The sequence below is a fragment of the Dermacentor silvarum genome, chromosome 7 (assembly GCF_013339745.2).
Source record: "Dermacentor silvarum isolate Dsil-2018 chromosome 7, BIME_Dsil_1.4, whole genome shotgun sequence".
Taxonomy (NCBI): Eukaryota; Metazoa; Arthropoda; class Arachnida; order Ixodida; family Ixodidae; genus Dermacentor; species Dermacentor silvarum.
In genome coordinates, this window is record NC_051160.1 from 36,971,632 (window position 1) to 37,115,810 (window position 144,179).

Genomic DNA, 144,179 nt, shown 5'->3' on the forward strand with positions numbered 1-144,179 from the left:
ACATAGCGCACCTCACAATAGTCATTGTCATAGTTTTATCCCAAGTACCTGTTTTACGCATCTATACAGCGACCAGTTTTAGGCCCCTATACAGCCGTGATACATCTACTCAGCGCTCATCACCCATCGATCACTCTTTACCATCTCTTGGCGCTCTTTGGCCATACTTGGCCCTTGCGCCAGTAAACACTATACATCATCATCATCATCAAATTATGGCTTAAAGAAATTTGCGACCTAGGATTATAATTCATGTTTACACGAAATGTCAAATTTGCAGTAGCTAAGTTGCGGCTCCTTTATTTTGCAAGCAATTATGTAGTTGAAGTCGAACTTTACTCGAAAGGACGATAGCTTGCAAATAACTATAGCGTTTTATTTCTCCGTACAAAGCAAAATTATCCATGAACATAGGATAACAAGCGTTTAAAATTTCTGCAATGACATTTTACATTCTGTTGATGTACTTGCTTTGGCATTATCTCCACTTTGGATATCGTTCTTTCGGAAATGTTTATATAGAATGGCTTCATTGGAGCTCAATAACATTTCAAAGCAAATCGTTATTAATTAGTTCTCGTAGAGGAAGTCGGTAAGGGATATGCTTGTGTGCGTTCATCGATACATCTGTGTCCCTGTGAGTGTAAGGAATGTGTGAAATCAATTGACAGAATTCTCTCCGTGCTTCATCGCCGATCTTACTTTCTGTATGCTCTTACTGTCTCCTAAATATAATTACATATATTTACACAAAATTGCACTGTATTCAATGCGCATACCAAATCCCGACTACTATCTATAGCCTTGTAGAGCAGTGGAAATTATGTACCTCTGAGTAATCCGGAAATTCAGCGTTCTCTTTCACTTTTGGCCAGTGAGCCCTGCTCAGTGAACCTGAATTTCCATAAGCACTAGTTATTTCTTTTGAGGAAACGCTTCAGACTGTAATGCTTTTTTTTTGGTAATGGTGCTTTAGGATGTCTCGGCCGCACTTTATAAAATATAGTGTACCAAGTAATACACATGACCATATCCTAATTCCCCATATTCTAACTACGATAATGCACGTTTTACATGAGAACAATTGCCATATGATAGTGACAAATTTACACGGGTTACACAGACTTCTCCATCAGTCCAAGTTCAGCATTTTGCCAGATAAACCGTTACTTTCAAAATTCCACGATTGCCTAAAACGAATACAACGTACGACTCAGCATGAATTTAACAATAACTATACGGAGTTTATGTGTATTTTGTTTCAATTAACACAGTGCCTACATCCGCCAGTTTGCCGCATGTCTGTCTGTCCGTCTGCCCACTTCTAACCTCTTTCACACCAGCTTGGAAGACTGTATTTGTGCCACTGGGCATGTGGCGCCCTGCAATGAACTTTTTTGTCGCCATCTTAGATGGCTGGTTATGTTCTACTTGGTATGTTTCGCAGTTCAATTACAAAGAAAAAACTTTAATCTTACTGCGGCTCTGCGCGGAAAGGAATCGGGGTCATACCTGTTAGGCAACGATGTCTGAATAAATATTCTCATGCGCACGACGACAGACTTCGCGGTGGCGTTGCTAGATGGCACCACGTGTCACAGAGAAGCGCGAGAGAGAAGCACGGTTTCACTCACACCGTATACATAGCATGATTTTGCTGTTGTACTACTTACTGTATGTCACTAGACTGTTTCAATGCTATTAGCATTAACGTCTAAATTCATCGCGAGTTTGGTTCTCCTTGAAATATTCACTTCTGCAAAGCAAGGAACGAAAGCGCTTTGTTAAACTGCTTTCAAATTCCAGCCAACGACAACGCTAAAGAAAGCATGTAACCTATATATTTATATGTAGTGTTGCCACACAATTCGTAATTTTTAACCTCTTTTACACTGCTAGCAACATGGTTTGTAAATTATTCCATATTTCTTCTCGTGCTTATGAGCGGATAGATGCGTTTATTTTGAGAAACGGACAGGACATATTAATTGGAGGAGCTTGCACGTGCATCATTGCATGCAGAGCAAGAGCGTTTACGGTGCAGTAGAGAAAGGCTGCCGTAAAATAAAGCTACAAAACCCACTAATTTGCTAAATTATACCGGCGATGTACAGCAGAACATAAACAGACGTCGACAAAAAGCGGTGTGATTATGGCTGACAAAACGAATATCTTAACAAGGACCCGCAAGGAATGTACGCGCGTGGTGAACCTGTGCCACCGGAAATGTGTGAATGGAAATTCACCTGATTTGCAGAGCTATTATAAATACCTAAAACAGACTGATCGCCTAACGCAACATTTAAATAAAGCGATCAGCGAATATACTAGCAGTAAATGTCGGCATTGCGGACCAGTAATATAACTCAGAGCATGCGGAATTCTTGAGGACTTGGTCAACAATGTTTACATTGACATATATCTCTTTCCATATTACATATGTTGCCTTTGTAGAGGGGCAAAGGAGGAGTTCAATGCTTGCATATGGCTTCGCAGCGCTTTATTGTAACAAAAGTGCTGTAGCTGGATGCGTTTATTCATAAGCACTAAGTGTTCTGATAGTACACAGATGGCAATATTGGTGACCTTGTGGATTAGCTGTGCCTCCAATTAAACCAGAATTACGCAACCTACCATGACGTTTTCCATAAGGGGATGGCATGTATATACAAGCCAGAAGATGGCACGCCCTCTTATGAATCGTTCATGTCCATGTTTTCACTCTAATCCAGCCAGCTGTCTATTTAAAAGTGCCTGAATTTATCTACTGCAAAAGTTGATAACTTCCTCCCCATACTGACTCAGAGGGCGGATATCTTCAGCTTTCGTAGACAACGCTCACGTAAAGTTTCGGAGCGTTGGTGGGGGGGGGGGGGGGGGAGGGGGTTAACCACGAGTTAATTCAGCGAGCGAATGCCCTACCATCTTATGCAGCGAGCAAATGTCTAATCATAGCATACAGAAGAGTTAGGTTTCCAGTGTAACTTTGACCAATAACTCCAACAAGCTGTTCGAAAGAGTTCCTTATTCTGGTCTTCTTGGCGGGTGTTTTTTCATCTCTTTCATCTTCTCGTGGATCAAGCGGCAGGCCTCTTCTGCATGAATAACTAAATAAAAGAAAAAAAAAGAACTGAGTTGAAGCTTTGAAGCAAATCTTTAAAACGAAACTTGAAACTTTGTACTGTCAAAGCACAACAATATTGCAACACGCAATTATGCATTTAGCACCGTTCTGTTGCAGAGTATAATGAACTTGTAAACTTATACGTATAATTACTTTGTATCAATAGTGCAAATATGAGTATATATATTTATATATTTAATATAGTATGATATAATATAGCTAGCGCAAGAAAGGGGTAATTGGAGATCGCAGGGCGAGGCCTTCGTCCTGCAGAGGAAAAAGATATAACGATGATGATGATGATGATGATGATGATGATGTAGTTATGACATGTTTAGGCTGCGCATTTTATTTTCGCAATTGCTACCTGCTCACTCTTGTAGAAAAGGTTAAAGAGGACGAAGCTGTTCCTTCTTCGAAGAGGAAATGCTACTATATAAATGGGGTAACAGTGGCGGATTGAAGGATTGTGTTATGCATTTCATAAGAAACACTGGTGCTAACCTAACTAATGTGCTATGTGAAGAACATTTATTGGTGTAAAAAGAAAGAAATCATCACTATTATCATCATAAATATAATGAGCCTATGTCTATGTCAGCTGCATAACAAGGGCCATTGGAACGAAGAACAAGGAACATCGGCCAACGAAGGCCAATGGAACTTTTTTGTTCTATTGCTCTTTGCGCGGTCCTTAATTTCTTCTCTAGATTCTTTGTTAGCATCCAAGTTTCTGTTCCATATGTTAGCACCGGTAGAGTGTAATGATTGAAAACTTTCCTGTTCAAGAACAGTAGTTTGCTCCCTGTCGTGGTTTGGTAATGCCGGCCTCATGTACTCCCATGCATTTTTATTCTTCTGTGCGTTTTCTTCTCATGGTCAGGCTACCCTGTGAGTAATCGACATATATCAATGTACACCTGCACAAACTCTAGACGCTGACTGGCGATAAATAGTTCTTCTTTACATGCCAGAATTTTGAACACATTTACCGATTTATTCTGTGTATTATTACTCAACCCTACCCAATTCACATTTATTGCTATCTAAAAAGAAAATAAATATACATGAGCCGAAGGGTATTTATAGCTGCTTTCGGTAGCGCGACCACACAACAACAAAGGAGCAGTGACCTGGCCTAAAAACTGTCATCACGATCATCATCAGCCTATTTTTATGTCCACTGCAAGACGAAGGCCTCTCCCAGCGATCTGCCATTGTTCTTTCTTGCCGTAGTTGGCTCCAACTCGCGCCTATAAATTTTCTAATTTCATCACCCCACCTAAATTTCTCCTGTCCTCGACTGCGCTTCCCTTCTCTTGGTACCCATTCTATAAATCTACTACTCCACCGGTTACTTGCCCTACAAATTAGACGGACTGCCCCGCTCTTTTTTTTTCTCTGAATGCCATCTACAATAAAAGCTATTCCTGTTTCTTCTCTGATCCACACGGATCTCTTCTTGTCTCTTAACGTCACGCCAAACATTTTTCATTCCATTGCTCACTGCGCAGTCCTTGAGTTTTCGAGCATCCTTGTTAACCTCCAAGTTTCTGGCCTATTTGTTAGCACCGGTAGAATGCAATGAGTGTACTTTAGAACGACAGTGGTTGCAGCCATGATTGGGCAATACCTGCCGTGTGCACTCCAACCCTGTTTTATATTTCCGCAAATTTCTTTCTCGGGAACACGGTCTCTTGTTACTAATTTACTAAGATGAGCGTACTCCAGCACCGACTCTAGGGGCTGACTGGCGATAAGGTTTTATTGTTCGCTTGCCAGGCTAGTGAACATTACCTTTGTCTGCTACATTACATCCTGTTAATCTTGAGACCTACTCGTACACTTTCTTGGCTAGGATCCGCAATTATTTGTTACAATTCATCCCTTGTGTTGCTTAACCGGACAATGCCATCTGGGAACCGATTATTGTTTTGATGTTCACCGTTTACCCTCACTCCTAAGCCTGCCCTGTCTAATTGCTCGAATACTTCATCTAAACATGCAGTGAATATCATTGGAGAGATATTGCCTTCTTGCCTGACCCTTTCCTTGATAGGCAATTCTCTACTATTTTTGTTGACAACCTGTGGAATGTTTATATACATTTCTCAAGATTTTCACCTCTGCCTCCTGTACTCCTATATTAGGCATTTCCTCCATGACTGCTGGTATATATACTGAATCAAATACCTTTACATACCCTATAAAAGCCATTAAACGCCATTTTTTTATTTCTCGAACAAATATTTCTGCAATCACAAAATAGATTTATGTATAGATTAACTTTGGTTATTAATGTACTTTTTCAATGTAATATTTTGGTATGTTATATACCAGTTTCTCCTGTTGGTTTGGTTAATTATGTATTTCTCTGCTAATTTCATAATTTGCATCCAATATTCATGTACAGAGGGTCCCAGTATGGTCTTGCGACCTTGGGACCCTCTTCTACATATCCTTATTGTTGTAATCCTACTTTGAAAAAAAATGTTTGATTGATTGAATGATTGATTGCTTGTACTTTGCAATGATCGTATTAGGCTTAATAGAATATACGGCACAGCATGTTCTTCCGTTCCTGCTTCGTACGCCCGCTTTTATAGCGTTATTGCCACAGCGGCAACCATAAGAACGTGATACTACCAGTCTATGAAGCGCTGCGGTCACGCGTAATTGAAGGAGTGCTTCGTCGTTTTCCCCCAGTCCTTTACCTTGATCTGTTGATGGCGTAATCAAGAATGTACGACCAGTTAGCTGTTCATAGAAAGAATGAGCATCATAGAAGTGCTTCATTCTCATGTTAAAGGTAAGAAATGTTCGCAAAGGTTACAGAAGCCACATGGGTGATATTGCTTCGTGGGAGCAAAGCGAATTGGTAGAATTTGTGCTGCAGCTTAACCCTTTAAGTGGTAGTTCAACAATATTGTTGACCTAACAAAAGCATCCGCAAAAATTAGACAATTCCAAATATTAGTCTGTGCCTTTGAATTGACCTTTATTTATGCACCTGCTCAACAGTGGTATTCGCTAAAATGTCGAGCGTGAGCGGCAGCAGATGTATTGGCCACAAAACCTGAAGGCTTCGTCGTTAACTTCTTAGCGCTCGTGGGAATCATATTCTCGCCAATGCTATTTTTTTCGTTTTTTAAGCAAGCTCTTATGTCTTAACTCCATAAAAGGTACATCTCAAGAACACACACTGACCTTGCCAAAGCAAGTGCCAGAGCTAGGTTTTGAACGATACATTCACCTTTCGCCACCTGGTCAACAATAATTTTGACCTACGATATCTCGCTTAGTTCTTAGAGAAACTGTTTAAGGACACAGGGTAGGGCAAACTTTAAAAAATTAATTTTTGGTTTTTTTACTTTTTTGGAATGCGCAGGCCTTCCTGAACAATATCTAGTTCCCCACATGTCTTTCCGCGTTTCGATTCAGCCCAAAAAACCAGGTTTTCGAAACCAAATGACGAGCGGCCACACCCCCTTTTTTCACCTAGCACAACCTAGCAATCACTCATGTTTCTTTCAAACGTATTTTTTTCATAACCAAAACTAGCAGTTTCTCTAAGCTTAGCACATTTAAAAAGCAGTCTATCAACCTAAAGGTACACTGCGCCGTTTACTGAGCGTCTGTCAGGACGGGGGCGGTTTACTGACACTTGCATTGACAAAATACAAACCTATTATGGCTTAGCCATAAGAAGAAACACTGGAGACTTGGAAAGCATGCGAAAAGCTGTTTGGGCAACATATTTTCACATGTTGGCTACGGATATCGACTCAAGTCATGGGCTCTGCCCAGAAGATGCCGGCACTTGGTGTGCATACAACAAGGCTCAATTGACACAGGAGCCTTTTCTGCACAAAGAATACTTGCCTGCACCAGTCCTTCATTTCATTAAGCCAATATTCTAACAGTTAGCTCACCCAGACCTGCTGAAAAAGTGCTCACACGGCCAGACACAAAATGCAAATGAGTCGTTTTATCATGTCGTGTGGGAGTACGCACCGAAAAATGTGTTCCTCGGAATGGAGATGCGCAAAACTGCCACCTTTGATGCTGTGCTCACATTCAATGAAGGGTACATGGGAAGAGTTAACGTCCTGAAGGCATTTGGCATATCACGAGGGCGTAACACTGTGATGTGTTTGGGTGAAGTGCACCGTCGTCGACTGTATTTTGCGAAGAGAGAGGCCGAAGACATGACAAAACAATCCAGGGAAACAAGAAAACAAGCAAAGAAGCGAAACACTGACTCTGGCAATGACTATATAGCTGGTGGCTATTAGGCAAATGGTTCTGTGCATCTTGTTTTTGAAAGAAAATGAAGTGAACATGTTTTTGTCTTTGACCCTCAATATCTCGAAATAATTTTTTTTTGTTACATTTGCCCCATTTTTATAAAAACTTGAAATGACAGCAGGTAGATCTTTAGCCAGCATAAAGTAGACACCTATGCACAGCTACTTAACTAGAATGGTACACATGCACTCAACCGTTATTTTTCTCTGAATTGTTCTCCTTGGAAAAGGCAACAAAAACTGGCTGTGTTATTAAAAAAATTGCGAAACTGTTGATCTTTGACAAATAATCTTAGGTCTAGTTCCACTGCAAGACGAGATGATCGCGAATGAAATAAGATAAACCCGAAGGCACTACACGCAGTAGTTGCTGAGAAAATGGGTCTCAAATAAGGCTCAAAATGCATGGGAGGTATGGGGCCTACCCTGTGCCCTTAATATTTCATATGGTATGTGTCTGAGCAAAGTAAAGAAGAACTATATCAATAAAACTATTGTAGGTCAAGTCTTTCTTATATTGCCAGTTAAAGGTTTAAGCCTCTTATTAGTATGATCTTGTCAGTCTTTTCACCTTCGCTGTTCCGCGGACTCTGGCCCAATTGTCCGGATGCTAAACATCGGTTTTTGTTTGCTTAGAAAGTACATCTCCTCTTCAATGAGAGGATTTATAAAGACTTAGAATTGTTATTGTGCTTTGGCATTCGTTTCGTTAAAAATATGAAATGATCAAAATGCCACAACGTCAGGCACAGCATCTGCGAATGGTACTTACTGCTGCATCTGCTCATACACTTGACGCATGATGCAAACTTGTTCGCATTCCCTCCGCAATAACCACGACCAAAGTGCTGGCATGTGTTTTTTCTGGGATCGAAGGTCCACAAACTCAACAGACTCTTGCACGGCACAGGTTTGGGAAGAAGACTGCAAAGGCTTGCGGGTGTTTTGGAAGCTGGAAGGCATGCAAGCAAAATCATTTATTGCTTAGCAACTTCTATACGCTACGCTTCGTTTTATGCCAACATCATGTAAAACTGAATGCAAGACCAGCATTTGCGTTCTTGTTATCCTGAGCTACGTTTAGGCTCTCAACAGTTCAACGAACAAGTCACTGATTATTACTGCACAAGCTAGGATTTAAAGCAAGTTTCGCGTTTAACGCAAGCTAGGATTTAACGCAATATATATGGCCAGAAAATGGCAAGAATTTTGTTGAAATTTATTTTGATTTGAAACAATGTTTGAACACAGAAGACCTAAATAATGTGGACATATCAAAGCTGAAGAATGATTTAGCGCAGGATCAATACGTGTGTTTTATAACCTTGTGGAACTGATAAAATAATTTACTTCACCCGAATTGTTTAGCCTTTAAAGATTCCTACAGAAGCCGCTCAGTTAAATAATCTCATTTGTAAGTTGAAACAAGCGTGCACAATAATGTTTTTAACGCATGAATTCATTCCGTACATTACTTATAAGAGCTCGAACTGTGTAATTCACAACCATGAAGCTTTAAATTATTATATTGTTCACCTAAGCCTACCAGCGTGCTTTCATGAAGTCAATGTCACCTTTAAAGCTGTAGCGTGAATATTTACTACTCTTCACAAATTAGTAACATGTCATTAGACAACTATCCTACTGAGGATTCGAATTTTTTTATAAAACCATAGCTAAAACACCTGCCCCATGTGCATAAAAGTACCCTGTTAAACCATATATTCGAATGTATGGTCTTGCGAATGTACTGTGTTGCATTGCTACACTAAATGTTACATGCGCTGCGAGAATAAACGGGAAAGTTTATTTTTGCAAGTTGACCAGGGGACGCAGCTTCATGCGGCTCGGCTACTGGAGGTGCCTGGTTCAATTGCCACCCCTAAACACCCCCTTGCTTATTAGAAAGGTACAAGCAGCGCCCCGGTTAGGCAGCAGGATCTGGGGCGGGGGGGGGGCGTTGCTTGGGAGAGGTTAATACAGACCACTACGCCTGCTGTGCAAGAATCTCTGTTTCTCAAATGGCTTTGTAATGCTGGCTTTTCAGTGATTTATTGACAGTTGTCAGCGGCAACTGCTTTATAAGCTGAAGGTCGGACAAAAGTGAGAGAAATGCCAAACATTATCGAGATTTCCGGGTCCGCCATTGCACTTGTATCTTCACAGACTTAGCCACAACTTTCAGACTGCGAAAGATAGGGCATTAAAGTAGGTTGCACTGCACTCCATGAAAGCGCTTTCTATGTACGAACGTCTGAATAGGTAATTTGGTGTTCGGAAGTGCACCACACCAATTGCGAGATCAGTGTGTTGTAGATTGCCCCTCTCGTGTGATGCTTGTTACATATGCCAAATTGGCCGGTGTGTTTATGAAAGAGCAAGAAAGCAGGCCATCTGCAAGCACATTGCCGTCGCTCTTGTTCAAACGTCTTTTTTGCCCAGATACATGCCTTCAGTAAAACACATTGAAAAAGACCCGTTCGTCCTCTTAGGGGCAATGTTAACACAAATGAAAAGCAGCTCCTGCCTCAGCATGCTTGCAATAGCTTTATCTGAGAAGAAATACTCAGTTACTTGAGAAATACCCACTTGCCTCAGATATTAATATCAAGTGCAGTGCCCATGTTAAATCTTCTTGTTTTCCGAACTTTTCATTTTCTTGGCATCCATACGCAAGTTTCACCTTTTTTCAATAAGCTTCAGTTCTTAGTCAGCGGTGTTCTGCTTTTGTTTGCCATTCCTGTGCACCGCCATGCGGCCCGAGCACTTCACCTATTCTGAATTACTGATTTCATGTTATTTGTCATGGTACTTTGGCAGCAAACTTTATTGAACAGCACTTGTTGAAAGGCAGACATAGTGTATCCTATGAAATTTTGTAAACATAATTTCTTAAGAACAAAGTGTTGAACAATACATAAGATATGGTTAGTGCAATTATAGCAGCCAATTACTTGTTATTTAGACGGTTGATGTCCCATCGATAAATATCTACCTTTTGACACGAGCTCTAATCCTACTGCCCGAAATGCAAATCTATAGGAAGGTAGCCTCCTGCCTTAATTGTTTCACTTGGTCAATTTGGCCAAGAAGTGCAGCAATTGTATTTATACGGTCATATTTTATAGTATTTTCCCACGTTTTGACAAAGCTGAATTGTGCTGAAAAGATTGCTGATATGATGAGGTTGTTTACGACTCTTTAGAATGCATTACCTTAGTGGGGAAGTATATAGATATATGTACTTACGCAGGCAGGTCCCCTGGCACTCTACCTCCGTGTTGAAGCGGTTGCGGTTTCCTCCGCAACCACTAAAGAAGAACAGCTTACAAACGCCACGTTTATAGTCAAAATACCAGGCGGGATAGACTGCTGCGCATGTCCCAGGATCCGCCCGCTTTGCACAATATTCCGGCGGTTTGATTTTGCCATTGACAGCTGTAAGATTGCATTCTTTTATTGAAAGCAGTCTGTGAGATGTCTCATACAACGACAATCGCCGCATTCATGTTACGGGCCCTACGATGATTCTTATTAAAAGGCAAATATTAACAATATAAACACTGATAATACTGTATCCGTTCATAGGCCTTGAATATTTATATATTAAGTATGAATCAATTGCTAGGATTATAACGATAGTATTAAAAAAAACTAATTTTAGAAGTTATAGTTGACGCTTCGTGAGGATCAATGAAAACCAAGGTATTTCTGAATATTGAACACTTCCAGTTATAAACAAAATGTACCACCCACACAGTTTTTTTCTTGTCTTGTGCATAGCTGGAAGAAAGTTGAAACTGCAAAATCAAATTGTTTTGGGTTGAGTATGTTTCATCAAATAAACATTGGTGTGATTGCAGTGTCTGCGCTTTTGCATCTCACTTCTTGTCTTGGGACATATATGCAAGATATTAGAACATGAATATCCTAACAGTTATACCGTTTCTCTACTGCTTATCAACAAGATCCAATGGTGGTAGTAATTGATATGCAAACAAATAAATGATGCGATACCAGCGATTTATTTGTAAAGTAATGCTATCTAACAAATTTAACGGTGAGTGGTAGCAGCGCTGTATAACTTTGTACTTCGAAGCTTATACCGTTATAAGAATATTGCTATACCGTATCTCTATAACCCCACGTTTTTGCTACGCCACTGTAAATAGTGCAAGATGATGCAAAATGAAGGAGTCGAATATAATTGAATGCCTAAACTATTTTCAGACAGAGCGGTAGGTGAAAAGAACAAGTGGCATGGCTCAATTTTACAGTTACAATAAAATCACCAGCCCTTCCCCTGTTGAGAAAATGGGTTTAAGCGAAGCTTGACGCGCGTGTACTTGACCTAGTACTTTTCGTTCCCTTTCGTACTACTTGCACTTCCCTTCCCTGGTGATGTCGACAAGTGTATATTTCTATGCAGAGTATGATCGCCCTTAATCAGAAGCAAGCCTAGCAAGTAGTAATTCTCATGACTTAATCTAACATAAGACGATCTTAAACAATACATCGCGCTTGTTTACGACTCCTGATTTCAATATGAATAGTAGAGTTAGCACATTACCCTTCATGTGCACGGCTTTAGGCATTAACTTTTCCTGCCTAAAGAAATGACGTGCAGAATTGTACGTCCGGGTCAGCACGGTGTCCAATAACTAAATTCGCGCATTCTCATAGGAAATATGCTTGCACTGCTCACGTTGCTTTATTCATGAAGTAAAATTCGTGTCGTAAGAGAGCTGCACAGCATGAAAGTAAGACCCTTGATTACGCCGACTACACATGTGGGAGTGGTTGACATCATTTGTGAAGTCTAGATTCAGCAAAGTAATATTTGATTGCTTATTCGTGCGTATTCCTGAACCCTGGAATACTGCATGAATGTCACCATATTTGACCAGGAATTATTTTGGCAATATCAGGTGTAGGGGTACTCATGGCAAAATTCCGCCGTCATCTTGAGGCTCCGCATAAAGTGCAAGTGCGATATACCATATCATGATCACTGGCACTGTATGATGCAGGTACCAGGGAAAGCGTGACAGCATGGTCCGAGAAGGATGGTGACTGTACGTGCGCCGTCTTTCCGCTCGCCCACTGTTGTGTGCGAAGGGGGAGGAAGTGTGGAGTTACCGATAAAGGGGAAAGGGGAAAAAGGAAGGCCGGTGATGGTGCGTTTCATCTTATAGCCCCGCCGTTACTGCGCATGGTGCGCTCGCACGTACCCACTCTTGGAGGTTCTCTGCTACGGGTACAAATGATAGGTAAGCCGGTACTGCTGGTGGCTTCGTGTGCGCTGTATTGTCTCTGGCCTTGGGTCGGAGACCACTTGAAGCTACAGGCAGGGCGAAGTGTTTACATGCCGCGGCTGCCACTCTTCATTACGCCAGCGTTGCGACATCAAGTGTCTGCGTGGTCGAGTGAGATCGGGCTTGACACTATGCTTGCAAATTTATTTAGTCGGTGAATGTTTATTGCAAGTTATGCGGCGGATAAAACTAAGACCCTTCGCTACTGAAAAAGATTGTGTGCCCCACTGCTTCGATATCCAATTATCCGATATGTAACATATGGGATCCCATATAAAAACCCGTTTATCCCAAGTGTGGTATATGTTACTGAATATGGGAGGTATGGGAATATGTTTTTTTCAGTAGGATACTTTGCATAGTTGTATAATAATACGTCATCGGAATGACTGCTATCGAAAAAACTGCGATATTTTTTGCTGTTGTAGAGGTCGTAATAATCCAAATGACCGTTGACTTCATGAATCCAAAAATATCCATAATAATAAATACTTACGTTTATGCAAAGACATCTTTCCTCAGCTGTATAAATAGTGCCAAGAAATTTGAAATATTAACGTCCAATAAAAGCACGTCGCATACCTTTCGGAAGTTAATCCGTGGCTGGTTATGCCAATATAAAATGCTATTGACATGCAATGATAAAATGGAACTCTCTGCGTAACTACCAGTACGTCTCTGCTGAAGAAGAAACGTGTAGTAGGAGTATCGCGCGCATAACTGATAAATATTTCGTATCTATTTGTAGAGCGAGAAACCTAAGCTGCACCTCTTTAAAACAGGCCGACCTCTGGGACTAGCCATGTTGGTTATTAACAACAACGAGTAATGCGCTTGAAAGTGGTGGACCATTCGGCTCTCTCTAGCAACCTACGGACAAATGTTCCGGTATACCCATTGCTAAAGGCTCCGCGCAGATGCCCGAGCTTCATAGCACAAAACCCGCACATACGTACAAACTTGCATGCGGATACCCCCTGTTTGAAACAATAATACACAACTGGCATGGACGTGACCATCGTTAAGTACTTACCTTGCACAAGGGTAACCCATAGAAGGTTAAGGAAAAAACAGCAGAGCAACCTCATTGTTTGAATCTGCTTGCAAGATATGAAAAGCCAAGTCTACTACAGTGTCTTGACGTAACCTTGCTCCATGCACAGTGAACACTTGTTCGATTTTAATGTTTTTTCCCTCATGACCTTGCAGCTCGCTTATTTGTTGAACGTAGCTGTCATTGACTGACAAACGTGGTGATTGTTCTCGAAGCGGCTGCAAGCAAAACTGATTTCTCAGACAAGGAAGTTTTTCCGTACATAAAAATGGAAGAATTCTTCACCCTACATTCAGTACAATTGTTGCATAGCAAACAGTTGGAATAGGTCGGCCTTTACAGCTTTATTTGGAATTATAGCACCATTTGTTTTATGCGAATAAGAAGAAACAGCATTGTACCGGGATGAAAATTGATCGCCAGAGAACATCGCTTTTCCTGTCCGGTTACTGTGGCCGCGAAGTTCGCATTTGATATACCTAGCTTTGCCAATATTTATGGCATGAACAGCGCTAGCACACAAAGCAAACATTCGCACAAGGATGGCATACTCTACGAAGCGAGCGCTCCTTCTGATTGCTGTAAAATTAGGGACAGCATTCTTTATATTCTGTTCGATGTATTTCATCGCTGAGAAACGCTTTCACTACTACTTATTGGCTCCTGGTTGGCGACCTTATAGGTTGTTTAGGTTGCTTCCTTCTCAAACATGGGTGTCCCACCTACCTTGTAAAAACACAACGTTTACCCAAGAGAATGCAATATTTTAGTGAGGATTTAATGCCCGAGCAAGGCAAAATGGGACATGGGAATACAAGGTGGAGGATAAAGAGAACAGTGACAATTGCAAACAAAATTGCTGGATTACGTACGTATACCAGTTTTTCTAAACGATAGCTTCCTTTGGCTCTTTCCCCACCTCGCGGTTCGTATGTTCCTGGATGTTTATGGGAGGAGAGCCAATCTGGGCCAATAAGTATGTGCTGGCTGCACTATCGCCGACCTAAGAACGTTGGCCACTGTGTACGTGCCCTCATATACAACTTGCTGCTGGTTACCGTCTGTCCTAGTAGACAACTGGGTCACAGTGCATGAAGTCCAGACAAACAACTTCGGTACTGCGAACTCGATATTGGCATGTGTCTATTCATGGGGCAACCCCCCACCCCCAAAGTGAATGTGCCGAGATTTCAAAGGGGTGTATAGCCGAATATATATTAGTATCGATAGCAGTCTCATCCGCAACCGACACCTGCGCGTTGAGTGCGGCCTGCTTGACTTAGCAATTGTAACGAAGTTGCAGCCAGGATACTGGTCATAGTTGCTGTTGCTGTGGAGATTCAACTTGGTTTCTGTGATTAGAATATATGTTTTCCCTCGTTCAGTCTCAGTTCCAGAAGTGTGATGCAAAATAGTTTTGTTTATTATTACATAATTTGCACCTCTCATAAGCCTCCTAGAACTATTCGCCATAAAAATTTAGCCAGCTTCCCAGGCTTAACGTCGCGAAGACTGATGAAACAGCGCAGCTGGTGGCTTATACTAGCTTTTACTTAGCTTTTACTTAACTATAGCTTGGCTTATACTTAGCGGTAACTTGAATTCTTACTTAGCTTTAACTTTTGCTTTTACTTAGCTTTACCTTTGCTTTAACATTGATTTTAGCGTTGCTGAGACGCAGCTTCTCTCTCGGTAGATTCGGGATCTTTAACCCTCCTCTGTCACATTGCTTCAGAAGCCCTTGCTCGGAATTCCGTATCTGCGTGCCGTCGTTGAAGCCGCTCCCGAGTAGTATCACGACCCCGTTGACGCCGCGCCTCTTCTTCTTCGGGAGAAAGCTGCTTCTTCGTCCAAGCCATGCTCACGGCAGAATGACGCCGCCGCCAGCGCCCGCTCTCTTCACCTAAGGAGAACCCTGCACGTCATGGTTATGTCATCACTTCTCTCTCTCTCTTAATCTGCGCCTCAACTACTGCTTGGCGCACACTTTTCCTCACTCTCTCCACCGCTATGTCATCGCTACCCTCTCTTTAGCTCCACCTACCTGCCGCTCAGCGCGCGCCTTTCTCCTCTCTCACCCTCGTCACTCTCCGAACACCTGCGCCCCGGCGGCGTATACGGAACACATATCCCACGCAGAAGGGGGGCGTAGAGCTGCACGCATATTGGCTCTCGCCGCAGGCCACTTCCGCCAGCATGGCGGCGCCCAGAGCAACGTTGTCTTCCGAGACTTGAGGTTTGTTTACGCGACGCTGCTCCGACGACGCACGCTGAGAGGGGCCGCTGTATCAGGTGTAGCAGATGATTAGTCGTCCACCCACCGACGATGTGAGCGTGCTCTCTTGGGCAAGCGGATATTGCTGTCGTTTGTGCCTCAACTGCCGCGGCGGAAGCCGTGGTGCCGGGTGCCGACTTGAATCGGCAGTCGTTGGGGTGTTGCGGAGCGCAGCGTAGCAACACCCCAAATAAAAAAATACTGCTCCAGTCAGGTACACTGCTTCCTCCCTGATACGGAGATTATATTTGGATCATCACAACAGTGAAGCGCTTATTTAGGAATAACATCGATCCTTAAGCAGCAGCCACAGTTGAGCCTACATGTCTGGCGGTTGACAGTGGTCTGCCTTTTCCCGTCCTTCGGCTATTCTTAAATAAACGCATCACTGTTTTGATGATCCAAATATAATTTCAGTATCAGGGAGGGAGCAGTCTACCTGACTGGAGCAATATTTTTATTTGGGGTGCTGCTACGCTGCGCTCCCCAACACCCCAACGACCGCGGCATCGCGTCAGCGCCCGGCACCGCGGCTTCCGCCGCGGCCCCGGGACTCAAACGACAGCAGTATCCGCTTGTGCAAGAGCGGACGCTCGCGTCGCGTAAACCGAACCTCAAGTCTCGGAAGCCAATGTTGCGCTGGTCGCCGGCATGCTGGTGAAAGTGACCTGCGGCGAGAGCCAATAGGCATGCAACTCTGCGTCCCCCTTCTGCGTGGGATATGTTTTCAGTTTACTCGCCCCGGCGCGCGCTCCTTCCCCAGCTGCGCCGTTTATTGGGGTACGCTCCGCAAGGTTCAACGTCGACCTTAAACAGCTCAGCTGTTAAAAATTGCTTTTCGTTATTTAATGAAGTGACAATGAACGATTTTCGTTTGATGCACAGCCGATTATTTGTATTTTTATTTTCAATGCGAAACAGGCAAAGCTTCTTCTCAAGTTCTTTTTCAAAGTTCGGTTATTGCTATTAGTATTGTTGTGGATGAGGAAATAAATCCCTGCCAAAGCAATATAAACCGTGTCCATATTGTATGGCGATCTCGAAATGCAAAAATTTTCTGCTCTGAGACATCAGCATCAGTATAAACATGGAATCATTTCCTTGAGTATGAGTAAATCGCCTTTGTTGATAAAGTCAATTTCACCTGCGAAAGATTTCGTACAGACGCAATTACTGTACCGACGAGAGGTGCCGTTAGGCTGCCTCAATTTCTTTCCACTGCTCGATCAGCTCCTGAATGGGTCAGTCTGCGTAAGAAATTAAATTTCTTTGTAACTGGATATTACCTAATGAGTTAATCTACATTAAGTACATGAGGTTGGGGAACGGATGCGCCGCCACTCCGACGCTTCTGACGTTCCATCTGCACAGCTAAAAGAAACTGCGCACTTAGACAACGCAAATGCCAACACGCATTTCCTTGCAAAGGTCCTCCCATTAAGCCGCTGTTGCGCCTCGGAGTTGAGTTTAAGTCACGAATTCGCCAGGCATGGGATGAGTACGTCGAGGAGTAGGAGCGAAAGAGATACGTTTATTTACATATTGAAACAAGTAGTCAGATTCTAGTCAGGGCTCTTTCACTCACACTCGAGATGTCCCTTATAAGCAGTTCGTCTTCCCTAGTTCCCTACACTAGGGAATTGGATGAACTTTGTGCGGCCAATCAGATCGGTAGTAGTTTTCATAGAACTCCGCCTCTGGTGTCCAACCTCTGAAGCAAGGAGAAGGCAATTTGAACACAAGGAGTTCATACTCCTTCCACGAAATTTGTCGACTTGGTTTCTTGCTCACCGCGACGGTCATCTTGCGAGGGTCGGGAGAATGGCCTTCGCGCTGGTCCCCACTTCCACGAAGGGTGGCGGATGTGGTCGCTTCTTAGTGAGCTTCTTTCTCATCGCGTCACTGCCAGTGTCGGGCCGCGTCACCAGGTAGGCTGGCACCGATGAAGGGGGTGGCCTCGGGGGAATCACCCAAAGAATGCTCACTGCCGACTTGGGGCGCTTGTTTGCCCGTGACGTTGAGTGTCGGGCAATGTCGCCTACTGGGTGCCCCTGATGAAAACGGCTGCGTCGATGGAAACAACCAAAGAATGCCCCCTGCCGACTCGGGACGCTGCACCGCCTACACCGAGAGGAGAGGCAGCATGCGTTCGTCACATAGATGTGCTGAGTTAAATGTAACATAAGACTTGAGTCGTATCAGAGTGTGCTGTTGTACATTACCACAGTAACTTCATCTTGGGTGAGTTGGTGCTTGAAATAAGGAATGCTTCTGTAGCCCGAAAATAAAGAAACAAATAAACAATAACAAACGACTGCAGGAGAAGAAAGCAAGACTCCCTAGTGTTTCCATCGCCAGTTATCCTTTTCTGTTCCCTATATTGCTGCGCTGAAAACAATTATGTGACATGCATTCTCAGCACGTCTAATTTATTTTACCACTACTGGCAACTATAATGTATGTGCGCAGACGATGCGATTAAGCTCTTCCACAATTGACTATTCCCTACGCCTTGTTTGTTCGTTATAAAATAATATTCCCAGGTCGACTAAGCCACTTGTGCAGCAAGAAATGTTTCGTTGACTTTCCTTTCTAACTTAAACAATACATGAAGGAACAACAATTGAAGTTCCAGATCAGTTTCGGGTAAACCTTGAGGTGTAAAATATTTAAAGAAGAAAACTTGTTATCCACCCTAGAGAACGTTGAACGTCAAATTAAACCCCTTATGAGTCTCTAAGGGTTTTCTCTGTAGCCAGAAGGCGTTTCCTTCAGTGAGTTTCCTGGTATGCTCGAATGGATGACAGTTTTGTTCTAACTGTGGATGTGTGGCAAGGACATTTACCGAATGTTGCTTATGTACATCATTTTAGTAGCAACGTGGTCCATTTAGCAGCACTCATACAAGACGCCCAAGTTCCGCAGCCTTAATCAGCAAGCTGATCCTTTTATTAGCAAAAACACAGTAGTACTGGGGTTGGTGGATGTGCTATAGATCTCCAAATGTAACTAGTCTATAGACTAGATGCCTGTTTCAGTTGGTGCGACGAAATGCATTCTGGCTCCATTGTTGGACTACCTTTGTGGAATGTCATTCTGGGCGGCCTGGCTTTTTACGCTGCTAATTCGGCTTGCGCTTCCTGTAGTTAAGCCATCACTCTTCACAATCTGGTTGTCTCCCATTCGCCTCCAGTTGGTCTTCCAATCTGGGGTATCGGTGTTGGGTGTCCAAAATTCGGTTCTGATGGTACTGGTTTAATAACTGGTCGCCCTAGCGTCGGCGTTAATCTACCCGAATTTGACGTATTGTGCAGTTTTTTGTATTCCTGACTGCACGGTAACAGCGGGTTCCTTCCTGAAAATTGAAAGAAAAACGTTTCCATCAACATATGTCATGTAATTCATCGCATAATTTTTTCCACACTCCAAACAAGAGCAGACGTCTTGGCTACTAGCACTGTGATGATATTGGATGCCACGAAACTATCACTACAGCACTCAGGATGACTTTGTCACACTTTCTTGGTATCGTCAGATTGTTCCTGAGAATATATCATAGTCGTTGCTGAACTGTTCAACGAAGTGAAATACTTAGCATTTTCTGCTGCATGATAATATCATATGAGCCGAAACATTTATTCTATCCAGACATTTGTAATACCAGGTGCGCATTTCGAGGTGGTTTTCTGGTTACGGTTGTAGCGGAAAAGCTTAATACTTAGTCTATCACCTAATACTGAATGCTAATGTATGATGTCGGACCTTACAAATATACAGCAAGGCTATGAGAGATTCTTAGTAGAGGGATCCTAAATCTTGGCAGAAAACAAGGCCCCTAGAAATAAAGTGAAAATATCGTGATTATTATTCTCCTATAAACTAATTTATAACCAGTTTTCCTGTCAGCGGTTACTATCGGCAGTAACGTTCTGCATGCTTCGCCAAAACTTGCGTAATCCCAGCATTTTCTACGTGAACTGCTCTTGCACCTCCAACGCTATAACGCGACTTGTGACTCAAAAAAAATACCTTACGTTATGGTCTTGATATTTTCAGCTCTTGTACTTAATCCCGGCCACGACGGCCGCATTTCAATGGAGGCGAAATGCAAAAACGCCCGTGTGCTTGCGTTGTAGTGCACGTTAAAGAACCCCAGGTGGTCAAAATTAATCCGGAGTCCTCGACTACGGCGTGCCTCATAATCAGAACTCGTTTTGGCGCGTAAAACCCTTGAAAGAAGAAGAAACTTTTGTATTTGCTCATTATCTGGCTTCTGTCATTGATGTAATTCATATTTTTTTTGCATTTTAGCACTGCTCATTCAGATTTTCTGTTTTTTTTTGTTTTTATTTTCTGTTTGTGTAACACAAGTGCGCCAATACTAAGGCGTAGAGCTTCCACTGCAAATATTTTTTACGTACGCGAAATCTTGATACATGAGCGTTTCTGCGTTCCGTTTCCACTGATATACGTGCACAGCAGCTTTCACCAGGTTCGTTCTCAGCGAAGAATATAAGCACTGAACGAAGGTGGGTTTGTCCAAAAATTTCAGATTAGCAGGAATAAACAGTGCTAAGTATTTCCTACGAAACAAATGCAACACAGACCGTTTTGTACCATTTTCCACTCTGCTGGAAATTTCGACCCTTAAGTCCGGTTTTTATGTAAATTCATCCTGGAGACAATGGGCCTGTTTAGTTAGAATGACGTTGCTTTCATGTATACACAAATAAAATAACAATCCCTTTATTTGAAATTCCCAAGTATTCATTGCCATGAATTCTGCCAAATTCACTAAGAGCTCAGTCTTAGCGACGACTGAGTAATGAAAACACTTAGCGTCTACGGGGAGACAATTCCTTCGTGAACAATTATTAAAAGCTCTCTAAGATATTACATAAATAATGTGCAACGCCACCCTTCTTGTGTCGTACTTTGTGGCATTGTTAGTTTAATTTTTTTTGTCTTCTTTTACATAACTTTCGTTTAAAGTGACTTCATTTCTCAAAACGTTTCTATCTTGTTTGCACAACGGCTGCTGCAATTTTTGTTTGTTTATATAACATTCATGGGAGGTTGCCGCTATGGTCATTGACTATGGGAGCCTTGCGTACGTATAATATACGAATTTTGTCCTCAGGAAATGCAAATAAAGGGTAAACCTGTAGTGAAATACCGAGAAAACAATGCCTGAGCAGCCATAGCTTGTCGTTCCGTGTGCTGTTATTGTCTTAAACGCGATGCGCTGTTTCCACAATTATATTACTTTGTGACGAACTGGCCAAGACAAAAAGCAAGACATGCAGTGCAATAAGAGCTGAATGTTCCTAAAATAGTGAGGTGGTAATTGAGAACAAAATTACCTTTTTAAGAGGAGAAGAAAACGTATAGGTACATTTGCTTAGTGCCACGATGTCAAGAACAGGCTCATAGGTGCTCTTTTTGTTACTTCCTGAAGCTGCTTGCTCGAGCCGTACCCACACTACATTCCAGCACCCACCACACGCATAGAAATACACGACCACGCCTCCAGCACACATTACTTTCCCATCATCAATGAGAAGGCCAGTGTGCAAGAAAAGAATGTAATATGTAGGTACAATGGTGCCCCAACACTCAGGCAGGCATGGATTGCGTAAAAAAATTGAGTAACTTTGTTTGAGATTCGCCAGCTTTGTATGCAAGCGAACAGCCACACCGAAAGATACAATAACGCCCAACATTTTTTGAACACGGCGAATGCCGTGGCAGTGGAGCAATCACTCCACAATGTTCTTTATATGGACACTGTGGAGGAAAAAAAGCGGTAATGATAAATTACGCTTTTACATTCGCAAAATGACTTCTACAGTGAAAGGTGGCATTGTACGCCCTTGAAGGTGCAAAATGAAATGCGAATAGTAACGTCTCCCTGAAGTTGCCGCACATACGTATATTCCTACGTACAATATTTTACGAGCGTGTACTTAGCTGCAGTGTGCTCCTCATTATTAAATAATGATGTTCCCAGATTGACCGAGGATCGATGATAGCTAGATTTGATAGGTTTTCCTTTACTGGAGTTGCACAAGTACGCGGCTGATGCTTCAATATTTGTGATGCCACACTGCCAGACGGCATGAATGTTCCGGCCAGAAATTTGGCAAAGTGTGAGCTATACTTTTTGTCTTCTGTACAAGCCTTTGTAGCCACCATGAAGAACAAACCCACTGTGAAGCTTTGGTTAATTTTACCACAGCAGTACGTGCCCAAATTGTACACAACAGGAAAAAGTAACCACGGAAAACGTGCTTTGTAGTAGCTTTGCTAGTAATGCAAATGCTTTGCTAATAACTAATGGTGGGTGAGTTTACACGTAGTACATTTAAAAATTGCGCAGTATTGTCTACAAATATAGCGGCATACGCTATACAAAGAACGAAAAAATTTACAAATGCCGATTACAAACAACAGTTTTGTGCAATTTATCATGAAGTTACTGAACATTACACTCAGCACAGCATTTTTATTATAGCGTTTTTTGACAGAACACGTAACGCTTCAAAACAATTGAAAGCTGGTTCGAGTCACTAATTTTCCCTGATAAAACTGCAGCGAGCACAAAGGAGAAAGGACAGAGGAAGTAAAGAACAAGCGCTAATTTTCAACTCCGTTTATTTCAGCAAAATATTGTACATGTATACTCGGCTAACAGCAATAATCATGTGTAGAACAAATTCAAGCTGAAATTTTATTTTACGGTGATTTATTTCTTGTACCATGTGCCCTTTGTGAGCGCTTCAGTTTCAACACGTAATCTCTCGTCCGTCAAATATACTTGATTATTACTCGGGGTAAGGAATAATGCAACACTTGGAAAACATAGTTCGTACCCTCCCGGTCTCAGCTCATCAACTGCTTCTTTTTCGTCCCTTTGGTTGTGAAGTGAAGCGTAGTGTAATGCCAAACAGTGGGAGCTTTTGTATTTTTCGAGCCATGGGACCTTTAACTATGTTAACGCTGAATACTTTGACTATTGAAATTTTGGCGAAGTTACTCACAACTCTGCTGCGTAAGCAGGTAAATTAACACCTACCTTTGAAAGTTCAATGCTGATGGTGGTCTTGATGCGCTAATGTAAGGAGTTCTACACCCTTCTCCCACCTTTTAGAAACACTATTTTGTGCGATATGTTAGACTGCGTAATTGAAGCAAGGTAAATTCTCAAGAAACGAGCAATCATCCGTCAGCGAAAAACAGAAACCTCGACCTAGTGCAAACTCTGTCAAAATGGGGCTTGTGACTTACAGTAACAATTAATAGCCTTTGCAACGTTTACTATAGTTCATTCTACGTGAAAAAGTAAGAGGTGCAAAAAAAGCATGGTCATGGCTGAGTGAGAGGAGTGAATTTGTACAAAATAAGGCATACTGTTTAACAGAAATAGACCAGGGATTGGCCGGTACTGTTTGTTTAAAAAAACAAAAAAAAGCATATGGCATATATTGAAAGAAAAGTAAAAATCAAACGAAGATCTCGTGAGAAAGACGATTGTCGATCCGGTGGCTAGTATTGCGTTAAAAGACGGTAGCGATTTACCCTTGAGAGTTCAAAGAGAAGCGATAAGAAATAAATTTTGTATCCAAAGCTTTCTTGTAAAGAACAAAAAGGTAAAAAAGCATGGAAGTAATGGGAAAGAGGTTATATCTCATACAAAGCTGAGAGGTGTAATGGAAAGATTCCAAGAGAGTAAACAAAACAACACTCATATTTGAAATAAGGATCATATAGCAGTGAATTATAAAAGAAGTAGAATTAATATTTAATGGTTTCTAAAAAACATGCGTGAGGAGGGATAATATTAACTCAGTTCTGACCAGACGTAGGAAAAAAGCAATTAACACCGTTCACGTGTCACTTATCGGCTTGTCGAAACGTTCGCTCCGATAAGGCTTCCCAAGTACTGACACTGTTTGTCGCCTTTTTAATGGCACGAGCACCGAGTGATACCTTGTTTATTGTGCAGCAGCTTCCGGAATGGGACCGACTCCCAGTTTGTCACAGAGGTGGTACGAAATTCTAAATAAATCTTAAAAAATAAAAGCAGGTAGATAGCGATGGTTCAACTTATGGTTAATGTTATACATCACATCAGAGCACATGTTTAGTACAGTGAAGAGCTAATTGTCAGGAATAATAAGAAACAATTAAGGAAACTCTAATTGCCGTACACCAAAGTACACAATCATACACTTTAGATGCCCACCGCATCAGAGCAGGTTCCCGTGAAACTCCAAGACGAGAAGTCACATTAGTGACGTTACACTTAAAGAAGGGGTGCCCGCTCATTACTAATAAAATAAAGAAGAAGCTAATTAGAGCAATACACCACCTGAACGTCTGCCTAACACAGCAGAGGGGTGACGTCATTCCCTCGTCTCTCGCTTCTCTCCCGGCACACACCTGCACCGTCGTTCGCTCGTGCGCACCGGCGGTCGTTACGTGCTCTCACTTCAGCCGCGGAGGGGCAGCGTAAGGTGCACTTCATGCGCCGTCCGCTAGGGGGCCACGCATCGTACCCTCCCCAGCCCTCCTTCACTCCCTCGGTCGCTCCTCCGCGTGGCGGTTTGCCGCCAGTTCAGTTCGCTAGCTCCTCTGAGTTCGGTTTCCCGCCCTACACCAGGGCACACCAACGCCGAGGAACGAGTGCCACTAGCAGACATCTAAGACAAGAATAAGGGTCGTTTCTCAGTTTTTTAAATGCTAAGCAGAAATTGAAAAATTCCAGTTTTACCTGTACGGAAATGTTGCGATGCTAAAGCAAGCACTTACCACTGCATCTCTTCATGCACTTCTCGCAAGATGAAAACATATTTCCAGATGTTGGGCACAGACCAGCTTCAAGACGGTGGCAGGTGTTCTCAGTGGAATTAAAGTGCCAATATTTGACTTTGGACTCGCATTGTCTCGGCTTTGGTTTCAAGCTGCAGACTGGTATTTTCTTCATCTTGGCTGGAGATATGCAAGTCAGAAAATTGGGCTAGTTCTCTGGGATTCAATCTCACGGGGAAGTAAAAGCACTAACAGCAAGTGCGGTTGTCACGACATTTGTTTAAATACAATCGTTGTTGCCAGCACCCTTACCTGAACTTGAGAGGTGCGAACACTGCAAGAACATGTAAATGTGGAGATACAGAAATCATAGTTGTAGAAAATTACATCCCAGACGTCAAGATTGCAAGGATGCGACGCGTCAGCCTATCTGCGACGGAAGCCGAACTACGCTTTTCTCCCGTAGGTGCGTGCCGACGTGTGCGTTTGTTTTGGTCTAACGCTGGAGCGCATGTAGGCTTAGTGCTCTGGTAAATTAGTTGTCCCAGCATTTCTCCCTTAAACAATTTTTCAATCTCTGTAATTTCTTTGGAATATATATATATATATATATATATATATATATATATTGTGGGAACGGCGACATGATTAGCGGCTGGGCGCCCTTGGGTGTGGCCGGCCGAGATTGAAGCCTGCCGGCGTGTACTGCGGGACCGAGCCGTTTCCCACATTGGCGTCCGTAATGTGGGGCCCCGGCTGCGTTCCCGGATGGATTATGGTGGTGGGCAAGGCTGACGGCGCCCGTTCCACAGCCAGTAGTGACTCGTACCCTGACCTGCTGCGTGACCACTTCTATGGTGCGAGCTGCACGCCTGATGTTTGGTGACGATCACTTCCTCCGGCTCCTCCTACGTCGCCGTCATAGAGCCTGGCGCGGGACCTGGTGGTGGCGTGGTCTCCTACGCTCTGCTGTAGCTCCCGGCGTCGCCGTTCGAGAAGGGCACCGCTGGCGCAGGTGACGTCATGAGTGCAATGGCGCTGACACCACCTCCATAGCGGCCCCGTCCTACCGTGGCGATGCAGTGCGTGGTTCTACACACACGACTCGAGAGGACGTGGTGAGCGGTGTCCAGTGTTCCGGTGAGATTTCGTGAGCTCGAGGTCAGTTGCCAAAGGTAGCGGCGGAGGCACCGTTAGAGCGACGATCAGGATCATCTGCGATCTTACCCTCCTATGACCTGCGTGCTGCGGTGCGGTGTGGTCTCTGTGGTGGCAAGGCACTGAGCGGATGGCGGCTACTTCAGGCGACCTGCTGCGTGCACTCGTCAGAACGAGATTGGAGAGGAACACCAGACCAGGTGTGCGTCAGGGGACGGGCTAAGGCCTTTAGGTTTAGGTTTTTTCTCTTGCCGGACTCGACCATCGAAGAGTGAGCCCTTAACAGCTTCGCTGTAAAACCTACTTCGACGCACAGGATTACGCGTAAAGGACAGGAAATAATTTGAGTGGTAGCTCATCTACTTTGTCCCACTTGCTAGCAGTGCTGTCGATCGAAACAAATCACAAAATCTGTTCGAGTACTCATACATGAGAGATATCGGCAATGCGAATATTTCGTAGGAAATACGGGAAACCAGATCGTTCCATTGTGTGACCCCGAAGGGAATGGGTGTTTGGTAAATTGCTCAGCGTAGTCTACGCCAGCTAAAGGCACACAATAAAACCCTGATCTGTATAGCATGTATATCTATTTTCTCTAATAGAATTTTCATCATAACGGTCATCGGCCTGGGATCCAACTGTTTGCCTTTGTTTTTGTTTTGTTACGTGCAAGCGTAGATGCCCCGTTTGTCAAATCGGTGAGAATATGTTCATCACCGCGAAGGAAGCGAGCGCTGGAGGAGGCAGGCGCCTGGAGGTGGAGAACAGAATCACCGCGTTCACGCACTTTCCTTTAGTGCGTCGACGCCGCGTTTCTCGCTGTGCATGTTCGCGGCCTCCATAGGCTTGCGCGTAACCCACGTTCAAAAAGTGAAACGTCACTGTGACTTTTAAGGTTCTGGTTACTTTATTTCGTTCACAGCTGTATTCTCGACAAGCTATTATGTTGTAGAGCTAGTAAAATTCTTAAGAATTTCAAAGCAAAACTGGCAGTTTGTGACTTTTTTATCGATGAAGAAAAAAAAGGCGCTCACAAACGTTTTGTTCTGTAACAATCTGATGCACTAGGACAATTTTCAAAACAAAAAAAAAAAGTAGTCTAGAGAAAGTTATTTTGTATGTACTCACGCTGGCAGTATTCTAGGCATTTTAACTCCGATGCGAACTGGTTGTTGTTTCCATTGCAGCCGCCGTAGATAAACAATTTGCATCCAGAGACCATTTGATCATAATACCATTTTGGTATAATAGCCTTACATGACCCTGGATCAGGCTTCTTGAGACACGCTCCTGAATCTTTCTTCTTTGATAGAAAGGCTGTAAATAAAGGCAAAATTATTTAGCTTTTTTGCATGATTGGGAAAATTTCGGCCATCATACAGACGTATTGCAAGTGTGTAATTTTTTTGTCGTGGAAAACTACCACGACTTAATTAGCAATTTCAATCAGAGCTTATTTATGGCCTCAAATTCCCCTTAATAACAGTTTCCATTTGCTTTGTGCGAGAAATAACCGCTTTTTTTCTTTTTTAGGACGCATTTCAAAGTGTAGCTATCTAAATAAAAGACAACCTCTCAATATTACATTTTCTTTCTCTCCTGCTCTAGGTAGCACTTGCGCCAGCCGCATGACTCCCATATCAACGACTTTGTATAGAGACGCCTATTTAAATCCTCGCATTCTAAGAGTCAATGTATAGTACATGCATCACAGGTTCAATCATTCCCGATGCAAAATAAACATGCACATTCTGCACATTGGTATTCCAATGACTTGGTTTAGAACAAGACACTTCGCGTGCTTTCCGGTGTCTATGTCTCTAACCATTTTCCCGCCATTTGGCTCAATAGACAGTCCATAGCTACTGTGCTAAGAGAACCTGTTGCCTGTTTGCAAAGGATTCATACAATAAACGTTCTCAAACTACTTAACGTACTCTCCGGTGTCTGTCTGCCTGCCTATCTATATATCTAACCGTTTTCCCATTATCTTCGATGAGTGGGTAGTGGCTGGTCGAATGAGTAGAGCATTGGGCTTCTCTGCTGACGGACCCTGGTTCGAAACCAACAGTCGGACGAACTTGTATCACCGAATATCTGCCACTCTACAATTATGAAAAAAAAATTCTTTAACAAAATGTATTCCTTGTTCAGCAGAATCAAGCCCGCAACATGTATATACAGATAGCTTCCTCTATATATAATTAGCATATGCACTATGCATGGACTTCTCGGACATGCTGCTAAACAACGCAATGCGTCCAGAGGGAAGTGGGACAACCCCAGCTGCATACGCTTATCATACGTGGCGCGTTTCGGTGCGGGCAATATATAGTACCTCTGCATTGCTTCCATAGAAATTGCGTCGACGTCAACATTCATCGTGACATTGGTTATGTAATTTCTTTTCATATTGATTGAATTGTAAATACGTTGTCTGTCTCTGACTGTGATCGATGGACTAGGATTTGAAGCCATCGTAATTGGTAGGTAAAAAATGTGTAAAGCCAATGAAGGTTGTAGACTCCCTCTAGCCTTCTATCAAAGTTGTCGCTTCAGCATCACTTATGCATCACTTCAAAAAATTATTCCCGTTTGAACCTTGTAGGGCTCAGGTATAAACGAACAATCGGCTGCTCAAAATCCAGCCTCTCATTATACGGAATGATAAATGCAAAACTCACATACGCCGATACGTATCGTAAACTTAAAATTGATAAAAATGTATATTTTTGTTAGTCAAATATTTTGAAGGTTATACCTGCATTAAAGCGATTGTATTGAAAAACAGTTGGGCAAAAGCGAAATGATTGATTTTGGCTGCCGCACTAACAAAACTTAATGTTTCATCGAAGTTTCAGCAGTCGCTATTGCTGGTACATTTATCCACAGACAGCTGTCGTGTGTTTGCGAGGAAATTTTCTGACATGCGTAGGCGTCACCAGGTCGGGTGGCAGAGTAAGAAATCTGACGTCTTTGTGAAACAGAAATTTGATTAGGAGAAAGAAATATAAAAGCAATATCACTGATGGATAAGAGAGCTCGTATGAACCACAATGTTATTTCAGCAGTACTACAGCGTATAATATCTTCGGAAAGTATGTTGACAGAGTAAAACCAGAAACTCCTATTAGACATCGATAGTAGCTATGAAATTTACGACAAACTTCTCTCGGGCTTCACCGCTGCATCTAAACCATCGATACCCCCTTGGTGTCTTATTAGCCCCACAGTACATCTCAGTGCACCAGGAATCAAGAAAAAATCTGAGCTGTCGTCACCTGTGCTGAAACAACTGTATCTGCTTCTTCTACACGAGAGTTATGCGGACAGCGTACATATTTATACTGATGGTTCCACAAACCTCCAGTGTTCGTCCGGTGCTGTGGTTGTCCCAGCAAGAGCTATTACCATTAGCTTCAGGACTAACCACCCAACGACATCGACATCTGCGAAACTAGCTACTCTTCGCGCTGCACTTCGTTTCGTCAATCGGGAGTCACGTCGACAATGGTCAATCTTCAGTGACTCAAAGGCAGCCCTACAATCTGTGCTATCAGCTCTGCGTCGCGGGCCACACGAACAGCTCGTATTCGATATTAGATACCTACTCCATACATCGCATGAGAAAGGACAACACGTGACGTTTCAGTGGCTTCCCAGTCACTGCGGCGTCATAGGGAATGAAAACGCCGATAATGCCGCTCGGGCAGCTCTTGATGACACACAGGAAGAGGCCATACTGCTCTCACGGTCCTACGCAGCCAGCATACTTCGAGTGCTTGCACAGGAGATCACGCTCTCTCTATGGTGCACACCAAGCAGCCAGACCAACCGGATCAATCCTCACTACCACCTGCCCTCTTTGATGCATCTCTGTATTCCAACTGGACTCCGCCGAAGAGAGACCACTATGCTTTATCTCTTACGTCTAGGGGTGGCATTCACGAAATCTTATTCATTCCTTTTTGGAATGGCCGACAACGCTTTTTGCAATGCCTGTCTTTGCGAGGAGACGCTAGAACTAATTCTATGCGACTGTCCTGAATATGATGTTCCGAGACAGTCCCTGGCGTCCGTTCTAGCGCACCTGGACAATCGACCAATGCCAATTGAAACCATTCTCACGTGTCGTCGACAGAAGACATCGCAGCTGAAGGCGACGAAGGGACTACTTAGGTTTTTAAAGGAAACGGGCTTGGACAAGCGGCTGTGACAGTGATGTCATGTACTACGCAACAGTGACGCAATGTGACTGACGATGTGTGTGCTGTGCTGTGGGCTCTCTTTCTCTCTTCCCCATATTTCATTCCCCCTCATCCCGCCCCCATCTGTAGGGTAGCAAACCGGTTGTGCTGAACTGGTTAACCTTCCTGCCTTTCCTTCTCCACTCTTTCCTACCTTCCTTCCTTACATGTTTTCTGATTTCCTTCAATATTCTTTCACGTATACTGAAATCGAGCGAAAAATGTCATTAGCAAGTCCATGATCACTTCTAGTTAAACAAGCGTGACTAAATTTCATGCTAGCTAATAGACTTACTGCAAAGGCAATGAATGACACAATCCTTTGGTATGCATCGAATTTATTCCACGTCAAAAATTCAGTTATCGGTAGCCAATTTATCCAACTCGTTCAGGTATAAACTACATACAGTGGTAGTTTCATTTAGCGGAAACTTTTGTTTCTGTTTTATTGCACTCCATTCATACATGAACAGCAATTGTACTAGAAATTACACTTTCGGATTGCGTTTTCCTGGTAACCTTAGATTACGGTACATGACGTTTAGTTTATTTTTGCATTCACTGTTTTCTTTACTGTTATTGGCGCTCAGTGAAAATATATCTTCTGAGAACCATAATTTACAATATAAAGGTAAGCTCAGCGTAAGAAACTGCGTCAAAACAACATAAAGCGCAGAATGCACCCGTCTTAACACTATCACCAATTGACTTACAGCGTTGAATACTTTCATGGGACGCCAAACTGTCAAAACACGGACGTTAGGCATGCTTAATGGCTTGTGACGATTGCACACTTTAACGCATGAATTGTATTTTTCTGACTGGATCTTTAGTGCATACGTCATCGCTGATTTCCCTCGCAATTTCAATAGGCTTGAACTTTCACCCACACCTATTCTCTAAAATCAATCGACGCTTTATTATCACCTGTTGGTAGCATTTTTCAGGTGCAAGGTTGGGGAATATGTTGGGCCCTCCGGCAAGGTTCTCTTTAGTGTCTATTTTTTGTTTTATATTCTTGCTACTTCAGGTTGAAATGCCACACTTTTGAGCTCACATTCTTAATAGGTATAGTTATGTTCTTTTAATATACCAGTGATATTGCCCTCACTTTTCGTGTGAACGGGAATAACATATACGTACATGGGGTAAAACATCTGCCATGCACACCACCTCCGCAAACGAGAAGAACAAGGCAGATGCACCGAACATTCATTGTGAGCCGTTGAAGTAGAGGTTGCGCAAGGGGCTCAGAGTTTCTGGACGTACAAATTCCTAACAAGGGTCGCCGTTGTTATACAAACGTCATTTTCTATGATGTCATGACAGGTGTAGTTTTAGAAAGGACCATTGTATCATTGTTGCAGGCAGAGGACCTGCGCTGTTAGCAACTGTTGCTATGCAAAGCCAGTAGCATTGTTGCGAAAATAATGAAATTGTTCTTGCAGTGTTGCAGGCGACCACACTTTGCAATTAATACAGCTTCGAGTGTTACATTTGCGGCAAGTATCGCATACGGGGGTTACATACATTGGAAAACTGTCGAATGCTTCGCACTTGCCACAGGTATCTATAAACTTCAATGCTTCTTTTTTTCTCCGCTAACAGAGATTTATATGTCAAAACCGAAGTATTGACAGTAAAAAAAGAAAGAATTTGCCCTAAGGTATGACAATTTCTTTATTACAAGTGTTTTTGAAGGCTTGCATTTGGGCCTTGCATGCAACAGCCGGAAACTTTGTTTCTGCAGCTATCTTGCTTCGTAGGCATCCTAGCTTGACGCTGTGCTTGCTTCTGAAAAAGCATTCGAAAACTATGACTTGCCTAGAGCACGGTAGTGAGGCGTCGTCCGCAGTTGTGAAAGCGACTTAATAAGAAGCAAATACCATTACCGCATTTTGCTTTACTTCAGCAAGTGTATATATCGTATTTTCGGTGTAGAAGTGGTATCCTTGTATAAGGCGCACCCCCCGAAAACAGCCCCTTTTACAATAACGTTGATATATATAAGACGTACCTTTGTATAAGATGCACGTGTTATGCAAAAGTACGCAATTTTGTCACGCATCCTTCCTGAAGGCTGTTCGCATCGAGGTTCCGATAGCTTACCAGCATCGCATGTGGCATCATCTTCGCAATGGGCATGAAGGAGTGTTTTGCTGCAAGTTTCTTGCTTCTGTAGTCTGTTTGGTGGCTGAGCATAAAGTCCAAAATTGAGACGCGCATGATGAACTGCACCCTGCAATAGGAGGTCCCACTGGCAGTTTCTTACTCTGGGACCTCCTGATGCTGTATATAATACGTAAGCCCGTTTTTTTTGTACATGCAATAACAAACAATAAAGCTTCAAACCTTCAAACCAAGTTTGCCGATACCTGTGTTCAGCCAGCAGTAGGCGCTAAAAAGTAGTCCGTTGTTTTTACTGGACGTTTCCTGGCAGCATCGGATGCCAACTATTTCCGTAAAATGTATAGAGGCCACACAGCCCTGCAATAACGTGCTGTGATATTCACAGTAATTTACCATCAAAAATACAGCCATCTGCAATTTCAGTCTATGGTACCCAAAGAAGAGGCCGTCACATATACAGGAATTTGCCGTAAAAATGCAGATGTCTCTATGTTCAATCTATTACACCGCATTACAAGGATGTCATATTCACACCAATTGCCTGTAAAAAATACTTGCTTCAGTTACTATATTCTACGGCACCACAATGACAATCATCCTATTTACAAGTTTAGCAGTTCTTCTCTAAATTCTTTAACTGTGATTTTCGATAATAACGAGCCTGCTACATTTATTATCCACCAATATTAGAATATCCCACTGACTAGAAAGGTGTATTTATCTTTGCTGCAGAGTCTCCCTGCAGGTACAAGTTATTACTTTAAATTACTAGCTACGCATATCATCTGCAGCATCAAAGAAATTGCAAGACACTGTAAACAGAGGCCGGCAATAAATGCAAGCAACAGCTGCTGCCAGCATGCAAGTATATAAGGGCAATGCATTGAAGATGGAGCGAGAGAACCGCTAAGGGGATGAAAGGTGATATTTGATTGCCAATAACTCCACTACAACTGAACGCATTGAAGTACTTGTTGTTGCAACATATTTCTGAAATATACTTTTTTACTCCAACATAACCTGTACACCTCGCATGTCAGTGATAATGACCTGAGAGATATACTTCAATATGCCAATGCACGCTGAAATTTGACAGGCGCCTTGTACTGCATAAACAGAAGAATAAAAAATACCATAATATTGATATGTGACTTTGTAAATAAAAAAACTAGTTAACAACGAATTATATATGGATCTCTACTACAGAAGTTTATCGCTTGAACTTTATTGCTTGGGCTGCACTTACGATGATCGATGCGGGTAATTCTTCATATATTCTTGAAATTTACCACGAATTTGATGTTTTCCTGCATGTAATTAGAGCCAGCGTATGTCCAGCTGTAGTCGTGAGCAATTATCGTTTGTTCTTTGTCTTTCTTGCTTCTGTAACGATGTTTCTTAAGGATAATGTACAGCGCTTTCGCATTCCTGATAAAAAAAGAAAAAAAGACAATGCACATTATTTACACTTAACCATATGTGTGGACAGGCGACTACAGAGGCTATGTTTTGCAAAGTGAAAAAAGTGCATTTTTGTGGGTAGTGCATAGCTATTGCATAAGTTGTTCTGTACGTTCTCCACGACTGCACGAATGACTCAGAAATGCAAAACTTTAACATGTGCGTACATTAACATATGCGTTCAGCAACATAAAGCATTCCATATGTGTCCGGGGATGTCGTCATCAGCTGTACGCAACCAAACGCATGTTACCGCATTTTTATAAGGCCGCTCTTGACGTCTAAGCTATGCACCAATGTATCGCGGGCCGTTTGCGCGCATTGACGTCACTCGTTCTAAAGCACAAAGTGACGAAGGCTATTTTAGGGGCGAAGCTCCTTATAGCGGCACCCGTTCCGTCCCCGTCGTAGTAGTAGTAGTAGTAGTGTGTAACCAGTCTGAGAAAAATGAGAAAAAAATTCCGAAGTTGTGTCCGTAGCGCGGAATCGAACCAGGAACTCCTCGCTTCCGAGCGCGCGGCGTTAGCCCACTACGCCACGAAGCGGACGTAGACAAACGCACCACGATGGCTATAAATACTCAACATTAACGAAAGGCCGAGGGAGGCCGCTAGGGGGCTAGAGTGTGCGGAAGTGGTTCGTATCGGCTCCGCCAATTTCTAGTTCCTGTGCCCAGCTAAGTCCTTCTTAGGACCCACCAAGGCGCTCAACGGATCCAGGAAGGTACACGGACCCTAACCGCTACCATCTTTTGGATGTGCCCTGTGATCTCCGAGAACCATCCGGTGAAGACGTCTCTGGCAGCCACGCCGCTGCGCTAAGCCTCGCCTCGTCGAGGCGAGCCTCGCCGGCGCGCCGCGTTCCTCACTCCCCAACAACCATGGAGGACCTAGTGGAAGGAGAGACCATTTCCCCGCAGGACTATCACCCTGGTGAGTGGCAAACTGTGCTCCGCGCTTATCGAAATCGGGCCCCGGCTTCGAATTCGTCCACCAAACCCAACTCAACGGCCTCGGTTCAAGCTAAGCCAAACGCCAGCAACGCCGGTGCGCCGACCGACGCTGCGTCTGTTGCCATTCCAGCCGCGTTCAAGGAGACGCCAAACGCCAGCAACGCCAGCAACGCCGGTGCGCCGACCGACGCTGCGTCTGTTACCATTCCAGCCGCGTTCAAGGAGACGCCACAGCTGCTACGCACGACGCGTGCGGTCGTACAAAAAAGTAAACAACTCGCGGCGTTGCCGGTGGGAACGATCCGAGTTGTTTTTCGCCCGCGAGGTGGGCTCTCCCTGGACAAGCTTCCAGCTCCAAGTCTCCTGCATGCATTGCGTACCTCACCCAGCTGCTCAGTGATGGGTGAACTGTACATCAGAGTCCATCCCACAAACAATACGTTCACGGTGGCGACGGTAGCGGAGGCAACAGCTCTCGCTTTAGTGAAAATACAGGAAATCACTATAGATGGGAAGAAATACCCGGTAGCCGCGTACATCGCGCCCCCTCCAGCGGCAGTAAAAGGCGTGATTTCCCGAGCATACTGGAATGAAACACCAGAACAAATCCTAAATGACTTGCGGCATCGCAACCCGGAGGCCGACATCATAGCGGCCCGTCGCATGGGGAAAACTGCATCCATTCTAATAACCTTTGCATCTGGTCCCGTACCCCACACCATTAAATATATGTGTGTGGTACGCCGCTGCACTAGGTACAAGGGCAGCCCTGATGCCTGTACGAACTGCCGGAAACCTGGTCACAGGTACGATGTATGCCCTCTTCCAAAAACTGGGCTCTGCCCGCGGTGTGGCGAGAAGCACGAAACGCAAGAGGACCCTTGCAAGCCAAAATGCATTCTTTGTGGTGGGGACCACCTCACCGGTACAGGCTCATGCAAGGCTAGGACCCCCCAGCCTCGAAGACAGACAGTGAGGAAACCCAAGACAGCAGTGCCCACGGCGAAGGACTTTCCACCCCTAGCGCCTCATCAAGATCGTCAGCGAGCCTGGACTAAACCCACCAGTACACCCCCAACTTCACTGCGGGAGGAAGAAATAGCACACCTGCGGGAAGAGGTAAGGCACCTTAGGGCAGCCGTTAACTCTATCCCTTCCACCCTCCCATCCCCTCCGTTACCAACACCCCAACTCTCCACACCCCCTCCCCAAAAGAAACGCCGGCAAGACGACACTCCAGACATAGATTCCAAATTAAAAGACTTTGCCCAACAGTTAGAAGCCAATATTCTGGCTAAAACTCAAAATTACATTGAAGCCACCATCACTAAGCTTACAGAAACGATTATTAGTCAGGTAACCACCGCCATTCTTCAACAAATTCTACAAATAATTGCTGGAATGTCTTCACATACGCCAGCCGGTAACCCCATAGCATCTCCAATCCTTCGCCAGCCCACCCTCCAGCATGGCCTCGCTGACGGGAAATAATCTCCCATTACGCATTCTACAATGGAACTGCAGGGGGTTTCGCCGCAAGAGAGACCCCCTGCAGCAGCTACTCTCTGCTTCCTCCACACCCCCTGATATAGTAGCACTCCAGGATGCTGGCACAAACGTATCGCTGCCAGGATATGCTCTGGTACCCTCTGACATCACTCCAAACCCCAGGGTTACCACTTATGTCCAAAATCTTGTACCATACACTTGTCATGTACTGAATTCTCCGGTGGCTCACACATTTCTAGAATTAATCCCGTCCACTCACAAATCCCATCCCCTCTTCATCCTTAACTGTTACCTCCTTCCGAGGCAACCGGCCTCGGAATGTATCACTCTCATTAAAGCCGCCTCCATCATTGCAAAGAAGGACCCTCTCATTATCTTAGGGGACTTTAACTGCGCGCATGTAGACTGGGGGTACATGCGCACCAACAAGAGAGGAGCGGATTTATACAACACCCTTCAGATGCAGGGCCTTTCTGTATATAATGATTTCAGCACACCTACGAGAATCGGTAACAGTGTCACCTCCGACACTAGCCCAGATCTTACCTTTGGCCGCAATATTCCCACGCCAGTATGGCGGAACTCCAATGAGGCCCTGGGCAGTGATCATTATATCCTAACTATAGAGTTTGACTTTGCCAAAAAAGCTAAAAATTACCGTGTCCGAATGACTAGCTGGGATAATCTTCGTAAGCACAGAGAGGCCAAAATATTAGAGTCCCCCTTTAACCTTCACACATGGATGACAGAACTCAAGCAGGACGTGCAAGCTTTTACGCAAACGTTCGACGCCGCCCCTGAAACTCCCATTGCGGATAGTAGGTTAGCGCACCTACTCCAAGCACAAAACAGTATTCTCACGCACTGGAAAACCCAGAAACAGAATCGAAAACTTAAGCTCAAACTGGCACAGCTTCAAAAACAAATAGAAGAGCACAGCGCCGCCCTTAGTAAATCCAATTGGCACCAAATATGTGACGGACTACGAAGTAATCTTTCCAACTCCAGGGCCTGGAATCTTCTTCGACATATGATAGACCCCACTCAAACTAAAAAGCAAACCCGACTTACACTCAAAAGGCTTACCCATCAAAATCGTTGTAATCAGCAAGCACTCTTAAGCGAACTTCAATCAACTTATACCACTGTGGGCAAAGCTGTATCATATCCCGACTACATAGGCCCCGATCAACCCTCCCTCGACGACCCTATTATGGAGGTTGAAGTCAGAACAGCCCTTATTAAGCTCCGAAACTCAACTCCTGGAGATGACCAAATCACCAATGTCATGCTCAGAAACCTAGATGACCGTTCTGTTTGCCTTCTCACCGAGTACTTCAATGAATGCTGGGAAAAGGGGGAGCTACCTGCTGAATGGAAGCATGGAAAAATAATTTTCATCCCCAAACCCAATAAGCCCATTAATGCCCAAAATCTCCGTCCTATCTCTCTGACTTCGTGCCTGGGCAAACTCTTTGAGCATGTCATCCTCACCCGTCTCACGCAACACATGGAATCCAATGGACTATATCCACATAGCATGCTAGGATTTCGACCTCATCTCTCGGCACAGGACGCCCTGCTACAGATTTCACATGCCATCCTCAATGATATGTTACACCACACCAGAGCAATCCTGGCAGTAGATCTCACTAAAGCATTTGACAAGGTTAAGCACAGTGCCATCCTGCAGAACATCCAAGAGCTGCAGTTAGGACCTAAGACCTATAACTATATTCGGGCCTTCCTAAACGGGCGCACCGCCTCCCTGCATATAGATAATATACAGACGCCCTCATTCACCCTTGGAAACATTGGCACCCCGCAAGGAGCGGTGTTATCCCCATTCCTGTTCAATATTACCCTCATTCCCCTGGCAAAGGCTCTCAGCCGCATCCCACACTTGGGACACACACTTTATGCGGATGATATCACGGTTTGGACCACATACGGCTCGGATGGCGACATAGAATCAACACTTCAAGAAGCAGCCACAGCTATAGCTACCCATGCGGCCAACATTGGCCTTGAATGCTCACCCACAAAGTCAGCACTCTTCATACTCCGGCCGCGCCGTGTCCCCATCGCCCCCATTGTGATTTATCTGCATGACACTCCCATACCACAAACACCCACACTCCGCCTTCTTGGCCTGTACTTACAGGACACGGGAAAAAACAATCTTGCCCTGAAATCACTAAAACAATCCACTTACTCCATCATCCATCTTCTTAGAAGGATTTCAAACTCGCGAGCCGGTTTAGACGAAGCAGACAATCTCAAGGTGCTGCATGCCTTTGTGCTTAGTCGCATTCTTTACGCATCTCCTTACCTGAACCTCTCCACTGCGGACAAAGATAAAATCAACGCTTTAATCCGCATGGCTACCAAAGCAGCGCTCAACCTACCAAAGAACACTAGCACGGACAGGCTCTTAAAATTAGGAATGCACAACACTATACAAGAACTTATTGAGGCACATCGACAAGCACAATACTTTCGCCTGGCTGGCACAGAAACAGGACGGCATATACTGGACTCTCTCGAAATTCGCATACCCGCACATGTTGTAGATTTAGTATCTCTCCCTCGCGCCATGCGCGCCGCGCTTATCATCAAACCCCTCCCTAAGAACGTCCACCCAGAGCACCATCAATCCCGCCGCGTCGCGCGAGCCAAAGCTCTCCATAACGCATATGGCACTTTAGAGGATGTGCGATGGGTGGATGCCGCGTGTGGTCCAGACCGTTCTGTAGCTGTGGCTTATCATCCAGCAGCCCCCCCACTCACCCACTTCATAGATTCCCACTGTACCCCGGAAGAAGCAGAGGAAGCTGCTATTGCCTTAGCAATCGCTCAAACCAATGTGGCTTACATAGTTAGCGACTCTAAAACAGCCATTCTTAACTTTGCCCGCGGACGCGTCCATGCCCCAGCGTGGCAAATATTGAGAATGTGGGTCCAAAATTCTGATAGACGTATTGAGCTCGTGTGGGTGCCGGCTCACTCTGGCAATCCCGGAAATGAGGCCGCCGATAACATAGCCCGAGGACTTGTAAGCCGGGCAAATGGCGACCCCAGCCGGGATTTCTCGAGGGAGCGGGCGCACACGTTCTCCGAAATTACCCAACAAGCACGCCTTGCCCGTCGACTCTACCCTCCTCCCCACCCCCGACTATCCCACTCCCAACAAATCCTCTGGAGGCGACTCCAGACCCGAACTGTTCCCACCCCTCAGCTCCTATCCCACTTTCGCCTCGTTTCGCCAGAGTGCACTCTCTGTGGAGAGTCGCACGCCACCTTAGACCACATCCTCTTTGGCTGCCCTGCCGATCCTCCCCCGCAGGGACAGCCCGCCATCGGAACATGGGAGGAATGGGAGGCCCTCCTTGCGTCGCAGGACCTGGACATCCAACTTCGCTGCGTGAACCGGGGTGCCAGTGCTATGGCCCTACGTGGCCTGGACACATGCGCGTAAAGTGAGGGCTGTGCGGTGGCCCTGGGCCCTTGAAGGGTCCAAACTCGCTCGCTTAATAAAGTTTTTCCATCCATCCATAACGAAAGGCCGCGTTTCTAGCGCGTTTCTAACGCGTTTGTGCTAGCGCGTTACGGCCCGTGTAAGAAGCTGGTGTGAGACGCTGTGGCCTCTCCAGCTTACCTTCAACGCGTTTCGAACGCGCTGCCCAAAGCGGTGGCAAGTCAAGTTCAAGTCGAGGAGCGTTTATGAATACGGGGGGTATACTCTCTCAGCAGTCATGTGATGGCGTCGGCAAACGCGGTGCACGTTCCGGCATGTGTAAATGGCTGCGTAAGACGCTGTGGCCGCTCCCCCTTACTAGAGAGTACTGCACGTTTCTAACGCGTTTGTACTAGCGTCCCCTTAAGCGGGAGATCCGATGATTCCCTCCGGAGCTTCGCCCACTCATCATCATTCACCTCGTGGATCTGCTGTCATTTTTTTTCGCATTGTGTTACAGATGCTGCAAACAATCCGTTCTGTATCTGGCTACGAAGCTGCCTTTCTATATTTAGCGCATGGACAGGTGATGCTCTCTTAAAGCAGCAATGTCAGAAAGCGTTTGTTATGTCGAGAAAGAAACGTATTAAACTTCCGGTCCCAATATGCGCTTCCAGTTTTCTCACAAAGTAGAGCCGTAAACGTTATGCTGGAAACTGCTGCTCTAATGTTATATTATATTGTTATGTTATATTATGTTATATTCAGTGGTCTCCACTAAACTGAAATATATAGTGTGCCCTGAAATGTTGCGCAATATTTCTTTGCGTTTATTTGCAAAATCTTCTGATAATAGAAGTCTTACATTTGAGATTTCCCCGAAGGATCTCACCAGCCTATCATCTGCTAGTCTCCGCTAAGTGTTCTATCGTCCTTTTTTTACACTACACATTGGCATGAATGAATATTACTATAGCAGTCGTTTTAGGCAATGTTCCACGAAGCTCCTGAATGTAGTAAATATTTTCACTAGTGGAGAAGCTGAGCGACGGAAAAACATAGATACCTATTTGAGAATGCAACGTTGTGGTAGAGACTAGCCGTGTTTTTTTATGAACTATGCAGGGGATACTACTGGCGCAGTTAATACGGGCGCCATGTGGCGACATGTATGCAAAACTGCATGAGTCGGGAATATTTTCAAATGATTATTACCGAAGACATTTCAAAGGTCGACATTAAACCAAAAAGTAACAGGCCTGCGCGGCACACACAGCACAGTCACAGAGTAAGCTGGTGGAGTGGCTCGAGAGTAGTTTCAATTTCGGCACCACGCACACCAGGGTCTTCGCGACAAAGTCTCTTCGCCTCGTTTTGACGAGAACCATCTGACCTGTCCGCCCGGCGTCGACGCCGGGATGCGGCTTGTAATGCGCTCTGCACAGCAGTCTGCTGGAGCCCGATGTGCCTGGTGGTAGCCGCGCACGTAGCTCTACGATTCGCTTCTTCAGCAGTGATTCAGTACCTTGCGAGGAGACGCCATAACGTGTACCGAAGAGGTATCCAGGATATGTGGCGCACATCTCACATCGGAATCGCGTTGATTGCGCGCCTAGTCTGAATCGCATCTCGTCGTCGGCGCCTGCGCACTGCTGCGTTTGCAGGTACCTTAACTAGATGGCACCACCGTACTGGTGCAGGCTGGGGATCGCGTTTTTTTGTGTGTGTGACTTGCGCGCCTCGTCTGAATCGCATCTCGCCATCCGCGCCTGCGTACGCTGCGTTTGCAGGCGCCTAACCTAGATGGCACCACCATACTGGCTGAGGCTCGGGTACCGCACTGCACGGACCGATTTCTTCAGCCCGGGCCCGGCCCGGGCCCGTTTTTACATTGGGCTGCCCACACGAGGCCGACGAAAAGTTTTGTGGCGAGACCCGGGCCCAGCCAGGGCCCGGATATAATCTACGTTACCCGCCTGGCCCGGCCCGCCACCCCTTTACCTTACGACCGAGCCCGGCCCGAGACCGAAAAAGATCACCGAGCGGCAAAAAATAAAATAAAGCAGGGAACGAAAGGGACTTATTCTTAAGGCACAAATACATGTCATATGCAATTATGAACACCATTTGTGTGGTCTGAACTCAAATACCAGCGCACAAAGTAGTACGAATGACCCTGCCGAGCTGTAGCGCCAGCAGTTTCCAACGGCGCGACCTTGATGCGGCCCAATCCACTTCTATCGCAGCGCCGCAACTGTATTTTTACACGTCGGGCGCCTCAATGCAAAGCATGTATTCCCAAAGCCATACCCAACCGTATTCTAGTACACTCTAGCCGAAGCGCAGCCCCGACTGGTCGTGAGCGCAGCGCGTGGATGGAGTAATCGGAGAAAGAAATCTTCTCGTTCTTCCATGGTGCAGCGTAATGCGCTGCTCCTAGGCGGCCGGTTGAGAACATGCGTGCAATCATGGATGGACGCAGTGCCATATTTCAGCCGCGTGACGAATTTTCTTGTCTTACCAGTCATAGTTTTACCAGTTCGCCTTTGAAGAATCCGCAATTTACGAACGCGCTTACACCGCGCTGAAAGCATTAATTACATTGATTTAGGTAAGGAATTGAATGGCATCCTTTGGTTTAAGGCGACTTTGGTCTTTCTGGAGTTTTACAGTCTGTTCAAACAGCGCAAAAGAAGAAGAAAAGGAAATACACAGGAGTAGTACTGCAAGCTTGCAGCTGCACTGGGGCAACAGGTTTTTCAGAGTCGAGACGCGTGAGGATAACTCGCTGCTCGTTACATGCGCACCACCAGAAAGTCCGAGCCCAGCCCGGGCCCGCGTCAAAAAAACCGAGCACGGCCCGGGCCCGGGTCAAAAGCACATGCCGTGCCCGAACCGGCCCGAGCCTGTGAAAAAACTGCCCTTACCATACCGGGCCGGGGCTCTCGGGTACGCCCGAGCCCGCGCAGTGCTCTACCAAAACGGCTATTGGAATGAGCCCATAACAGCTTCCGCTGTAAGACTATTCTTCTGACATCGCAACTTCCGATACCATGCATATCACCACGTTGGCTGTATGTAGAGGGCCGTCAGCGCGTTGCAGACACCACACCTGGATGGGACATGAGATGCGACCAAAAAAAAAAAAAAATAGCCGTGTAATCGAATCAGTCCCTTAAAAGGGTTACATAGATTTAGCTTGACCTTTCATGTCAGCTTCGCGCAGACCAGTATATGCGCACAGCTGCTAAGCGGAAACGCTAATGAGCGTGCTCAGAATGCTCAAGCCAGCACCGAAAGGTAGAACGTTGCCCCGGTAACAGTAGAGCCGACTGAGTGCCGCGGGACTGTAAGTAGACTTGCCTTCGTCGCCTTTGCATCCAAATGCAATGCGCGTGTCCGCAGACATCCTGCCCCTTCATTCGCGTGCGCTCGCGGCTCGCGTTGACACAGCAACAGCACCTGGGAGGCGCCCTCAACGACCTCGGCACCGATTCCACTTGAGTTCCGCGTAATTTCCTTCGCTATAAATGCAAAATCTTCGAATTTGTTTGCATGATTCACCGTTGACAGCTTTCCTTGTTTTTGTTCCGATAGGTAAGTCGTACCGGGTATTGCTGGCAAAGTGCATTTTGCGGTGCAATATCAATCTACCTTTAAATTTACCGCCCATTCAGCTGAAGTCATTGCTTGCATCATTTGCAAAAAGATGCTCATCAGGAAGGCTAGTGTCCGCGGGCACAGTTAGCATCGTCGTTCGCTCTGTCAAGCAAAAAAAAGCTGCGAAACGCTCACGTCTCCGGAGGCGTAATGCCGCATATTGTAAACAATAATTTGGTATTTAGGCCCTTGACCTCAGCGCTCGCACCAAAGAATTCTCTCTAGACATGGCCAATCAGAAAAATTACCCATATAACAATTTTGCTGCTCTGTCTCTGTCGACGGTCATCCAATCGTCATTGCCTAACTGATAGAGCATCGGAGATGAAAATTTAATACACAAAAACCAAGTTATCAACTAGGACTTTATCAATATTTTAAGGGTGTCCAATTTTGCAACACTTTCGTAATAAAAGGAAAGTGTACTTTTATAACAACATGTTGTTATAAAAGTACACTTTCCTCGGCAGTTTGATTTCCTAAAAACGTAGCCCATTCCACTTAAAAGAATGCACAGAAGCCTAAAGCTTTGATCCCACGTAGCTGAAATCCGCCGGTTTTACCAAATACGTAATTTTGCAGACGTGAATGCAATTCAAACTTATCAATGGGTACTTAGAGGAGTGAAATGTTTGGACTCAAACGGCCATTCAGTTACGCCGCGCCGAGCGCGTGAGCACCAAGAGAGGACGCCACATAGCGCACGGGTTTTGTGTGTCGCTTTTTTGTGTAGGCAGTACTCTTCTCTCTGCCAGACGAGCACGGAATCACAAAATCTCGGCACAGGGGTCTTGCATGCGTGTAGATCTCGGAACATTATAGCTGCTGCACGGTGCCAACGGTGAACGTGTGAAGGCCGCTGCAGTGGGCACATAATTTTTATTCGATTAGCTTTCCTAGCCTACTATTACAACATTTCTGTGCAGTTATCTAACCTCGATCAAATCACCAGAAAAATCACGCGCCAATCAACTGCTGTGAAGGTAGACTAGCAGCGAAGCAGTTTAGCACGCGACATAGAGGTGACACAGATGAAAGGTATGAGCAAATTTATTTCTCTTGAGCGGCAATGGCGAATATCCCGAAGAAAGATACACGCACAAACACTTTTATTTTTATCTGCGGCATACATTCTCGTGAAAGACTGCCGCCCCCTCGGGGAGCCGGAGGAAACAAGGCAAGCGCAAAGGGACTGGCACCCTAAGGAAAGTAGAGACGCGCGATGGGAGCGCCACTCGCGGAGAGCGGCAGGAAACTAGGCACGCAAGTGATTGGTACTAAGTGATTGGAATGACGACAAAAAGAGGGTGGTGCGAGCGTACAGATGACCGACGCGGGTCGCACAGCGCCGAATCTTTGAGAAACCCTTATCATTTACGCGAGGGTCTACTTTTCTTGAAAATGGTTCTCATTTATTACTTATCTACTGAAAATGCGTATCCAGCTGATGAGACGTATAAGATTTGGCAGGACTCAAGCGATTTTGCATGAAATTCGGCAGCTGAGTTTTTCCACACGCAGATCTGTTGACATACGCTAAAATGCATAGAGTCCTAGCCATAGAGAGCTTCGCTGTGAAAAAAAATGCATGTACAAAAGGTATTAATGCGACAGCGTTAAGGGCCCTGTGTCGCAAAAATACAGCGTCGGCGTCGGTGTTGGCGTGGATGTCGGTGTCCGTGGCGGAGAAAAACATCCCCAACCACCCCGACCGCGCCGGCCTTCCGCGTGGTGCAAGGTGTTAGCGAAGGAGAAAATCATCCCGAATTACCCCGACCGCCCAGGCCCGCCACGTGGTGCAAGGTTCTGATGAAGAAAAATGTAATTTCTCACAATGAAATCCATCGGAAAAACGCTAAAGTACAACTTAACCACATCCTGCATCTGATTGCAATTTGAATGTCTGAGAAAACATAACTCTGCTACGAGGCCACTGAAACACAAACCCCTTTTCTAGCATTTCTACCATACCAACATCAGCGCGCTTAGGTAGGTTACTTGCGAAAACCATATCCAGATGGCGCTCGCATCCTCGGCAGGTCAAATTGGGACTTCGCCTGCCTGATGGGTTTTGGACACGCGCGCGCGTCGGGGCAATAGTAAACTGTTCATAAAATAATAAAAAAGCGGCAGTGGCTTAGCTCGGCTATGCCAGGATATACGTAGCGTTAGCAAAGGTTCAGCTGATTATTCTTAGCTTTCCTGGTTGTCTCTAATGGGTTTTATAGGAGCGCGGGGCTTTGGGCATGCAAACTGTAATAAATTAATAAAAACAAGAGAGGTCCTAGGGCCTTCACTTTTCAATATAAGACAACTTATATTACACCTGGAGAAACGTCTTCCCAGCAATGCATTTCTGTTAAAAAGTGAAGCCAACTTTAAGGGAATCGGTGTAAGCTTGGTCTTTTTAAGCTGGCTTTCCCACGTTCTGTGTTGCAGTTAAACCCACTGAAAGGAAAATTAGATGCGAACGGGGCCCGATAACGCTATTGATTTGCACTCCAAAACGCGAAGCTTATGAGTCCTCCAATTATTTTCTGACCTGGTTGCATCAACAAAGCAGCACAATGATCTGCGTATCAGAGCATGGACGCGAGCCTTAAAATCGAACAGAGGACACTAACTAGGGTGCGTGGTCATCACGTCACCATGCGCATGCTGTGGACATTCATTCCTTATCATGCCTCTATGATCAGGCAAGTGTCTTCTTTGCGCTATCAGTATATATTCGTCGTCATGCCTTCGTTCCATACCTTCGTCGTGACGCCATTGTGGTCGTTTCATTTCTTTCATTTCAGATTGGTCATCCGATTCTCGTTTCGCCATCATCACCAGTTGTGGCCGCGCCATCGTCATAATACAGTCAGCCTAATTCATTTATCCTCGTTCCTTCGCTGTCACGCTGTCTTCGTTATACCATTATCATTTCAGAATCGTAATCCGAATGTCGTCATGTCATCCTCGTCATATCGCAATCGCGGTTCCACCTGCGCCATGCCTTCTTCATTACATTGTCATTACTACATAGTCGCCATACCATCGTGGTCATGGCCGAGCCTGTCGAGGAAATGTCACAGTAAATCGGGCCGATTCTAGAGAAAGTGTATCTTGCACATGCACGAAGTAACGGATATCGCATAGTAAGGTACGTAATATCTTCAGCAGCAAAATTTGTAGGTACATTGCTTCACTGAAATGATATCTCAAAAACGCCATTACACATTCTAAATAGAGTTGTCTTCAGCAATACGGCGTGTCACTACATTGCTTCAATGTTTACCGCATCACTGTCGACAGTGATCGCGAGATACGTTATCCGTAATTTTAAAGCGAATCTCTGGCTTCTTACCTTCCAGGGTTTAGCGTTGCTGCCTTTTTGCGGGGACGTATTTTCGAATTATCACTTCCCCGATATAATCGCCCAGCTCATCCGGTTTTGCTCGACCAGCCAATAACATGCATGCGCTTTGTCCCAGAATACGTCCACTGGTCGCACCACGCAGTTCTTCAGTGGGTAGCTATCTCAGCCGATGTATTTGTCGATATATATATACAAAAGTTATATAGGCATCGAATGAAAGTACCAGCGAACGGAGTGATGTAAACCTTGTATGCTGGCCAAGCTTTTTGTCCTGCATTAAAAAAAGTTCTACTTAATACCTGAACATATAAATTCGGCTCACATGCATCTGTAACGCACACTGATCTGTCAATAGAAGGCTAGTTTATATTCAAGGGCTTCTTCGATTTACATTATTTTATTGCGATAGCAATTATATGGACACTTCAACCGGATTTCTGCCATCGGCGTCGCCGTCGTCGTCGCCATGAGGTTCCGTATAGATAAAATCTTCGCCGCGCGCCGTATGCCCGAGCGGAAGCGTGCGGGGACGCGCGCTATCACGGAGAGCGAACGCACTCAATCTCCCACGCGCAAGCAAGGAAGCGGGAAGCCAGCGCCGGAGGGAGCAAGGGGGGCGGGGGGGGGGGGGGGCGCACTTCTACTCTGCCAACAACCATGCTCGTCGCTCGCCCGCTCCATCTCTTATCTCCGCACGGCTCTGACCTTTATATGCGCTGTGCATTCGCCCCTCAGTTTCCGTTGAAGCGATAGACCGCACGTACCTTTGCCCGCTGCGGCTTATGCGCTTGCTGCCAGCGTTTTGACAGTCGTTGTCTGCAGTCATTCAGTGTGATCTATTCATGTTTGTTTGTGCGCGCTCACACTAGGCTTGTTCATTCAGTTAGTAATAGTCGGGCGACATTTTCCAACGCACGCTACACATGCAATGCTGCCCGGATCGGCAGTGCAGCGCTACAGGTGTGTCCCTTCGCACGCGCGCTGCCCACGGGAAGCGCTTCTCATCAACACCACCGTTTCACACGCGCCTTCTCTTGGTCATCGAGTCTCTCTTCATGTCGATCTACTTACGCCGCAGCACACCTGCTTACTTAATCAGCTCATGTTTACTACAATTCATATTGCTACCAAAGCCGCTCACCTTACTTCGTATGACATTGCTGTGTTGCTATCGCATTCATTGCTTCGCCCTTAGAGCGAAACTGTGACATTTTTTTTGTTTCACTTAACCCCTCAGAATCCACCACTAAGTGTGTCCTTCTTGCCTAATCCTCCAAAAATGGGCATGTCCCACTATGTTCCTTGGTAACAATTCGACATATAATGTCGTCTGACTAATACCTCTGAAGCACACCTATCGTTACTCAAACAATTGATAGTTGATGGATTCTTTGATTTACTTTACATTCTGTATTTTAGCTATTTGGTGTGTGTCATTTGGGGTGCGCACGTGCATAGAAAGTCGTCCAGAATTGGTATGACCCATTATTACACAAGTTGTAGAGAATCTATTAAGGTTGCTTGATACGTATCCGATTTTTCTATTCATTCGCCATTCATCACCACTCTTTTCTCGGCGAGCACCATACATCGCCTTCGTCCTTGAGGTATGGCTGCGTGCACGTCCCACACTGTGCGTGCGCTTAATTTGAAATTTTTATTTCGGCATAACATTGAAGGGATGTAGTGCATATACATAGAAAATTGCATGAGAATAATGCTGAGAGCTTTGTGGTAGGTAAACGCAAAAATCTCATTAGTTTATACAGTGCATAGCAATAAAGAAACCAGCATTGTACTTTTCGCCATTATTAGCAAAACACTTAATTAGGGCTTCGCGAAAGCTTCGTTTCACCTATATCTCAACATGGGCGTTGGATCGGCAAAATTTGATTTCTTGAAAGAATAGAGCATGTGTACCTTTATACACATTGTTTCAAGCTGTAATATTGCAACGACGAATTTGGCGATGTCCGGAAGGTAGTGGTTCCGTTTCTCGTTGTCTTACCTTCACCTCCACCGCATTGTTAAGCTGACGAGAGGGCTTTAATGGCACACTAAAGGCAAATACCAAGTCGACTTGGACTGCTTAAATACCTCTCCAGAAACATCGCAGCGCTTGTTTCGTTGAAAGAAAGTACTTATTTTACGAGAAAATTGCATCCGAACGGTCCGAATACCTTTATGGCATATAAAATCTCCCGCCACGCAAACCGTGGAGTGGTGACCTTGCATAATCCATCACCGCCCTTTGCTGCCGTCAGTGAGTAAAACAGCGCCTGACAGACGGCACTACGATGCGCCGTCGAAACTACTTTCGGTCAAGTGGCGTGGATCGTTCGGGCATCCCGCGACATCACATGGACGTGGAATTCGCTGCTACTTACCTTTTCTGCCAGTTTCGCGAGCCAGGAAAACCAGCGCAGCACTACGCAATAGCGAAACTATTGAAACACGAAAGCGCGGGCGGCGTTGAGTCGAAAGAAAACAAAACGTTTCGACCGGCCGCGTCGTTGACACCGGTGTAATGTCAACGAGCTCTTTTTTCTAAAAATAAAAGATATCGGGTCATGTAGTATTTTCATTGGCCTTATTACGATACAATGACGCTTTTATAGCGAGTGGTTGAATACAAGTGACATAATTTAAATGAGGAGTGCCTTCGTCATCAGGCAAGTACTTGAATGTCATGGGGGAGTCTCTAATCGTGTCTCTGTTCTGGATGAAAGCCTCAGTTCTGGATACAATTGACGCCTTAGAGCTACTTGAACACTAATCCATCCCTTTAGCTTGACTTAGGTATTTGCCTTTAGTGCCCCTTTTATTACAAAAGGGGTGATGGCAACACTGGACAGGCGAAAGAATGAAAAGAATGTTCATTTTGGACCACCCGATTTACTTCCTCCTTCACACACACAATGTAAGCATATATTTTTAGTGAACTGACAGTCAGTAACTAAACGTCAATATGTTTGTCCTTAGTGTGGAGTGTTTGTTGAATGCGGGAGTTCATTTCTCACTGTTTCATTGATGCTTTACACAGACCCGCCGTGGTGGCTCACTCAGTTAAGGCGTTGGGCTGATGAGCACGAGCTCGCGGGATCGAATCCCGGCCGAGGCGGCCGCATTTCGATGGAGGCGAAATGCAAAAACGCCCGTGCGCTTGCATTGTAGTGCACGTTAAAGAACCCCAGGTGGTCAAAATTAATCCGGAGCCCTCCACTACGGCGTGCCTCATAATCAGAACTGGTTTTGGCAAGTAAAACCCCAGAAAGATGCTTAACACAGGCTGTGGTTGTTGTAGTACCTTAATATTTTGCATATTTCCTCCACAGATCATCTCCGAAATATATTACTGCATCATTGTAGATTTACGTATATACCAGCACATAACCCTTCTTACGTAGCCTTGGACAAGTGCAATAAATTGACAAAAATGCCAGAGTGCCTCCAAAACCCGCCATGAAGCGCACGAATACACAACATAGATTTCTCGTGAAATATTTTATTGTTTTTTTTTTCGTGATAACTGCAAGGCTTTTCGTTACTCGATACGTAACGAAAAGAGCGATAATCTATACTCTTAATGGACTGCACTGCCTTTGGCAATTGTAATAGAGCTTCAGTGAGCATACATCAAAGCAAAAATAATAAATTTTTGCTTATATATATATATATATATATATATATATATACTTCTTTTTTCCACGCCCTTTCCACAAAATCGATTACAAATACTGAACAGAGAAGCATTAAATGTCTCCGCATAGCCTCTAAAGATAGAGAACTATTTCAGCCCTGGCAACGCATGTGCTTGCCCTTTGATTCCGTTAACATCGTTCGTTATATTACCTGACTGGGCACCCATTCCAGTCTCCTGCATAGTATCCTCAGACCCAGTATCAGTTTTCACACGCTTCACCACAGCGAGTATAATTACCGGATGATGACTGCCACTTTCCGAGCTATCTGGCCCGGATGCAGCATGAGGCGCTCCACCTGCGTTTCCAGGAATTGCAGGTAAAGCAGCGGGAAGTCTCTGTCCGTGCCCAGCCGTCTGATGTGGAGGTTCAACTATGACGGGCAGTGACCCTATAGTGTTTGCTCCCGGCCCAGTTGGTCCTACTACATCGGGTGTCACTCCTGGGAAAGCAGATGTTAATACTGGTAAGCTAGGCACATTCGCTACTGGGCCAGGTAGTTGTACTGGGGACCCTTGTGTCGCTCCTTCTGGAATGAGTGTCTCTCCTGGTAACCCAGATCCAGATAAAGGCAGGCCGGGCGGAGTCCCTGCAGGGCCTGCCACTAACACAGGTATTAATCCTTGTTTCACATCATTCTTCTCATCTTCCATTCGCTTGTACTCTCTACTGCATGATTCCCTTGCATTTTCCGCTAAAACAGGCAGAGAAGCAGATAAAAATGTAAAATAAGGCCCTTGTGTTGCAATGTATCATATTGCTCACAAACGATCAGAATATATCTGTTTGCAGTCAAGACTTGTGTATCTATTCCTACGGTGTAACGAATGTTTCCTCAGAGCCATTTATTAAATATTTCGTGCAGACTAACACATTACGTATAAAAAACGCCACTAAGTTTCATATACGTCTTTTTAACATAGACAAGGGCATCATTTCATATCACTAACTTACAAAAGGTACCAATTTTCGTATTTCACTTGAAATTTCTATACTGCCCACAATAAAGAATACTAAACTCCAAACGCCAGGTCGTTGTGTGGTTTGGTAATGAGCCATTCGTTGTGTTAGGGAAAACATGAAACAGAAACAACATTCAAGTTTAAAAGGAGACAGCGCCTGGAAGAAGGAACCACGGTTTGCAATTGAATTTCTGGTCAGTGCTTCTAGGGCTGTCTTTTTGGCTCGAAGTCCCGCATGATCAAATGCGATGAGCTCTTCAGAAAAAAGTTCTTGAAACACAATATTTTCGTAAAAGTGATAACTCTTCTTGAGAGTACAACCCAGTGGTCCTTCCGGGCGTCTTGCCAGGCCTGCTGCAATGAACGCATCTCCCCATTTCTTTACGCAGCCTTTATTTCAGTTCTGTGGGACAAAGCTTTCCCCTTGTTGCAAGATCTACCAATCAAATCGCCAAGTATTGTAACCAAAGAACATGGCATGAAAACGCACCAGCATCCAATGTAGCCAAAAGAGGTTTTTTTCTGCTTTTCCACACTACTTTCACCCGGTTACAAAGTTCTGAAACATAGGTGAAGCTTTCTCATCTGGTATTTGCAAACCTTGCATGAACTAGCTTAATCCTTTGTGTCTGTGGAGCAATAAACGGTGAAAGGAATTCTTTCTCCAACTAAAGACGAGCGTTCAAAACGGAGAACAGTGTCCGCGCTACACTTTCGGTGGTAATTCGTTTCATTTTTTTTAGATTTGTGCAAGTAAAAGATCGTCGGTGAAAGACACACTAAACTACGTTACACCCGCTGTATGTTTGGAGTTTTATATCATAACCTTTATGCAGATCTCACCATTACTTCGGCACTCTAGTTATTAATGTCTAAATTCAAATATTGTACAATATTGACACACACAGCTTTTCAGAACAGTAATGTGAACTGTGGTTAAACAATTAGGCGAATATTAAATGCTTCCCAAGTCCTGATTATCTGCAAGTTCAATTAGGGCTGACTATAGAATAACTCGTATTTTTTCCACACAATTGGTTGCAAGAAAACTGAAAAAACGTTCACTCAATTTACACTGTTTAAGTATGTAGACGAAATGAGAAATACTTACCTAGCCAAATAAGGTAGGTAAGCAGGATAGAAAGCTCAGCGTACAATTTTAACAATTTTTTCACGAAATTCAACGTCGGCGTGCAAGTTTCTCAGCATACAATTTTAACAATTTTTTCCCGAAATTCAACATCGGCGTGCAAGTTTGACATCACAAATTTCAGAAATTGTGTTCTGAATAAACGAAGTTTTTATGAGAACATCCTAAAACTAAGTAGATAGAGACTTATCAGCCTTTAAATTCAAGGCAAATGCTAACCGTATGAACAATTAGTGCTGTATGGTTTAGGTGGTGTGGTCACCAATGTTTTATGTCAGTGTTTTGATAAATTAGCCACCTCAAACAGGGCTATTTCATACACCAGGATTAACGTAATGCTATGAACTGTTTAGTGGACATTTGCTCCCATGGCATCCCCATTTTTGTCGTAATTGGCTTCTTCGTGACATATATTGTCCTTCTCGTGGTGCAGGGATAGGGGCGGGGTCCTTATTAAATAGACATTCTGATACTGGCTGCTTTGTTTTAATATTTAAAGCAACAACCTAACCAGGTATTAGACCATAAAAAATGAAATGTGTGAACCGTGCATACTATAATGACGGGTCGAGCACTGCGAGGGACGTACGAGCTGCACTGGCATAAAAAATACGTTTTCTTTGTAATAAATAGAGAGAGAAAAAATGAAAGGACACACCGTGTACGCCATTAAGGAGTGTTGTCGAATATTTTTGAGACGCACAAAAAGGCTGTTAAATGTATATAAATTTCTTTCAAGCCCTCACTTTTACCAGTTACCTTTAGATAAACAACCATCTTTGTCTGCAAGTTTCTCACTAGGGCAACGGCAGTTAGGTGTAATTTGACATCAGTGCTTACAAAAAGAAGAAAAAGATTATTTCCAGTGCTTGGTATGTGGGTATACCCATGTGGCCAATCACACAGTTGCTTTTCTGCCTTAGTTGTTAGCATTAGGTTGATTGTGCCGTGCGAATGTTTTAAAACATTGTTAGGTTATCTGACGTACATATTCTTACCGTTTCGCATCAACCCGCGGGACACAGGCAAGCGCGGGACGCGGCAAGCGAACTGAAACTTAGTTTGGTAACTCTCGTTGGTTTTATTTCTTTGCCGCGCTTCAGCTCAACCGAACTTCCGAAGTAATAGTGAATGAGGGTGTTAGGCCACGACTGTGGCGTAGTATACTTGAATACCGTCATAAGGTATGCGAAAGTAATGTGTACAAAATCATTGTAAAACTCACCACTGCATCTCCTCATGCATTTTTCGCACAGTAGAAAGCTATTGGGGGTACTTGGGCACAACCCTCGTGGCAACTGATGGCAAGTATTATTTATGGGATTGAAGAACCACCATCTCAAAAGTCGATTGCATGGCTTTGGCTCTGGATTTACGCTGCAAACAAGTTTTCTTCTTTCTTCAGCTGTGAAGTTGCAGGTGAAAACTGTTAGCGGAATTTGAATATATGGTGTGAACAAAGAAAGAAAAGGCGCAGTTTCGCCCGAATGGCGAAGCATCAATTACGATAGAAAATTTACCAGTAGAGAGCTATACAAAGTAAGATTAGTAGTTTTATCGGCTGCATAAACTTAGGCATATTCGCTAACTTACTGAATTATCAAGCATGGTGCCAGCGCGGACACGCAAACATTATTAGATCACACTCGATGACCGCAGACAGCGACTGTCAGAACGCTGGCGTGAGCATGCGCACTAGCAGCAGCGACCAATGGTTCTATCGGTCTAGCGGTCTATCGCTTCAAAGGAAACTGAGCGGCGAAAACAGAGAGCATACAAAGGTAAGAGCCGTTTGGAGATCGCTTTCAAAATACGGTGCGCGCGACAGTCCTAAGCCGCGCAATGCATAAGTACGCAGTTGCTGGCAGAGTAGAAGCCGCGCCCCCACCCTCCTGCGCTCGCTGCCTTCCCGCTTTCCTCCTTTCGCTTGGGAGCTTGAGTCTCAAGTTTCCCTTGCGCGGGGTCGCAAGATACGCATTTGGTGCCGCAGCTAAACGTCGCCTCCCCTCACTCCATTCCATCCCCCCACGGCCTTTCGCACGACGGAAGATGTCGTGTTTGCTCTCCGCTGTGCATTCGCTCCGTCAGCGCGCGCGTCCCTCGCGCGCTTTCACTCGCGCATACAGCATACGGCGCGCGGCAATAATTTATCGCCGTTAGACTTTATAAGGAACCTCACGGCTACGACGACTATGACGGTGACGGCGGCGGCAGAAATGCGCTTTGAATGTCCATATAATTGCTATCACAATAAAAAAGCGAGATTCCCAATGGTTCCGCGGTAGTGAAATCTGACATTGGGAAATGTTTCTCACAGAAGTGTACGCGCTATACCTGCTGCTCATTTGATTCAATGTTGGTGACCTGTTAGGTTTACTGCAGTAGCTGTTTTTATGAGGTCTCTCGCACAGTTACGTTTCACGAAAACTACGCTATTCCGCGACATCGCTCAGTACACGGACTACATATATAACGAGTCGCCATATATACATATAGCCGTCTGTTCTATCCCAGCAGATATGTCGGTTGCCATCACTGTTATCTATGGAAGTAGCAACAAATAGTAAATATTATTTTACTCAAACAAGTTTAGGCGTTAAAGCACGTATGGTTCGTTTAGGAAAACAATTTCATTTGTTGGGCCCCTTCTGCTGTTTTAAAGCGAATAGCTTCCTTTGGTTTCTTCGCCTATTTTCGCACTTGAATGAGTGCATCTGTCACAGAGCGCCAACTAGCTCTTTGACAGGTATGTGCTGTCTGACGTGAGCCTTGGGGAGTTGGAAAATTTAGGTAATATTGTTGGCGGGACCGTTGTGCCACGTTTATCCGCGGCAATATGTCAGAAAAATGATAAAGTGCGACTTCACCAGTCGGCGTCAGATTCGCCGTCGTGTTGTTGACCATTTGGCGTCGGATTGTAATTTGAATGTACGAGAAAACCTAAACCTGATACGAAAAAAATCAAACACAAACCCCTTTTCCAGCATTTCTACCAGACCTACAGCCGCGTGCACGGCTACTTGCGAAAATAATATCCAGATGGTGCTCGCATCCTCGGCAGGTTAAATTGGGACTTCACCTGCTAATGCGTTTTGGACACGCGCGTGCGTCTGAGCAATAGCAAACAATTATAAAATAATAAAAATGGTGCTAGGGCCTTCAAATTTTGATATGAGACCACTTATATTGCCCCTGAAAAAAACGTCCTTCCAGCAATGCATTTCTATTTAAAAATGAAGCCGACTTTAAAGGATCGGTGTAAGCTTGGTCTTTGTAAGTTGGCTTTCCCACGCTCAGTGTTGCAGTGAATGAAGCCTACTTGCCAGATGCGAGCGATGCGAAGCTGACAGGTTCCAATAACGCTATCGCGTTCTACTCTTAAAGGCGAAGCTTAAGCGTCATCCAATTTTATTGTTGCCTTATTCTCCCTGTTCCAGAAATATGCTGTGATTGTATAATAGACGTTCCAGTGATCTACTTGTACACCTATTCAATACTGCTTTGGAATCGTACTTTCATACAAACCTATTTGAATGGACAGCCGTAGCTTCTGCGGTAAACAAGTTTGATTCCGAAATATATAGACAATTTATTTTGATGAATCCTGGGTTTGAAATAACCTAATGGTATTGTGCTCTGTAGTATTTTATGGTGATAGCTATTATATATATATATCTATATATAACTATATATATATATATATATATATATATAACTATTATATATATATATATATATATACATACAGGGTGCTTCAGCGAACACTTTCAACATTTATTTAAGGTTGCCTGTGGCAGATAGCCCGATTCTAGTTAATGCGCTGGCCTCCTCGAAGAGGCGGACATTACTTGCACAAGAAATTGAAATGCATAATCAACTCTTTATTAAAAATTCACTAATTAAGTTTTTAACTAATTACCTGAAGGCCCATATTGCAATTTACAAGTTGTAGCCGCGGAGTTCGCAAGGCGGATCCATTTGGAATGAATTCTCGGGATGACACCAGTTTCGAGATATCAATTCCCGAACTTTGCGGAGAAATGCATTGGCGTTTCAGTTAATTTTGTGCTTCAATGCATAAAGCGACGTTTTGTTAAGAACTTAACTGGAACGCCAATGCATTTCTCTGCAAAGTTTGGGAATTCATATCTCGAAACTGGTGTTATCCCAAGAATTCGTTCCAAGTGCATCCGCCATGCGAACTCCACAGCTACAATTTGTAAATTGCAACATGGGCCATCAGGTAATTAGTTACAAACGTAATTAGTGAATTTATGTTAATTATTCGATTACGCATTTCAATTTCTTGTGCAAGTAATGTCCGCCTCTTTGAGTAGACCAGCTCGTGAACTAGAATTGTGCTATCTGCCACCGGCCACCTTTAAGAATTTTGGAAAGTGTTCGCTGAAACACCCTGTATATATATATATATATATATATATATATATATATATATATGCACTCCATGTACATTACACTCCATGTACATTTCTGCCATCGTCACCGTCACGGTGCTGTTCCGTATAAAGTTGAACTGCGACAGCATACTGTTTGTGCAAGTGAAAACGTGCGAGGGCAGCCGAGCACGATGGTTTGACCTCATATGCGCAATGTACGAAGGCGGGGAGGAAGCTCGCCATCCATAGCGCGCAAGGCAACTGGGCGAGGTGGATGAGAGGGGGGAGGGCGGTCGTTCTATTCCGGTGGAGGCTGCGTATTGCGCGGCGGCGCTCGGCGGAGTGTGCCCTGTTTTACAAGCGACCGGCGATGAGGACAGTGTCTCGGTGCTCCAAAGTTTGATAGCTTCGTGTGCGTTGTGTTCTCACCGATTAGTTCGCTGTTGAAGCGAGAGACAGGAATAAGATCAATGCGCTTGCTGCGGCAGACGCACTACCTCACGCCAGTGTCTTTACAGCGATTGTCCGTGGAAATAAAAGATGTTTGCCTGTGCGCGAGTGGCATCATCATATTTAATTTATATAGTAAGCTAATGTTCACGATTTATGCGTCCTTATAAAACTGATATATTTACTTCATATACCTGTCTAATAATTTTCTCTCGCAATCGAAGCTTTGCTTTTTGGCCGAAAGTGAGAGTTTATTCTTCATATTTTAATGTAACGTTAACGTAATAGCGTCGTGCTCTTGCTTGTCAAATTTTTATTCGGTGCACTGGATTTTGCGGTTCAATGAACAGCAAATTTTCAGTGAGAGGTTATTGTTTCCCGAAATGGCTGCAATTCTGTTGCACTGAATACCCCAGTTCCACCACTGCACTAAGTATCGGTAAATGTATTTTTCCTAGCATGCATCTGTAAGCTTAACCCTTCGGCACTGGTATATTATTGCGTGACTACATTGCTCTTTAAAATAATTTGCCTGACAACTCTGACCCACGTCATTGTGTTTCATGGCATGAATCCAAAACGTGCTCGAAAAAAACTTATTTTGTAGAAGCTCTTGCAGCATCAAACACGACAGTTCTTTCTTGTCACAATTCGTGAAAATTTTAGTAGGGAAACGTCATCGGCACCGAATTGACCAGGCCAATCAGACATTACACCACTTTTGAGTGAGGCGAGCTTGCAGAAAATGGGCAACTAAGGCACATTTTCTTTGTTTATATGTGCCGGATAAGTTATTGCAATATATATATATATATATATATATATATATATATATATATATATATATATATATATACAGTTATTTACTTGCAGATTTCATTAAAATATCAGTGCAATATTTCACGCATCTAATATATTTTCATATATACTCACGTTCACACCGCTCTAGACATTTTTTTTCTGTCCAGAAGCGGTTGCTGTTTCCCCGACAACCTCCATACTTGAACATCTTGCATTCATGATACTTATTGTCATGATACCAATAGCTCACATTTGCATTGCAGGGTCCACGATCCCATGGCTTGGAACACATTTCTGGCTGAATAGGGGCTTGTTTGGTTTTCGCATCCTGAGCTGAAAAAAAATTATACAACTAGGTTTACAGCTATTTTAATCTTAATTGATGCGCATTATCGTTGGAGCTTTGATACTTACACACAATTACTAATAGCGGCACCGCATGCTAAAAGGCATGTGAAATGTGCGTTAAAATTGCCTATACATCAATTAAGGGCAAGAAACAGAGAATTTGAAGCGCTCGTTTTTTTTCAGAACTTGAGAAAAAAATGTAAAATTAAATGTTTTGGGTAATTGTATTAGGAAAATATTAAAGAAACAACTATGAGAGCTGAATAATATACAACTTGCTGCAAGTTGGAGCCGAACCAAGATATTTCGCATTGTGCAAGAGCTGCTTATCTCCATTAGGCTACAGCAGAACCTATCCTGCGGCACAATCTCCTCTGAATGGGCACAATATTGTCACGTGGTGGTGTCGGTGAAGAAAACAGTCGCAAAACTGTGAATGACGAAACGGACTTTTTATTGGGCAAACCTGTGCCCACAAAGGCAAGTTGCACTCGTAGCCCAAAGATAGCGGCGAGAACAGTCAGCGATCGTCGAAATCTGATCAGCGGCGAAACGCGTCGGCTTTTATACATCAGTTATCGAAGATCCCAGATTAATCCCTTGTGGCATGTGGCCACCAGGGATTAATCTGGTGGCCACATGCTTTCGGTGGCATGTGGCCTTCCTTTCCTGCAGTGGATCATGTTTCGCTGCTTAGGAGATGGAGGACTTATTTCTGAATATTTTCGGAAAGTTCTGCCTGTGCGTATCTTCTTGAGGCCGCCAAGTTTCATGGAGAGCATTCTGCTCATCGGTGTTTTATTATGCAAGCAGTGATTGCATGACTTTATTTTTGAATGTGCGATGAATATGAATGTGTGGCCTACTCCTCTCTTGCATTTTACAGCTGTGGTTTTTACGTGCTCACTTCCCTGGTCGATTTGATGTCCACCCGTATCCGCCGCTGTTCGTTGCAACAGTCCGAAGATTTTTTATGAGAAAATTTACAAAAAACAAAAAGTAAGGGCAATCTCTTATAGTGCTCATAATTCTGCTGTTTTCATAGTTCGCGCTCGGGTGTCGTGTTTTGTTTTCTTGCGTAAGTCATGTGCCTTCATCGCTTTGCGCAATGGTTTAATTTTGTCTAACGCACTGTAGAATTTCACTTAATTAGATTCTTTATTGTGCCCCGCGGATTCGTACATACTACAAAAAAACCAGTTATTCCAAGTGTCTATATCTCAGCCATCCTGCCTATTCATTATAGCTGAGAAAACCTATCCTCTGGAGTGTGGTGTGGTATGCAGATAACAGCTGCCATGATCGCCTTAAGGCCATTCGACATCTGTGTACTACATAGAGCTGGTGTCCACGTCTCCTCTGTATTGTAGAACGTCGCCTTCGCAATTGTGTCGCGGTCTCAAATTAAGTTTTTTTTTCGGACTTTTGCTGAGAAACATTGTGCCCTTTTTTCTCATCTTATTAGTAATTTTTTTCAGTTACTCTACTTATCCTGTGTACTGCATGTCGCTGAAGTCGTTTCGTTTTTCTTTTCTTCTATGATAGCGCAAGACCTATTAAATATAGACATCAACTCAGAAGGAACACTAATTTGCTTATATTATGCGCGCGCAAAACGTTCGTGCTAGGAGAGGAAGTCACACAGCAGCCTTGGTACTTCTACCGAGCCGACTCATTGGAGCGTTGACGGTGCACCCACTTCGATTAGCTATTCTTACTGCCAAGCTCAGTTAGTATCTCTGAAGACGATCTAAATTACCGCCTGGGATCAGCGTATGCTGCAGTGATAGCGGGACAGTACGTCGAAGCCAACTACGGCAACACGCATCTAACGTTTGTATGTTTTATTTCACAATAAAAAAATCCGTCGGGGATATACGCGCCAACCTAAACAATGCATATATTAATAAAGAAACGCGCAGTTCTATAAGCGCATTCTCACATTCCTCGAAATTACTAAACGTTTCTTTGTTGGTGGTTGGTAGTGATAATTCATCAATGACGCCTTAATCTATTTGTGGTCAAACGGCCACAAAATCTCACGCGGGCGGCCTTAGTAGACAATGGCGTCAATCCTTTCTCCGTTGCAACCGTGCAAAGTCCTGGCCGACCACGAACGTAGAGCAGGTTAACATTCAACGCCCGTAACTTATTACTGAATAAGAGAACCATGGATATAGATTTTCCATTCGGATGAGACATACGCAAGATATTTCATTACTTTATCATCATTTCTGATTACTTTTGAAAACTAACTGGGTACTCCGTCACACGTTTTAATTATTGAAATTTCTAATGGGCCACGCCGTCCCACGCCGCTGCAGGAAAACAGCTTGGAAGCTTCGCCGTAGAATGAGCGACATTTGTACCATACAAAAGTTTACAGATGGTGCCCCACGCGCGCTCGTACGCTATAATGCCAAATTACATACCGTGCACGATTGTTGCGTAGATAAGGATCACAAGAAAACATCCGAAAAGCTTCATCACGAGACTTCGGATCAAAGTGCCGCGTGGATTTCTGCCAATACAGTTGTAGAGCGCTCAGCCAGGAATAATAAGGGCCGGCTTTTCTGCGGGCTATACTCCATGCAGTGAAGTTGGTGTCCGATATAAATGCTTGCCTTGGAAATACGACGCACACATTGTTGAAACATTTCAAATGGATTGCAGCTGCGATGTTTGCAACGTGTATGGACCTGATTCTTAGAAATAAAGAGCAAGGAATCAGGAAGACGCTCGTGCCGTATTGTGCAAGGTTGGCTATTTTTCTAGGAGCAGAGGATTAGTTTTCTTTTCTGAAGTCACGCAGAAGGAAGACTGCACTCCACTATCGCATACACAATAGGTTGAATCCATGTTGTGCTTGAATATTCATTTTTGGTCACAGCTCAAAAAAGAAGTATCGTTGCAGAAACAACAGAATGTAGATGTCAAAGTAAGCGAATGTGCACTCTACAGAAAACAAATGGACACAGTATCAGCACTTGGAGGGTTTGGTGAAGGTAGCAAAAATTATTGCGGACATGTTTCAGTAGAATTCTTCACGATGTAACGACAACATCGGCGTGACGTCGATGGTTAAGATACTAAAGATAGAAAGCTAATGGAGGCAGGACGATGGGAGCATCACTAAGGCGGCTTAAGCGCAATGGAATCGCAACAGCGCGACTACTATGGCGACATGATTTCAGCGCAATGTTGATAGCTTGGGGGGAATTGGAGATCTTTGTTTGGACCAGAACGCATTCTGTCGCTGCAAAGCCACCAAGTGGGCCGTCCACACAACTTGTGAGCAGGGGAGGATGAGAGCAGCCAACTGGCAAGCGGTAAACTCAGTGTCGCCAGGTTTGGCTATATATAGCCAAATTGGGCTATGGGAAAATTTTTTTTTGGCGTCGACTTGGACGAGTTGGATATGTGGCTATATTTGGGCTACTGAAAATCTCCGACTTGGCTGTGTTTGGGCTATAAGTGGCGCCATAATCCACGCTCCAGAGGTGGCTCTGATGGGGTAGAAGCAAATCTCGATGACTATGTTTTAGCTGGGTGAGCCGGCCGCGTGGCTGTGCTTGTGTGCGTGCGCCAAATGACCCCCCTCCCCGGCCTTTGCTTCCCTCTCTGCGCCGTTGTCTGAGCTGGTGGCTTTGATCTTTGATGCACTTAAACTTACACCCTGCTTGACCGTTAGGCGCCCGATGCCCGGGCATCGGGATGAAACTGAGAGTAGTGGGTTTGTCATAGTACACTGTACTAACATGGCTATGCTCAGGAAGGGAGAGCAATAACATAGGGTTGGGCCCGTTGGGCGATCGTGGCGCCGACATGAAAGAAGGGAAGCACGGGTGGATGACACGCTCAAGTGTATTCATGGCCATGTCATCCGGATGAAGTATTGCGCCGGGCACAGCTTTCGACCTACTCCACGTTTCTGACGCGAAGCTTTACTGCCATTTTCCTTTTCCTGTTAGATGAATTTTTCTCCGTGCTTAGATTCGAGATTCATTTCGATAGGTTGGACGTAACATCGGATCCTCCTCAGAGAGGAGAATCCAAACATGGGGAAGTGGGCCAAGTATGCGAGAACGTATAAAAAAGAATGGGAGCGAGACCCCGCGCCAAGGCTGGGTTCTGGTGCTTTTACTTATAGATGGTTTGCCCGTAACGTCATGGATGCAGATACTCATTCTGCTAATATCGAAACATGTTTGCCACGATGACATCAGTGCACCACGTCACATTAACTCACCCACCGTGTTAGCTTGTGAGGTGTCGTGCTGCTGGCTTGAGGACGCGGGTTTGATGCCCTGCCACGACGGCCGCATTTCGATCAAGGTGAAATGCAGGAACACCAGTGTACTTAGGTGTACGTTAAAGAATCCGAGGTGGCCAAAATTAATCCGGAGTCCCCCACTGCGTCATGCCTCCCAATCATATCGTGGTTTTGGCACGTAAAACCCCAGAAATTATTAGAGTTTTAGAATAGGGGCATCTAACGTATTGGGGCCCAAAAGAAATAGCGTCGAAGCCACAGCGCATGCGCAAGACGGGAACTGTGTTTGTGTTTTGCGTCGGGCACGCTATTTCATCGATTTAGCTGGAGCCCCAAAAGCTGCCCCAAAACTTTCGTGAACAAACATGGCGGCGCCCACCGAAGCGACGGTTCTAACCTAGCAGAAAACTGGGCTCGATTCGTGGTAATTCGTGAAGTTCGTAAGCTAGAAGTGATTGCGGTTATCGCTTTCTCTCAATTAACATGTGTAATGAAGATTGATTCATTATACGCCGCGGATTACGAATTCAACTGCCGATTTCATGGCTCGTAGGCCTATCACGGATTGACTTGGCTGGGTGAAGGTGCGTAAAGTTGGTTACTTAAAACTAAGCGCAACAAGTTTCATGCTGCTAATAGAATAAGTTCTAAATTGTAATTAAAGTGGAAAACACGAAAGTATAACTTACTTTCCCTATCAAGTGGCATATTTTATTTTAATATTTATAACAGCTTTTCTTTAACGCCATAGTGACGCTGCAAACGCAACACGCTATCCGCAAACGCAAAACGCTTATTCCAAAACTCTTCATTCCTGCATGCCCCAACGCTAACACCCGCAAAGCTCTTTCGGGCCTTAAACTATAGAGGCCCATGTACTAAAACTTTATTAGCACATCAACATGGCTTGCTTTTTCACAGTAACCGGTTTTCACAGCATTACCACTATTACCAATTTGTTGTTTACCATTGCTCTTTGTGCGCCATCGCGGCTTTTACCATTTTGAGCGAGTTCGGGACGTGCTCGTCGCCGAAAACGACTGCGCGCTTCTTACTTACACTAATGTGCCGGTTTGCGCAGTAATATTTTAAAGCTCCGCTTACATCGATTCAGAGAGTGAGTGGCATCTGTTGCCTGTCCCTTTTCTTAACGCATGTTCTTGGCGTGCTAGAGACCTAAGATGGCGCCCAGGTTGATGTAAATTGACACTATATAGGTAGTGTGTGTCCCAGCTAATCCGAGTCAGGCTAATTGAAAAACAAAGACAAAAAATGAGAGAGCAAGATAAGACGATGAGACAAATAACGCGAGATATCATAGTGCGAAATACTTGTTTTAGCTCATCAAAAAAGAAGCCGTGAGCACGTCGCCTTCGTCAATCGCTGGACAGCTGAACTTCTACGCCATAGGAAGAGATAATGTGAGAGATCGATGACGCTGAACATTATTTTGTGTTCACGACAGCTAAACAGCAGAGTTCGTAGATAATATTACTTTAACTAATTAAAAATAATAACTTAGTACTATTGGTCATAAAATAAAAGCACTGATTTCGCCCTCTGCAGCGATTCGCTGGAACTTAAGAGCTTTTCATTCTTTTGCAATGTATTGTTCATGTGTATAGTACACATCATTAGTCATTGCCATGATCTTATTACGTATAGATGTTATGCACTTTACAGCGACTGTTTTTAGGCCCCTTTACAGCCATGCTACATCTAATGTTCATATAATTGACTATTTATATACCACTAACAAGCCATTACCATCGTCTTGGCACTCTTTGGCCACATCTGGCTATTGCGCCAATAAACCACAATAATCATCATCACTTAAGAGCTTCCGTGGCCAACGAAAATGTGTTCTGTGCAAGGATGATGTCGCTGTTGATGTCAAGGGCCGACCGTCATGGCGGCACGGACATTTTGTTACGACGTGTTGTGCAAAAAAAAAAAGGATTACCGTAGTCGAATGTGAACATGTATACACAAATAAAATTGCAAATCAAAATGGCTATATTTGGCTACGAAATATTTTGCACTTTTTTTCTGTTTGGCTACATGTGGGCTACAACTTCTCTAGCTTTTGGCTACGCCGCCTCGTCGGACCTGGCAACACTGGGTAAACTCCCCGGAAGTGGACGTGCCTCGTTTGTCGTCTGCTTGGGGACAATATGCTGCAAAACGAAATGTGTATTGCCTTCTAATGAACAAAATTATTATATGAAAAAGAAATGTGTTTTTGCATCTCAAGCTCAAACACGTTCTCGAATAGTAATACGGATGACTACTACAATTTATTACTATTAGTTTCTCTGCATGGTCGCTAGGTGGATCCTATCATGCCATTCCGTAGCCGCAGACGCGGTTCAGATCCAATCGAATCCACCAGACGTACCATGCGAAGCCGGTCTCGTAGTGAGCGCGTGATCGCTCGAAAGGAACACCCCTAGTCCTGTTCTTCTCTTAGCAGACCATGTTTTCGGTGTGAACATGATTGACAGGAGCGTGCCGCAATTTTGACGTCACCAACAACATGGCCATGCCCTGCCGATGACGACGTCGGTGCGGCCTAGGCAAAAATTAACGCGCGTTTCGACGAACGATCTCCGATCGTACCATTTGACAGTATTTCCAAGAAAATGGATTTGCACCTTAACTTTCTTTGCCGCTTCCTTGCTCCACGGAGAGAGATATTCGCATGCCTATCCCCTTTCAAATTATAAATATTGCAGCCAGTGTGATAGCCGGTCGAATCAAAATTTAGTGAGTCAGCAAGTCAAAATGGAGGTTCACGACAAGACACGCGCAGCGTACATGAACGACAACCACGCCCCTTAACATTTCTCCCACCAACCAGAGCATCTAAACATTCAGAAGCCACAAAGCTATCCCGCTTTTGTGCATCTAAAATGTGTTCGGCGGAGAATGCGCTCAAAGCGTTGTTGGCTCGTGAACACGTGCTATCTGTAGAAAAAATCAGGCCACGGTAAAGTACGGAATACTCGTATAGCCAGAATTTAGCTCCCTTTATTACTTAACGATTGTATTCTTGTCATAACAAAGGTGTTCAGTGCAGCTCATCTAGTACTTGGAAACAGACGCAGTGAAAGAACAGGACACACACATCACTGTGTTTATGTGCTGTTCCATTTCTGTGTCTATGTACAATTCGTTCTACATTGAAAGCCTTGCTGAGGCTGTTCGCGCGTCTATATGATAATCTTTTCCCGGTGACTATTTTTTACTCTCTAACGCCTCTTACAATGTTATCGCACGGCGGAAGAGGCGGCTACACGCATCCGAAATTACCAGAATCTTGTCGCCGATTCTATGGCGAGCACCCGCACTGGATGCGTAGTGGCTTTGGTGTAGCCCTGCTAAGCTCGAGGTCGCCCGGATCAATTACCTGCTATAGCGGCCGTATTTCGATGAAGAAGAAATGAAAGAGCCCCGTGTGCCATGCATTGGGCGCACGCTAAGGAATCGCAGGTATATTGTCACTAGGAACCACTAACAAACAGACGTTTAGTACTTTCGAAGAATGTGAGAAATCCTCTATGGAACTGCGCCTTTTTATTAATGTATGAATTGTTTAGGTTGGCTCATATATCTGCGACGAATTTATTTACACCGAAGCTTTATATGTCTAGGCGAATTCATATATGGCTAGGCGAAATCGCCTGTGTACAGAAAACTATCATCATCGGCATGGGCTCGACCGTGATCTTCTCCCGCAACTGGCTCCTTGGCACCCCTCGGGTTGCGCTCGTGCTCATGCTTGGCACGTGATCGTTCCACTGCTCCCGCATTCGTCATCATCATCTGCTTCCACAACTGCATTTGTGCTAGCGTCCCCTTAAGCGGGAGATGGTGCAATTATAATGAAGGGCGCTGTTATAAAATAGGAATGACGTCACATATGGCGCGTGTCATTGGTGGAAGTCAATCGTTCGATTTAGTGCGGCGAGACTGGGCGAATTACAGGGAAGATTCACGGTTTACCGATGATTCCCTCCGGAGCTTCGCCCACTCATCATCATTCACCCCGTGGAAATGCGGTGTTTTTATTGCGATAGCAATTATATGGACACTCAAAAGCAGATTTCTGCCATTGGCGTCACCGTCGTCGTCGCCGTCGCCGTCGCCGTGAGGTTCCGTATGACGTCAATGGAGATGAAATCGTCGCCGCGCACCGAACGCTGTATGTGCGAGTGAAAGGGCGCGAGGGGCGCGCGCTTTCACGGGGAGTGAGCGCACGGCGGAGAACAAACGCGCGTTCTGCGCCGTGCTCGCTTAAGGGCTGCAGAAGTAGGCGTCTCTTTCCTCCTTTACTATCACCATATATGTAGAGCAAACGCGCCTTCTTCTGACGCGTGAGAGGCCGTGGGGGAGGGGGGGAATGGAGGCCACGTTTAGCTGCGGCACCAAGTGCTTATTTATATCAGAGGCTCCGGCAACAGTCACCAACGCCGCACGCATTTTGAGCGAACGCGGGCCAAACGCCGACGGCGTCGACAATAGTTCTGCGTGTTGCCGGTGCTGCCGCATGTCCAAGTTATACAGCTGATAAAGCTAATATCATTACTCCGTATAGCTCTCTACAAATTTGCTATCGCAATTGATGCTTCGCCTTTCAGGTGAAACTGCGACAATTTTTTTATATAAATACGCATTTGGTGCCACAGCTAAACGTCGCCTCCCCTCCCTCCCTCCCTCCCGTCCCCCCACGGCCTTTCGCGGGACAGAGGAAGTCGCTCTGGCTGTATATATATATATATATATATATATATGGGGATTGTAAAGGAGGAAAGAGACGCTTAATTCTGCAGCCCTTCAGGGAATACGATGCAGAACGCCCGTTTGCTCTCCGACGCGCGTTCGCTCCCCGTGAAAGCTCGTGCCCCTCGCACCATTTCACTCACACATACAGCGTCCGGAGCGCGGTGACGATTTCATCGCCGTTGACGTCATACGGAACCTCACGGCGATGGCAGAAATCTGCTTTGGCATGTCCGTATAATTGCTATCGCAATAAAAGGTTTGTAAGCAGTAATGAACCACACAAATGTTTCATCGAAAGGAATAGTTTGCTTAGTTTATTCTTCAGAGGCTAATGTTCACCACGAATTATCAGAGCATTCTCCTGTGGGTGCTGTCAAACTCACCCTACCTTGTGCAGGACCCGCCGTGGTTGCTCAGTGGCTATGGTGTTGGGCTGCTGAGCACGAGTTCGTGGGATCGAATCCCGGCCACGGCGGCCGCATTTCGATGGGGGCGAAATGCGAAAACACCCGTCTTCTTAGATTTAGGTGCACGTTTAAGAACCCCAGGTGGTCAAAATTTCCGGAGTCCCCCACTACGGGGTGCCTCATAATCAGATCGTGGTTCTGGCACGTCAAACCCTATATAATTTTTTACCGTGTGCCGCTGAGCCTCCTGATATCCTACGCCGAGTCGACTATGTGCCACCGATTACGTTCGCCTACCTCACCGAGCCGTGACCTATATAGCCGTTTCACCCAATTAACCTGTCGCCGACGGCGATTCCGTCGTGTCGCACAGAGCCACCGTCCTCCTGTCGCAGATGGTCGCATTCACCCACACGGTAGTCCGCAAAAAAGACAATGCCACCTTTCTTCCTGTTGTGAATTTCTACCTCTGTCCTCAAGTGCTACCTCTGGGCATATCTCTTGCATCCGTGACCCCGGCTTCCGACGATCACATTTCTGCCTTGACTGGTGATACTGCGTCCTCTACTTCTGCTAGTTCGGGCCGTACAACCCAAGTAATAGAACCACTCACGACAATGATCGCTCCTGACCTTCCGACCCACCATGCGGACGCACTTTATTGCCTTCTCACCTCGTACCGGGATATTTTCGATCTTGATGACCGGCCACTGGGTCAAACATCTGTTGTCAAACATCGAATACAAACCCGCGACGCCAGCCCCATCCACCGACGGCCCTACCGGGTCTTCCCTAATGAGTGCCAAGTCATACAGGAGGAAGTCGACAAGATAATTGCTCGAGATATATCACGCTTCTGACCCAATCCTTGCTCGTTCTCGCTCTGGCTCGAGCGCGCGGAGCCGCGTGCCTTGGTGCCACTTCATTGTCGTCGGTTAAACGCCGATGGCCAGCCAGCTAAACGATAAAGATTTAACCTTAGATAGAAACAAGCTAAACAATAAGATTAACCGTACCTCTCGTTACGCACACCCAGGCAACCCTGAGTTAAGCCACAGCCAATTTTTTTCATCGTCGATCGAGCACAGACGAAATCACCGAGCGCTGCATGCCCGAACGTCCCTCGTCCTAGCTCTGGTTCGAGCGCGCAGCTCGCGGCACCGCCTGCCTTGGTGCCCCTTCGTTGTCGTCGGTTAAACGCCGACGGCTCACCATATTCCTGTGCGTCTAAATTCCAAGCCGATTCAAAATATCTGCTATACGCTCGCAACTTAATGCAAATTGAATTGAAATTTCGCGTGTTACGTGACTTCTAGTATCGAATCTATGCTTAACTGGCTAACCGATGTTGTCTTCTCGCACAAGACAGCAGCCACGTGATTCGTAACTGTTCATTAAATTTTTTGCATACTTTTTACCTTAGACAAGGAGAAGGCCAGCAGTACACGTTTCACAATAACAGGTGCCGTTATAAACAGTATTTATAAAAGCGTTTTATCGCATTGCTTCGCCTTTCAAAACTACAACTTTTTTACATACTTTTCACCTTAGGACAAGGAAAAGGCCATACACGTTTCATTGGTTATAAACAGGCTTATTGCTCAAAGAGGCAGAAATTTTTCTCTAAATGGAAATTGACCTAATAGATTGACACGTAAGACATATTGCAATTAAACAAAAGGCAAGCCTATGAGATTGTAGGGGATATACGCTGTGAGAGAATTCTCAAGGATCGCCTTAGTTTCCCGATACGCAACGTCAAACTTGCGGCAAAAAGATGTAAATTTCGTCATGGATTTTTTAAAGAAAACGTCGTTTTAGACATTTAACTAAACGCGACTGCAATACCAACGTTTTTTGTTGCACAAGTTTGCAATCCGTAAACGTAACTGGAATGCCCACGTATTTTTGCCACGAATAGCTGAGAACTGGTGTCCTCCTGTTATTTCGTCTCAAATGAATGTACCTTTAAAAGTGACCAGCAAAATTTATTGTTTGAGTAGTTACCTTAAGGGGCGATGAATAGCATGCCCAGGTGTTCAGCTACTACTGCCTCTTGTTATTTTTGATGAAAACTCAATGAAATTCTCCAGGCTGTTCGAAATTGACATTTACTAAATGTGTTTTAAATCTGGTGCGAAAATAGTGAACCGTTAAAAAAAACTTGTTTTTCTATTTTTAAGAAATTTTTTGAAAAATTCTTCATAGGTACAAAGGTCAAAACTTATGTCATTGTTGGACGTGCAGTGGATGTTTTTCTGAACCAAACAATGACTGTTGGTTTCACCATGGTTTAGTAAAAAAAAAATCTTTGTTTTCTGGGACTTAAATTGTATGGCTTTTTCTTAAACGAAACCTTTATTGAAAATCGAAATTCCGGTGACCAGACACTTTGTTTGGTTCAATAGGGGACCATGGTATTCAGGAACAACTCACAAAAATAACCATTTGAAAACTGCAGTGGTTGCAGAGAAAATCTACCTTTTCTGAGCAGAACGCGGGGTAAGGATGCGGGTGTGGTATCGGCGGGACCCGGGCGCAAACAAATATTCCCGCGCGAACTGCCGCGACTATCATGCCCTTTTGGCGCCGTACTGAACTGCTGACAGAATTAATTTGGCTAGATACACTATATTTCTAAATGTTCATATATGTAAATACATTTAGGCGCCCTTTAATTATAAAGGAAACGCCAGAGCACATAACCCAAACTTGCGCGGTGAGTAGGCGGAGTTACTGGTGTAGGCGCGTCGGGTGCCTTCTTTTAAATATCTTCCATTGCGCATCTTAGGGTGCCACTTGGTGGAAACATTTGCCAAGAATGCTGGCTTATTGTCGTGGTAAAATTTAAAAAAATGCGTTTTTAGTCGATTTTGCCCTACTTCCTCCCTTAAGCAATTAGTGAGTATACACTTCAAAAGGTAATTTTTTATTATTTTTTAGACATTTGGGATTTTTGTGTCCAAGGAACATTTGATTATCGCTCTGAAGGCCTTGAAGTGTGCCTTACGGCACTCTTTTTTACAGGGTAAGCTGTTGTGGGCTCAGTCCTGTGGCCGTTCCGGTTGGCGATGTTGTGCGCAGCCGCCGCCGGTGTTCGTCGCTGCTATCGCCAGGAATGAGGAAGCAGCAATCGCCAGTACCCGCTGGAGTCGAACTCGGGCTCTCTGCGTGGGAGTCAGCTACTCTACCACAGCTCCACACCAGCGCCTGCTAGTTGCTGCGGAAACATGCCCATACAGGCGACCTAGCGTGCGAGGGGTCACGTAACCGGCCGCAGTGGCTCAGTCAGCTAAAACGTTGCGCTGCTGAGCACGAGGTCGCGGGATCGAAACCCGGCCGCGCCGGCCGCATTTCGATGGAGGCAAAATGCAAAAACGCCTGTGTGCTTGCGTCGTAGTACACGTTAAAGAACCCCAGGTGGTCAAAATTAATCCGGAGCCTTCCACCACGGCGTGGCTCATAATCATAACTGGCTTTGGCACGTAAAACTCCAGAAAGAAGAAGAAGAAGGGTCACGTAATGTGAGATGCGCGCCGTGCAAAAATCCCGGCGGTAAAATATAGGCAAAATCACGCAAGTGCTGTAATGCGTTCTTTTTGTGTTTTTCGTTCCTAGAAAGCAGCTGCGAAAACATCTACGTGCAGCTTAAATATTGTTTCATTGTTACCCCACTGAATGCTTCGTGGCAATACTTTCGCAAGGAATTGTCAAGCAGTTCTAGAAAGAAAAATATATTCCTGATACGTAAACGATGCTGCATTTGCATGTACCTAGAAACACACAATATATGAGAGTCGATTGCTTGCTCTCTCATGCTGCTTTCGAGGCCTAAGTGTATTTCGTCCGATGTCACTTCCGCGACTACGTTACATGGGTCTTAACTGCTCATAGACTGCAGCAATTGGTCCATTTGAACAACAACAAAAAAGAGCAAGAACGCAAGTGCGTAAGTACCAGGTTTTGTGTGCTAAATCGTTTATTTATTTTTGTGTGCTAAAGTTATTGATCCTTAAAGCGTTTATTTTTTATTCATTTTTCTTAACGCCAAGCACAATGACTTGAGAACAGAAAAAAAATTCCTAAAATGATATAAAGTTAGACACTCTCAACAAGTTCCAATACACAGCAAGAAGTTTTTTTTTGCGGTGGAATTAAATATGCTTTTCAATTTTATCAATGACCTATTTTTTAAAACCGGCGTTCACCATTCTTAGAGCGATTTCAGCAATGTGTTTTAATATGATCCAGGCCATTGGCACATTGTGCTGTCTATTTTATGATGATCGTCCTCGAATTTTATAAATCTTTATATAGCCTGTCGTGGAATCTGGAGCTCCATCCACCAATAATATGGTTTGCAGGAAACTGACCACGTCAGATATATTCGTGTTATTAAAATACAGCACACATCTTCACGCTGCTTATACACTGAAGAAAACGCCTGTACTTTCTCACCAAAGGCACAATTTTTGGTCTCTGTTGTTGTCTGGTAGAGCCGCTGACGTGGCTAGTTACTAGAATTTACCCATCCTTGTTTGGTTTTTCTGGTTTCGTTGTTTCGACCAAATCCGTTGTTTTATCATTTTACATACTTTCTCGGAGTTTCTATCTGCAGGGAAAGACATCGAAGAAGTTCAATATAAACAATTACCAGGAAGAAGGTCCATGTGCACGCTTGTCTCGGACAGAACCTTGTCTTACCACGCAGAACATAAATAATATTTTCCAAAGAGATGACCAACACCGGGTAGGCGTTTAGCTAAATAGCTCCGTCGGAAAGTATTATACCACTTTTTTTATTAAGTAATACCTTCAAACCATCCATGTGATTTTTCGTTCAGGACATATGGACTAGTGCAGACAATTACTTGAGATGTCGACTCCAGAACCTCTTTCCAAAGGATAACTTTTTCTTGTATCTCATAAGTCCGCTTTGTTCGTACGTACGTACGCTCTGTTCGTTTTCCTTCCTGTTTTTATTGTTTCAAAAACTGATCCGAAATAAGAATTGAATGCGTATGTAAAATCAACGAAAATAAAGAACGTGAGGAGACTGTGTAAAGAAACAGCAAATAATTCAGCAAGATATTTAGCAGAATAACACAACTGGTCCTGCTGAAAGAATACACCATCAACGTAACTGGATTATTAGGCGTACGAGCTGCATGTGCTGTGATTTGTCGCCGGCACCAGGTCCCTGGCATGTAATTGCCGACAACGTTTGTTTTCGCTCAACACTTTTGAGTTGTCGACGGAGGCGAGACATCTTTTCTGTACAAAATATAAAGTTACTGTAGCGTCTTGACCATCGCGATCTATCATATTCGAGCGTAATTACTTCAACTGCCACCGCGAATCTCAGGTAGCTCGTTACTCCAACCAGAAACACTAGAACACACATCTTTGTTCTCGCCTGGGCTTAACACCTCCGCCACGCACCAATCTTCGTTTAGCATTGGCCTTCCCGAGAATAGGTAGGGACAACGGCATGCTTTGTCGGCCATTACCAATAAACAAGGAATTGCTCATTTGAAGAGGGAATTTTATGAAAGTGGCATTACGCCTTTAAATATACTAGGCAAATGAGACCCAGTGAACTGCATTTACGCCAGTAAAAGAAGTTTCAGTTAGCGAACCACTGATTTAATTAGTTAAAGGAGTGTCAGCGCTCCATCTGTCTGCTCAAGTAGTTTCTAAAAAAGCAAACATTCGAAGGACGTAATAATGCAAAAATTAATAAATGATAAGGCTATTTGACGCAACATAATTATACTCGGGCGGGCAATATTCCACAGATAGTTGGCGAATTATTTCTGCTTAGCCTCCTCGTGGTAACAACGAAATGGGAAGAATTATTTTTCTGAGTGTAGCCTTTTTGCTTCGTTCAAGCACATGCTGGTTTTTGTTCGAATTTTACAACGTATTCAATGCACATTATTCAAACTATATTTTCTTGTTTGGGAATGTTTTCTAAATGAAATAATAAGCACAGCCTATTAATCACATGCCATCCAAGCATGCCGCCATCTCGCATCTCAAGAAATAGTGCTCAAATTGCACTATTTCTTGAGATGCCCACACGTCGAAAGGTAAATGTACAGTGGAAGCGCACTCGCATAGCTGTTTTGCGTATCGGTCATCGTTTTCCTAGAAACGCATGGTTATAGACACCAAAGTTACTAATGTGCTCTCAAGTTACTAATCTGTGCCATGAAAATTGAATACTTACCAGTGCATCTGTTCATGCATTCAACACATGATTTAAACGTGTTGTTTTCTTTTTTTCCGCAGCGACCAGTAGGATATGGGAGGCAGATCCTTCGATGAGGATGAAAATACCAATCCTGCGTACCGCCGGCGCATGGCGAAAGTATTGGCTGAGCACCACAGTATCGTTTTGGAACCTTTTCCGCTGAAAACATGTGAACAGCGAACATGCCTCAAATGTGGCAATTGTATAAACTTTTCAGGAATTCAATAAAAATAAAACAATCCCCCAAAATTGCACTAGGACCATAGTGAAAGATTTTGCGTAAAGTAACTGAAAGCAGACATCAACATCAAGTAACTGAAATCAGACATATCACCGTTAGAAGTGCCATAAAATTTCAAGGGTAATAGTATCTGCCTCTTCAAATAAAAGTTATTTGATACAGATTTGAAACGAGGACGCATCAATAGACTTCTTGAAGACGTGTCTGCAGTCAGTGGCCTGGTAAACAATACTACATAAGCACCCTATAGAAAATGTACTGAAAATCCCACACAACTGTCGCCAGGCACTTTTGTGCTTAGGGAAGCCGATGACGGTAATTTGAATAGCAATAAAGAAGAAAGATGGATAATATAGCAGAAAAATTTTATGTGTACATACAGGTGGTTCGATATAGTAAATCATTACGCTGCTTTTTTGAAGTGCTGCTCACTACACATCATTCTTTTCACTTCTGTTCATCTCTGAGAACGGCTGAGACCTCAACATCGGTAAGAAGGTTCTTTCGTTCGCATTTTTCTCAATAATTCAGGCGTGGGCTTAATGTGACTTGGGATTTATGTTTTGTTTGTTTGAGAGAAAGTGATTGATGAGTCAATGAATGGGTTAAATTCTAATAAAAAGTGAACGTTCGCAATGTCTCTCGCGAAAGGAGGAGGCAGTACAGAAGGATCCATCATTGACCTTTGCACTTCCTAGTTTGTAATTACACGAAGAGGATAAATGAGCAATTTAGCCTTAGTGTAGAAACGCCACCCTGGTTTTAGTGACACGAAGAAAAACAGACAATATGATTGTTTCTCTTGCCGGTTTGAGCGTTGTACTTGCAACATGATTGCTTATCGACTCTTTCTCTCTTCAAAATGCCTTAAGATTTACTATGCAATCGAATGAGGATATATTACTGTATAATACAGGGTAAACGGTTGTCACGTGCACTTTTTGCGCTGATGTAGAGCACGGCTTTTAAAAATATTGCACCAGATCGTATCCTACTGATAACTGACCCTTTGATCACAATTATGGCGTGCAATTGGACCAGCCTTGTCCGGTGGTCTAAACGACGACACTGTGAAGCTAAACAAGGGGAGTAACTCTACGAGTACCTTCATCCCTGTAGTGGGAGGTTTGCCTATACAACGGACCGGCGTCTCTTGCGGATCGCTGTTCACACCGAATTGAATAATTGTACTCGTCGAATCAGACACGACGCTGACTGCCGAACACGCACAATCGAGCAGTCATGAAGTGCGGCAAGGCAGTGATTACCCAAGACATTGGCGTCCCGCTTTTACCAAGTGCGCGACTTGACAGAGAAATTTGCCAATTATCATGCTGCCTTTGCACGCGAACAGATCAGATTGAAGCGTCGACAACGTAAAACAGTTGAAAACTATGCAAAAGTCAGAACCAATCAATCGGCGCACTCTTATTCTATCATGCTCGCCAACACTTGTGTAAAGAGTAGATCTTAAGGAATGAAATAGTGTTACGTGTAGCTGATGCCCAAGGCCATTTACAATTTCTTTAGATGGAAGCTAACGGAGGCCAAAATTGCGACGCTATAAGAAGAGGGAACACGTCGTCTTCCTTCTCCTCAATGCAGCCACACTGTGGTGGCTGTTCTGTATCAATAGTGTGAGCTTACCTTCTTTATTCAAAAAGCTAGCTAAACGTTCAGATGGCTGTTATAAAGCTTTTAGATATTTGATTACAATAAGTCATGCACACAAAGATAAGAAAATAATTTGGTGCCAGACCTATGCAAGAGAAAGATTTGTTATGTTCTCAGCCGTTCACCACATATGATATCCTTGACTTACTGGAGCCATTTCTGACTGCACAAATCATTACATAGACAGCAAGTACTATAGAAACGAAAACTGTCTACTCACGCAGGCACACTTGCTGGCAGCTCATTTCAGAGGAGAACTTGTTTTCGTTGCCGCCACAGCCTCCATAGAGGAAAATTTTGCAGTATTGTTTCCTATAATCGTAATACCAGGCGACAACAAAATTTCGACAGGAGCCAGCGACTGGCGGCTCCATGCACCGACTTTGTTTCCTTGCGTGAAATGAGGCTGAAATAATACGCGAACTAATATTAGCTTCATAAGGTTTTAGCATTGACTGCCACTAGAATGAAGTTCATTGTTTCATTTTATAGCCTCCGTTCTAGCCTTACTGTAGTGGGGAGTGTACAGTATGCTTGAATGTTTGCATCAGACTTCACAGATGAAAAACAGCACAGCATTTTACAGATTTTTAAAGCGAAGCATTCTTTGCGAACTTCAGGGACTTTGAGTATATCTATATATCTATCTATCTATATATCTATCTATCTGTCTATTGATTTCTTGAGTTGGAAATTTTCATGCTTTGTAGTTTCCTTATTACGTCTTTTGCTACCTGGGAGAGCTTACCTACTGGTTGCCTTGGTGCCTTAACTTCTACATAAATCGCTGCTTCTGAAATCATCTTGGCTACGGTAGTGTGACCTAGAATTGTTCTAGTACACTCTAGCTACGGTTTCATTCATTATTTCTATGTTGTCTTCCTCTTCTAAAGCGGCATTTTGGTTTGTGAGCACTTGCCTAAATTGGCCTGCTTACCCTTACTGCGTCGAGGTTGGCCTGTTTCTTTTCGGCTAATTTTACTCTTTCTCTCTTCAAATTGAAAGAAATACTAGAGCTCACCAACCTATGGTCACTGCACTTTACACTACTTAGCACATTTACATCCTGAACTATGCAGGGATCAGCAGAGAGTATGAAATCTATTTCATTCGTTTTGCCTCCATTGGGTGTCGTTCGCTGAACTGTCAAAACTGATCACCAAGAAGAAAGTAAGGGATATTTGAAACTAAAATGTAGGAAAGATTGAAGAAGCCGTAAAAAATGGACCCAGCATGAAATCAGTGAGACGAAAACTTGGCTTAGGGCAAGGCCAGATGTACGAACTGAAAGGTAAGCAGGGTAATATCATCAGCAATTTCGATTACATAGTAAAGCAGCGGAAGAATTATATACTGGCATGTGCAGTGTCCAAAGCAGCCAAGCTACTTTCATTCGAAGTAGTGATGAACAGGATACAGAGGCTCCTTCTATATCTAGCGATGAATTTAGAAGGGCCTTGCAAAACATTACCCGGGGAAAAGCGAATGGAGAAGATGGAATAACAGTCGACTTAATAAACGACGGAGGTGTAAGGCCTGCCGATCTTCCGAATGTATTACACACCTATCTTCCAGCTTCCGAATGCCTGCCGATCTGGGAAGCCGCCAGACACGCCGAAGAATGTCGCCAGCTTGGCCGCCGTTTCACCTCGGATGACCAGAAGCGCCAAAAAGCCGTTCACGACGCCCAGACCTCGACTCCCACTTTTCTTCAGGGCGCCCTCGTCTGGTTGTTAGCGCCGCACCGCACGCCTGGGGTCGCTTCAAAACTCCTTCCGAAGTACGACGGACCATACCGCGTTCTCGAGAGAACATCCGGTAATTACCTGGTTGAGCCGCTCACGCCGCCGTCTGACATGCGACGTCGTAACCGCGAAGTAGTTCATGTTCAGCGTCTCACGCCTTATCATCATTCTACCGTCCTTCCAGAAAACTAAGTCCCCAGGATGGCTCCTTAATTTGCGCGGGGCCATGGTAAGGACGATAACTAACGTCGGCGCAGAGTCAGCAGCATCGGCAGCATCAAGCGCGCAGCAGAGGCTTGAGCTAGGGGACTGTGCTCGGTGCATGCTACAACCGGCTTTCGCTACTAATCTCAATAAATCTCCTTTATAGAGAAGATATCGTGCTCGAAAAGCTTGCGGCCCTTTATACCCAATGCCAAGTGTGCCAGAGAACTGGAAGAATGCCACCATTATGCTTATCCATAAGAAAGTAGACCTTAGAGAATTTAAAAATTATAGACCCATTAGGTTGTTGTCAGTATTGTATCAAGTATTCACCAAGTTAATTTCCAATAGAGTCAGGGCAATACTTAACTACAAACAACCAAGAGAACTGGCTGGCTTCAGGAAGGGATATCCTACAATGGATAACATCCATGTTATCAATCAGGTAATCGAAAAATCTGCGGAGTACAATCAACTTCTCTATGGCTTTCCAAGAATATGAAATTATATTTGATTCAGTAGAGATACCAGCAGTCATAGAGTCATTGTGTAATAAAGGAGTACAGGAGGCATACGTGAATATCTTGGCAAAAGGGGTCAGGCAGGAGACACAATCTCTCCAATGCAATTCACTGCATGCTTAGAAGTATTCAAGCCATTATACTGGGCGGGCTTAGGAGTCAGAATCAAAGGCGAATATCTGTAGAACCTTCCGTTTTCGGGTGGCATTGTCCTGTTCAGCGACACCTAAACCGGATTTCAACAAATGATTGAGGACCTTAAACTGAGAAAGCATAAGAGTAGGGTTGAAAATGAACATGCAGAATACAAAGATAATGTTCAACAGCCTCGAAAGAGAACAAGAATTCAGGATTACCATTCAGCTTCTAGAGTCATCACAGGAGTACGTTTATCTCGGTCAATTACTCATAGGGGACCCTGGTGATGCGAAGGAAACTTACAGAAGAATAAAAATGGGTTGGAGTGCATACGGACAGCCATTGCGAAATCCGGACCGGGAGCTTATCACTGTCGTTGAAAAATGAAAATGTACAATCATTGCATTCTACCATTGCTACTATATCGGGCAGAAACTTGGAGGTTAACAAAGAAGCTCGAGAACAAGTTAAGGACCATACAGAGAGCGATGGAACAAAAAATGTTAGGCCTAACGTTAAGAGACCGGAAGAAAGCAGTGTGTATCAGAGAGCAAACGGGCTTAGCGGATATTCTAATTTATATTAAGAGAAAAAATGGAGCTGGCAGGCCATGTAATGCGTAAGGTAGATAACCGGTGGCCCATTAGAGTTTCAGAATGGGTGCCAAGAGAAGGGAAGTGCAGTTGAGGACGGCAGAAACCTAAGTGGGGTGATGAAATTAGGAAATTTGCAGGTCGAAATGGCAATCAGTTAGTGCAAGACAGGGGTAATTGTGGATAGCAGGGAGAGGCCTTCGTCCTGCAGGGAACTGAAAAATAGGCTGCTGCTGGTGATGATGATAATGATCTATCTATCTATTTATTTATCTAGCCTCCTATGTCGTGATACTGTGGTGCTTATTTCTTTAACTGGATGTACATAAGAATGGTCATACAGGGCTTTACATGCACGAATACATGAATGGCATTTATTGACATCAATGGCGTGAAATATTTCACGAAAATGGTATGAGTGACATGAAGTCATCATGGTTGTTACCTGAACTCCACATATATCACGATGTGAATGGCATGCATGCATGGACTGACATGGATGATATGACGGGAAGGAAGGGCGTGCCATGCCATGAATGACATGGCATGGCACCTGTGCCAGACGTCTGGTGCGTCATGACATGAATGACAAGACATATATGGACATGTTATGTCATGCATCAATGACATCATATGCTTGTCATAGCATGTATGCTATGGCATGAATGGTATGAATGACATGATGTCGTTTGGTCGTTTATTGAACTCAATGTGAATATCATGACTTGTGTGCATGAGCAGACATAAATTACGTGATAGAAATGTCATCACAGCAATGACATGCGTGTCATGACATGAATACCATAGATTGCTGGAATGTGCGGCATTACAAGACAATAATGACAACACATGCATGAGAATATCACGGGATGTAATTCTTGTCTTCTCACGACGCATATTTCCGCCCACATATCCTGATATATACAACTTAAACAACCATGACACCATCAACTCATGTCATGTTTGTCATTCATGACAATCACGTCATAACAATCAGATTTGTCATTCATGTGACACACGTCATGCCATGTAATTTTATTCATGTCATGAATAAACTGGCACATGTTAAAAATGGAACTGGCAATAATGACAATCTGGTCTTGAAATATATGCCATGCATGTCATGACATGAATGTCATAATGAGATGACAATAATGAATTGAGTGACACGACCTGCATTTCTTTAACTGAATATTTTCGACAGATGCGTGTCATGACATGCTGTCACGGTATACCGTGACTGGCATCAATGAAATGAATGCATATCATGGCATGTCTGAATGTAAATCCATGACATGATTTCTATTAACGTAATGACAAGCATACATACATTGCATGATATTAAAACCACAAGAACTTAAGCTGACCCAGTGGACCAAGTTGCCTACCTTGGCCCGATGGCTATATGCTCGTGTTCGTGGTGCTGTGATGGTTATTGCATCGTCATTCCAGCTTTGCAATCCGACTCTCGCTTCTTGCACTCGCCTGTTACCTGCGCTCGAGCCGCGTGGGACGCGCAAAGAGATCCCGGCATCTCAGAAGCAGAACACGGGGCGGTTTCATCCGTTTAAAGAGCGATATAAAAAATGTTTCCCACGAGCGTTGATTTCCGAGCGCCAACGCGCTGCATCCTCGTTCTTTTTGAAGCTCATAACCGTCTTTCATGACCTTTCACGTCATCACCAGGCCATTTTATCAAACAAGACCGGCTATTTCCTGTTGCAAAGCGTGCCCGAGTTCGCTAACGCTGCATTGAATCACATATGCCAGCGTCATTCACAGCTCGCTCAAGTCGAGCAGCTAGATCGCGCGAATTGTCCGAATGGCTATAAAAGGACATGGATTTCATGCTGTGTTACAGTATCACCGTGTAATCACTCGTTTGTGTCCTCCAAGTGATACCATGTGCAGTGTTCTGTGACCATTTAGTTTCTGTGTTTCTCACCCATCGTAAACCTCCATGCCGATCGTCCACATTATTTGATCGTTCACAGAAATCACGCAGTCATGTTTGTTGTCGTCGTAGTCTTGCTGCTGCAGTCACACACACGAGCACCTGCGCTGATTCTAGTTGAGCATACTCACATCCCACACAAAAATACCGGATTTACACATACCCATTGGTCAATCGAATAACGCTTTGCAGATTCCCTATCAATGGTGCATAGCCACCCATCTGCAATATGCTTAGCTAACGTCAATACCCTCATTGCGTGTGATGTGCACGATTTTGTAGTACGTGAATATGCGTCTCTGCTAGAGTGAAAATGTCTAATTAAATGAAGTTATACTGGATTTGACTAGTGATTCCATAATTAAGGGACATCGATTAGTTTGCCTAATTCTTAAATATCTGAGCTTGAAACTGTTTGTACACAAAACAGGGTCACATGCAAAGGTTGTATCAACGTGGCACATAAAACAACTAACATTTTCTAGTGAAACTAATGTGTGTGAGAAATGAAAAGCACACGCTTAGATTAGAGCGGGCATGTAGACATGGTTAGGGTGGCTTGCGTGAAGTATAGAGATAAAGCAGGACGTTGGCAGAGGCCAATCGTCACCTCTCAAACCTAGAAGAAAAGGTATGTTAAAGTTTCCTCTCCGGTGCATCTTTGAAGAACTATGCAAAATCAGTACTTACCGTGCAAGCACATAACACAGGCGAATAGCCATAACGAGCTTACTAGTTTCATATTTAGATGACATAAGCTGAAATGTCTTCTTCCTGAAAAACTATACTTACATGCCTTCATAACCTGACTACCATATAAAACCTTCCGGAAAATAGCTCTTCATTTTCTCAGGGATAGCTTACATGTATTACATGAAAATGACTCACTAAAACACAATATATATCCAGGTGGGAAGAAACTGCTGTGCGCGCATTTGTTCTAGTAAGAAACAAAAATAGGCATTGCTTGGTAGCTTCTCGTGACCGTCAGATTGACATATCGTTTTATGCAGGAAACACATGTGCGATGTGATTGTCCTGTTCTGTTTCCCGAATGATGGATGGTATTCAGGATGAGGGAAAGCTTAACGTTGCATTTCGCTTTATCTTGTGAAGTATTGCAACTGCAGTCCTAATAATACTCACGTCCTAGAATGGGCTTAGAGTGCACAGCAACTCAGATGGTGGTGTGTGTTTGGTCCCATTGTGGTTTTGCGAAACAAGCATCAAACCCTCACACGATTGCATTTTTTTAATACGTGTGGTTTTCGATATATTACCGACGAGCAAATTACGATGTACGCCGCTTTGATATTAAACAGTGGCAGTTAGTTCATCAGAGCATTACTGATAAAAGAAATTATGGCTTTTTTTGTTCTTTCCCGCGTACGGGCCATGTGCTAATGAGATGTGGATACCCGGTGGCGGCTTCATGGTATTGTACTGAGCTGTGTCGTTCTTTATGTTCTGCACTGCCAAAGTGCCCCTTCGAACCAATTCCGAAAAAAAGTGTGGCCTTTTGGGGGGCACAAACAGCTATTCAAGCATACTTGAAGCGGCGCAGACCATTGAGTCGCATCGGTTTCCATCGCGGCCTGACCAGATCCAACGGCGGAAAGCCTAGATACGTGCAGTCAGTCTCCTGACAACGATACTGACATTTACGACACTGCTGTTCCTTTCACTATTTGTTCTAACACCATAAGGGTTCCCTTGATTCACACGAGCTCTGCGATATAAGTAACTTGTGCGTTTCGGCCTCCGTAGGTGGGATGGCTCTGGAGCTTGGACACAGGTGGCAAACTACTGACTGGCTCAGTCTATTTTTTTATTTGAGGTATATATTCTCTCCTGGTGCTGCCTAGTTCTGACTGCGACTGGTACACGACTCTGTGTTGGGCTGCGTCGACGGAAAATTGCAGTGGTGTGTTTACAGTCGCCTTCCAAGCTGGCCCTGCACTTACAATGACTGGCGATGACAGTTCTCGTCTCGTCAAGATGTGCGAAATAGACCAATACTGAAGATTGTGCTAGGCCACGATTTTGTAGCGATGCCCTATGACTTATTCTATACTAGTCCTAACATCCACCGCTCACGGCCGGCTGATCCCGTTGATAACGCGAGCGGACCATCGCTCTGACCACTGACAAAGCGCTATAAGCGCGAAAAGGCACTATTACCGGAAAGGCATCGCTCCAAAATGCCGGACCCAGTTGCTAATACATTGGGATCGCTGAAGCACAGCAGAAAGAAACAGGACGGAAAGCGGTAACGCACAGAAAAATGTGCAATCGGCGAAACAGTGCAAGAAATAAATAACGGAGCACGTATAGGTCTCCCTTTGTCCGTGATTTACGCTGCTTCGCTAACCTGCATGCACTAAATACACGACAATGTTAGCGCGCACAACAAACTGACAATTTGCTGGAGGAGTGGGAATAGCGACGTTGTTACCTAAACTTATTTCTGCGTCCTAGTTTTCCGCGGCGAGAATTGTTCGCGCAGAACCTTCGCAGCGCCATTTCGACTCCTATTCTGCTTTGTACTACAAGATGTTATGAATGTGACCTACATCGTGCAAGCAGCGACCTTGCTCAAAAGTGGACCCAAGAAAATGCGTTTTACATTTCCTCGGGCCTTGGAAAAAACAGTGCGAAATCACTGGAAAAACCATGCCTGCCCTTCCCACGTTCGCGCCATCGGCAGCATCGCCCGCCATTGGTCTTACTACAGCCACTGGCCGCACTATCCTGCCGGCAAGTGGCGGTGCCCTCCGACATTCCCCAGTGTCTATAGCAATTAAGGTTAGGCTGACATACGAGAGAGACGAATGGCAGCATTGTAGCTTGGGTACTTGCGTGAATGTACGAAATATGACCCTGCCAGTGTTAGACAACGCAACGTCATGGCCCATCCCTCAGTAGCGCAATATCAATTAAACAACAGGCGTCCCGTAGGACGTAGACTTGGGAGGAGGAAAAGTTTCCGATGAGCCTTGAATGCTACCGGACGGCTTCAATGCCGCCAGAGTTGGAGTTTCCTTCCCCTAAGATTAAAACATGATGGACCACACCAAAAACGCGTGGCTGCTTTTGGCGTATGACTATTTTGTCGGTTCCCGTTTTTTCTCTGTAACGCTCCAGGTGTTGGAGGTTCGTCAGGCATGCTGTTGGATGCCAGAAGAGAAACATCGCTCTTACGAACCTAGACGATATCGCTGTTTACGCTCCAAAGCCGCTCATTGGGCACCTACCAAACAATGAAATAATCATTTCAATGGTATTTTGGCTTCACTGAGGAGATGGACGTTCTAAGTGCTTCCGGCCTCAGTCCAGACTTTCCAAAAGTAAGCGCATTGAAGTGCATTCGACGCCCGACTGCAGCTATTCAGCTAAAAAGTGTACTTGGTTTTGAGTTATATTTCAACCGTATCGTACCTAGTCTTGCAATCGGCAGCTGTGCTTCAGGCAATTACTCAGGAACCTTACGTCCCGGAACTGTGAGACCAGAAAAAGCACCAGCCGTCGGAGTTTCAAATATGTGCGGGGGCTACCGCCTAAGCTATAGAGTAACAAAAGGAGGCGTCACATTTATTTCTGGCAACCTTAGGCGGTTCTAGATTTGTTCAGTTTGAGACGGCCATTGCCAACTGAAGCCATAGGTAGACGATGCGCTAGTGCCAAAGCGCCAGGAAGATCTTAGGTGTACTCGTACATTGTGTGGGTGGTTGTGATTTCGCAGAGTCCAACAAAGTCCCAGTTTCGCCCGAAAGGCGAAGCATCGATGGGGATAGCAAACTAGTGGACAGCTATTCGAAGTAAGGATAGTAGTTTGTTGGCCGTATAAAGTTGCAAACACAGGCATCCTAACTAAATTAACAAGCATGCTGTCATGCGCTCATAAGCAAACATGAACGCATGTCACTCGATGACCGCACGCTGTCAAAACTCAGTAGTGAGTAAGCGCGGCAGCAGCGAGCGAATTCACCTCCGTCCCTGCCGCTCGCATCAACGCGATCTAAGCCGCCAAAACAGAGCGTAGAGATACAGCCTTCGCACACTCAAGCCATAGCTAGCCAATGCGCGAGTGGCGCAGAACGCGGCCTCCCCCCCCCCCTCCCTACCCTCCCTCACAGAGCCTTGTGGCTTCGCGGGCGCTCGGGCGGTGCGCAGTCACACCCCACCCCCACCCCCTACCTTTCTCCCTCCGGAGCGTTGCGCGCGACTGGAAGACGTAGCGCTTCCTACCCGCTTCCCGCCCTTGCGTGCGCAAGATTAGGCCGCGATCGCCGGCTCGGCGTCGCACGGTTTCACTCGCACATAGAGCATGCGGCGCGCGGCGACAATTTTATTGCCCGCGAACTTTATACGGAACCTCACGGTGACGGCGACGCCGATGGCAGAAATGCGCCTGGAGTGTACATATAATTGCTATCACAATAATAGAAGAGAACGTACCGTGCCATTATACCATAAAGGCGAGGAGCTGATATGTGTTTGATCCCGTCATAGGCCTGTGTCTGCGCTATTGTAATCGAATAAACGGAAAGTTTATGGACAAGCTGTACTTGTGCTTCTATAATCCAGTACAGCCTTCGCGAAACCGCACTTCCAACTCAAAGATAGCTGCCTCTTCATTCGTCAGAAATTAATCATCACAGGAAAAATCAGCTGTGCACAGTCACTACAAGAGTCAACAATAGACACCGCTCTAAATTTTTTGTGGTCACCAGAGTGACCGGGATTTTACGTAGATGCGTTGTAGAAATTTCTTCTTCTACGCTGCGAGGGATGTTTGGGGTTGATAATTCGGCAGAGCTAATCTCAAGATGACTGTCGACGCTAATACGCTTAGCATTGAAGCAATAAAGTAACATGCCGTCTTGACACCACGGAAACGTCTTATGCGTGAGGTGTGTACTCCAGCGGGGTCCCTCTCCCGGAGTTCTCAATGAACACTCGTCGCCATCTAGCGATGCCGCCACAAAGCCAGCGCGTCGCCCCCGAAATGCATTGCGTACCGGTGCAGGCACTCAGAAACGCATCATGTCTCAGCAGGGCAGCTGCATCGCGCTCAATGCCGGACGCGCTGGGCCAAATCGTAGCCCTGCCGAGAAGCCCGCACTGGGCCGTCTTGGCGTGTGGTGCGCCAGTGCGTGCGAACGGTGCGAGTTGATCCCTCTCTGGCCGGACACAAAAACGCACATACTCAGAGACCCACAATGGCGAGACCCTCGTTGAAGCGCGGTGCATATGCAGTGTGTTCATGTCATAGCTCGCTAAAGCGTCGGCGTGTAAGATGTACATTGAAAAACGGCACGTACCCTGTGCACTAAAGCGTTGGGCTGCTGTCCTTAAGGAAGTCATTAGAAGTGGGTAACATTTCAAAAAGTTATTAATCCGTTAGCATTCTAAAGATGTTTCGCGCACTTTTCTGGGGCTATCTATCAATGGATCTATGTTTGTATGTAGGTATATCTGCATGATTGTATCCAGCTATTTTCCCGGCTACCTCGGCCACTGCGTAGTCAGTCGTGAAAGGGTTGGCGCAACGCGCTACCTTGCAGAGGTAACAGGGTTCGAAACCAAATATCGGACCAAATTTGTTCACAGAGTATGCGGCAATGTGCACATACGTGCCACTCTTCAAAAACCTCTTTCACGCCGACAAGGGTCACTGTAGACGCGAAACTGGGTAGGTACCGCGTTGTTCGAAGAAACTCTGAAGCCAGCTTAGAGCACTCGTTATGTGTCAGTGGGTCTGTGCCGGTCTCCAATGAGCCTCTTGGATGCAAACTTCAGTGACAGGGCATGTGCCAGTAAGGGTGCACCGCCATTGAATGATTGTACTTGAAGCCAACTTGGGTAACTATGAGCCACTGGGAATGTGCCTGTCTAAAATTACGAAGAAGATACCTTAGATACGTCCAACTCTGAGCGGAATCGAACCTACTCTTCAAGGGTTCCTAAAGTACAGCTATCTTACGCATTAGAAGTCTGCACCACAAATGCATTCCGTATATGTATACCACTTTTCAATGAATGCCTTTCACGCCAAGGCTTTAGCGAGTGACGTCCTTAATGCACTGGGTATTTGCTGCTCTTCAATGAGCTTCACGCCAGCTTAGATCAATTAGTATGTGTCTCTGAGTGTGTGACAAGCGAGGAATCAATTCTCAGCGCTCGCAGCCACCGGCTTGCCACATTTGTCGTCTTGGAGGCCAGGCGTGCCCTTCTCGGCAGTGCTACTACATGGCGCCGCGTGTCCAGAAAGAAGCGCGCGAGAGGGGCCCGGTTGCCGAATGACACGTTTTTCTGCGTGCACACGCATCGGCGCGTCATGCATTTCGGTGGCCACGCAAAGGCTTCGCGGTGGTGGCACTAGATGGTGACGAGTATTCTGAAGCAATTGGATAAGGGAAATCAGGCTGCAGTAAACACCTCATATATAGCTTGTTTAGATGGTATACAAATACGTTGTGTCGATACATTCATCCAATGCTCAATGTGTTACCATCGAAAATCGTCGTGAGCTAGGTTCTGCCGCAATTTTATTCTCGAAACATTCGTTTTCTGGAAGGAGCAGAACTACAGTCGGTGACAGCCTATGCACTAAAAGCAAGCGCCACCCACAATACGGCAGTGCCATGTGCACTTCCCCTCTGAAAAAGAGCCCAGACAGGCGGAATCCTTTCCCAGACTCATAAATTTGGTGGACTAATGTAAATGCTTTGCTAATTCGAAAATAGAAGCTTGGTGATTCAATCTAAAATGCTACCTTTCGTTGAGCTCTATTGTCAGAATCACCCACAAACTTTGAGTTGAGTTCTGGTTTGAGCCTACAATCAGTGGCACAAAGAACAATCTGTACGGAAAAAAATACAGCTCATCTAAATGCGCAAAACCAATTGACATCAGGAAATTAAGTGGACCTAAGTGGCTGGCGGATCTATGAAAATTTTGTTTGAGATCGAGAGAGAGCATATGATGATGAAATATTAGGTTGCCACCAACCTATCTCTTCAGCCAACAATTTATTCTCTCCTTGACCATCGAACTACCAAGTATCGCTTAAAAATAGGCAACGCTGGATGCGGTGAAAGCGCAATTACGCATTACGGTGAAAGCAAGCGTGAGACGCAGGCGCAAAAATAGAGAAGGAAAAGGGGCTTAATTATGAGTTGTCCCTTACCGAAAAAAAAATTGTACACTGACCAAGCATAAGTGACGAACAGCACAAGCTCCCTAGGCGGCCAGATTAATCTAGCCTCCCCCATCCAGCATAAAATTTGACGGCTCTCCACTGATATCCCCAAGTAGGAATATGTAATGAAATCAAACTACCACTCGTTCGTTATTCTGTGCTGACAATCTGATCCTGAACATAAAAATTTGGAAAGTTGTGCATGCATTTGCAAGACATGGTACTAATCTATAATGATCAAGCAGATGTGAACGAAGAAAGGGCTCGAGATTGCTTGATGAGATAAAAGTGTCAAACAAATTTATTTCAATAGCTTCTGCCTGCTGACCATTCAGTGAATTGTCAAAGAGAAAAAGCGGTACACACTAACATATACAGCTCATATACATTGGGCACGGCAGTACCACAAGAATGCAGACGTCTAATCCACTGTCCTTCTTCATGCAGCTTGCTGTCAGCATACTCCTTATCGGTGGGGATGCGCGCACCGGGCTGCTGCCGGAGATGATCATCGTAACGCATATCAACAACACCGGTTTCCACGCGCCAGATGATTCCTACTATCTGTGTTGGGATAACTGGCCACGTGGTTCGGCGACCGACGCGCCCTGCTGGACACATGACTGGCATTGAGCGCCACCTATTCTACCGGCTACGTATGGTCTTCCTTCAATGCCACTAGCCATTGGGCACGGCCGTACCACAAGAATGCAGACGTCTAATGCACTGTCATGCAGGTGAGCAGGCGACACGATAGGTGTTTTAGATCTAGTAACCCCTTCTTGTTGGTGCTGCCATGCCCGCGGCTTGTTGTTGCAGTTGCCGATGTTATTTTGTTATATTGCGATAGCAATTATATGGACACTCAAAATCAGATTTCTGCCGTCGGCGAAGCCGTTGCCGTCGCCGTGAGGTTCCGTATGACGTCAATGAAGATGAAATCGTCGCCGCGCGCCGAACGCTGTATCTGCGAGTGAGAGGGCGCGAGGGGCGCGCGCTTTCACGGGGAGTGAACGCACGGCGGAGAACAAACGCGCGTTCTGCGCCGTGCTCGCTTAAGGGCTGCAGAAGTAGGCGTCTCTTTCCTGCTTTACAATCACCATATATGTAGAGCAAACGCGCCTTCTTCAGACGCGCGAGAGGCCGTGGGGGAGGGGGGGGGAGGGAGAGGGAAGGGAGGCGACGTTTAGCTGCGGCACCAAGTGCCCATTTATATCAGAGGCTCCGGCAACAGTCACCAACGCCGCACGCATTTTGAGCGAACGCGGGCAAAACGCCGACGGCGTCGACAACAGTTCTGCCTGTTGCCGGTGCTGCTGCATGTCCGAGTTTATACAGCTGATAAAGCTAATATCATTACTCCGTATAGCTCTCTACAAATTTGCTATCGCAATTGATGCTTCGGCTTTCAGGTGAAACTGCGACAACTTTTTTTATGGAAACTTCTTTTAGTAGCTGGAGATATAGAAGAGAATCCAGGCCCCGAGTTAGGCCAGATTGCTAAACAACTAGAGGATATCGCAACCGACATAAAAGATATCAAATAACATCGGCTAACCGAAATTGAAAAGATAGACGCCCTCTCCAAACTTGAAGAAAAATTGGTTTCATGCGAAAGCAACATATTGCATTTGGAAAGAGCCTTTAAAAGATTAGAAATCAGGGTTGATGATTTCGAAAACCATAGCAGTAGATCAAATCTTATTGTTTATGGACTACCCTAGGTTGAGGGCGAAAACAGCGGTACATGGGAACACAGCGTCAATCAAACGATCATCAAGGATACCCTTGGTTTAGAGCCAGTTGCCTTGGAACGAATACATCGCTTAGGGAGGCCGAATAAAGATAAAAACAGCCCGGTCATCTTAAAGCTACTTGACTCAAGAAACAAATAAACGATATTGAACAAAGGCTACAAATTCAAGAATACTAACTACGCTATAGGTGAAGACTTCAGTCGTAGAGTGCGGGAAAAGAGAAGAAAACTCTGGGAAAGTACTACATCAAACCGTGACAAAAGAGAAAAAGAGTCTCTATTTTTTTATAAGCTCTACATAAATGACAGCATGTTTGTCTGGGATGACGAAAGAAACATGAGAGTCGCAGTTCAAAAAAAAACGCCGAAAGAAGTCGACCAGTAACTCGAAGCCACAAACATTCTCAGAAATATCATTACTAAATGTGAACGCCAGAAGTATTGTCAATAAAACTGAAGCATTATAAAACCTGTTACCCGATCACAGCCCTGACATAGTTGCCATTACTGAAACATGGCTTTCACCAGAAATCTCCAGCCACGAAATAGCACCCCCAAATTACTTAGTTATCCGTAAAGATCGGCCAACTCGAGGCGGTGGCGTGGCTCTGCTTATTAAGAAGCCCTTACCCTTTGTATTGATGCCCGACGTTCCAGATGTTGAGGCTGTGTTCTACAGGACTATGTACGATGACTTTGCAATACTTACTGGTTGCTTTTACAGAGGTCCTCTTTCTGGTTACGACAGTGTTATTGCTGTACAGGAGCCTATGCAGAAGCATGCTACTAACCGAGTTATTCTTATGGGAGACTTCCATTTACCTGATATTGACTGGAATACCATGCATCACACTTCACTCTCATCAAATTTGCTGATTGATTTGATGCTAAACTTTGGGATTCATCAAGTTGTAACCGCTCCTACGCGAATACAAGGAACAAGCGATAACATCCTAGACTTAATACTGATTATTGACAACTTCCCCCTAGATCTACTGAACTGGGAGATCATAAATGGTATCTCAGATCACAACATACCAAAGTGTCAGCTGCCCCTGCAACTGCAACAGCCAAAACTACTGAAGTTATTGTCCCTAATTTTCAAAAAGCAGATGATTCCGCTATATCAACCTATTTAGCGCACGAATATCAAGACTTTTACGAAATGCCAACAATAGTTCTGTTCGCGTCAATGATCTTTGGCTTCATTTCAAGCATATAGTCTCGCACTGCATGCGCCATTACATTTCGAAAAAAAAGCAAAAAATCACAGAAAAACAATCCTTGGATAAACGCGATATAATTCATGTCAAGCGCAGAGTAAAGCGCTTGCGCCGTAACATGAAAGCGAAAGGTGAAAGTGCACGAAAAAAATTGCAACTATTTGGCGCTACCGACGAACTCAAGTTAAAAACTAAGCTCGCGAAGAATGCGTATTTCAATGAAACATTGCCTAACCTTATCAATCCCAACCCTAATCGCTTTTGGAACTTTTTTCGTGCACGCCCTGGAGCGACACCAGATCGTCCACGTGAGGAAAAATTGGCACTCTCTGATAAATTTAACCAACACTTTCACTCCGTCTTTACTAAAAATAACGACACACTTCCGTATTTGCCACCGCCACCACTCCCCACTATTGACACATTATCAATAAACGACTCAGGAATATTTAAGCAGTTACTTGAGCTAGACGTGAAGAAAGCAAACGGTCCCGATAAAAATTCCCAATGAGTTCTTAGAAGGGTTTGCTGAATGTAACAGTAAATATCTTGGCCTTATTTACCGCAAGTCACTTTCGACATCAGACTTACGAGAAGATTGGAAAATTGCTAAAATTGAACCGATTCATAAGTCAGGCGATCCTAATCTACCACTAACAACAGACCAATTTCACTTACCACCACATCATGTAAAATTTTGGAACACATTATTCCCACACTTAACCGCATATTTCGAAGAACATTTTCTAGTAGATGTTCAACACGGTTTTAACGAAGTTTATCGACAGGCACACAGCTAACAAAGGTAGTACACAATCTTGCTTCAAATAGTAATAATCATAATCAAACTGACCTACTTTTACTAGATTTCAGTAAAGCGTTTGATTGTGTGTGCCATAGTAAACTAACTGCCAAAATTGCAGCTGTGATTGGCAATGGACCCATTACTGCATGGATAAAAAACTTCCTATCTCGCCGATAACAATTTGTCGTCATCGAAAACATCCCATCTGCTCCGGTGCCTGTTACATCATGGTGTGCCACAGGGCTCGGTAATAGGTCCGCTATTATTTTTGTTTTTATCAATGACATTACACACCACATTGATTGTGAAATTAAACTCTTTGCAGACGACTGCATAATATACAGAGAAATACGTCACGAGGATCAAGTTCTCAATAACACACTAGCAGAAATAACCGAATAGCGTGACAACTGGCAAATTACCATTAATTAGAAGAAAACGGTTTGTATGACAGTAACGAGAAAAAACACCCATTGCAAATCCCCTACACACTTAACGGCAGCCTCGTAACTAGAGTTCAACAGCATAAGTATCTTGGTTTAACAATAACGTCCGACCTTAACTGGACATCACAAATTAACAACATTACTTCTTGTGCATTACGAAAACTCTTTTTCTCAAAAGGTGGCATGGCACCAACTAACGTCAAACTTTTAACTTACACTACATTTGTGTGAGCTTTCCTTGAGTATGCTAATGTCGTATGGTTCCCGTTCACTAAATCTAATATATCTAAACTGGAAAGCATACAGAGAAAGGCAATTAGGTTTGTCCACCGAAAATACAGGCGCAGTGATTCACCTACTCTTCTCCTAAAATTCAGGGCTTGCAACTTTGGCAGTTTGAGCAAAACGAGCTCGTCCAAAATTTCTGCATCAAATACTACACAAGCGAGTAAAAATAGATGCTTCTGCATACGTTAGCTTTTCTAAATCCCGCATACCTCGTCATAGTCATCCGTATACGCTAAACGAGTTCCTTTGTAATAACGATACTTTTCAGTTTTTCTTTTTCCCCCGTGTTGTTCGCGAGTGGAATAAGCTAGATGCATCTATAACTAACACAGTATCGCAGTACGATTTTGTTAAGTTATTGGAAGATGAAATAAGTAGTTAGGAAAAAACAGTTCTTATGCACATATAATCATCAAAACTCCCACTTTTTGAACTATAGCTAAAAATTTACCTCCATAATTTCTTTCTTCGTTTTTGTAACACTTTCTCTATTTATTAATAGTATTATGTTCTAAATTGCGCATTGAACCTTTTTCATGTATTTACATTTACACTTTTGGATGTTTTTGGCGTTCGTTATATAACACATGCATTGTATGTACAATCATAGGCCCACCTGCTATAGTCTCGATATAAGACTGGCAGTATTGTGAATAAATAAATAAATAAATAAATAAATAAATAAATAATTCTTGAATATGTGAAAAGAGCGACCATCGCTGCATACTTTCTAACTAGTTATGCAAGCACTCCACCAATGAAAGCTGCCTATAAGGTCCGGCGACACTATCACGCCGGAAATGCACATGCGTCATAACATAATGACGCATGTGCTTAAACGCGTTTCATTTGATGTATTACAATAACCCAACTTTTAAAAGTGAACTTCGCTCCCCCGGTCGAACTGTATTCGCGTAACCATAAACACAAAGATAAATGTTCCGTCTTGCCGCATTGTTATCTTGCTGCGTCTTTTTTTTTTTGTCAGGAAAAAGTAGTGATAGGTGACGCCTTCCAACCGGCGTCGCGTAAACTAAAAAGTCACAGGCCTGCGCGGCACACGCAGCACAGTCACAGCGTAAGCTGGTGGAGCGGCTCAAGAGTAGCTCCAATTTGGGTACCACGCACAAGAGGGTCTTCACAGCAGTCATTTCGCCTCGTTTTGACGAGAACGATCTGAACTGTCCTCCCGGCGTCGACGGTGAGCTGCGGCTGGTAATGTTCTCTCTGCACAGCACTCTGCTGAGCCGGACCAAGTCTTACAACTGCAACTTACATCGAGGGCACGCTGCGTTTGCAGGCATCTTAACTAGATGGCGCCACCATACTGACGGAGGCTGGGCATCGCGTTTTTTTTTTTTTTGATTGCGCGCCTCGTCTGAATGGCATCTCGCCGCCTGCGGCTGCTCTCGGTGCGTTTACAGGCGGCTTAAATAGATGGCGTCACCATATTGGCGGAGGCTCGGATCGTCTGCACCTGCTTTAAAGGGGTTTTTCTGGCGTCCGCTAGCTAACACTTGCGTGGCTCAGTGGTAGAGCCCGCTCCCACGCAGCGGGCGTGGGTTCGATCCCAGCGGGAATCGGGTAGTTTTTTCGCATTTCCAGCGATAGCGCTTACGTTAGCCGTACGCCGTCGGCGGCGGTGGCGGCGGACACCATCGCGAACCGAAACGGCTATTGGAATGAGCCTACAACAGCTTACGCTGTAATAATAAGCTGCCTTTAAAGGGGCTTTTGAATGGCCCTTTTTGAGGTCTAGAAGCTCTCGAGTCTAACTCGGGTCGCCGGTCATTCCGCTGGCGCTGCCGCTATACTTTCAGGGATTAAGGTGTTTCATGTCAATAAAAGCGTTTTTTTGTTAACATACCACGTCGCATAAAACGTCACAGGCATTCGCGGCACACCCAGTACAGTCACAGCGTAATTTGGAGGAACGGCTCCTTAGGAGTTCTATTTTCGGCAGCACGCAATGAAGAGTCTTCGCGGCGAAGTCTTTAAGCGTCGTTTTCAGGAGAACGATCTAAACTGTCCACCCAGAATTCACGGTTAGCTACGGCTTGTGCTGCTCTCGGCACAATGGCCTGCTGAGCCCGACGTTGCTTGGTTGTAGCCGCACGCGTAGCTCTGCGATTCGCTTCTTCAGCAGGGCTTCGTACCTAGCGAGGAGACGCCATAAAGCACACCGAAGAGTAAACACAGGTATCGACATTACGTATCGCAAATGTCACATTCGTTGACCCGTGGCTCGATATACGATGATGTTAATGATGATCATGATGAGGAGGATTTATTTTGATCGCCTTTGAAACTGGACGGCGACAAATATTCACTTAGCGTGCTTGATTTAATCAGGTACACCACACATGTTTTTCAATGAAGCATTTTTTATACATCTTCTTACTCTTCTTTTTTCTTCCTCAAAACAATCCAACGATTTTTTAGCCAATCCTCCACAGTGGGTAGTACCCTTGCGATAGCGGTGACGGACACCGGTGGCAGCGGCAGCAGGCAATATCGCCAACCGAAACGGCTATTGTAATGAAACCATAACAGCTTACGGTGTAAAAGGTTCTGGCGTAGAGTACTAAACGCTGCTGATCAGCGACTCGAGCCCATACATTCAGTTCGTGCTTTTCATGAATTTTATTTAGCAATGCAGAACAGTTCAGCAGTTCGGACCGAAAGCAGCGATTCTCCATCTTGAAGACATTGTCAAGTGTTATCGTAGAGCGGTAGGGGTACCCGCCCATTACGATTTCCGTGTGCCATTAACCTCAGTGCAGGCAACTTTGGGGATCCAAATCTAATGCAGAAGCAGAACAGAGACGTGTCAAAAACGAACCAAAGCATGCATGATAACTGTACGAAATATGAAATGGGATTTAGGTATCACCAAATATTTAGTTTATTTATTATGGTAAGGCCAATGATGGAACTGCTATCCAAATCCCTGCTTGCAAGCCCAATCAGAGTTAACGTCACGTGTTCATACTCGCTCGTATTATTTCTTAGAAAGTTTTATGATGATTTACCTCTGCGTTTTGCAGCGCATGTTGGCGTCTCCGGTGTCAGATAACAGCGCGTGGATTGCGAGCCTTCGGCTTCGCTTATTTAATGTTGCGCTCAACTGTATGAGAGCTTGTGTTCAAGCTTAGGTGAAAATATGAAGCCGACGATATGGTGAGGAACGCACATAGTGGGAATCATTGAGAGGCAGAGCATTAACCTTTTTTTGTAGTGCGAACATGATGGCAGTGATCAAAAGTATCATAGAATAGAGCCTCGTTTCAATGGTAGATATCATCACTGTTAATCTGCGTTAGACATTGATCAACTTCTTCTCACGACCTTACATACATCCGATACCACAAGGATAGATTACAACATGATTATACTCGTGTTAGGCCTATGCTTTCTAGGGCAAGTGAACTGACACTATGTGACACTGTTCATTTTTTAGCTGTTTTCCGATCATGCAATTTTTTAACAAGGCGTTGGTATCTCGTTAGTTAAGATATATGATTCGCTTGTTTGAATATGACTTGCGTAGAAATAGTGGCGCACTCACAACTGCATCTCGTGATGCATTGCTCACAAGTGTCGAACCGGTTAGGCACTAGTCCGCAGTACCCATGCTCAAATTGACGGCAGGTGTTGGTTTTGTAATCAAAGTACCATCGCTGCGTTCGGCCGTAACACTTTTCACCGTATCCATTTCGGCTGCAAACATTTTTCCGCATTATTTTCCTGGCTGAAAAAAAGCTTAATTAATATTCAAAATGTTATGCAGTTAGCGTCTTACAGTTAAATATTGTTCAATAACGCCGCACAATATTTAATTTTGGGCAACAGTGGTTGCGGCTGTGCACGAGTACTGATCTTTGTGTTGATCTGTCCAGGTGGCGCATCTAATCTGCACGGTCCACTGGGCAGCACTGTTAGGCAGCTGCATATTCACGGCACGCGCACGTCTTTAAACGACGTCACTGAACTTCAGCTACTGCGTTCGCCATCTACCGGACAAGGCGCTCTACAAAAAGGCCATGGCTTCCCGTTGCGCGTCATTTGGGCAGCAGTGGGTACGGCTGTGTGCAAGTACTGATCCTTTTGTTGCTCTATCCAGCTTCATTGCTTACTTGTACACAATACTGTATTGCATTTGTGCCTGCTTCCACTCTCTTGCATTGATAAATTTGAGCATGCCGACTTGTGCTGAACTAGCAAAGGAATTGCAGGCTCTTCGTGAGGAGGCTGCCGAACTGAAAACTAGTGTAGTGATGTTTTACGACATATCTAAATGTGTCAAAAATTACAATGAGGCGCTGGCCAAAGAAACCAACGTCTTAAGAGATGAAAATTTAAACTTAGTAAAAAATGTCGCAGTTTCGCCCGAAAGGCGAAGCATCGATTGCGATAGCAAATTAGTAGAGAGCTATTCGGAGTAGGGATAGTAGCATAAACTTGGACACACTGGCTTACTAACTGAATTAACAATCGTGGTGTCAGCGCGCACAAGCAAACATGAATAGATGACACTGAATGACCGCAGCCAACGACTGTCAAAACGCTGGCAGCAAGCGCAGGTTCGCGCGGTCTATCACTTCAACGGAAACTGAGCGGCGAATGCACAGCGCATACAAAGGTCAGAGCCGTGTGGAGATAACCGACGGGGCGGACGACCGGCATCCCCGGGCAAAGCGCAAAGGAGAAGTTGTTGGCAGAGAAGAAGCTGCCCCCCCTCCCCCTCTTCCCGTTTTGTTGCTTTCGCGTGGGAGATTGAGTGGCAAGATACGCCTTTGGTGGCGGAGCACAGCGCCGCCCCGCCCCGCCTCCCTCCCTCCCTCCCATACCCCCACGGTCATACGCGCGACGGTCACGTTTGCTTTCCGCCGAGCGTTCGCTCTCCGTGATAACGCGCGGGGGGGTGTCAACCTCTGTGATAGCGCGCGTCCCCCGCGCGCTTTCGCTCGTGCATACGGCGCGCGGCGACGATTTTATCGCCCTTCGAATCTATACGGAACCTCACGGCGACGGCGACGGCTACGCGGACGGCAGAAATCCGGTTGAAGTGTCCATATAATTGCTATCGCAATAACAAATGTGTGATCTCGAACAATATTCGCGAGTCAATAATGTTGAGCTGAAAGGCATCCCCTAGCCAAAAAGCGAAGACTACCTGGCGGTCGTACAAACTATTGGTGAAAAGATTGGTTGTCCAATCGGTAATACACATGTAGACATTGCACGCCGGGTGGCCACGAAAAATGGAAGCCACATATTAGCGCGATTCTGTTCGCGAAATAAGAAACATCTCTTTGCGCAGGCACTGAAAGAGCACACCAGTGAAAGCACCTCTGGACCGAAAATTGTACAATCAAAGCCAGGATGACCGATGACAGCCGTGTGTTTTGAATTGCGTGTGCAGAAGACCTTGGTATATTCCGTTAGGTATGCTGTCGTTTCTCATTTTAAACCGACCGTAACTCACCATGGCTATCTACACGTGCCAACAAACGACAGAGTTGTTATACGAAAAGTCACCAGCGTTATCGTGTCTGCACATAATCATCCGCAGTCTTAGAAAGCACCATTATGATATTGTTGCGTTCCTTCTTTACTTGATCATTCATTCTCTATCACATCTTTGTCTGAAAAGGGGTTATCGGGACATGAAGGAAACTTGTACGGATTGCCAGGTTATCATTATGAATATTGTAATCGCGAATTGTGTCGTGGCGGTGGAAGTGGCATATTTGTAAACTCGTCCTTAACATACAAGCGTCATCTTTATATCCAATTTAACAATATTCCCTGTGAATCTGCTTGGATTGAATTTAACCATAGTGTTATACCAATTAACAGTCGTAACACTATCGTACGTCGCTTCCATTTATCGGTTACCATTATCTTCGTATCCATAATTTTGCAGTTAATAAAGCAACATGCCTAATAACTCGGTAATAGATAATAAGAAGATTGCTATATGTGGTGATATTAGCATTAACATCATCAATCCTGATAGTACATCATTCTTAGAATACACGCACTGTTTATACAGCTTTACTCTTTCTTCGCATATTTTAGCTTCAACTAGGAATTATGTACGGGCCTCCAGTATACTAATAGATCATATATCCAACATTTCATCTGATCACATTGTAGAAGTGGTAGATCATTGCATTACAGACCACAATTCTATTTTTTACACCTTAGGCTTTAAAATTATGAAGAGTAATAATATATTGACAAAGTGGTGATTTCACTCCGTCAAATTTGTGCAGTTTATTCGTGCAGTAGACTGGGCATCGGTGATTAAGGATGATTGCGCAGAAAAGGATTTTGCGTTTTTCTGGGAAACAATAGCTACGTGCATAGAAAACTGCACCACTTATACTACTGTAACGGAGTGGTTTCGTTCACCCAGAAATCTAAGGATTACTAACTCACTGTTAAAGTCTGATAATAACAAAAATAACCTTCATAAGAAATTAAAGTCGCAGCCTTTTAACCCTATAACAACATCCCACTTTCAGAAAATTTCTGCAACGTTATCTTCTTCATTTACGCGCGCTAAGCGCAGTTATTACCGGGATCTTATTGTAAAAGACACAAGCATCTTGACACACTGCTGTAAAATTATAAAAGAGTTTCTGAACAAAAATGATTGCTCAGAGACCCCAAATGAAATAAAGCAAAGCGAATAAATGTATAATGATCCTCTCAGAACTCATTCAGGGAGCATTTGTGCGCATCTACCCATATGCAGCAGCCGGCGTCTCCTTTACCTGATTTAGCTCGATGCAGTCATTCCTTTGTCTGCATTCCACGACTGCAGATGAAGCTCACCAGGTCATCACATCTTTGAGCACTACTAGCGCTGGATTAGACCATATTGATCCATGCAATGTAAAACTAATTCCGCATAAAATATCGTCAGTTTTGGCAGCAATAAAAAAAACTGTTCTCTGCAGGGGTGTTTCCGAGCTGTCTTAAATCAGGTAGAATAGTTCCTGTTTTCAAGAAAGGTGATCAATTTTCATTATTGCATTACAGGCCAATTTTTAACCGTCCTTATTTTGGTAAAGTGATTGAAAAACTATTCCAAACTCGAATAATGCGCTACCTAAATAAATCTAACCTCTTGTCTCCTCAGCAATTCGGATTTCGGCAAGGATATTCAACCGAACTGGCACTTATTACTTTATCTGAAGAAAGCAAGCACGCGATTGACAGAGGTCTAGTTGTGGGCTCTGTAATATTCGGTCTGACGAGGGCCTTCGACACCAGAAACCATCGCATACTACTCGTTAAACCACAAGGATCGTTTGGTACATATGGTTAGAGACTATTTGAGTAACCAGTCTCATATGGTACAGGTTAACGGCCACTTCTCATCATCCAAGCTAATTAACGTAAGAGTCCCATAAGGATCAATTTTAAGCCCAATTTATTATTGCGATAGCAATTATATGGACACTCCAAAGCAGATTTCTGCCGTCGCCGTCGCCGTTGCCGTCGCCGTGAGGTTCCGTATGACGTCAATGGAGATGAAATCGGCGCCGCGCGCCGCCGAACGCTGTATGTGAGAGTGAAAGGGCGCGAGGGACGCGCGCCTTCACGGGGAGTGAACCCACGGCGGAGAACAAACGCGCCTTCTGCGCCGTGCTCCCTTAAGGGCTGTAGAAGTAGGCGTCTCTTTCTTCCTTTACAATCACCATATATGTAGAGCAAACGCGCCTTCTTCCGACGCGCGAAAGGCCGTGGGGTGGAGGGGGAGGGAAGGGAGGCGACGTTTAGCTGCGGCACCAAGTGCCTATTTATATCAGAGGCTCCGGCAACAGTCACCAACGCCGCACGCATTTTGTGCGAACGCGGGCAAAACGCGGACGGCGTCGGCAACAGTTGTGCGTGTTGCCGGTGCTGCGGCATGCCCAAGTTTATACAGCTGATAAAGCTACTATCATTACTCCGTATAGCTCTCTACCAATTTGCTATCGCAATTGATGCTTCGCCTTTCAGGTGAAACTGCGACAATTTTTTTGGTGTTTATTAATGACCTATCCACTATTCTTGCTAAGACCAAGTGCGTAATTTACGCTGATAACACCACCATCTTTACATCCAGTAAATAAATTGCCACACTCCAGTCTAACCTTAGCACCGATTTAAACAATATTACTTTATGGTGCCAAAATAATCATGTGCAGAATAATCCCACTAAAACCATATTTATGGTGTTCCATTCCCCGCGAAATTCAATCAACGTCCCACGTTGTGTTCACATTGGTGATCACGTCATGCAGGTTTCGAGCGAGGCGCGGTTTCTCGGTGTTATCTTAGGTACTGAACTAAAATTTCATGGACACACCCGATCACTTGTGAAAATTATTGCATTCGGTATCCACATTATCGTCAAGACAATAACTTACTGTCCACCTCACATCGTACGACCTTTGTATTTTGCCTATATTCATAGCCATCTTTCGTATTGTGTATCGTCATGGGCCAATACGTACTTTACGCATATTGAAAGTCTGCAGCAACTTCATAACCAAGGTATGAGACTAATGACTTTCACCTCATTGAGTTGTCCTGCAGGTGGCTGTTCTCTAAACTTAGCATTCTCCAGTTACGACTATTATTCTGTAAGAGACTATCCATAATTGCATATAAGCTCAACACACGACATCGTAAATGAATGTATTGCTGTTCAACACATTACCAACAACAACAGTGCCCGGTTTTCCCTTGCGTAATTATCTTCATTTGCCTGCCATAAGGACGAAAACGGCAAGTTCCAGCCCTCTTCTCTGGCATAGCAATATGGAATTCATTACCTTATAAGCAAAATCATCACACAACGTTCATACATTCACCGCGCGCACCAAGAAATATTTCATTCAGGAATTAACCAAAACATCTGAATACATAATTAATTATCAATGTTTGTCATGTTGCTGTACACCATGTTGCTGTATGAGTAATTAATAATATTGATAATGAAACAACTTTGGTCTCCGATGTCCGATTGATTATTTTTGTTATTCGTTATTATTCGCCTTGTTCACATCCTTTTGATTACTTTTCAATTTTTCTCAATAATTACCATTGCAATTACCTTATATATCCAATTACCTGTTATAATAATCAACGTACCTAATTTAATTCACATGACCGAACTTTTTTAATGTTTTGGTTTATAATCGTATTTACGCAATCTTAGGAGGTCCCCCTGGCAGTATTTGTTTCTTTAACTCTGGGACCTCCTGCTGTAATACTACCACAATGTAACTCCAATATGATTGTTGCAATAAACTTGACTTCACTTGAAAGACTGTGAATGTCGAAAAGCCGCATTGCCATCCCAGCCTAAATAACATGCAATTGTGTGGAAACGGTTAGTTTTGTAATTCGTCTGAAGTGAGACGCGTACGAAGACAAAGTGAAGTCAGCAAACGTTGCTTTTAGCCTTGCTGCGATAGCGTTCGTTGTTAGATAGCACAACTATGTTTTTCGAGCAGAAAACCTTCTCTGGTGATCAAGGAGGGCACGCCACGTCTGGCGTCGATCTTAGCTTTTCGGACTTCGGCTGGTATACTGTAGTGTCCGGATTAGTACGTCCGATTGGACATTTTTCGCATCTCTTTATTCTCCAACACTGAAGAAATTAACTCCAACACCAACTTCAGTGTCATGAAAGGCAGAGGGTGGCTGAGAAGCCACCGCAAGACAGGTAAAGACGAAAGAAAGCCCTCCCCACCCCCGATTACTTCCTTTCACTTAGACGATTGCCTGCATGCTTCTCGGCACCTTAAACAATTGTAATTTCATGCACAGGCGGATTCTCAATGGCTAGCATAAAAAGGGGCCGCTGTATGGATAATTGAAGGCCTCTTAAATAGCAGAAACACCATAGTAACGACTAACATTGCGACGCAAGTCACCCTAAAGAACTGAAAACCGTGTTTATGCTCACACATATGGAAGATCGGGCGTTTCTTTCTTTTTTGCAAGGTGATCAGACTCATTGACATCAGCGACAAAGAGTTGCAAAAGATGATTTTACAGTCAAATTCATTCATTCACGTCGCTTCGGCCGCCCGACAAGCGTTAAGCTGCTTTTATGAGGGAGATACCCTACCTGCTCATGTTAAGGTGGGCTATGTAAGACATAATAATAACCATAATAATAACCTTTATAAAAACCACTTCACGCCAGTAAATGTCGGAAATTGAGCTTTATCATCCTGCCTCATTGGTGTCCTAATAAGCTCCTTCTCACATGTTTACCAAGTCACCCAAAAAAGATCAAAGAGGTTTAATATATTCGATATGTTGTACAATGTTAACATTGTGAACATATTGTCTAGTGTTTCGCAATATGTTATATATATATATATATATATATATAATATATATTAAATGAAGGCATTTCAAAAATTTTCGCAATTCACTAGGAAAGTTCAAGTACTTACGCAGGCAGTACCACTGGCACCATCCTTCTCCAGAGAATCTGTTTTTGCTTTCACCGCAACCTGAATAGTAAAACATCTTACAGTTCCTTATTCCCGGGTCATAGTACCAAGACGCAATGCGTCCTTTGCAGGTCCCATATGACGGAGGTAGAAGACAATACTCAGACTTCCATCTTCCATCTGCCGAAAAAAAAGCACACTTCGCAAGCTTTAAGGCTATAACGTATGTGATCATGCAGCATTTTGTCTTTACTTTAAAGATGACTTCCCAATAGATTCGGTGGCAAATGTAATTCCTATATTGAACCTTTTTACAGGAAGCAGACGTTCATTTCCCCGTAAAGTACCATTTTGAGAGTAACACGAAACTACCAAAAATGCGCTAACTCTAGAAGAACAACTGAAGTCCCCATATTTCTTAATTACGGAATCAAAGACGGTCGCTTCTATGCCGCTTTGAATACATCCCTGAGCCTGGACTGATGGAAAAGTTTGAACTGTACTTTGTGTAAGCCTGCGACAAAATACCATTGTGTTTCCTGTGTCGATTTCCTTGGAAACAAATTTTAACGCAGTGCAATACACACTACGCTATAGATATACGCACTATTGTACTTCGTTTTTGTGTCGCTTATCAAAGACTTACTCAAGCCGAAATATTCTTACTCCAGAAGCATGTCTTTATTTTACCGAATCAGCATGTCTTTGGCGAAAGAGATTGCATCACGCGTCAAACTTTTTTCTTGTCTTTCAAAGAGCTCGAAGCCTAAATTGAAGTCATTGTCTCTGTAAATATCAATAATTTTGCCACTCCAACGCCTATACGCCTATGGCGTTGGAGTGGCAATGTCAGTGTTGCAATGTCGGTATTGCAGTGAATGAGAGCATTCTTAGTGGAGTATTGTTTTACAAAGATTATTGTTCTGTGTATGTTTCAAAACCTTCCTGCCTAACAAAAACCTTCAGCAGTACAACTGCATTCTGTGTCAAACTAATGTTTTCTACAGGCGTAATAACTTCGGCCCTATGCAGTAAATATGTAATAAAATGGTCTGTATCATGCACTGCGTTACGCGCCTTGGTGCAATAGACAGACATTCCCCTAAATTCGCCCAAGCATACTTTTCGCTACAGTGAATCCTTCGTATTTGAACTTGTGATCGTTATTATAGATATTTATATTAGCAGTCATCTATTTTCATTGCATGTGAGGTAGAAATATCAAGAACTAATGCTACTAGTATACTTTTAGGACATTTTTAGGGCAAAATGCAAAGCCATGTGCTATCTACGCAACGTCAAAAAAGGTGTAACAAGATAATGCGATAATGCTGCTTTAGAACATTTGACAGATAATGAGGGAAGCTTGCACTTGTGGCGCAAGGTTGAAGAAACAGCGTAGCTGGCGATCGACCAAGGTATATGAAGTTTTGCGAAGTTTTTGCTATGTATTACTATATTATGCCAAGATTTTACCGAGCTTTGTTATTAATTGCTATGTTATGCTAAGATTTTAACGAAGTTTTGCCATGTAATGCTATGTTATGCCATGATTTTTTGATCCAAGTATTCCAATGTATTGCCTAGCCGTACATGGGCCCACACGAATCAGGGTTCTAATTAGGGAGGTGCGAGGCTGGTGGAGAAGATTGGTCGACCCCCAACTACGCTGTTTCTTCAGCCTTGCACCAATAGTGCAAGCTGCCCTCATTCTTTTAGGCGGCGTAAACGGTGTGCTTGGCGCAGAGACACTAGGCAATGTGCCGCAGTCGCGGCGTCACTGACCTTTATAGGAAGGCAGCGAACGAAGCGGGGCGCATTGACGTCATGGCTTGTTATTGCGATAGCAATTATATGGACACTCCAAGCGCATTTTTGCCGTCGCTGTCGTCGTCGCAGTGAGGTTCCGTATATAGTCCAACAGCGATAAAATCGTCGGCGCGCCGAGCGCTGTGTGTGCGAGGACAAGAGTGCGAGGGTGCGCCGGGAACCGCAGAATAATCTCTCGCACGGTCTCCGTTTACACGCGAGGCAAGGGGAGGAGGCGACACAGACGGGGGGGAAGGGTGCGTTCGGCTCCTGCGGCTGCTGCTCACGAAACTACCTTGAAAGCAAACTGCAAAGGGGCCAAACTGAATTCGCCGAATGCCGGCCGGTAGCTTCTTATGCGCTTCGCTTTCGACGGTTAGCTCGCGTTGACACGACTGCCAGCGCGAAGGTCAATTTGCTCGCTGCCGCTGGCGCGTTTTCTCACTCCAGCGTTTTCACGAGTTTCCGCGGTCATCGAGCGAGATGTGTTGATGTTTACCTGTGCGCGCGTGACACCGTGCTTATTTATTTCGTTAGTCAGCGAACATTTACAACTTTATATGTCCGATAAATATACTATTGTTACTTCGCATAGATGTCCATTAATTTGCTATCGCAATCGATGCTTCGCCTTTCGGGCGTAACTACAACTTTCTTTTTCTCCGCCTACACGGCTGTGGCAGCTTGGCGATGTACGCGGAGTGGCGGTGCAGCGTGGCAATTGAATCATATTCAATTTGGAGTATGATTCAGCCTAATGCGACGTTGGGCTACTTGGTTCATGTTTGAAATGTGGTTCTGGCGCAACAACACTAAGAGGAAAGAAGAAAGGACAGAAAGAGCGCCAACTTGCAGCTGAATTTATTACATAGAAACACCCATATTTTATACAAGCAGGATTGACATGCGCAGAAACAACAAGTGTCCTGCACGTGTACAAGAAGGTTTTTATTGCGATAGCAATTATATGGACACTTCAACCGAATTTCTGCCGTCGGCGTCGCCGTCGCCGGGAGGTTTCCTATAGATAAAATCTTCGCCGCGCGCCGTATGCCCGAGCGGAAGCGTGCGGGGACGCGCGCTATCACGGAGAGCCAACGCACTCAATCTCCCACGCGCAAGCAAGAAAGCGGGAAGCCAGCGCCGGAGGGAGCGGACGGGGGGGGGGGGGGGGGGCACTTCTACTCTGCCAACAACCGCGCTCGTCGCTCGCTCGCACCGTCGCTTATCTCCACACGGCTCTGACCTTTATGCGCCATGCATTCGCCGCTCAGTTTCCGTTGAAGCGATAGACCGCACGCACCTTCGCCCGCATGCGGCGTATGCGCTTGCTGCCAGCGTTTTGGCAGTCGTTGTCTGCAGTCATTCAGTGTTATCTATTCATGTTTGTTTGTGCGCGCTCACACCACGCTTGTTCAATCAGTTAGGAATAGTCGGGCCACATTTTCCAACGCACGCTACACATGCAATGCTGCCCGGGTCGGCAGTGCAGCGCTACAGGTGTGTCCCTTCGCACGCGCTGCCCACGGGAAGCGCTTCTCATCAACACCACCGTTTCACACGCGCCTTCTCGTGGTCATCGAGTCTCTCTTCATGTCGGTCTACTTACGCCGCAGCACACCTGCTTACTTAATCAGCTCATGTTTACTACAGTTCATATTGCTACCAAAGCCGCTCACCTTACTTCGTACGACATTGCCGTGTTGCTATCGCATTCATTGCTTCGCCCTTAGGGCGAAACTGTGACATTTTTTTCTTTACAAATCACCATAGTGAATCTAAAAATTGGTACTCATTATTGTGCAATGAGACCGACCTGACAGTGACACAAGCATCATCTATTTTTATGAAAAACGGTTCCAGCAATCCGCGTGCCAGCGTTCGCCGACTCTTACCTAGTAGAGGCGTGTCCCCAAACTGTGGCTCGCAGCCACATGAAGCACAATGAAAGGGAAAGCGCGAAACGGTACCGTTTCTGGTGAATAATTTGTGCTTTCTTCATCGGCCGTTAGCGCAACGTCCAGCAAGGTCGATCCACATAGGACGCGAAGCTTCGGGCGAAAAGCGGTTCAGAACCAATTGTCACCAACATCAGCAAGGGTGGTTATGGGAGCAGCGATTGAAGCGCGACTATGTTTGGAGGGAATAAACAATGGGAAAGAAAAGGGCATTTTTTAATTAAAGCGACACGCAGTTATGTTCATTCAACAAAAATAAAATTCCTAATCCATTTTATATACGCATGGCGAGAAGATACAACTCTATTTTACTTGATCATTATCAATAAATACCTTTTTTCAGCGCCCACCGTGAGAGCCCCCATCGATATAGCGGCGGGCGTTGACGCCGCTATCACTTGCAATACAATGCCGCTCTGGGAGTGCGTGGAAAGGCGCGCTCGTAAAGTTCACCTGTTACAATACGCCCCCCTCACATGTTGTGTTGTTTTGAAAGTCGATGTTTGTCTGAATTAGGTGACGCGGGTAGTTTTATTGTTTCTTAACCGGTGCAGTCAAAAGTAGTGAGTTGCTACCGTCAGATACTTGTTTACTTTAGTTGTTTTCGTGCGACAGTGCTGGCCGACGGGCTTGGTGTCCGACGAACGAACGAGCACTCTACGCAATCTGCGCCCAAAGCGTTCGTCGGCCTCCAAAGAAAGTATGTTATGTGCAGCGATGCGATTTCGACACCCGTACGGCTGACATTTTCCTGCATCGCTTTTCGTACTGAAAGCTCGGAACGCCCATCAAGTCGAATGGCGGGGCATTTGAATATACAGATCTAATGGCAGGCCTCCGAAAACAAATTTCGCGCCTATGAGAACAGAATGACGTCACTTCTGTTTTTAACGGATATGACGTCAAATTACTATTCTTCCGCCGGAAGTGTTCTCTTCTGACACAGATGGCGCTAAGCCCCATGAACCGCCGATAAGCCGCCATGTTTTGAACGTATGGGCTTCTATGGAAGCTTCGCTAACAGGTGTATTTACATTGCGTACAGTTTGGCCGACATTAAATTCCCTAGATTTCCTGCTCATTTTTAAAGTAGCGACATCTACTCCGTCGGCCACCATTATCTTCCTAGATAGCATGCGACGGTCAACGACCGCTGCTATCTACGCTGCTCACAGCAGCGTCCCAGTGAATGCGGGTGAACAGCGTTAGGAAGAACATGGCTGCTGGAATGAGCGCCGCCCAATGAGATTCATCGGTGGTACTTCAAAGCTTGTCGCTACTTAAAGAAAGCAAAAAAATATATCTAGGAACTTTAGCCGATATATGCTGGGCCACAATCCAGAAGCATATCATAGACCTTTCCGACAGCACAGCGCCGAAAAGGATTGGTGTGCTCCTTTGTGCACGCAGGCTTGGCCCTTTGAGAGGTAATGCGGGCGCAGAGCCTCGACAGCTTATTAGGCGCAGAGAAAACCCCAGGCACGCCATGCCGATTCGCAACTTTTATTGCGATAGCAATTAATGGACACTCAAAAGCAGATTTCTGCCGTCGGCGTCGCCGTCGCCGTCGCCGTCGCCGTCGCCGTCGGCGTCGCCGTGAGGTTCCGTATGACGTCAATGGAGATGAAATCGTCGCCGAGAGATAAGTGGTTCTTGAGGGAAAGGGAAAGGTTGGCGCTATCTTCTGCAGCCCTTGAGGGAGCACGGCTCAGCGCCAGCGTCGCCGCGGGCCGAACGCTGTATCTGCGAGTGAAAGGGCGCGAGGGACGCGCGCTTTCACGGGGAGTGAACGCACGGCGGAGAACAAACGCGCGTTCTGCGCTGTGCTCCCTTAAGGGCTGCAGAAGTAGGCGTCTCTTTCCTCCTCTACAATCACCATATATGTAGAGCAAACGTGCCTTCTTCCGACGCACGAAAGGCCGTGGGGGGGAGGGGGAGGGAAGGGAGGCGACGTTTACCTGCGGCACCAAGTGCCTATTTATATCAGAGGCTCCGGCAACAGTCACCAACGCCGCACGCATTTTGAGCGAACGCGGGCAAAACGCCGACGGCGTCGACAACAGTTCTGCGTGTTGCCGGTGCTGCTGCATGTCCAAGTTTATACAGCTGATAAAGCTGCTATCATTACTCCGTATAGCTAGCTCTCTTCAAATTTGCTATCGCAATTGATGCTTCGCCTTTCAGGTGAAACTGCGACAACTTTTTTTCAGGTTGTGCGAGACCTTGCGCATATACGGCACAACTTGCGGTCTTTTCTTCTTTCTCTGCTGCTGACGGGGCGCTCTGCTAACGCCCTTCAACCTCGGGAACAGCATCTCGGACACACTGATAAGGACCGAAGAAGGGAAGCCGGTAGCAGCCAGCCGCGATTATTGCAAGTGAGAGCTCTCTTCCATCGTGTGCTCACATGACTTCATCAGCGCAGATCGAAAACACATCATCGTTGTAGTCTTTTTGACAGGTTAAGAGTTCACGGAATCTAACGGGAGTAAATCTTTTCGCGCTAGGCGTCTATATTGCCAGCAAACCTGTCGCTCGCCTAGAGTCAAGTCACACAGGTGTCTAAAAACTGCAGGTGCAGGTGATAATAAGCTTTCCGAGGCTCTGCGCCCGCATTGGCTCTCAAATGACCAAGCCTGCGTGCACAAAGGACCACACCAAGCCTTTTCTGCGCTGTGCTGTCGGCACGGTCTACGAGATATCTCTGGATTGCGGCCGACCGATTAGGAGAGCACAAATTATCGATGAAAAACGGTACAGTTTCGCGCTTGCCCTTGCGTTGAGCTTCGTGGGGCTGCGAGTCGCAGTTTAGGGACACGCGTCTACTAGGTAAGAGTCGGGGAATGCTGGCACGCGAATTGCTGGAGGCGCTTTTCATAAAGAATAAGGATGATGCTTGTGTCAGTGTCCCGTCGGTCTTATTGCACAATAATGAGCAGCAATTTTTAGATTCACTATGCTGACTTGTAAAAAAAAAACTTTTTTTTTGCACACGTGCAGTACACTTGTTGGTTCTGCACATGTCAATCATGTTTGTATAAAATATGAGTGTTTCTATGTAATAATTCCAGTTGCAAGTTTGTGCTCTTTTTGTCCCTTTTGCTTACCTCTTAGAATTGTGGCACCAGAACCACATTTCAAACATTTGGAATATGATACTGAACTAATGCTGTCAAGTGCGTAGGTATAGTATAGAGTTTTCGCTATTTTGAACAAAACATATATTTGTGGTTGGCGTTGTTTAGTAGAGAAAATCATGGGCAAGATGACGGAACGATTCTACTTCGCATATTTCTGCTTTCGTACTTCAATACTGGCTCGAGCGGCGCTCACCCTATGCTATCGTGTGGATTGGTGGGGCTCGCGTGGCTGAAGGTCTCAAAAAAAAAAAGATTCGAGCGAAAGGAATCGTTGGATTCTAAATTATCACTTTTAAATGACGCAATCCGTCATCTGAATATTATCATCAATGAATGTAGGAGGTGTAAAGACAACTAATAATAATAATAATATTAGACGAACGTGTTTTACATGACTGCATCAATGTCTTATCCCTGTAACGGATTTCTCAGGAGAAAAAAGAGAAACAAGCTTGATATTACAGAATAGACTATGCAAATCCATGAGAGAGTTGGTGAAAAACTCTACGTACCGCTCACATCAAATCTGATGACGAGAAGCAAAAGCACACACTTCAGTGCCAGCCATCGTACCAATCTCCACAAACGAAGATGAGCGGTACCTGTATACGCATGAGCGCTTCTGCAGCTCGATATCGTTGAAGTAAAGTTTGTGCGTCTGCTAACTCGGCCTTTATTTGAATGTTTCATTGCGGGAAAGCTCCACTTTCTGCCACGAAGCGAAGTGACTGTGCCCGCAATTGTTACAGTCGTGTGTGATGCATGGATTGCTGGGCACATATTTTGCTTTTGCTCCGGTTCTACTTTCACGCTCACTGCGGCGACTTGCAAGGCTTTCTGTGTCCTCTAGAAAAATATACACCGCAATTTCTCAGCTATAATTCAAGCTGCTTTCGCGTTCTTCTGCTACTGTATTAATACGCCGACCAGCACGAGTTCCCCGCTCACATTTGCAGCTGGATGAAATACAGCGGAAGAAACTTGCAAACTGACTGCCTGCATAGATTTTAGTTTGACAGCAAGGCGGTTTGAAGGTCGCATAGTCAAGGTAATTCCTCAGTAGCCCATTACGTTAATCACAAATGATTTCTTGTGGAAATTCGCAAATTCTTCGTTGCAAACGAATACGCAATGGTGCTGTCGAGGGAAATAAAGTTCAATCTTAACATGAATGAGCAGCTCAAAAAATTGATGTTGTGCTTGGTCAATCGACAAAGTATGATCTGCAGATATTTTGATGACATGATACAAATTACCAGCACAATTTGAGAAGTTAAGGTACAATTATTTATTATTTCACTTGTACATTACTAAATCGGTGAATGGTATTCTGGAAAATGCATTTGTTTACTACCGTGTCATTTCATTTCATTGCATTGCATTAATGTTTTGCACTTGCTTTCATGCATTGCTTATTGCATTGCACTGCTGGATTGCTGCATTGCTTTGCTATGCGAGGCATTGCTATTCTGCATTGCTATGGTGCTGCATTGCTTTGAATTACGTATTGGATTACATTGCTTATTGTATTGCATTTAAGCTAATTGCATAAATTTCTGAAAGTGCCCAAGAACAGCTTTTCGCCTTAGTATTACTGCTCTTGAGTTACACAAAGAACACATAACAAAACCGAAAACAGAGAAGTCTAATGGTACAAGATGTAACGAAAATTGAAATAAATTAAAGACAAAGGTCACATAACGAGCAAATACAAAAGCTGAAAATATCAAGATCATAATGCAAGGTATTTTTGTTGTGTTACAACACGTGTAATAGGGTTAAAGGTGCAAGCTCAATTGACGTCGAAAATGCTGGGATTACGCAATTTTGCGCGGGGCACGCCGACCGTTACAGCCGACAATGTCCACGGACAGAAGTCGTTGTAAATTAGTTTATACATGAATAAGCAAGCACGATATTTTCTCCTTATTTCTAGGGCCTAATATTAAAGATGCGCAGTACACGTTCATAGGCATAAACTACGCGGCGTCCTAAAAATTGGTCGTACAGTGATACGAATGAAACTTCACTGAACACATTCACTTCTTGCCACATTGGTAAAATTGATAAAGTTCCATAAAACGGAACTCCAACTTCAAGAGAACGCATTCGACATTCCTAAACTTTTTTGTCATTCCTTATATCAGAACTAACTTTCTGTATGGTGCTTTAACAATTCATAAAACATGTTCTTCGAAAATTAGTCGGGAATCAACGAAAATTCCAAAGTCGCGCTCTTTTCAAAGGAATGTTATCAAGTGAGTATTGGTATAGTAAAGTGGACATTTTACGAGTAAATTATTCAACAAGTGCCTTAGTGGGATCAACAAGCAACACGTTTGAGGTGCACTGTTTACAGTGCACCTCATTCACCACGATCACCGCAATAACAAGCACCCCAATCACCACGATAACAAAGGGTGAGCACCGCTCAAACCAATATTGAAGTACGAAAGCAGAAATATGCGAAGTAGAATCATTCTGTCATCCTGCCTATGATTTGCTAAACTAAACAACGCCAACCGCAAATATATGGTTCGTTCAAAATAGCGAAAACTCTATACTATCCCAATTTACACTTTCCTGTAATTATTCACAATCCTGTGCTGATTCTATTTCAGGGTAACATTTATATCCTCAGCGCACAAAAGGAGATGGAAATGAACGCACACATTTCTCAGGATTATTAAAAAAGATATTGAAAATAGTATTAGAGAATCCCCTTAGCCACAGCAATATACCCGGGTAAGCACCAGCATTATACTGCGGTTAGCAACAGCACTAAACTGCGGTTAGAAATAGCGAGGCCCGCATCGTAAACACAAGAAAAATGTTTGTCTGCACTGACATACTATGAACAAAACCATGTTGGCATATATTAGGCTTATGCCTAAAGAAAAACGGCAGATGTGTAAACAGCTAATTTAAACACTTTTGCAAACGGAGACACGAGAGACATGCGGCGAGTTTGAAACCCTACCTTCCTCAAACGCATTATTCTATTTGATGAAATACGGCATACGGCAGTGCTTTCTTTGTTCAGGGCAAAATAGAAGCTTCGAGCCTTATAACCGTGAGTATGCATGTAGATAAGTAAAACAGATGCCTCTCTGCGCAATACACAATGTAGCTCTCATCGTTGTGGGCAAATAGTGTACTGGCTAACTTGTTTCCTTTTCTACCAGTGAACTTGCTTCATTATTCATGCCTTTTGTTTTTGTAGAATTGCTGTACAAAATTGCACAAGGGCATTACTGTTGAAATGAAGACACTACAGTTCAACTCTTTCAAATATGCTGTTCTTCCTTTCCTACATTTGGGAGATTGAAAGTACCGCCACGACACCCAAGCGTTGCATTATGACGGATGCTGCAACCCACATAAGTTATGTTAGAGTGTCCAGTAATTGTATTCTTCAGGTCGGCATGGTGCCAGGCTTACGTCCGACATCAACGACTCCGCGTAAGCGTTAAGGCACAAACGTTTGCAAATGCATATTCACACGCTAAGAGATTTTCTTGAACAAAGCATGTTAGAACTAGTGAAATTCCAAGGCTATTGCATTACACTCAAATAAACACCGTTAAGCTTTTGAGTGTCTTCGGAAATTTAGGCGTCAGAAAACTAGAAATCCTGTGACGGTACGTCTTACCAACATAATATTGCCTTCCCATGTTTCAGAAGATTAAAGCTAATCTTCTTGCTTTAGTGCTCTTGAGTAGCTGACAAATTGGAGGGTAAGCACTTGATTAGTGCAAACGTCCATTCACAATGTGCATGTAGATCTTCAAGGGCTTGCATCAAGCCTTTAGCGTGAAGCGCCCATCTTTATTGTTGCACATCTTCCAGATATCGCAGTTAAGGTTCAGCTGATAACAAGGGAGTACAGCGGATTTCACGATGCTCACAGGAATAGAAATTAGACCCAATTTCTCACTGTGATATACAGAAAGAAACAGAGCAGAGTCAGTTTGTTTTGATACTTAGCGTCGGGCCGCACCACAATGTCATGTTTTTAAACTTTCAAGACGCCCAACTTTCAAAGCCTTGAAACTTCGCTACATGGTAGCGATTGTCCCGATATAGTGACGGGATGTAGTGTCCACTGAGGCCGGGTGCGCTTAAGTGTTTTGAGTGCAAATCGGCAGGCGCAGTCTTCTTCCGTCGTGCAGTAGCCAATAGTCGCGGCACAACATAGCGTCTTACCATCCACTTGCCTCCCTTCGGTCTTTAAAAGAAACGGGCTTGGATAAGCGGCTGTGACAGTGATGTCACGTACCACGCAAGAGTGACGGACTGTGACTGAAGATGTGTGTGCTGTGCTGTGTGCTGTCTCTCTCTCTCCTCCTCATCTTTCATTCCCCCTCATCCCGCTCCCATGTGTAGTGTAGCAAACCGGTTGTGCTGAACTGGTTAACCTCCCTGCCGTTCCTTGTCCACTCTTTCCTTCCTTCCTTGCCTCCCTTGCGCTATAGCGCTATAGGATATCAGGTATGAGCGCAACTGCTGCAATGTGCGTAATGAGACCAGTTCAAAGTGCACCTACAGCAGGCGATATATGTTGGTGTAGAGAGAAAGGGGAAGATAAGTCCTATTTTTTCTGGGTTTTTTTTTTTTTTTTGAGCGGCGCGAATAGCGCCGATGCAGAAAGGTAATACGCCGCAATATTGCGAAAATTATTCCAGAGAAGCAGACACATCTGTAATATGTTCGGTACGGAGCTGACAATTACCCAGGGCCGCATAATGATGTTATTAATGAGAGGGGCCTAGCGTGCCTTTGAGTTCGTAAATAGACAGCAGCATCCGGTTGTAGAAGTTGCGGGAGTGGGTAGTGGTGTCTTGTACAAACGCAAGCTTTAGTGGCCAGAAAAGTTTAAAAAAGGCTCCTGGGCTGTGTCCTTAAATTAGCTTCATTTCAAGAAACTACGCAGATTCTACTTTTGTTTTTCGGAGGCCCGTGAAATACTCAACAGGATTCCTTAGATTTTCATAAAAGCTCCTGGCAATGATAGCAGCCACACACGGTTGGAAAACGTGGCAGATAGCAAAGCTTTTGATTATTTCCAAAAGATTCAACATCTAGGACCTGCACCCGCAAACAAGAAGTGTCATGTCAGCCTCTAGCACCCGCCATTTATCGCAATAAGGTTTGCATCTACATTACGTTGTTAGCAACAAGCGACTTACATTATGGGCGTAGTGGCAGAAGTCGCCACAAGGCAATGTCACGGAAACCTAAGCTCGGGCATCTGTATGGATGCATTGTACAAAATCGCAATGGTGGTCAATTACTAAATGTGCATGTGTACAGACGATGTCATCACTGTCTTTACCTGTATCCTACAGGTTGCGTGTGGTGGAAATTGCTGACAATTGACTTGTATATTATGATAAAGCTGATGCTATGTCTCGAGACGACAGGTCACTAACCTAACGAGTCTAGCGAGAATAAGCAGAGGAGCGGATGGGGTAAATTTAGTATCAGGTACAATCATTTAAAGCGAACAGAAAGTGACTGGAAAAGCAAAAGCATTTTCAGATGTTATTGTCATTACAAATATAGAAATAATGACGCAAAGGGGAATGACAGAGAACCCGAATGCAATTTGCCGCACGCGGGAGCCAAATCCACATCTTCCACAGAACGCGTGTGGTGCTAATCATTAGTCTTCCTCGGTGGCCTTCCTCCCATCAACTTTCTTTGGCATTTGTTAAAGTGCCTATAGATTATATCATAGCAATGTTAGCAAGCGCCACAGGTGCCTTGGCACTAGATGTATGTCATTCTCTCAACATCAGTCGTCATAGAGTATGCAAACTAGATGGCATGTGCGGCACTCTACATATGTATTCTAATTTCCAATATGGTTAATTGACGTTTTCCACCTAGTTGCCGCCTGCAAATTAGAAAACTAAAATCAAAACTTGAAGCTTTGTAGTTATATTCGGTATTTTATAGTTTATAGGGCCGCAAGAGCGAGAATAGCTCACATGATCTACGCCTGAGTCGTTATCGTTTTTTATGCTGTAGTCAATTTTTGTGTGACGCCAAGCGATTCAGTTATTTTAACATGAGAGCTGACACGGCGATGTAGAGAGCATGCCATCTAAAGTTACGGCAATCCAAACCATTGAAATGGCGAATCGCCTCTGTGTTACCATAATGAGAGCTCATCGACGGCGGCTAGGCCTTTACGCCACAACAGTGTGATCCTGTTTCCAGGATACTGCCGAGAGAAAGCAGGGATCTTGACAGTGAATCTTCAGGTGTTTTCAGGATACTGCCGAGATAAGGCATGGATCTAGACAGCAAGTCTTCAGGTGAGCTAAAGGGACGGTGAACTATGAAACACCATTCACTTTTCGTAAAGGGAGCAAACGGAGCAGAAGTAGCCACGAGTTTGGGGTTTGGCAGGCGCGCGGTACGCCACCCAGTCCATCTGGGCAATGCCTTGTCCTCTTGCTTTCACTCCCTAAAAAGTGTGTGGTAAGCCTAGGCATAAGCCGCAGCTTCTGTGGAGAAATTCCAGCCACAAATATGACTGCAGGTGAAAGAACTCCATAGGAGAAGGCAGTATGCAATAGCGGCAATATTCAGCAACGTAGAACCTCGTGTTGTGGCAGAATGTTGCCTATGGTAGATCTGACAGCATGAAAGGGAAATATATGGGACGGTGATATACCTGATGTGTGCCCAGCTGATGTTAAAGTTTAAGATACTGCCCGTTGAGTTCCTACGTATTTATTATAGAGCGTGCGCATCCGCCAACTCCAGAGGAACACTGAAACAAATGCCGACGCTCAATGCTTAAGATATACTAGTCTTCACTTTAGTATCATAGGCTGGAGGGTACTTGTATGTGTCATAGCTTCACACGGCACCATTTCTTTGTCTTTGCAGCGTAGCTCTTGGTAGCTACTTTGTTTCGCTGCATGCGACAGAGCTGCTAGTGGCGTACAGCCTGCGTAGAACATGCTATCGGCTATGAATATTTCGGACAGGCTGCAAGATCGAGCCACCGGCGTCATATTCACATTGTTCTATATACGGCTTGCCTGTTGCTGAGGCCGTAAATTCATACATTCGGTGAGCAGTTTTATGAAGGATAACTTGTTAGAGTACACGCATTATTTATGGTCAGCACTTATAGTTAACTTTAGAAAAGTATTATCAATACCACAACGCTAACCCGGATCATATTCTAATTGAAGTTTACTATGATACTAGGTAAATTTAAACAATGTTTCAATGGTCAGTTGAGTCATAACTGGAGCACCGACTCAACCGCCATATGCAGCTATCAAACTCACTGATGTTCCCAATGTGTAGTTGCACTCAATATGTTCTACAAAAAGGATATCACTGTGCCAGCCGTAGCCGCGGTAGCCGTTTTACATCCCCGAACCACGCACTGTTGGTGCCAATCAACTATGATATCATGAAACAGGATTGTTAAATTAAAACTCGTAATATATTTTCTAATATATTGTGCTATGGGCTGAGAGTAGTAGTAAATTATAATTAAAATAGAGGGCATAGCCTTGCATACCTTTTTAGCGATTCTGTTAATTTGCGATTGATGCCACGTACAAAGATCGCCAGCCGTTCTTTGCAAACTGCCATACTCATTAAGTCAATCCTTATAAATCAGCACATGCTTTAAAATTAGCATATTTGTGCACGTATATGATAGCACATAAGTATGATAAATATACCTCTATATTGCCATCAGCGGCCAAAACATTACTGAAGGTAAATCGTATTCAAAGATTTCTAACCTGCATCTGAGGTAATTCATGAGATATGAGTAAATTGTGTCATATTCGGTTTTTTTGCTGATAACGAGGTCAACGTAGAGCAATTTGGTACAAGTATGTAGCAGTGTATACTTGAAGTGATCCTTTTTTTCAGGACATGCTCTTCTCAGCCTACTTCAGACGGATTTGACGTATCTGGAATCTGGGTATCTTGTAGCAACTTCTGGAAACAGACTATTGGTTGCAGAGGTCGTATGAACGTAAGAATGATATGAAATGGTACCTCGTCATGCTGAGAACACGTAACAATTGTCAGTAACTAAGCATATAATAAAAAAGTGTGAGTAGCCGTAAATTGGGTGAGATGTCAATATTAGTGTCGCTTTCGCCCGCTGGAGTGCCGCAGCCAAGTGTCATCTAATTTAACTGCCTCGCCCTCCGCCAGAGGGCATCAAGTGCCCAAGTTGACAAGTAGGTGACAAAAAGTCATCTAACCGGCTGGAAGACCACCCCGTTTCAAAAGGAATGTCAATAAATCATCGTCATCATTATCGATAGAATGCCTCGCTGCACGCGCGCCTCCGTTCCCGGCGAGATGGAGGGCACGGGCATCGAGGCACCATAGGGCATGGTCAGTGTACATGGTCGCGAAGGCGAGGCTGGAATACGGTTCGAAGCCAATGAACAGTGACATAAATAATGGTGGCACGCGTGCTGTGTTAAATGAAGGTTGACGTGTGGTGTTTGTAAATTGTTTCAATGTAATGTTGATTTTATCTAACACTTAAATAGCATATGTGTGTTAGGGCTAAGAACACGTGCATTTGGTACTTAGCTCGAAATCTCTTTGAATCTATTACATTAAATTCAAGGAAAACTCTCAAGGCTCACCGATGTAATGTCTGCGCTATAGAATGAGGTCTATAAATACAGATGGGTGTTCTCGTAAATCGAGTGCGACGTGATGTTGTGGCGAATGTTCTCACTTGCGCTTCATTTGTACTGTGCGATATTTCTATGTGATATGATGTGAGCTGGCGTTGTAAACGACTTGGCGCCACAAGCTTCGAACAGCAAACGTTCATTGTTTTCCTCCGAGAAATTGGCCACGCCAAATGTAGATGGCGTTGCCGTGCTTCCACAAGCTGCCATTGCAGGAGGTATGGGCTTCTATGGGACGTTCGCTACCATGCAGGAAGAAAAATATAGGAGGGAGCATTACGTCACGCAGCCAGCCTAGGCAAGCGAACGCTTCGTGTAGCCTGCAGTGGTGGCCCAAAACTTGACCTCTTGCGTCGAGATCACGGAGAATCGAGCTTTGCCGAGACGTTTAGTTACCGGTAGGTTTTATTCTGTGAGCGCTCGGGCGGCAGCTGCTGACATGCAGGAAGGAAAAAGATTTTTCCTTGTTTTGTCTTCTTTTGCTCTGTTTTGTTTTTGTTTATTTGAAGAGTTTCAAATGGTTTCGAATGGGTATTGAAAAAAAATCAACCGGGAATACTAAAACCTATGGCTTGCTCTGACGTTTTCATCACGTGTTGGGCCACCACAGTCGGCGACAATCGCGGTTCCGGTATGTTCCCTCCTATATTTTCCCTTCCTCCATGTTCGCCTTGCCCCAACATAGTGGAGGGGCCAAAGAACACATATACGAACGCGGACCAGTGGGAGACCACGCTGCTCAGTTCAGACAGCGAGTACCAACTACAAGTCATCATCCAAGTCGAAGATGCCACTAGGACCCAAGGGCTCCTGGCCGCCATCTAAGGGAGGGGAGATAAACTCCTCTTATACACTTGCCGTTTTCAATAAAAGTTGTTTCGCTCTCACCATGTTCGCTACCATGCGCACATATACCTTGCCGTAATGTTCAGGCGTTCGGAGAGCTGAGTCAGAGAAGTGCGTCTGAGTGCGCATGCGGACTATCATTTCAATTAAATGTTGATTTTAAATTAACACCGAAATAACAGATGCGTGTTGGCACTAATGACGCATGGATATGCTACTTCGTTCAAAATCGTGGTGAACCCATTGCAATGAATTCATGCAAACTCTCAAGCCTCACCATTGTAATGTGTGCGGTATTAGAATGAGGTCCATAAATATAGATCGAAGTGTTCACGTTAGATTGCGACGCAATGTTGCGGTGAATGTTCTTACTACGCTCAATTTGTATTGTTGTGTGCTCAGTACATGCGATGTTATAGCGATGTGATGTGAGCTGGAGCTGTAGACAACTTGGCGCAACAAGACTCGAACCGGAAATGTTGATTTCTTTCCGCCAAGAAGTTGGGCCCGCGAAATGTAGAGGGCATTGCTGTGCCTCCACAAGTCGCCATTGCAGGGCGTATGGGCTTCTATGACACCTTCGCTACCATGCGTACATATACCTTGCCCTAGTCCCCCATCTCCGACGTCACCCACTCGACGACTCTTCCGAATGCGTCATTCGTGTCATGCCCTCCATGAGCCCCACGTTTAATTCTTTAAATCAGTTGAACATCCATGAACGTCGACCTTGTATTATTTAGCGTCGACGCTTGGTTGCCACTGCCCTTCTTTTGGTATCGTGGTCACATGCGGGTCGCATTTGTTTTTAATTGCCAAGAAAGATAGCGTTTTATTTATTAGGTCGTTCTCAATGCAGAAGTGCTTTCACTATCCACTTCTTCAAAAATAACCGGTTTATGCACTGACTAACGCGCCAGAGTTTAATTTCAAAGAATGAGTACATGTGTTGTAAAGGTCTTCTTTTCATATTCACCACAAACTGCCGAGGTATCAAACCATGGAGGAGCCACAGAACTTCGAATAGCGATTGTGAGCCCAAGCGGAAGAGATTCGCCAATCACAAACGCGTGGCTTCCAAGACATCTGAAGAATACGAGTGTCTCCTTCGTTGCAGGACGGCCAAGGAGACCCGATGGGCGTCATCGTAATGGCGTGTGAAATACGATATGTTAAGATATGAATTAGAATAATAAACGTGGAACATATACAGAGTATAGAGACATATAATCAACATTTATTCATGAAATCAGACGAACAACCGTGAACGTCGACCTTGTCTTCTTTAACGTAAACAATTGGTTGCCACTGTCCTGTGTTCTGTAGCGTGCGAACATGTAGGTCGTATTCTGTTTTTATTTGCTGAGAAAGATAGCATTTTGGTCATTAGGTCGTTTACAATACAGTTTACAAACGTTTACAAACGAAATGCAGAAGCGCTTCTATTGCACAGTTTTGCAAAATTGCCTGGCTTATTCACTGACTAATGCGTACTAGATTATTTTAAATAAAGATTACATGTGGTGTAAAGGCCCTTCTTGCATCATAGATTGCTGGAAAGACATCGGAAAGCGAACTACATGGATGCACAGGCGTCGCGGAAACAACATATAGGCATATCTAGAAACAAAGGCTGCTGTACTGCCCCAGAAATTTTGTTTCGTTTATCGTCTCTTGTGCGTTGTCGCCAATGCGTATTGGCTTGGCAGGATCTCGCACTCAGTAGGGTTGCTCAAAAAACTCACTGGTTATGCTTAATTTGGACGAATCAGTACGGGTTCACTGATAGGGTTTAACGTCCCAAGACAACTCGCAGGTTACAAGAGACGCCTTATTACATGGCATCTTACATGAGTAACCTAAAACCCCGAGGTTCTTTAACGAGCAACAAAATGTCAGCACAAAGCGTTTTTGCATTTTCCCTCCATCTAAATAGTCCCGCCACTCTGATTTTTGGGTGCGAGCAGTTAGAAGACAAATAGACAAGTACATCCTTGAGCGACCTTGTACGTACTTTCTTTGTGTGCAAGTGTGTTAGGTTGCACAAATGTGAACACCTTGTGTGCATGTCTTTGTGCTTATGGGTGCTTCATCGTGTTCTCGTTTGCATTTGCATGCAACATTTGTCTTATGTAACGAAGCCATTTCTTGCAAAAGTGCCGCTTTGCCTGGCTGAAGTTGAAGACGTCTGGTACCACGCATTTTGCTCGGTACTGGGACGTGACATCTAACTGTGGCCTTTAGTAAGATTCTAACGCCACTGCAGATCACCAAGAGTACCACACGAAGCCGAAATTTTTCTTCTCTTTCGTGGAAAAGTGCCTTCGGTATTTTCGGGAATAGCTTTACGCGCGCACACCTACGCATTCTAGATTAACATAAGTGGGCATTCCTCCAAATGCAGTTGTTCTCTCGGGGCCTTCGATGCGTCTGCTGGTATATTCTGTGTGAAGTATTTTGATCGTATTCACTATTGATGCTCACGATTTGCCGCAATTCACACAAGGCGGCAGTACACGCAACTGGCTTAACGTTGTCGCACATCACCAAAGGGGAAATTCTGGCTTGGCCCAACAGTGGAGGTCAGAGCATGGACTCAGCAAGCAATTGTCCAAAGCCGTATCTCCACGTTCGAAGAGGCAGTAACGCAGAAACAGGAGGCCGAGGCCAGACACACAAATCCGCGTCACTTTTAGATTTTTGCCAGGAGCAGTAAAACGCTGCCTATTGGAATCAATTGATCGCACTTTGGACGAAACCAGGAGCTTTGCCCATCATTTGTAAGTGTCGTAGGCCCCCCGGCACAGGAAAATCCAGAGTAGTGGGAAAGCTCCCATAGTCGCTATTATTTATTGACGACTACAGAATTTCTGTTCCTGAGCGTGCTGGTAGTATAACCATGGAGTGCAATGAAGAAACCATGCTGAATAATGCTGAACGCGTAGTGTAGAGACGCAAGAATGAGAAGACTTGCTATACTGTAATACGACCGGTAGTGTGGCTAGTTGGTTGATATGAATATTTGAACGGCCGTGAAAAATACGAACGTAGCACGAAAGTGGCGTTCGTAGTTCTTCTTGTCTGTGTTGGGTTAGTATTTTGCTCTGCCATTAAAACACTAATTGTTGTAATTTCGTACAAGAGAAGTCGCCTGAATCATTGTTGGAAATAATTATGGTAGTATTGTGTGTACTGCATCAAAACCATAAATTTCATCATGGTGACGTAGAAAAACTTTGGATGTCACATGATACAAACTTTCCTTTTTCATATCACAAGGAATAATACCAGTATAACGCTGCTATTAACAAAGCGTAATACATAAAGTTTCGGACAGAGGAATTTTCGCAGGAGCGCTTCTAGTTGCCTTGCTATTGTGTAAAGCAAAAAATGTTAGCATGTCTGTGGCAGCTGAAGAAAAGGCACATAATAAAAAAATATTATGAGATTGATGATACATTCTTTATGAAATGAAAAATACAACACACAAAAAGGTATGCAAATGTGAAGGGATCAAAATGTTGCAATACTTTTAACTTATCTCTGTAGGCTGAGGTATTATTGAAGCTATGTTACTGAGATATTGTTATGGGTAAAGACCTCACAGGCCCACGAGGGGCATAACGTGAGGGGGGCATGGGGTACAATACAATACAATCGGTGCAAAAGATATCGATGCTACAATGATTCAAAAACTCGAACAAAACGAAGAAACTTTGATATAACAGAAACTAGACAGATCTTTAAAAAAGAAAAAAAAGGAAATGAGCCGATAAGCATTGTTTAACAGCATGCAAGTGAAAAGAGAATGTTACGTTATATGTTACATAGGACTTTATACATTGCGTAATATTAAAGAAGAGAAAAAGAAGAAAACAAAGCCGGCAGATCCCACGCCCTGTGGGAATCGATGTTATGCGAAGCAGTGTGCGGGGAGCCTCCCAAGTTAATGAAACGACCATGAGAACCCCAAAACGTAGACGGCTGTCTCATGACGTACATGACACGCATATCATGAATGTCATGTCATGTCCTATTATTTATGTTTTTCATACACTCTTGTCATACTATGCCAATTTTGGTACATACCAAGTTAACGAAACGACTATGAAAGCGCCAAGACGTTGGCGGCTAGATAGATACTCTCAAAGTGGCAAATGTTCTCCGAGAAATGCTTCGTATTTTATAACACATGCACAAGCGTGACAATCCATTGGAAACGTAAACGTAATCGGAATAAGTAACTACGTACCAACTCCACCCGAAGAACGAAAAAAAAGAAAAAGAAATAACTGCAAGAGGCGTCAAGATTTATGAGCAAAGGAATGCTATCCGGAAGGCTGTTCCAGAGACAGATAGCGCGAGGCAGAGGGGAAAAGCTAAATCCTGGCGGCACGTCACATACGCGGGCATACCTGAAATTATTGTGCAATCTGCGCGATGTGAAGACGTGGTGCTCTCGCTTAGTAGGGATATTCTGTCAGAGAAAATGAATTTAGGAAATACGACAGATATGCAATATCAAGCCGTGTAATCAACGACTGCAACGATATTTCAGCTTTCATCTTCGTTATGCTAGACTGGGCACTGTATTTACGAGTAATGAAACGACTTGCCCTATTCTTAAATATTTTCAATGCTTCAATTAGGTATTTCCGATGTGGTGACCACACGGGGGATGCGTGCTCAAGCTGGGGTAGCACGAATGTTAAATAAGTCCGCTTAAGAAAGGCAGGTGGAACACGGCGCAAATCCCGGCACAAAAAAACCAATGATTTGGATGCATTGGCTGAGACTCACGTAATGTGCTCATACCATGTTAGGTTAGGTGTAAGGTGCACGCCCAGATGCCTATACTGCGCAGTCGGGGATATACTATCATTGTTAACGTGGTAGATAAACTGGCAATTAACAGATTTACGGGTGAAAGACAATGTTTTAAATTTTGACACGTTTAGTGATATGAGCCATGTATTACACCACTGGCTCACTATATCTAAGTCTCGTTGGAGCGCTAGATGATCATCACTGATGCATATTAACGAGAAAGCGTTAAGGGCCCCGTGTCGCAGAAAATCCGGCGTCGGCGGCGGCGTGGATGTCGACGTCCGTGGCGGAGAAAATAATACCCAACCAGCCAGACCGCGCATGCCCTCCACGTGGCGCAAGGTTTTGGTGAACAAAATTACATTTTTCACCGTGAAATCGGTTAGAAAAATTGTAAAGTACGACTTTACCATTCGGCGTCGGATTCGGCGTCGGATTCTAATTGGAATGTAAGAGAAAACATAATTCTGTTACGACTGAACTCAAACACAAACCTCCTTTTCCAGCATATCTACCACACCTACAGTCGTGCGCTCGGGTAGATTTGTTTCCGAAAATCATATCCAGATGGCGCTCACATCCTGGGCAGGTCAAATTTGCACTTCGCCTGCCTAATGCATTTTGGACACGTGAGCTCGTCGGGGCAATAGCAAACAATTAATAAAATAATAAAAAAAGTTTCTAGGGTCTTCACATTTTAATATAAGACCACTTATATTGCCCCTGGAAAAACTTCTTCCCAGCAATTTCTGTTTAATACTGAAGCCGACTTTACGGAGATCGGTGTAAGCTTGGTCTTTGTAAGCTGGCTTTCCCACGTTCAGTGTTACAGTGAAGCGCTTCGACTGAAAGAAAAATGGGATGCGAATGGGGCCCGATAACGCTATCCCGTTCCACTCCTAAAGGCAAAGCTGAAGTGTCCTCCAATTTTTCTGATGGAAATATGTGCAATCATCGTCGCAAATTCGTATACAAGACGATATGTTGTTGGGCAGATAATTTATATATATATATATATATATATATATATATATATATATATATATATATTAGAGTCAACGGAGGCCCAAGGACGCTTCCTTGAGGCACACCAGAAATAACGTTAGAATTGGGGGAATTGAAGTCGTTAACATAGATTTGCAATAACAGAGGTTTGCGAATTGCTCGCGCTTAGACAAAAATTTATCTAGTCCTGGCAATGCACAGGAGTCCAATTTTAACGCAGAAAGTTTCGATATGAGGCGGCAATGTGCAACACGATCAAACGCTTTGGAAAAGTCAAAGAATGAAGCCTTGTATTCATGAAAAAGCTATTGTATTCACGGATTCATTGAGCGTCGTTAGAGGCTTAATGAGGTTACAAAAACAAAAGAACCCTGTTTTTATTGAACTGTACTCATTGCTATGTACAGCGTACATGTGCAACCAAGTCATTGTTCTTTGCTGGGTACCGGGCCACAGAGGCATAGTAGGCAATGTAGCTGCCGACGAAAATGCTACGTCAGTAGCCTATAGTGATACTGATATAAATATGCCCATAGGAGTCACAGACCTCAAACCCTTCATATGACATCAGTTGAGGAAGTATTGGCAAATCCAGTGGGATACCGAACTATTAAATAAGCTGCACATCATAAAACCAAAGTTAGGGAACTGGATATCTGAGAGAACAGCAAGACAAAAGGAAGTGCGTCTTTGTAATTTAAGAATAGGGCATACTTACGGCACTCACTCTTTCCTACTGAATGGAAGCGATCCAGCGACATGTACAAAGTGTGGCGATAGTCTTACATTCCTCCATGTTCTTCTTGAGTGCCCCGAGGTAGAAGCAGAGAGGAAAAAGTATTTCAGTTTCGCATACCATCACCGCTTAACTTTACACCCAGCATTTTTTCTGGGCAATGAACCGCGTTTTGATTTTAAAACAGTACTAAAATTTTTAGCCGAAGTCGACATCTTAAAAGTCATTTGGCCCGAATACTTGTAGCACGGCCTCCTTTTGGAGGCTGCCGCTGCAATACAGTCATATTTGTAAGTACGTGCCTACCAGCCCTTGCCCCCAAGGGCTTTGTGAGGTACTAGTGCTGCTGTCACCTCCACGACATGCTAAGCATTCTTCATCGCAGATATTTTATTATCATAGCGCACATCACAAATCATTGCGATCATTTTAGTATATTTATATCCTCAGTATATTGCAGTGATTCATTTTAGGCCCCTTTACAGCCACATTTATCCACCATTCTTAACCCATTTCATGATTTATTAACGGACCATTCATTACTCATCACTACGTGCATGGCGCTGTTTGGCCAGCCCTTGCGCCAATAAAAACTACACATCAATCAAATCGTTGAACACTCACTCTCAGAAAAAGCGCTTGCGTTATCATGATGCAACAGAATGCGATTACTCTCTTGACTAGGGCTTATTGTTTTCCAAAATTTCTTGGATTTTCCTTGAGTTTTGTGGAAGGTCGTTTGAAAAGTACCTATCCTTTTCTGTGCGTCGGGCAATGCAATATAATTTAGGATATGCTTTATATTGATTTAGGCTGGGTTTTGTATGGCCGTCATTTGGTTTGAGACGACATGGCACGCATCAGCCTTTGTCCTGGTTTTCACATTGCCCGGCGATGCTATAGAATTTTCCAATGTTGCCACTCTAGCATTTAGTTGCTTAATTTCATCATAAGCGGCAGCCTGCTTTTCAGGACTACCTTTTAGCTCTGTTAACAGAAGGGTAAGGTCATTTTTAAACTTCTATATGGGGTTCAGGGCCTGGGCAAACGCATCAGCTTCGGCCTTGTTCATGGGACCAGAATTAGATTCCACGTCACGCGAAATCATAACTAAAAGATAAAATAAAGGACAACACATAGCAGACAAAAAGTTTATCCTCTATTGCCGCAAATCAGTCAGACATGGTGGGCTGGAGACCGCTAGGAAACAGTAATTTCGAGCACCTAAAGCGAGCTGCACGGTTAAAGTAAATGACCTGCAAGAGTAACAAGCGTGAATACGCTATCTTCGGTGCGATGTCCCAACTGTAGGGCGGGAAGCGACTCTTTATATCCTCCGCCAGTAGCCTCAGTCGCTTTCGAAATGGATTCGTATTGCCAGGTGGGCCAGCGGCTCTCACCGAGAAGCGGCATCCGGTACGCTGGAACAGTCATTGGCGTAAGGTGGTGGACAGGCGGTTCTTGTTTCGACTTGTGAAAGGCGGAAAGAATCAAACCGGTGATAGTGGCCAGCAAGGACAACAATCATGAGCACGCCATCCTCGATACGATGTCGTGCCCAAATTGAAGGGCGGGAAGCGGCCCTTTATATCTTCCGCCTGTCACCTCAGTGAATTTGGAAGTGGATCCGTGTTGCCAGATGAGCCAGCTGTTTTCATCCAGAAGCGGCATCTAGTACGCTGGAAGAATCCTTGTCGTAAGCTGGTCGACAGTGTTTTCACTCGAGAAAGGCGGGAAAGACCACACCGGTGACAGTGGTCTGCAAGAGCAACAAGCGTGAGTACGCCACCCTCGGTGTGGTCTCGTGCTCCCTGCAATCACAGCCCCAGCAATCATCTTGAATTTATGTGAAAACCTTGCAAATGCCAAATTTGTGCTCAGAAGAAAGTACCAGCGTACCCGCATTCGCACTGCGCACTGCTCACCACGCTCGTGGGATGTATGGACTAGGATATTACTGCAATCGACAGGTCGGCGATAATTGTAGCAACCGTACAAGGCGCTCTCGGACGAGAGCTACAGCCTATAGACTTTTATGGTAGACTGGACAATTCCATGGTCAAAAGCACCTAACTTCGAAAAAAAAATGTGAAAGAATTAGGAGGCAGCGGGAAATAATCTTCTAGTACAGGTATGTGACAATACTCACATTGCCGTGACCGCATCCGCTGCAATTCAAATTCAGTTTTTGGTGTTGTGACAAGGGTGCAAAGCATTTGAGCAGACGTATTCAAATAATGTGTGTGATGAACTTTATTAGTTTTGGCTGAAAGTGATGATGCTCTTCGAATAAGGCACTGGGAAAGTGTCCTGGAACATCGGTAAGAAGTAGCTGCTTACTATGCATTTCTTGTGTTAGTAGGAGCAGCGCATATAACGTTTGGATCAGCATCTAAAGCAGAATCAGAAAAGAAATGCAACATGTAATAAAACACTGAAAATATGCATATTAAGCGCCTTATAGACTCAGTGTGGTTGAAATGTAATTATGAAAATTTGTTCCTTAATCTTCGAGTTTTTATGACCACCAACTATGCTACTACAATGAGCTCTGAAATTTTCCGCGCGACTTCTCCTGGAATCTGAAAGGCCTGCTTCGCTATAACACAAATGACTGATGTGTGTATGAATGACAACATCGGGAAAAGAAACGGTCAAATATTCGTTAGCCACAACCTCGTGTTGGTCTCATATACTTGTATGTTAGGTTAAGAAGCAGAATATCGCAATAAGAAAGAGTTACCACATATATATTGACAAATAATTCTCTTTTTTTTCAAGATTGTGGCATAAATGATGGACGGACTTTGAAGGATTCTTGTAACATTTCCCCAATTATGGTCTCCGTAAGCTCGATAGTAGTGAATATGATATATAAATATGTGTGTGTGTGTTTGTGTTTATGTGTGGGTGTAGTACGAGAGGTGAAGATTAATTCACTCAACTTTCAAACTAGCATATACAGACGGAGGAGAATAGTTAACCTAGTTAACAGATAAACAATCAACGTTCTTTAAGTAGTACAACCCGAATGAAATGACGAAAAGCAACATGGCTAAACGAGAGTTCTTTCCATGATGTGACCAGACCAGAAGTTCGAAAGATCGGAGTAAGAGTCACGCTTCCTCGAAACTGGGGAGATAAGTTGGTAGGTTAGCCTTACACAAAAATTATTATCACACAAGGCACGCAGAGCATTAGTGAAAACTTAAGTTATTCCAGATACGCCTTCTCAAGACGTGCACAGGAAAAAGACAATATAAAAATGGCTGAAGAGTTAAGTGCTCTTCATCAGATCACATACGTTGACGCACTAGTTAAAATTAACTGATATAAAACTGTGTGCAAACAATGGTTGCAAGAACAGAAAATAAAACCAAAACGTTTATGCAATGTGACATTTCAGAAGACTTTTACCTTAGATTGTGTAATCTGTCAAAACAATATCTGGTATATTTGGAGGTAAATAAAGATCACGGCGGTTTGTTCTGTAAATTCCAGAGGTAGTTTTTTTTTTTACGAACAGGATCTCCAAGTTGTTTGCAAATCAAGACGTGATAAAAAAGCGCGACAATGACTTCTGAGCGCTTGTATAAGAGATATTTTGGCTGCCATAAAGGCCAAGAAGAGAGAGGAGATTGCGGTGAACTTGTAACAATTTCACGATATGAACAGGAGGCAAACAGTTTAAAAAGGCGTGTCGAATAGGTTGTGCAAACCCCGGTGGTTGTCTAGGAATAAATAGAAGTTGGTATTTGACAGAACCAGCGACGAACAGCAGACATTTATTTTTCAAAGATGCGAGAGGCAGAATTTTCCAAGGAAGAAAATTTGACGCTGGAAGGGAAGAGAGGATTTTATTTAAGGAAAGGCAGAGAGGCCCGACTGAGGTAGTATGCTCTAGCCTGCTACTCTGCACAGGCATGAGAGGAGAAGGGAAAGAGATAGAATGTATGATGGTGAAGACATAATAGAGGGATGCTTCATGCACGATCCTGCTCGACTACTAAAGGCACGGGCCCCCATTGCTGCCCTGGAAATATTCCAGAATCTCCCTGAATGAAGATTGTTGCATATCTTGTTAATCGACCTCACACGCAAAGGAAGTTTCTTAGAGGCCTGTCGAAAATCCATACGCATCACAAGACTAAACTGGTGAGTGGCGCTCCTTCCCAGGCTTACGAAGGCTCATCAAGTGCGAGTTTCGTAAACTGTTACAGAAGAGCTGGACTGAGAGGCTACAGTACGACCAGCCCCTGTCGAACGAACTAAGCAGCCGGCAAATGGAACTCGTAAAGTACCACGCGCATAGAATTCAGTTGATTCTGTTGCACGCCCTAACTCGCCTCTTTACCGTTAGTTCCCGTTTCATACTAGCTGAGAGAACGATTAGGTTCGTCAGCTTGTTTTTTTCCCTACCTTGTGCAAAGGTTCAGTGCAGTGTGGTGTGGAGCGCGTGGGTTTGGACGGCACCGAAGGCTGTTTTACGTCGAAGCCGGTCACTAAAAATGAACGCCTTCCACTACCGTTGCCAATGAATCAATTGGATTTGGGCTACCTTTTTAGTGATGAAGGACGACACACATGGTTGGATAGAAGGGTGGTGTGGAAGTGACACTTCATCTCGATGGGACATTCTACGGGCCTTTGGTGCCTGTCTTGAATGGCGCCCGGGGCGGCCGCGAGCCGTTGCAGCTTCTCTGTGCGTAGAATAGCCCTGAGTAATGTCCTGAAAAGTGCTCACTTCATGTTTAATCTTCCGGTGTAATTCTGATGTTGTCTCGTGGTTGCTGGAGCAGTTCCACCACTTCGCCACCGCCTGGCAGCACTCGCCTTCATGGGATTCACCACGTTGTTTGTACGTTACATTACTTTTGAGACTTTGCTGATAAGAGGCCAATCTTATCCACCCATAGCGCTGCACTTTTTCTGGCCCGTAGGACATGCTGAATGCCTGAAGTAGCTTGTTTAGACTTGCAAAATCAAGGGTTTCTGACTCAATAGTCATTTTGATGCGCCTTGACCTTCCAAATCGATGGGTTTTAACAACAGGTAGATACGACTGGTAGAACTGCAAATTTTGCAGGATCCACGTCCGTTATTTCCTGGGCCACATCGGAAATCAAACCAGTTGTGGTTCCTTCCCCGCCTCCCCTTAAGTCATGTTAAGGTATCTATTTTCGCGGGTGGGTTAGTTTTCACAAAAAAGTCGCTGTGTCGCCCAAAAGGCTAAGCATCGATTGCGATAGCAAATTAGTAGACAGCTATACGAAGCAGAGGTAGTTTTGTCAGCCGTATAAACTCGTAAACATTTGTTTTCAAACTAAATTAGCAAGCATGGCGTCCCGCGCGCGCAGGCAAAGATAAAGACATCTTACTCGACGAGTGCCGACACTCACTTGTCAAAACGCTTTCGTGAGGAAGAGCGGCAGCAGCAGTAAGTGAATTCAGCTCACTCCTGCCTCTTGCTTCAACGCAAACTAAACGGTGAGAGCACACCGTACACGAAGCTATGAGCCCTCGGCACACCTAGACTCTGTACTTATCGCAGATCGCTTTGAAGACGGGGCCTGTGCGGCCGCGCTCCGCCGCGCCCATAGGCAGCCGCCACTGGAATAGAAAAACCCTACTCCACCGGTACTTCCTTCACGCCTTCCTCGCTGCGCGCGCGAGGTCAAGCTGCCATCATCGGCTCACCCTTGCATGCTTTCACTAGCACCTACAGCATAAGGCGCGCGGCCACGGTGTTATCGCACTTGAACTTTATAGAGAACATCACAGCGACGCCGACGGCGGAAATGTGCCTGGAGTGTCTACATAATTGATATCGCAACAAACGGAATGTTCTACCGGGTGGTAATTCAAGGTGGCTCAGCTTGGCGTGGCGCCACACACTCAACATATTCCTGACAAGTTTTGTCGGTTTATGGAGGTAAAGACGTCCGTAACTGTGGATTGTACAAAATCGTTAGTTTAGTGCGATTTGGTACTCGCTTTTCTGGTAGCAAGTTGTTAGTTGGTGAATTCCTTGTCAACTTTTCCATCAGACGGCGGCTTGACACAATTGTAATGTTATTGTCCAAGGCCATCTTTTCTGTTGATGATTCTTTGGAAGACCACTGAGGCTGCGTCGCCGTCAAAGTAGTCACCACGCCAAAAAAAGAATGACGGGGTGTCCTTGGTCGGCTCACTCGGTTGTGTTTCGGTCCCAAGTTCGGGAAGACATCGTCTCCCGATGCGCAGACCACCATCGTCAAGTGGATGCGGAAAACAGAGAAAGATTACAAAGACAAACGCTTACGCTCTGCTGGAATGAAGGGTTTCTAGAAATACTCGGACGAAACAGCATGAAGCACGTGCACATTTGATCTCCTGAACAACTGATGCAACGTTCGCAGATGAACGAGGTGTATAAAATATACATTGTACGTTAAACAGCGTAGTCAGTTCCAATTTCATTCTAATTTCAACCACACCTAATTTTCCCGATGCTTTCCTTGGCTTCATTGTCTGTTGGCTTTATGTAGTACAGTACGGCACACAAATCTTGCTAAAACGTGAGGACTTGTTGTCTTAAGAAATGCATTCTAAATGCGTCTTTATCCTACCCACCGTGTTTGCTTAGTGGTTATGGTATTGGGCTGCTATGCAGAAGGTTGCGGGACCAAATCCCAGCCACGGCGGCGCCATTTCCATCAGGGCGAAATCCAGAACACACCAATGTACTTAGATTTAGATGCGCGTTAATGAACTGTAAGTGGTCAAAATTAATCCAGAGGGTCAAAATTAATCCACTACGGCATTCCCGAGAATCATATGGCCAGTTTGGCACGTATAACCATAGTTTTCTTTTTGCGTTTTCATTCGCCGCATGAAATAACATTGCCTACTTGCGGCATTCGCCGGGTTCCAAAAATATTAAATAATATTCCGTGAGATTGTAAGACTTTTTCGATTAGCATTATTCAATTATGAAAATATACAATAATAAAAGTTGTATGTCAGGGCATAACACAATTCACCGAGAAATAATTTCTTTAACACATTATGGGCGACAAATTACTTTAGTACCTTTTACCAACAAGCTGCAGTTGAAACTTTAGTAACATCAGCTAAACTAACACGCAGAGAGTATATCAATACTATGTTGCTAATCAAACGAATAATTTCTTAGCGAGAACCTTTAATGCGGACGAGAAGTGTACGTTATATTTATAGAAAGTGCGCCTCCTTAAGTGAAAGAATATTCGCTTATTGCCCAATGCTGCGTTTGCCAGTTTGGAGAAAAAAGTGTTCAGTGCCAGTGAAAAAAATTCTGAGTGCCAGGAAACTTTTAGTGTGTGTTTTAATGTTTAGACTTACCAGCTGCTTAAAGGCTTCATAATGCATATAACTAAATTAGTTCTGTTCAGCTGAATTGTCTCACGGTGAGGCCTGGCACGACAAAACGCTAAGTCTTCGTAGCTGCTAGCCTAAAAGATTTACATAATCAATTACTTTTCAAAATTCAATTCATTTTTAAGTAGAAATCGCGATAATAAATTATAGTAATAGTGAAATGGTACATCTTAACCAAAAATTTGACTATTAGTACCACGATTAGGACCCGCTGGGGTGGCTCAGTCAGCTAAGGCGTTGCGCTGCTGAGCACGCGGTCGCGGGATCGAATCCCGGCCGCGGCAACCACATTTCGATGAAGGCGAAATGCAAAAACGCGCGTGTGCTTGCGTTGTAGTCCACGTTAAAGAACCCCAGGTGGTCAAAATTATTCCGGATCCCTCCACTACGGCGTGTCTAATAATCAAAGCTGGTTTGGCACGTAAAACACCAGAAAGAAGAAGAAGACCACGATTATGATATTCATCTTGAAACTTCGCTAAGGAAAGTATTCGAATTCTGTTTGGACATAACACATACCCCGCAATTTACGACGTTGAGTAATATGAAGTGTAACACCATGCAATGTTTTAGAAATCTCAGAGAAGGATTTCTTATAAGGTATTCTAATGTTGTTTATGGAGTATTTTTACATAGCTATCAGGACCGCCCCATGTCTGAAGCACGACTCTTCCGCCTGCTCAAAAGATGTACCTGAAAGGCCGAAACGCGGCAGCTTTATTTAGAATATCCACTCTAACATTAAAAAATACACACACACACACATGGTATAACGTCGCATTGTTCTATCATTCCTCTCCCTTAGTCTGTCAAAATGTTCCAGCAGCACATTGTAGCGATCAGCAAAATCCGTGTTCATACTTCCTTATAGAGCTGTAGAGAGCGCTTTATGCATCCTATTCGGAAATAGTTCTTCATGAACGTCTTTACAGAACACGGAATATTTGATAGTTTCAAAGTTTTCTTGTGAATTTAGTACAATTGTGCTTAAACCTCTTCCTTCTTAGCGCACAGCTGCTGTGCTCTTCTGTGCATGCTTCGGAATTCCTCCAGGGAGTACACTAAATTTTAATATTTCCTTGGTACACTACGGGCCAACTGCAAGTGATACGACATGATAGAACTTATCGCGATAGCCTGATTTCACACCTTCAGCAGCAATGTAAATGTAGAAGAGCAATGTTTGACCTTAGTTTCATTGCAGGCTGTCGATGAGAAGCAAATCATAAAACTTACATGTGTAATTTAGACTGCTTATTCTTAACCCTTCAATTACGAGACATAAAAAACCAGAAAAAATTCTTATTTTCTATTTAAATCTGCAAAACACATGAAGTTACGCTCAATCAACAAAAAGAAAAAAATATTTTCACAAAATTTTTTCAGCAATAGGGGGACAACACCAGGTGGCAAACTAGAAGTGGGCTTCACCCCAAGCCACCTAAGGCTGCGTTTTTAATTTGTCTAGACAGCTGTCATCATATGTGAACCAAAGGTATTCAGTTCATTTGCTTTACAACACGTACGACACCACCACAGTTAGATATCTTGCATCGGCCTGTATCCTCTGACCTTGCTTTCAAAAGACAGGAAGTCGTGTGTCTAACTTATTCCTCGTCCGTGGTCCTGCTCTAAACCAACAAATGACACTTCCTGCCTGTCGTTCAGTGTTTGCCGAATACATTTCGCAGGAAACTTCGTACTCAATACTAAAACTCGGCAACAAAATAAAAAAAAATCCGGCATGTTGCTGCAGGCAACACTCATGAATAAAGGGTTGAGAAGAACATAGTGCACAGTTCACCAATATTCATAGGCGACATGCGATATGCTCGCTTCAATCTCTTCAGCATAAAAGTAGCAAACATACCGCTGCATCTCGTGAAGCACTCCTCACAGCTACGGAACCTATTCGGGACAAGCCCACAATACCCGTCTTTAAATTCATGGCAGGTGTTGTTCATGCTGTCAAAGTACCATCGCTCCGTTCGGCCATTGCACTTTTCCGCGTGTCTGTGTCGGCTGCAAACAGCTTTTTTCAGTTTGTTTGATGCTGAAAATAAATAAATAAAGTTTAGGTTGAACAACATTTGCAATTCGCCCTTTAAAGCACGCGTGTTTTCGCTGATGCCACAGACAGAAACCAGGCACGAAATTTGGCAACAGCTACCTGGACCCAGCAAATGTCGATTTAGTTAAAACCTCCAAAAGAGACGCTGTAAGACGCAAATTCCGTGACAGAACAGACATTCCTAATTGTTGTATTCCATTAAGGCGATTTTTTAGCTTGGGGATTGTTTCCTATGTTACTAGTGAACAATTAACAATTTGGGAGGTCAGTTTGCTTTGTCCATATACCTGTGGTTCTATCCTTCGTATTCACTCCGTCATGATGTACTTAGTTTTTCCATACGTATTGATCCGGGTTTTAGGGCACATTTGAGGGAAAATTATATGCATAATGCTTTACACAGTTACACCTTGTTTCAACTACATACCATTTTATACAAGTATAATGTGTTAAGGAGTTGAAGGTGGGACTAATGTATGTTAAGCGATTCTCTGTGCAGCCGGTACACAATGTTGCTAACTTGCAAGGTGTGGCTTAAATACTATTTTGTTCATGTTATACGAAAACATGCGTGAAATTTACTTGCACTTGGCGAGCTTGCTTTGGTAGAAATAATTTCAACCTAATTTTAGGTGAACGCTTGAACAGTATTAGCGTGAGCGCGCTCATTTTCTGCCTTATCGAAGATATTACAGCATTACAGTATTACATTACATTGCATTACAGCATTACATTATTACAGTAACCTCATGTTAATTGCCCTTCTGTTATATTGATTTATTTACTCATTTTATTTATTCAATACTGTTAGCCTATTCAGGCCTATACAGGAGAGGGCATACAATGTACAGAGGGTTCCATGTTAATTTAGAACAAAAATTAAAAAGGCATAATACATTGTAAGCATGGACGCCAACAACAAAAGAATAAATGGGCTATACTTTTGAATATTTCAGTGGAAATAGCAGTATTTGTAAACATGTGTAGGATACATGTGTAATAAGGATGCGGTAATAAAAGGTTATGCACTGTGTGAAAGCAGTAATATAGAGATAAAACAAAGAAGAAAAAGGAAAAATCGTTTGAAAGGAACGTGTAAATATATTCGCGATGCATTCTTTTCGCTTCTCTTTGCGCACCGAAAACTAGCGGCTTAATGTAGGAAGTCAAAATAAGATTCTGCAAGTGAAAAAAATGGGTCAACTGATTCAGCATTGACAATGTGATTCGGCAGGTCATTCCACATTTCGATATATAAAGGGAAAAATGAATACTTAAACGTGTTACAGCGTGGGATGGAGGGGGGTACATTTCTCGTGCTTATTGCTACTCGAGTGACGGTTCGGAGATTTCAAGTATTCTTCCTCATTTATATTTACCTAAATTGTTAGAAAGAAGGAAAAGAAATTTTAGGGAGGCCAACTTACGCTGGCTAGCCAGAGTTGCTATACGGGCTTGCATACGGCAGCGCAGTAACGCTCTCTATTCTGGCATACTTTGAATAAACCAATCTAAGTGCCCTGTTCTAGATTTTTTCTAACATCGAAAACCTAGTTAAAAAACCTCCTTAAAAACCTAGTTGCTTGAATGCTTGTCTAGAAATTTGATCGATATGGACATCCCACATTTAATGACTGCGTTAATGTGACCCCCAAGTACTTCACGGTATTCACCCGTTTGATGTCTGTACTGAAGAGCGTGTACTGAAAATGGAGAGGTGTCTTTCTGTGAGTAACCGTAATGCACATTGTTTTATCGGTGTTGATTTGCATGCCATGTCTAGTAAACCAGTTGCCAATATTCTCTAAGGTTTGTTAAGCTTTGCTTGGTACCCCGCTTTATTAGCCAGAGCGTATATTACACAGTCGTCTGCAAAGAGTCTCATTGTAACACCTGGTTCCATGCGAGTATAAATGTGGTTACCGTAATTTAGGAATAGTGTTGGTCCTAGTTCAGATCCCTGCGGTATGCCAGAAAACACCTTAACATGGTCAGATTCAGACTTATTAAAGCTAACATACTGCATACGGTTGATGAGATAAGCTGCAATCCAAGAGACAATTTTATTGCGATAGCAATGATATAGACACTTCAACCGGATTTCTGCCGTCGTCGTCGCCGTCGCCGTGAGGTCCCGTATAGATAAAATCTTCGCCGCGCGCCGTATGCCCGAGCGGAAGCGTGCGGGGACGCGCGCTATCACGGAGAGCGAACGCACTCAATCTCCCACGCGCAAGCAAGGAAGCGGGAAGCCAGCGCCGGAGGGAGCGGGGGGGGGGGGGGGGGGCGCACTTCTACTCTGGCAACAACCGTGCTCGTCGCTCGCCCGCATCGTCTCTTATCTCCACACGGCTCTGACCTTTGTATGCGCTGTGCATTCGCCGCTCAGTTTCCGTTGAAGCGATAGACCGCACGTACCTTCGCCCGCTGCGGCGTATCCGCTTGCTGCCAGCGTTTTCACAGTCGTTGTCTGCAGTCATTCAGTGTGATCTATTCATGTTTGTTTGTGCGCGCTCACACCACGCTTGTTCATTCAGTTAGTAATAGTCGGGTCACATTTTCCAACGCATGCTACACATGCAATGCTGCCCGGATCCGCAGTACAGCGCTACAGGTGTGTCCCTTCGCATGCGCTGCCCACGGGAAGCGCTTCTCATCAACACCACCGTTTCACACGCGCCTTCTCGTGGTCATCGAGTCTCTCTTCATGTCGGTCTACTTACGCCACAGCCCACCTGCTTACTTAATCAGCTCATGTTTACTACAATTCATATTGCTACCAAAGCCGCTCACCTTACTTCTTATGACATTGCTGTGTTGCTATCGCATTCATTGCTTCGCCCTTAGGGCGAAACTGTGACATTTTTGAATTAACGCCAAATGGTTCAAGTTATTCGATGATTAACGAGTGTAGGACGCGGTTGAATGCCTTAGAGAAATCGATAAATACTGTATCTGTTTGCTGTCGAGAATGACTAGCTGTAGCAAAGTCATGATTAATTTCTACAAGCTGCGAAGTGGTCGAAAGGGTCTTTAGAAAACCGCGTTGGTTTGGGTAAAGCAAGTCGTTATCCTCCAAGTGATGCTTAAAGATATGGGTCTGTAGGCGTGTATTAGCTGTTTGTTGCCACTTTTATGGATACGTATAACTTTCGCACACAACCAGTCAGCAGGCAAAATGGCTGTTTCGAATGATAAGGTGAATATGTTTTGTAGGAAAGGGGGATAACTGAGCACTATAGCGTCTAAGAAATGTGTTTGAAATTTAGTCCGGGCATGTGACTTTTTAACGTCAAGTTGTAGAAGCAGATTATGAACACCAGTTTCTGTTATCATTAGGTCTGGCCTCTGAGATTCGTTGTTTGTTAGTGGTAGATGTGAAGGATGCGTACGCGTAAAGACTAGTAAGTGTTAAAAGCATTTGCATTAGTACGCGCATCTTCAACGAAACTACCAGGAATTTCCATTTTAGTCACAGGGCTATCTGGTTTGGATACATCTTTCCAGAATTTGCACGGTTGATTTGTCATAAAGTCTCTCAATGTGTTCGAAAAAAAGTTCTCTCTAGCAGTCTTTATTTGCGTTTTTAACTGGCGTGAAAGCTCGTTGAAGAGAACGGATAAGTTTTCATTTTTGCGCATCCTCTGAACTTTTCTTTTCAGGTGGATTATACTTCTCGTCATCCATGGCGTTTTTCGATTAGTTTTTTTTTAAGCCTAGAGGGCACAAAGGTGGATTCGCAATGCGCGACTCATTTTTTTAGTTTCCGCCATAGATCAACAACACCTGTCGATTTATTAAATAAATCATCCTGCAATGCTTCAAGGAAGCCTATAACACTTTCGTCGTTCGAGTTGCTATAGTTTTTGACCGATATGCATGTAGTTGCACCAGCATGCGATACGGGGCTACTCAGATCATGAAATGTTAGTAGAATGAGATTGTGGTCAGATATACCTTCTACAATGCTTATTTCTAATGTTAAGGAGCTGGACACACAAGCTAAGTTGAGCACTGAACATGATGACCCTTGGAGGCGAGTTGGTTTCGTCAGCATCTGTGTCAACGAGTAACCAAACATTGTCATAAAGAATGTGTGAACCTTTAACTTCAATATTCTTGACTGCAAAACTTCCCCAGTCTATTCCTGGGTTATTAGAATCCCCAGTTAGCATGACGTTAGTTCGCTATTTATTCGGCAAGTTTGACCATACAAAACAAAAATAGAATGAACGTGTCTATAGCCGCATAGTATACGTACACAATCAAGTACTACCACTACAAACTCTCAATTGGGGGCTGCGCTCTATATTTTCTTTCATGGATTGTTATGGTTTAATTGTTTCTACCAATTTTTACACCGAGATTACGTATGGAATTTAAGGGATTGGTGCTTACAGTGCGTTAATTTGCGACTGAACGGGATACACAAGTGTTTGAATCCTTCATGGATTTCATGTCTGGTACTTTAGGCGTTTCCATGTCCTCTTACCTGTGTATATGTCCCTGAGTATTTCAATAATTTCAAAGTCTCAACTGCTACGAGCGAAGGAGACCCTATACTGCTTTAGCCGTGACAATCCAAGCCATCCACATGGCTGCCAGTCAGTGCGTCACCGTATTATGACACCGCCTTTGTGACTAACGCTAGAAGTCTTGAAGAAATCTCGACTGAAATTTGCTGTAATGTGAGTTGACGTCTAGCAAAACTATACAACACACAAAAGAAGCAGAAATTGCTCGTGGTTTGGCATACAGGCTGCATGTTGTCATATTCATCAGTGATGTTTCCGTTTCATCTTCACCCCAGATGTGAATGCCCAGGCATAAACTGCAACCCCTGTGAAGATGTTCATAGTAAAATATGGCCGATGATCTACAAAATATTATTAGAGAAGACGCTTTGCAATAACTCCTGGACAGACTCAACCCTTTTATTTATTATGAAAACTGCACAACAGCAAGAAGAGGGCAGTAAAAACGAACGAACACAAGCGCTGCCTTCAAAGCAACGTTTTATTAAACAGGGTAACTATCTATATCGGCCTGCAGCAACACGTTCTCGCAATGGAACTGTCACTTTGTGAAGTTGCAAACAGAGCTAAAACAAGAAAGAACAAAAGCTAAAAGCAAAAATAACCACTCAACGTTCATTTGTGAGAACACCTGGCAGATTAAGTTCAATAACCACTTTCAGCGCTTTAACATAGGGCAATTCTTTGTAAGACAGGGCAACGTAGAGGTTGTTAGCTCTGTTAGCAAATTTACAAAGTGACAGGTTTGATTGAAATCACCTATTCGAGCATATTTATATATATACAGGGTGTTTCAGCGAGCACTTTCAAAATTTATTTAAGGTTGCCTGTGGCAGATAGCCCAAATCAATTTAATGAGCTGGTCTACTCGAAGAGGCGGACATTACTTGCAGAAAAGATTGAAATGCATAATTGACTAATTACCAAAAATTCACTAATTAAGTTTCTAACTAATTATCCGATGACCCATATTGCAATTTACAAATTGTAGCCACTGGAGCTGGCAAGGCGGATCCACTTAGAATTAGTTCTCATGATGACACCAGTTTCGAGATATTAATTCCGGAACTTTGTGGAGAAACGCATTGTAGAGAGGCCTAATTGCCAGTGGCACGTACCTAGTTACCGAAGTTTGCGAGATATTCATTAAAGTATGGCATACCCGGGGCATTCATCGCGCCTCTCGAGAAAGCATTGGCGTAAAATGCGCTTAATGAGAAGCAGTCCCTGCCCAGTGCATTTGTGGCACGTCCTGCAATTTGGCCAATTTTCTGTGCTTGAGGAACCTTGTGACATTGGTTCGATTACGCTAAGCATCGGAAAATTTTAAGTCATTGTAGAGCGGCACATTTTCTGTTGCACACATAGTTACCCAATTTGGCGTCAAAGGGTGTTCATTGGAGAGCAGCACACACCTACTGGCACCTACCCAGCTACCAAACTTGTCATCTAAGAGCTTCATTGAAGACCAGCACGGACTGAGTGGAACACACCCAGTGCTCCGAGTCGGCGTGAAAGGATTTCTTTGAATAGCAGTGCATACCCACTCCCGCTTCTACACTGACCCGTGAAAGAACTTCGTTGAAGAGAGGCACGTATGTACACATTGGCACATACTAAGTGATCCAAGTTGATTCGATGGTTGGCTTCGAAGCCTGTTACCTCAGCCAAGCAGGCCAGCTGCCGTATAACGTGTTTCACAACGTTCGCACGGAACTGGCCCGCCATGCATTTCGGAAGCCACGCACAGCTAGGCTTTGAGGTGGCACCACTAGATGGAGCCGAATGTACGTAGGCAAGCACGAAAGAGGAATCCCACTGCACTAAAAAGACCTGGTACATAACTTGTTTAGCAAGGTGTGCAATGCGCTGTGTAGCTATATTGATTCAATTTCAAACGCATTAGCGCCGACAGGCGTCGCGACAAGGGTTCGGCTGATGTTTGTTTTATTTTATGTTACTGTTGTGTACTTACGTAGGCAATACCATTGGCACGACGTCTCTGAAGTGAAACGGTTGTCGTTTCCACCACAACCTGTATAGGTGAACATCCTGCAGTTCCTCGTGTTTGGGTGATAATACCAAGACTGAATTTTCTTGCTGCAGTTCCCATATGACGGAGGCAGAGAACAATACGCTGCTTCCCATGAACCGGTGGCTGAAAATAAACGTTCGACCGTCATTAGTGACAAAACTTAGCGGAGCGTAGAACACTACGTGCTTAGGCTGTTTACTTTTTTGCCGATTTCTTCCATGAGATATCATAATTTTTAATTCATTTACCTAATGGAAGCAAACATAGGGGACTGCAGGGCTTCAACAGTATGAAATGTTAAAAATTCAAATAAGTTTTGCACCTAACTATTTGTTTCAATTCGCGTATTTCTCAATTGCAGAGTGGAAGTTGGTCGCTGCTATGTCAGGTTGCTAAGCCGAAAATCCCAACAGAAGCACTTGTTTGTCACGCTCTTTTTAGATGTTATCTATCAATTATAGTAATGTTTTACCTATTGCGTTGTTATTAAGTATTCCTCGCATAATTCCGTACACAGTCCACTGAAAGAAAATGCATTTTGTTGTACGTTTTGTTGACGGATTTCAGCCGGCTGGCACTAGTCTCAGGATTCTTAGTAAATAGCAATCACCAGATGTCAAACAAAGGAATGTTTAAAGTGGCAATTCGTTTCTTCAGATAATCGTGACTTGCAAACTGTGCTACGCCAAATAAAACCGCGGCATCTAAACCTCCGGGAACTCCAGGAATGATTTAGACAACCTGGGGTTCTTTAACGTGCACATAAATCTAAGTACACAGATTGGCCCCATCTAGATACTGCCCATCGAAATTATAACGTCGGAAAGACAGGACGAAGCTGTAAAAAATCGACGCAGTATGAAATCAGTCAGACAAAAACCTGGAATAGGACAAGGAAAGATGTATTCCCGAAAGATAAGCAGGGTAATATCATCAGCAGGAAGAATTCCATATTGACCTGTAGAAAGGAGCGGAAGAATTCTATAATGTAGAGTTGCGATCTGCGTCAGTTGGCACATATTCTTTTGTAGTAAACCAGCTAAAACACAAAGTACAGAGAAAAGGCGTGGCACACACAACGACTGTCGTTGTGTGTGCCACGTCTCTTTGTACTTCGTCTTTTGACTGGTCTAATACTCAAGAATTCTATACTGACCTATGCAGTGCCCAGAGCAGCCAAGCTACTTGAATTCGAAGTAGCGATGAACAGGATACAGAGGCTCCTTCTATAACTAGTGATAAAGCTAGAAGGGCCTTGCAAGACATGACCCGGGAAAAAAAGCGGCTGGAGAAGATGGAATAACAGTCTATTTAATTAGAAAGTCGGAGGAGATAATGCTTCAAAAGCTTGCGGCAATTCACAGTCAACGCCTCACGACTTCGATTGTGCCAGAGAAGTGGAAGAATACCAATAATAAACTAATCCATAAAAGGGAAGATGTTAGAGAACTGAAAAATTATAGGCCCATTAGCATGCTTTCAGTATTGTATAAAAT

General features: G+C 44.3%; 3 protein-coding genes and 3 long non-coding RNA genes across 11 annotated transcripts; 1 reads left to right on the forward strand and 5 right to left on the reverse strand.

Annotated features, from left to right (window-relative positions):
• Window positions 1-1,932: 1,932 nt before the first annotated feature.
• LOC125946688 (BPTI/Kunitz domain-containing protein-like) lies at window positions 1,933-13,894 on the reverse strand. Of its 3 annotated transcripts, none has more exons than XM_049670540.1 (4): window positions 13,780-13,894; window positions 10,681-10,869; window positions 8,204-8,383; window positions 1,933-3,107 (listed from the first exon to the last, which is right to left on the reverse strand). In XM_049670540.1, exons 1-4 carry the CDS (start codon window positions 13,832-13,834, stop codon window positions 3,025-3,027), a joined length of 507 nt encoding a protein of 168 aa, XP_049526497.1. In that variant the 5' UTR covers window positions 13,835-13,894; the 3' UTR covers window positions 1,933-3,024. The 3 variants fall into 3 exon arrangements, with proteins under 3 accessions (XP_049526497.1, XP_049526498.1, XP_049526499.1); XM_049670541.1 differs by lacking the exon at window positions 13,780-13,894 and adding an exon at window positions 13,641-13,729; XM_049670542.1 differs by lacking the exon at window positions 10,681-10,869 and having other exon boundaries at window positions 13,780-13,884.
• Window positions 13,895-19,001: 5,107 nt separating this feature from the next.
• On the reverse strand, window positions 19,002-31,578 carry LOC119459460 (tissue factor pathway inhibitor 2-like). Its single transcript, XM_037721231.2, has 4 exons — window positions 31,438-31,578; window positions 27,176-27,364; window positions 24,887-25,066; window positions 19,002-19,430 (listed from the first exon to the last, which is right to left on the reverse strand). The coding sequence occupies exons 1-4, from the start codon at window positions 31,508-31,510 to the stop codon at window positions 19,237-19,239; spliced, it is 636 nt and encodes a 211-aa protein (XP_037577159.2). The 5' UTR covers window positions 31,511-31,578; the 3' UTR covers window positions 19,002-19,236.
• A 145-nt stretch (window positions 31,579-31,723) lies between these two features.
• Window positions 31,724-74,475, forward strand: LOC125946690 (uncharacterized). The gene is made up of 3 exons (XR_007467783.1): window positions 31,724-31,860; window positions 46,262-46,325; window positions 74,393-74,475. It is a non-coding gene; the product is annotated as an uncharacterized LOC125946690 (long non-coding RNA).
• LOC119459462 (papilin-like) lies at window positions 50,312-82,335 on the reverse strand. Of its 4 annotated transcripts, none has more exons than XM_049670544.1 (6): window positions 82,217-82,335; window positions 76,490-76,675; window positions 74,331-74,513; window positions 58,418-58,618; window positions 53,863-54,042; window positions 50,312-51,219 (listed from the first exon to the last, which is right to left on the reverse strand). In XM_049670544.1, exons 1-6 carry the CDS (start codon window positions 82,224-82,226, stop codon window positions 50,612-50,614), a joined length of 1,368 nt encoding a protein of 455 aa, XP_049526501.1. In that variant the 5' UTR covers window positions 82,227-82,335; the 3' UTR covers window positions 50,312-50,611. The 4 variants fall into 4 exon arrangements, 2 of the variants coding, with proteins under 2 accessions (XP_049526501.1, XP_049526500.1); XM_049670543.1 differs by having other exon boundaries at window positions 82,115-82,319; XR_007467782.1 differs by lacking the exons at window positions 50,312-51,219; window positions 53,863-54,042; window positions 58,418-58,618 and adding exons at window positions 71,274-71,818; window positions 72,557-72,710 and having other exon boundaries at window positions 82,115-82,325.
• A 14,357-nt stretch (window positions 82,336-96,692) lies between these two features.
• On the reverse strand, window positions 96,693-111,208 carry LOC119459463 (uncharacterized). The gene is made up of 3 exons (XR_005193617.2): window positions 111,041-111,208; window positions 103,622-103,801; window positions 96,693-96,897 (listed from the first exon to the last, which is right to left on the reverse strand). It is a non-coding gene; the product is annotated as an uncharacterized LOC119459463 (long non-coding RNA).
• A 17,694-nt stretch (window positions 111,209-128,902) lies between these two features.
• On the reverse strand, window positions 128,903-142,771 carry LOC125947296 (uncharacterized). Its single transcript, XR_007468166.1, has 3 exons — window positions 142,624-142,771; window positions 135,913-136,095; window positions 128,903-129,036 (listed from the first exon to the last, which is right to left on the reverse strand). It is a non-coding gene; the product is annotated as an uncharacterized LOC125947296 (long non-coding RNA).
• Window positions 142,772-144,179: the final 1,408 nt, after the last annotated feature.

Coding starts and splice junctions, on each gene's coding strand:
- LOC119459462 (XM_049670543.1), bottom strand. CDS start 82,226: ATGAAGGCATGTAAGTATAGTTTTTCAGGAAGAAGACATTTCAGCTTA. Junction 74,514..76,489: donor CTGCCAGCAAGTGTGCCTGC/GTGAGTAGACAG, acceptor ACATGTTTTCAG/CGGAAAAGGTTCCAAAACGA. Junction 58,619..74,330: donor ATGCATGAACAGATGCACTG/GTAAGTATTCAA, acceptor ATTTTTTTTCAG/CTCAGGATGCGAAAACCAAA.
- LOC125946688 (XM_049670540.1), bottom strand. CDS start 13,834: ATGAGGTTGCTCTGCTGTTTTTTCCTTAACCTTCTATGGGTTACCCTT. Junction 10,870..13,779: donor ATGGGTTACCCTTGTGCAAG/GTAAGTACTTAA, acceptor GCAATCTTACAG/CTGTCAATGGCAAAATCAAA. Junction 3,108..8,203: donor GTGTATGAGCAGATGCAGCA/GTAAGTACCATT, acceptor TCTTTTATTTAG/TTATTCATGCAGAAGAGGCC.
- LOC119459460 (XM_037721231.2), bottom strand. CDS start 31,510: ATGAATGTTCGGTGCATCTGCCTTGTTCTTCTCGTTTGCGGAGGTGGT. Junction 25,067..27,175: donor ATGCCTAGAATACTGCCAGC/GTGAGTACATAC, acceptor GCATATCTCCAG/CCAAGATGAAGAAAATACCA. Junction 19,431..24,886: donor GTGCATGAAGAGATGCAGTG/GTAAGTGCTTGC, acceptor TTCAATTTTCAG/GAAGGAACCCGCTGTTACCG.